The sequence below is a fragment of the Patagioenas fasciata genome, chromosome 2 (genome assembly GCF_037038585.1).
Source record: "Patagioenas fasciata isolate bPatFas1 chromosome 2, bPatFas1.hap1, whole genome shotgun sequence".
Lineage (NCBI taxonomy): Eukaryota > Metazoa > Chordata > Aves > Columbiformes > Columbidae > Patagioenas > Patagioenas fasciata.
This window is the reverse complement of record NC_092521.1, coordinates 11038453-11182631: the sequence shown is the minus strand read 5'-3', so window position 1 is coordinate 11182631 and position 144179 is coordinate 11038453. Positions and strand designations below refer to the sequence as shown.

The window sequence follows — 144179 nt, the reverse complement described above, 5'->3', positions numbered from 1 at the left end:
CAGCCTTGAAACACCTTTTTCACAAGTCTTATAAGATCTTGATAAGGACAGCCAAGCATTGAAACAGGCTGCTCAAGGGACTGTGTTCTCTCCATCCTTGGAGGTTTTGAAAACCAAATGAGAAAAAGCCCTGAGCAACATGCTCTCATCTCATAGCTGACCCTTCTTTGAATTGGAGGTCAGACAAGAAGCTTCCTGAGGTCCTTTCTCACCTGGGTTTTACCCATGATCTTTTGATTTTTCTTATTTTAAAGATGCACCAAATTCTGCAATATGATTCAGTTTAAACTATGTCTCACCTGAAGAGACAAATAAAAGTGATTCTTCTGTCTACATGAATTTGATATTGGACACTAAAAAGTCATTTATGTTGCTGATACTTGCAGTGGTATTTCCAGCAGCAGTCAGTTAGCCTAATCACTTTCTAATGTTGATCTCAGATGCATAACTCTCAATAGCAAATTTTACAGCAGGGTGGTAAAGGGGGTGTTGAAACCTGATGTGCCAGCAAATCCTGGATCTTGCGCTCCCCTTGTTGTGTACGTGCTGTAACAACTCACACCATCAGGCAGAGCCACTTGAAGCATCTCAAAACCCTAAGCACTGTGTGCGTAGACATGTATGGAGGTCTCAGATGAAATACATATGATTTGCTGCACAAACTTGATGAACAGTAGAAGCCCATGAGCAGTAGAAGTGCAGCTGCATCTTTTCAGCTGTTGGCCAGGGTCAGGCAAGGTGATAAGCCACAAGCCCATAGCAGAAGATAACAGTGGTGTCCCGTCTTAGACGTATTTTTTCATTTAGGCCAGACAGTCTTTGCCCTATCTATACAGCTTAAAAAACAGCTACTACAAAGGGTCTTGGATTTTGACTAGGCTCATTCATTAATATTCAATGCATCCCAAGAGCACTTAACAGTTCCTAATGAGCAAAATTATTTTTCTTACTTATTTCTGGACATTTATATGTTATTTTTGTTCACATGCAGCATATTATTTACCTCTGAAAACTTTAAATCGGTTCTGACTGTTTTCCCAAAACGATATGCACCAGTCGCACGGCATATTTGATTGATGAAGTGTTTGCTGGATGATGTGCTATGAACTGTGCCACAAGAGTTTATTGCATAGACTCTGGTTGGGTTCATTACTTACGCCGTAGGTTGACAACTTCAAAGTTGACTCAAATCTATCCACGCAATTCTGATTTCAGCTTGCTGAAGTGTGAAACTTTCATACTTTCCACTGGCACAGTTCGGTCTGATGCTGCTCTATAATAGTTCTGAGGTACATTGAAAGAGAGCACATGGGCTGCCACTGTCACAACCTTGATGTTACACCACTTCACAGAAGCCAGTAGCCCTAACGGGTGTTAATATCACCAAGGGCTTGGTGTACACAGCTGAGAAACAGTGGCTTCATTAATTATCAGTGATCAGCTGAATGGTGGAGACTGTCCATATGATTGCTTGTCTCCGGATATGTGGAAATATAATGTAACTTTAATGTTTTTTATCAAAGTTTAAGATAAGAGACTTAACCTCATCATCAGGCCAAGAGCGTGTGCTCTGATGGTTGTGGAGAGCTATAGAAGCTCAGCTCCTGCACTTCAGTGGGTTCAATTGCCATGTCTCCATTGCATGTTTGAGCCCTATGTATACTTCATTTAAGCTGCTTGATCCCATTGCCTGAGATCCCTGTGCGATGTGGGGATCTAGCTCTTCACAACTTCCAGCATACCTATGCAAAAAACACAAATATCAACTTTGATTTTATAGGGACAGTAAAGGAACCTTTAAACACGAACCTATTTCAAGAAAAACCTGGGCATCTCAAGAAAATCATGTCATGCAACTGTTGAAAGCCGATGATGACCTGCAGACAAGGGTCTGCAAAAACTGCAACAGCAATTAGAGCCACAGATCTTTCTGTTCCCCTGAGCATCAGAAAACACATCAGATACGCAGCAACAGTTATGTAATAGGAAGCAATAATTTCCGGCCATTTCCACATCAGCATAATATATAATGAACACATTGATGTGGAACTGACCAACGACCAAGCCACAGAAGGATGTAACTTTGGCAAGTAGATTTATAACTTTTAAAAAAATTAAAAGAAAAAAAAAGGCAAAAGTAAGAAAAATGCGTTAGTTCCAATAACATGCTTTTTTAACTAGAAATATTCTAAGCACTTTAAAACATTGTGAAATGCACTTCTACAAAGCTCCAAAAAGGACATTGGATGGGTACAAGTGTCGCTATTTCATATCTGTGTATAGTAAGAGGAGGATGGGAAGTGATAAAGTAGTGGAATGAGAATTAAGGAATTTGGATTCCTGTGCCAGCCCCTCCAGAAATACCCAACATGACATTAGGAAAGCTACTTGAAACTAAAATCCAAAAGCATTTTAAAAAAAATGGTTAACCAGCCAGATCTTCAAATGCTTCATAGCTGGATTTTATTTATTTTAAGAGAAGTTAGCGCAAAATGTTTACAGGAATCTTTGGGATTCCTCCTGAATTTGGCACTGGTGATTAGCCCCAGAGACTATATGCATGCTTCATGTTATACATACGTCAACCCAAGGTCTGGCTAAGTTTGTGCTTAGGTCTCTCTTTCTAAGCTGGAGTTGGTAACATTGTCTACTTATTCACTTGTCTGTCCAGGAGCTAAGCTTTTTGAAGGGTAAATAGCCTACATATTTATTCCATCCTAAAATGAACTTACAAAGGAACAACAATGCTATTAATAATTACTAATAATGTAATAACAAGAGGCAACATTAAACAGGTAAGTCCTTTTTGATCTTTAAAGGGAAAAATGCAATTTTACTTGAGCTTATTCTCCAATTCAGGTGACCACAGCTTTCCCAATGTGAAAGAAGGCCTGATTCAAATAAGGGGTAAGGCTCATACATTCCCCCTTAACTCTCTGGGATAGGAAGGTTTCCCAGGACATAGCATAGGAAACCACAATCTTTGTAACCTCAGTCTTGCATAAAGTACAAATTACTGTGATCTATAAACGCATGCAAGAGTCCTCGTTCTTCTTCTAGGAAAATCAATGGGAGCTTAGCCACTAATTTCATTAGAAACCACCTGTGGCCATAGTAAAATACCATTAGCCCTGCATTTTTTTTTCAGCAGTGATCTCTACAGCCAGAGCACGATGAACAGAAATATTGGCATAGTCATATTTATTCTGAAATGACAGCATTGGGTTTGACAGGTGACAGACTGAACGCAACAAGTCTCTGATTTTGCCAGGCAGTTTCTTTCCAGAGTCTCAAAGGTTATGCAGATTAGAACTGTTTTTATATTCAGTCTGCAGAGTCAGGACACCAGGGAAATTGTTCTGTTTTACTTTGAAGCCTTTGGAACATTAAATTTTATAGACATAGGTTCACATCTGCTTCCACACTTCTAAGACATTTACAGGTGATCTGACCTCTTTTCAGCCTCATTAGACTTACCAAATAATTGCAAGCAAACAATCAGATGCCTCTGAAGGAGAAAAGCATCCAGACTGTGCAAGTATGATGCATTCTTAATTGACACATCCATGCACCACTGACTATTGCTCGGGCTCATTGCCGCTATGTGATTTAATGCAGCAGTTTGTACTTCCCCCTGTGTCTGAGAGTAACGTGACAAGAGATGTTAAAATGTATGCGTCTGGGAAACATAATGAAGTAAAAATACTGGGGAGAGAGCAAGGGAGTGGTTGTATATGTATAATCGGTTTTGTAGAAGCAGAACCAAATCACAGTTCTACCAAAGTTTGAAAATGGGGAGAACATGTTGCAAAGGGGCATCTGCATAAAAGTACATGGTTAAGCAGTAACAGAACCTGTGGATGCTTCGACCAACTGAAAATCAAAGAATCATAGAAAGGTTTGGGTTGGAAGGGACATTAAAGAGTCATCTAGTCCAGCTCCCCTGCCATGGGGAGGGATATCTTTCACTAGATCAGATTGCTCTAAGTCCCATTCAACCTGACCTTGAACACTTCAACGGAAATCAAATCTAAGTGTCTCAAATAGAGAACTTGGAGGAATACAAAACCTGACACTCCTTAAAGATGGACACAGATAATTTGTTGCTTGGGACTTGACATAACTACAAGGATTTACACAAAGAGGTGAAATTCAGGACTCTGTAAGTGTTCCCAGTTTAAACCAGTAATGGCTCTACACTCCTGTTTCACTCCCATGATATGCATGGCTCAGGAGGTGAAGCAGTGGCACCACTGTGTCAGTTCCTGATTTCTTCTGATCTCCAAAGCATCCATCACATCCCTGGAAGGAACAAAAAGGAACCTACAGGAGAGGAGACACCTGAACGGTCAGAAAGCACTGGGTGAAAGGAACTCTCGGTACTGCCTCTCCTCTCACAGTTGACTCGTGGCCATATTGATGAATGAAGGAACCTGCTCCAAGTTATTTCAACTCTCAAAACTTTTTTCTTCTCCTGGGGAGAATTTTCTGTCAGCTCATTAAGCAGGCTTTGGAGGGAGTACCTAAACAAAATGGTTAGTGTGCCATAGTATTAAATTATCTTTCCACTGACATGAGGGTTGATTCATAAAGGGACTTCACAGTGGGCTCACACTTTAGAAGTGGTCCAAAGGGATAAGATAAGAATGCACTTTGTGGGAAGCAAAGGGAATACAATGGAAGACTCTAGTTACACTTATGCTACATTAAACCTAAGTGTTCTGAGGTCTCCTGAGATAATTAAGAAACTCAGCTATTTAAGGATCAAGTGTGTCTTGAACTTTCCTCCCATGTCGCTTGTGAGAAGTGTTGATTACCTGCAAAACTGGTGCAACAAGACTGCATCGGTGGTCATTTCATTCGTGTCCCAAGACACACTGCAGTGGTCGAAGCAGTTCAGTTTCCACAGTGTAGTCACACCAAGGTGTCTCCGCTGAAAACATAAGCAGTGCTGCTAGTGTAGCTCCACAGGACTGGTGAACCCTAGGATGAAAACATGCATGATCACTGAAAAGTGTGCAAACCCCACCATTTCATTCCACCTTCCATTTCCACTTTCCAAGGGAAAATTTGACGAATACCTGGAAGGGTCTGGTGCAGGCTGGAAATGAGAGATATCCATCCAACTACCACCCCTTGTGTCAGCTTGATCAGCAACAATTTGTGAGGTGTTGATACAGGGAATTGACAATTAACTAATTAACACTTAAAAACTAACACTTGACACTTAAGGAACTAACCCTACCCCGCATCACTAAAGACATTTAGAGAGCTAACCCTTTAACCCACATCAATATTGCCTAGCCTTGCTTAGCTCTGTGTAACTTATTGTATGAAAAACAGAACTTCACTGACGCCTTACGAAAATAATAAACCTTGGGTGCATTCTTGGTGCATCCTTGGGTGAACTAGATTACAGAAACTTGGGCACAGGACAGGAGATATGCCAGTGTTAACCAACTCAGAGGTCTGAGACCTAACCAACTCATCACATTGGACCAAAGGTGATTGTGTACAGAGAAAGAGGACCCGGGTTCATGATCACTGCGGAGCTGCAACCAGGAGGAGCCAGAGGTGGAGACCATGGAAATGGTCTCCTGGAACTCATTGTAATAAGAACCGCCTTCTCGGGGACACGTTATGAGTATGTATAGGCGTTCCTAAAACTTTCATGAATATGTAACACTTTACTGCATTTAACCAAGTTCACAGCTACTGTAACTTTACACACGCATTAGGTGAAATGATTCCCTGTGTGTCCAGCGTCATAAATAAATGCATACCTTCCTTATAACTTCAAGGGTTGTAAGGTCATTCCGCGCCTCAGTGTCAGGGCCATCTCTCCACTCACGGATACCAGCATCAACCAGGAACAGTGCTCTGGGAGCACCAGAACTCCAGTGTTGCAAGAGAGAACAGAAACATTAACATTTGGGGTCATTATAACAAAGCTCTAGAATGCCCTGGAGTATAAATCCCCACATATATCAGAAGTTCCTTCAGCTCTCGTTGGTGCAAAGAAGGTTAACAGTAAAACTCTGGGCAGCGCACATCCAGTACTTTGAGTTTCAACAACTTCTAGCCCAGAGCAGTAAAAGGAAAGAAAGGGATTTATCTGTTTCACATGGATGGGGAGATGTGGGACATTTAATCCAGTGCAAGATCTTGTGTCCCATCTTGGACAGCAACCAGAAGCTGGAGTCTGAGAAGAGGGCAGGAGAACCAGGCTGGTCCATGGATGTGGGCAGACCACATGGTCCTCTGCTTTCTGACAGCAACAGCATTGCAAATCAAAACCTGCCCTGTGTACCTAGAACGGCACAGGTTGTTCTTGAGTCAACTCCACCTTTTTTTCAGGAGATCTGGAGTAGAGTTAATCATGTCTTTTATATTCTCTCTTTGAAAGAAAAAGATCCAGATATCACTGAAGTCAAAAGGAGCTTTCAGCCCTTGATGGGATCTGGACAGCAAGATAAAACAAAGCTTTATTCAGGGAAGACGCAGCGGACGCTCACTGACAGTGATCAATGGGTCCCAAAGCGGAGAAGAGGGAAGATCAGGGACATTGATCTCATTTGGCATGCAGACAGCATCTCTGGTTCCCTGCATGTCCAGCTCAGTGGCAGAGCAATGAGTAAAGGTCGCTCTGGTGACCCCAGTCTGGATAATGTCCCCATATGGTGCACTGACACACAGATCTGTACAATGAGCTGTCAGAGGAGAAAAGACTGGACACTTCTTCATATTAAAATTGCACTTCAGACAGAAACATGTATTTTCAGCTTTTAATCACACTGCTCAGCACAAATTGAAAGAAGCTGGTGCTTGGAAGGATTTTTGGGGTCTTCTTTTTTAAAAACAACAAGGAACTCTACACCAATTCCCTAAATTAATAAATAAATAAATAGCCAAAACCAACCAAACAAAAAAACCCCCACAGCTGATACAGTAAGATAAATTGGATGAGATTATGCAGAAGCATAACATCATTTATGAAGATTACTCTCAATAACTACAGAATTACTTCAAGAATGAAATCCTTACTAGGGGTTGCTGAAATCATCCTGAAGAAGTCAAAACCAATATAAATATCAATTTTTCAGTTATGTAGCATAGTCAATGAAACACTGCAGACACCAAAATCTCTCTGCTTGGCTGCTGGAGAAGGCTCCAATGAATCTCTCATTGGAAGCTATTCGTGACTGTCGCAGATGAGTGATTTAGGGTCCTTCTTGCTCCAGAGCAGTGTTTAGATCACTTAAAGAAAAGTGTGATTTAACAGAATTTGATGGCAAGGTTCACTCTATTACTTAGTGCATGGAGGAAATATGTGAAGGAGAATTGGGTGAGAATTGTTTTAGAGAGATTTCTATGGGGACAGGAGATGCAAAAGGGTAGAGGCAGGCCCTCCCATTGAGTCATGAGGTTCAGGATGGATCTTCTTGCTTTCTAAATTCCCTCTCAGAGACAAGCCTAGGTGAGGCTGGATCCAAACTTAGCCCCAGACTTGGTCAATGGTTTATGTCTGAGAGACATAAAGGGTAAGGGAAAACAGGTAAGGGATTATATGTGTTTATGGCCAAAAGATTACATGCACACACCCAATTCTTCATATCACTTGGCTAGGATTTCAAAGTTTCCTCATTCTGTATCTCTACATGCTTACCTCCCCTCCAGGGGCTCTGAAATCTGGACCCTAGGTCTCAAAGTAAGCTCTCAGGCATTGAAGTTCATTGCTGGCAAGTCTGGATCCTAGATCTCTCAAAACAAACTCTGAGGCATCAAAGTTCACAGAAATAAACAATTTAATGGAGGAGTACAGCAACAGGGTCAGCTCAAGCTGGGTGCCTTTGTAGAGGTGTTGAACCGAACATAGAGGTCACTGGGTAATTATGTCCTTACAGAGTGTTTACCTGCCCCTCAAACAATGATTCAGTCAAATAGTAATATTTGAGTCTCGGGTCTTCTTACTTCTCTTTAGTTTCTTTCATTGTCTTCAGACAGGCCCTTATTTTGTTTAGCCGCAGTCCATAGCCATTTCATGCTGGCCTTGAAAGCGTTATTTGCTCAGAATGGACCCCATTTTCCTCAATAAGGTATAAAACAGACCTTATCTTGCAGGGGGTGTTGATGGTTTATAGCTACTTTGTTTTCATTAAGTAGACACAAGTTCGGTAAATATGAACAGAACTTTACAGCATGCAGTTTGAATTTCAGCAAATTTAGCTTACTAACACGAAGCAGACAGTATATTAAAAGTCACGAGATCTTATAATTCTAAGTGATTCATTCTGCTTAAAATGTACTTCCTTAAGCTAAATTATTAATGCAAAGCGTAAATTGGGCTCATCCAATGATCTATGGTTAGTAGAAGATCGTTGCCTTACAGCCATGCTTGTCTGGCAGAGAGAGCTCAAGGTAGGTTCACCCAGACTGTCATATTTATGGAAAAAATGGTTCATAAGTCCAATTGCATGCAGTGGGAAACATACGCACGAGACTCTCTACACCCACAACTTGTGTTCAGTGTGTTGTTCTTCTTCCTTGTGGGTTTCCTAAAAGGAGTTCTTGGCCTGACTGCAGCTCAGCCTTTACCTCCTTTGGAGTCTCTACCAAAGTGCTGCTGGTTTGGTTAGGGGGGTTGTGTGCATCCATCACAAGATCTTTCAGTTTGGTAGGCCAGGCCTGAGAGGGTCCTCAGAGATTTTGCAGTCTATGTGCAATCAATCTGAGTACCAGAGAATGAGGTTTTGTGCTCCAGACTTTGCATTCCCCATCCTTACATCACAGACAGGACAAATCCCATGGAGCTCAGCCTTGGAAAAGTGGACCTAGTCTTGGCCCCATCACTACACTCCTCCTCCAGCCCTTGTGTCATTTCCACCACCAGATATCCCCTTACCTGAGTATCTTTGATACCTGTGAAACACTTCTGCAAAAGGGGAGTTGGGCACATGCATAAGTGTCCCCTGTCCTGGCTCCTTTCCAAACATTTTTACTGTTACTAGTCACTGCCACTGAGAGCAGTGGCTGAGCTCAGGTGCTGCGGGAAGAATTGCACTGAGCCACAGAGATGCTGGACACAGACCTTCTGTATGACTCCTTGGCTAGACATGGAGACAAGTACGTAGCCCTCTAATGGCTTTGTCCCTTTTCCTGATTCTCCAGGCACAGGGCATCACTTCACAACACGCCAGAGCATGGGTCACAATACTGTTCATAATCTCTCCTGTCCTAGACGGTATATGCATGGTGGACAAGGCTTTCGGGTTTCACCAGTGAGACAGCGCTGTCAGGGAGAGGAGCAATGAGGGATCCAAAGTACCTGGAAAACCCAGACTACTCCTTCTGGATGTACCAAAAGGACCATGAAAAATGCTCTGGGTGAGCAGGATCTAAGGATATACGCAGAGCCCATTTCCACTGGGGAACCTAGAGCCACCCTGAAGCCCTGCCTGGCAGACACAGGCATGTCAGAAGCAGTGTCTCCATGTCCCACAGGCTGGAGCAGACCTGCACTCCTGGTGGCACCAACCAAGACATTTCTGCTGAGGGAGAGGAACTCGTACATTGCACCCAGGAAGGGCTAAGGATGAGCAGCAGCTAACAACCTCCCATGCACAGGTACGTAATACGTCCTCTAAAATGTGACTAACCTGCACCAAACCTAACTGCTGGCACACGAGGGAGAACAGGCTCCCCTATGTGCCTTTCTAAACCACAGGGTCTCTGTGAACTAGCCCACAGCATCCTCCTTGGAAGAACAGGCTGGAGCTGCTTGTCCTACATGTTCACTCTTCATTATGATTAACTCCTCCGTCACAGAGAGGGACACAAGCATCCATCTCTGCTCGGCCAACTGGAATCACTGGCCAGCACACCCCCTGCCATTTATCACCGGCACTTACGTGGGAGAGGACGACAGCAGGTGCCATTTGTGTCAGTGTCGCTGCGTGAGCCGACTGATTAATTAAAGCCATGTGGCCCCCAGGCTGCCAGGAGGGCAAGGAGGTGCAGGAGGGATCGTTTGTTAGCTCTCCCTTAGCACTCACTGTCTCCTTCAAAGGCCCTTTGAGTAGAAGCACACAAATCCCACGGCGCCTTTGGGCCATGGAGATGGGAAGGGTGGTCCCCCTGGGGAGCAGCTCCTTGGGGATCACTGTTTGTGGATGTTCGTACCCCAAGAGGAGGCATGAGGGCTCCGCAGACTCACCGTATCTCCTGAGACCTTGTTTTTAAGTATGCTGCTTTAAAAGAAGTGACAAAAAGGAAAAAATTTAAACAATTGCCCCACATCCTGCAAATAAGGAATCTCTATTATTCATGGACCAGAGCTGATTTCTTTTTGTTCTCACATTACAGTTGCATCCATCCAGTTTCACCAGCCCTCACATTACCCTCAGTTCAACCAATTCCAGCAAGTCTGGACAGATACTGATGTAAGTGTCACCATCATTAGACCCTGTCATGCGAGTCCCAAAGCTGTGACAGAAGAGCTGTAATGACAGACCCCAAAGTGCTTTTTGCTCATTTTCAGCTAGGCTGAGTTTTGTAACGGCATGGACCTCTGTGACTTGATATGCTATGTAAGGGCTGCCCAAGGGAAAGAAGTTCTTGGGGTATGAGGCAGATCTGACTCACAGGGGATGAGGCTACACAGTCACACTGGAGCAGCTATTTGGGATTGCCATCCATCCCTGGCACAGAGACACCCACCTACTTCCTACAGCATTGTTGTTGCACATTCACCCCCAGCCAGGCAGTTTTCCTCACTCTTCTGGGATGAAAAACTCGTCCTGACTCCAATCACTGGCCAAAACCCTTTCGCATACTTTGAGTCTGGGAAGTGGAAGATACATTTCACTGTGGAGGGGCATCAGCCAGGACCCTGCTACTTTTCAACACTCGCTTATGTCCCACTGGAGCAAAGGGCACTGGTTTCTCTATTATCTATGTGTAATCAAAATAAAAAGAATTCCTGAACTTTTAGCACCCTAGAGGTATTGTCTATTTCCCAGACTCAAAATAGCCAGTTGGCACAGTTTAATGATGGCTTGCACTCAGATTTTTAGCCTGCCAAGTAACATTATTTCAGCAAATAGCACTGCAGTGCTCACTCCTTAGCAGCTGTGCACACCCCTTGCCATAGTCTTACATCACACAAAGCTAGAAGGAGCCTAAAGGAAAAGATTTAAGGTGATTTTGCCAAAGACTGAATGTGGATCTTTCATTGGATTATCCAAGAGGAAAATAGAGTTTTTCATGGTATCAAATATACTTGCTGGCCCCTGATCAGTTTTCCTGGGCATTTCAACCAAGAGTGCAGGGAAGAATTAGGAAAGGAGCAGTCGAGTGGGGAAATTCCCTCTGCTCTCCAGCAGCAGCACCAGGAGCACCATAGTCCAGTTAAGGATGAAAGGCCAATATCTGAGCTCACTGAAGAACATTTTTCTGGGTGTATTCCTTTGTACCTGCATGTCTCAACCTTGTGAGTTTAAACAATATAGAATCATAGAATATGATGACTCCTATCTTGGTTACCAAGGCTAATAGGGGGTTAATGCATCAAAGCTGCCCATCAGTCAGGAAAGCCAGTAGAGCTCACCCCTAAACCAAAATGGGCATTAGCGATGCTCCTTGAAGTCCTGTGCAGCCTCACGTGCCAGATGTGACACATTAATCATTAGCCTCAGCTCAATTAGGATCCCCATCATTTCTAGGAGAAAACATCAGGGAGTTCACCCCTGAGGTCTACGTCCCATCCATTGACTCTTCCTCCAGCTGCGGAGACAAGAGTCAAACCACCACAGAGGCTAAGGCACTGCTGATGCAGATTATGGGAGACCTCACAACTTGTATCTGAAAGCAAAAGCTTAACATTTGCACATCCTGTTGGGCACTAAAGTTGAAGCTGGGGAAAAGAATAATTTGGCAACCATCAAAACAGAGCAGTGTAAGAGATGATCTGCTGCACCTCCTTCAGTGTCCCTTTCTGTCCCTGAGCAGCGGACAGGTCCCTGTGTGCCTGAGGTGGAGGCCAAGACCTCCTGATCACTCTGTACAGCTCCATCCTTGTACATGGACCAACAGACAGACCAACAGCAGCAAAAGCAAAGATGGGACAGGGAAGTGGGCTTTCCAGTCAAACATATGGTTGATCACATACAAATGTAAAGTTCTCTCCCCTCCCCTCCTGTCCAGAGCATAGATCCTCTCCAAAGTCTTTGTCTTGGCCCCAGCAGGAGCCTGAACATCCTTGCTCTTCGCACTGCCTGCTCAGGCCATCATCTGTGCACCCGACTCCCCAGGAGCTGATGAAGCCAGCCCAAACTGAACCTTCTCATTCCATAGCCTTTGCTGCCATCTACAGCCCCACGACTCCCCAGAGGGGACGTAACGGGAATGAGGACTGGTGTGGGGTGCACACCCCATGGGAGCCCCCACAAGGGCCGTGGCGATTGCTGGTCTCCACCTGTCCCCCCCACAGAGCTCCCCACAGCCGGCTGAATAATGCATGGGCAGTCATTTAGTCCAGGCATTTCACCTTTTTTTGTCTGCTGGTTTAATCATTGGGAGATAAATTACCCACATCTCTAGCTTCCCGGACGAGGAATCGTTAGGGGTCAGACCTACAATTTATTATATTTTGGCAGAGAGAAGGTTTAACCGCTCTGGGGTGTGGGCGAAGAAGGAAGGAGCTCCTACAAAGACGGTGAATTAATGATGCTAAATACTCACTTCTAATCCTGTGCATTCATAAGTACAATGACTGCTGTTATTTGAGGAACAAGAAGAAATTGAGGCAGTGGGAGCTTTCATGAGACCCTGTATGTTCAAGAACAGGCACCACCATAACACTCCAAACTCCCTAATGCTGCACACAGATGCATCCCCACATCAACCTCCCTTCCCTCTGTACCCAGCAGCATCTTGTCACAGTACCACCCCAATATAAAAATAACAACAAAAATTAAGTCCTACAGAAAGGACTTTCTCAATAGGTTTCCATGTGTCCCCAGGTGGCAGCAAATATCACCCTACCTAGATACAGAAGGGCAGGAGTCTCTTTACAGGACTCCCCAGGATTAAACTAGAGATTGGATTTCAGCTCTGCAGTTACAGCACCCATGTGGAGATGAGCCTGATGCCGATGTACTCGCAGATATGTACTCCCATCTCTCTTGATATGCACAAGCATAAATGGCAAACTTAGAAAATTAACCTGATTGTGAGGTTAATTTTTACATAAGTGATATTTGTTTTTAAAATCAAATAGATGCACTATAATAGTACATATTATGAAAGAATTAGGATGAGATCAGCAAAGATACTGGTGTGTTTTGACAGTAAATAAGTTGTAAGATTTTCGTTGAATCATAGAATGTCCTTAGTTGGAAGGGACCCATAAGGATCATGGAGTCCAACTCCTGTCCCTGCATATGACAAACTGGCGAGTACACGTTAGAGAGGGAGAAGTTGACATTTCACTGATACCTACAGCATGAAATGAACCCAGCCTGCCCTGATCTCATTGTCCCAAATCCCCACAGTCACCAGAGTCACGTTAACAGAAGTGTAAGCAGCTTTTGTTTACTTCTAGAGATAACACAGGAGCTATGTACCATTATGCAGTACTACAGCAAAGGTCAATAATCCAAAAGAAAATGAAGCCAAGATGAGGAAAAAAAAAAAGGATGCTTCTGAGGGACAAAATTCAGCAAAGTGTGTAGGTCTTGGACTATACAGAAAAAACAACACAATTTAGCACAGCAGTGCACTTGGGGACATCTGAGTTTGTGCACAGGCCTCTCCCCCAGCAAAGCGCAAACAGACACAGTGCTCTCCATTCCCAAAACACTAGCTCATTTTTTATGTTACTGCTGGTTACTTTGCTGGAGGATACCTCACATTTGCACAGTCCTACCCGACTGCCCAGACTCTACCCCGACATGACTGTGTCTCTGCTGGGCCACAGTAACCATCCACAGCTGTCACAGCTGTCTACACTGGGATGTTGCTTTTACAAAGGCTTTTGCTTAAAAAATGCAGAAAGCAGTAATAATGGGGAAGCCACATCCTCCTCTGGGAAAAACTGCCCATGAGCTCATTGCTCTTCTAGGAATCTCTTCTAGAGCAGCTTTTTCTGATAGACACAAACATTTTCATTTCCAGGCTAAGCTTTTTCTTGGAATATTTGCACCACTTGTTACTACCCCATACTGGTCCCTAAATTAAAATGTTGTCTTGCCTCATTCCTCCAATTCTGCATTTACTCATCCAGAAAATGCTTTCTACACTCTTACTTTAGAAAAGACCCTATTTCACTAACATGAAGCTTGAAAGTCTCCACTAGAGCTCCAGTCAAGATTGCAAAAGGCTCATGCAACAATCACATCTTGGGAGATATCCACCAATGGCAGCCAAACCCGAGTAAGAACAATTTGGATCTGAGCTCAGGCCTTGTCCTGATTTGGCCTAAGCTGTGCTCTAGATCCAAGCTCTGTCTTTTCTCCACTGAGAAACAAGAGAGGAGAGGAATTGACGGCAACCTAGAAGGCACTCATCCCCATCTGATCTAAAAAACTCCATCTTTTTCATTTTGGTCTCTCAAGTACCAGCAAGAATCAAATAGCAGTTTGGGTTGGAAGGGACCTTCCAAGGTCATGTAGTCCAACTCCTCTGCAATAAGCAGGAACATCTTCAACCAGATCAGATTGCTCAGAGCCCCATCCAGCCTGGGCTTGAAGAATTTCTCACCTTAGCAAAGGAAGAACTTCTAGGTTCTTTGTGATAAGGAGAGAGATCAAGTGGATGTTTTCTGCGGATGTTTTCTGTGGACGTCATTGCAAAGTGAGTGTGTTTCAAAGGACGCACCATACTCTGAGTGAATTAATTCCCATGCCCTTGATCATGCCTGCATTAAGAACCTGACCACCACCAACACAAACCACCCCACCACTGAGCATTACCATCACCGAAGTGGATGGAAGAGACTCTATGTGAGTCAAACAAGGCTGAGGCTTGGCTAAGGAACCTGGGGAACTCAAGGTAATGGAAAACAAATAGTATACTTTGTGCTGAGTTACTTCATGGCAGCACAGAATTAAAAATAAGGAACATCAGCATTTCGAGTGAACAAGACAGCCTTCAAAGGAGAGTCCATGCAGCTGTAGCTTTTCCACTGTGGAGGATGATCTGAGATCTGGGACGTGGCCTATGAATCGCTGAGTCCCTGAATCCAAAGGTCTAAACCTTGAACCTTCTCTGGAGAAAGCCTGGTGATACAACTACTGTCAAATGACTGGGTCCACCACCTTACCAGTTAGGTGTCTGCATACCAGTGTTAGATTCAGAACCAAAAACCGTGTGCATGTTCCCTCTCAAGTTGAAAGAGACAAAACCAACAGCACACCACCGATCTCAAGACACAAGCCAGGCTTGCCACAAGGCCAAGGTGAAAGCACTCTAGCCTGCAACCCTGCTAGAGGCAGAGCGTGCCAAAGTCTGTTACTCCAAATTCATTGCTCCAGCAGCCATAACTTCTCCTCTAGGACATGCAGGGACTTCCCTGCAGGACCAGGTCATGCAAGTATGCAAGTCTCTCTTCATGTCCTGCAAAGGGATGAATCTATGCTCACACTTCTTCTTTGCAAAACTCCAAAATTTTTCTTTGTGAACCAACCCTTGTTCCTTGTGTTTCCAGCCACAAGAGATCGATATTCAATGTTACTGCTTTGTGACAGTACGAGTGAACTCAATAAATCCCGTGCAGGCTTCTCTTGACAATGTGTCCAGTAAGACTCCTTCCAAGGTCTTAATCCACTATTTCAGGGTATTACTAGCAACAAGTAGTCTTGAGATCTTCTTCGGATGATTATATGACTCTATGATTCAGATGATTCCATAAGACCTATTCTATAAGCAAGCCCTTTCTGCACTGAACAGCCAGTCTGCGTGGGGTCAGCAGATGTGATGGAACGTTCTGTTCAGAGTTTGCAGCACATTGTTTTGTTTTTTAGAGTGTAACAGTCATTAACAACACAAGGTGGATGACCCTGTTGGCTTGGAAAGATTACACAATTGCATGTAGCTATCACTGTATTACGGAAATATCTTGTGCTGACACCAGGGGCTCAGAAACGCAATTCTTAGGACAGAGCAGTTATGCTAAGTTCAGATCAAGGTCAGATCTAGGTGCTAAGAGAACAGAGGAGCACCAAAAGGATGTGGCTTTGGGCTGCAGCTGGCAGTCAACACCCATTTTTATTAGAGATCTACTTGTTCTTGTCACAAAACTATAATTTCTATGGTTTACAGTGGAGGATTTGCATGTGCATATAGCAAAAGTCCAGCATTGGGAGTGCTTCTCCATGGGAAATTAACAGCATTCCTTTTGAATAGATATGTAGGTACTTTTGATTGCTCCTAGGTAGTTGGAAAGAAAAAACACACGAAAAAGCTATCCCATCTCCTGTATTCCTATAAAATCATGATGAATAGCAATTTGTCAACTGAGAGTGAGTCTACTAATGCAAGAGCCAGGGTGGGAGTTTGGGAAGATGCCTGCAATAAGTAGTTTCACCTCCATATCCGTTCCAGCTATGTGATGAATTAGAGTCAGTTTTCACGTCCCTTTCAGAGATGGAGTCTGATGCAGAGGTGAATGGGCTGATTTTACACCAAGACAGAGGCCAGCAGTTCTCAGTCCCTCTGTCTCTTAAACCATTAACCTAAAAGAACAAAAATCTCTGAATATTAAAGACTTGGTCTTTTTTGTATAGCATATTTGGGCATCGTATCAGCATCATTTTGGAACCAAGAAATAGTCCATATCTAGACCTTGAATTAGGACTTCTTGGGGACACAGGAATGCTTGTCAAAAATCTAAGCACATTCTTAAGGAAGCTCTTGAACAATGCACCAGTTCTGAATGACTGCAGTGCCCAACAGTCCTACCTTCTGCCCAAAACCAGTGTTCACAGTTAGCAACCTTACATTCCTACTTGCAAAAGAACCCTGGTCAGAGCAGAGGCTTGAGCACTGAACCATGGCTGCCCTCACCACGGAAGTGCTGGTGGGCTCCCTTAGGTGGTTTGACCTGTGTCAACCATCTTCCTCCCAACACATTTGGGCACAGATCAGGAACCATATTTCTCAAGTCTGTTTGGATATGTCTTCTCTGCTTGGCATAAAACAAGAAGAAAGAGTTTAGTCATGACATTTGGGACTTGGCTTTGCTTATTAGTGCAGAAGCACTCACACTCTCCTTGTCTGGCCCAGGTAGCACCCTGTCTTTATTTCACTGCTGGCCTATGCGCTCCCACTCTCTCCCATTGATTACACAGACACCACCTACATCCAACAGTAAGAGCACAAACCGTGGTGTGGTTTGTTTGTTTTGATTTTTTTTAAACACACTAGGAAATAATTTGGAATAGTGTGCAACAGCAACACTCTACAATACTCCCCCATCCAATCGAAAAAAATGAATAATTGCTGAGTATACATTTTATGAATGCTGTTTCTGGGAATGTCAGGTTTTCCTGAATAGGTTCACGATGACCACATAGATTCTTTCATTCTGGAAACTCATGTTCTTCAGGTCTTATTTAAGCTATAGATGATCAACCAGGTGTCAGGCCATAAGAATTACCTCTAGCTTCCCCCATTAAAGTGAAATAAAGAATTGAGGGTCAGTGAAGAAGATGAGGACAGCTCATTGGCCCATCTGGCTGTATGCATATTGGCATTTGACATTTGAATCCTCTGTAAAGCAAATGCAAAGACAACAGAGGAAAGATATAGGGATACCAGAATATCTTTTTTGTGTATACAATGAAAACCTTCTACCTAAACAAAAATAGATTTCTTATATCACCGATTAGCATTATCATAATTTTCGCTCAAGTGATCATTTGTCTTTACTGCTGCAACAAAAATAAGCACATTTTGAACTAAAGGGGAAAAAAATAACTCCCTTTAATGCTTATTCTCTACCAGCCTAACTATAAAGAGGCAGAAGTAAGACTTCAAGTCCTGGATTATCAACAATGCTTGGTATTTATGGAACCATTTAATGTCTTTAATTTAGTAGTAAGGCTGTGTGTTAAATACCACGATAAATCCTTTGCTGATGTAAATTTTCATCACTTCATTAATTCCATGTTAAAAAAGGATTGGCTGATTTTCACTAAGAAGAATGACTGGCCATATACTTCACTGCTGGAAAGCTGATAGGTCAATTGTAGGAAATTTGTCATGCCAGATAATAAAACTGGAGAAGTTAGAAGGGCAGAGAAAAGCTTTCTGCACCTGTAGTAACACTCCAGTCTGATCTGTAATGTAATTAATTTATCTATTTCTTATATCCTCTGGGAATCAGACAAAAAAAACCACAGTTATTTCAAGCATCAGATCTGAGACTCAAAGAAATAAAAAGACAATATTTTAAGATGCGAGTGGAAAATCTATCAGGCAAGAAAGTGTTTACAATAATTTCATTCACATTTTCCAGATCAGGACAAATCAAAGCATATGGTTGGTTCTGTAGAAACTTTCCCAAATATAAGAGCAAAGGTTCCTTTTGGAAAAGCTATTTGGGCGACAGCCACATCAGCATCATGGAATCCTGCTGCACAGGAGCCCCACAGCTGCAGTTGATGGGGCCAAATATCTCAGCCAAATATTTTAGTTTAGGTACAGGCTTTTGAAGTTGTCCCATGTCTCACTGAGGATGTCAAGTCAGAAATTCAGTTTGTGTGTACTTGCCTGTGTAAAAACACAATAAAACCAAGGAAATCTTATTACCCAGGTAGCGTCTAGAAATCTTCATCATTAATCAGAAAAGCATTGGACAAGTTTCCACTATATGGAAAGATAGCAAAAAATTATAAAATAAATCAAATTTCTTTGGAAGAACTTAAATGGACTAAATTCTTTATTTCAACAAAAAAAAAAAGAGCCTTTTTCATTCCAAAGCACATAGGTTTTCTGTACAGGTTGTTATTCCTGCATCAGTCAAATCAGTGGGAACTTCTTTTTTTTACAGGAACAGGGTGATGCTTTCAAGGAGTCGTACAATGCCAGGGGCAGGAAGGGACGAATCAGTGTCACCTGGAAAACAGTAAGTTCTACAGAATATTCTGGAAATAATAAATCCTTTTGCACATATAATGAAGGTGCATTTTCAACTATTAACATTCAGTAAGGTGGTGCAAATCAACAACAGCAACCATTAGTCTGCTGCTGTCACACATAGTCCTGCCCTGGCGTCATGCCTCAAAAACATACAACTACATGAAAACCAGAGATCAGAGGAGCATTGTTATTAAATGGAAAAGGGGCTTCTGAAGTATTGAGGATTAAATAATTCTTCTTAATAAACAAGCAGATAGTTTATAAATTCTAAAGCTGTAGGCACTCATTCAATATGAAGCATTTTCTTTCCTCCTCCCAGAGCAGGAGGCAAGTTCAAAGTCATGCAATCATTAAGCCTAATCTCTGCTTTGCCCAGATTGTAAATGATTGCATTGGAAGCCACTGGCAGAAGGCTATTTATCTCCAAGGCTATGATTATTATCATAGGCTATTTCTTTCCCACATCTGTTACAGATGTCTATTACAAATGTTTAGCTCTTGCTGGGTAGCTCTTGCCTGCAGCTTGAATAGTTTAAGATCCAGTCTCTGCTGTTCTCAGTGACATGAGGTGCTACACACCCCACGCTCCTTCCAGATCTTCACCCAGAGATGTTCATCCCAACAGCGCCTGGTTGGTTCAAACCTCTGGCAGCCCACAGACCAAACAACCCCACCCAGTCCTCTTTGAATCAAGCCTGTCATTTCTGGATTTGCGCAAACACGTGCGCACACACAAGCGGAGGAATGCCGCCGAGGTTAACATCTCCATCCGCACGCACCCAGCCATCGGAAAGGGCTGACACGAGTTTGCGTCACCGAAGGAAATAAGCGGTGGCTTGGACCACAACAAACACTCGCAGTCTGGCATCCCGTTGGAGATCTTGTGACTCCGCGTTGTCCTCACAAGACAAGAACACCCTGTTTGTATTTGTCTGCCCTGCGCTGTAACGGGGGCCTGAGGCCTCGTTCAAAGGCTTGACATCCGCAACACAAGTGCAAAATAAAAGCAAGAGCTGGCTGCTCTCCAAGGATTCATCTTGCTGATGTCTCAGCTGTGCCAGTTGGAGTTAGTTAAGGAGGAAGAACCGCAGAAACTACCACGAGTGCTGCAGAGATCAGGAACGTCATGTGTGGCGTAAACGGGGAATGCAGATTCTCGTCAGGACCTGCTTGATCTTTGCGGTGTGGGAGGACACGGTGCGGTTTGCTTCAGCACAGTCTTCCTCTCCCTCAGCCCAGAAGGCTATGCTCAGGGATTGCTAATGCAGACAGAACAGGGGGGAAAAGGGAGACATTTCTAACAAATTAGATGGAATTGCTATCTTCTGGCAAAATGGGCAAGTTTCTTTTCACCTATTTTCTCTCCGACCTAGACCAGTTCTTCCCTTCTTAGCCTGCTTCCATGGGCAAGGTCAGCACCCCAGGTTTGGGGCCCACCTCAACCTCCACACCTGCTACAGCTGCAAGAGCTAACCTGAAACCACACCAGAGAAGAGGAGATGCTGCGAGCCACAGGCTCAGTCACAAAGTTATTTCTGGGTATCAGACCCACGTTACCCCATCCCTGAGAGCTGCCTGCACCCAGGTACGCAGGCAATCTTGGGAGGCTGCACATGTCACTGCGATGGGACAACTCCTCGCCTGACATCTAGAGCTAGTGCAAGTTCAGACTGAGCCTTTTTTTAAACGAGCAGTTGATATAAGCAGGACAATATTATTCTCTGTGTCCTCCCCTAGGACACATTCGTGTGTCTTTGCTGGAAATGTTTCCAGCCTAGATAAGTAGGTTTTGAACTTCCTTATGTCATACTCACTGCAGCATTAACACACTCCAAGTAGCCCAAAGGGACATACAAGACACACCTTGGGCAACTCTCACAGTCTTCTTTCATTCCCCACACACGTACCATGCAGATTTTGATAGTGCTCGTGTGCAGAGAGCATCACCAGGAATCACCAGATAACACAAAACAGGAGCACACTGGCCTTCTGGATGATTTAAAACCTGGTCAGCACCAGAGATAAAACATATTAGTCAAAAATATTATCTTCTTGGGAGACCAAAGATGAAAAAGAGTTAAAATGCACCATTTAAGTCCAACAGTTGTTACCAAACCCACATGTCTCTCCTTACCTCTTTGCCACTGATTTATGAATCAGATGCCTCATCCTCTGGACAGGCGCACACATGTTTCACATTGACACAGGTTTTCTTTCCCACACATCTCTGCTATGTAAGGTGACCGTTTGAACTCATTAATTCACCGTACAAAGCGAGTATGTTCCCTTAGCTGGTGTCCTACAGAGCTCAGGTTAAGGGCAGGAGAGTGAAATAGACTCCTGGTTTGAGGGAAGGACAGGAGGGTGGAAGCCAGCACGTGAAAAGTCTATCTTTTAACCCATTACAACTTCCCTTGTCTTCTTCCGCAGTATATGGTGTTCACATGATTTAAATATAGCAAAGTGGCTCATTAGTTCATGCAAATCAAGCTGAGTATGTCTATCTCTGGTGGGTTCCCAAGTCAGCCTAAGCCTGGAGATGCAATCACAGCAGCTTTTCCTTACCAGAGATACCTGGAGGGCTTCCAGCTCTCACACAACGTTTCACTGTGTCACAAACCCTCAAAGGGCTCAAATCAACCAGGTGAGAGAGGCTGAGGCAAAGCAGATTTCCCTTGGCCTCACCCTCCACCTGAACTCCTCTGAGGACGTCTCCTCTCCCCATCATCTGCCCAGCATCAGGAGGTCCCACGTGTGGGACATGAGCAGCTTGCGAGAAGCAAATGAGGCTGCTTTGCTCTTCCCTTCAACAGCACACATTTTGGTATGAAAGAGGTGAGAATTTGTCACTGAGGTGCAATACAGCCTTGTAGGTAAAGCACAGGGTCCTGGCATCTGAGCCCCTGCTGCTCCCTGCTCCGTATTTCCATGTCCAACCCCCATCTGTTCTCCATCCATGTAAAGCACTTGTACTCACACAAGAGGCTAAAGGACATTCACAACTCACACATAACGTTCTCCTTTCCTTCTCCCCAGAGAAATCAGTGAAAAACTGGCAAATTTGCACCAACTTCAGACTTGCCCTTGGACATCACTAATATTAGGCATTGGGAATAAGTCTGTTTGTGGCAAGCAAAGAAACTGAGCGGAGGAAGCAGCAAAAAATAAACGGTGGGTGGATGCCTTTAAGGAAACAAATACATGGTTAAAAGTAATTCCATGGTCAAGAAATGAGTTTTTCCAAGAACTTTAGGGAACATGATACATACATGATAAACCAGAGAAAGAGAAGAATCAAAGAAAAGCCCAACATATGTGTGTATTTATTTCTGCAGTTCTTTGTTAAAACCCCTAATGCAAGAAGGGTGCCCGGTCTCTCAGTGAACTTTGGGGTTTTTTGTAATATTTCACAAATCAACATCTGTCACCCCAAACTGTGATGGAGATTAACAAAATTCTCACTGACAACCCTCTGCAACTGCCTGAAAAGCAGGTCCACAATTAGTAGCCATCCGCCATGGATGGAAAAAATCCACGCCAACTATTACTAGAATGCAGTAACTTAATTTCCAAGGGATTTTGAGATGCATCCAGAGTGAGGGAGACCTGACTGATTTATTGTATTTCACTTTTGGCAGGAAGAAGTGGGGGAAAGGGGTTAGACTGAAACTGCCAAGTAGCAAAAGAAAATTATAAACTTGCCATGCAGAGGTTGGAGACACTGGGTCACTCACTGTGGGACATGTGGGGAAACAATTTGTGTCCCTTCCTCACCACTTCACAATGCCAAAAACCTCAATTGATGGAAATTATCGTTCCCCCTTTGGCTTTGGTGGCATTGTGCCAGTTTGCAGCAGCTGAGGTTGTGACACAACAGTTTTCATTCCCTGTGAATGTCAACAAAGTTATGCACAAATTCAATAAAATGCATTTGAAAATTTAGTTATTTTGAACTATGTCCTATTTTAGGAATTTATTTTAAAACTGCATAGAAAAATCTGAGGTTTAACATCCTGCTGGGATAACACTGTTGATGGCACTGCTATTTACATGAACCTATAAAAAAGGCTTTTAAATCTTTTCCTCTCCTGACCTTGCGCTTAAGGTGTTACAAGGGTGGGTGATAAACAAGCAAATAAATTCTTACGGCCAACAAGCCGGGGGTCATCACTGCCACACTGCTTCTGAGCTTCAGTATTATCTCACGCAATCAAAACTTTAAAGGCAAAAAGTCAGCTGCAGCAAAACCACCGGCTGTGAAAGCCGCATGTGTCCTTGCGTCCATATGGCTCAGCGTGCCGAGGGGAAATGCCTGTAGCCACTGACACCAGCCCACAAGGGGCCAATTCTACCAGCACAGCACTGAATTAACAGCAAAGAAACGTGCCCTGCTCAGCTCGGTACTGTTACATTCTGAGCCAGCAGTGTGCCCAGGCGGCCAAAAAGGCCAACAGCATCCTGGCTTGTATCAGAAATAGTGTGGCCAGCAAGACCAGGGCTGTGATCATCCCCCTGTACTCAGCACTGGTGAGGCTGCACCTTGAATCCTGTGTTCAGTGTTGGGCCCCTCACGACAAGAAAGACATTGAGGTGCTGGAGAGAGTTCAGAGAAGGGCAATGAAGCTGGTGAGGGGTCTGGAGCACAAGTCTGATGAGGAGCAGCTCAGGGAACTGGGGCTATTTATCATGGAGAAAAGGAGGTTGAGGGGAGACCTTATCGCTGTCTACAACTACCTCACAGGAGGTTGTAGCATGGAGGGGGTTGGTCTCTTCTCCCAAGTAGCAAGTGATAGGATGAGAGGAAATGGCCAGGGAAGGTTCAGATTGGATATTAGGAAACATTTCTTAATGGAAAGGGTTGTCAGGCATTGGAACAGGTTGCCCAAGGAAGTGGTGGAGTTACCATCCCTGGAGGTGTTTAAAAGATGTATAGTTGAGGTTCTTAGGGACATGGTTTAGTACTAGAATTAGGTCATGGTTGGACTTGATGATCTTAAGGGTCTCTTCCAACCAAAATGATTCTATGATTCTACATGGAAAATCCTCACCGGTAGAGAGGTAATCCTGTAGGACTCATGTTGGAGACTCCCATTAGCACAATGTGGGCTGGAGGAGCGACCATCCCCATCCTTCCCAAGTCCCATGGCTGCTCCTTCTTCTAAAGCTGAGATGCTCTTGCTGTGATGCTTCTAGAGATGCTCCTTCTTTGCTGAGGCAGACACCCATATAAACAAGAAGTTGAACCCAGAAAATCTAGCTAGACCTTGCCACTAAATCATGCTCAGCAATACAGCAACAATGACCTTATCTCATTTCTATAACCACCTGCAAGTGAACACACTCTCCTAAATACCCACAATTCTGAATCCTTCCACTAGAAGCAAAGTGGACAGTAAATACAGCAAACATGCGACAGGTTAGGACACAGGCATTGGCCAAAGACCACAGATTGTCCTTCTGTTGCTGTGCGACCAGTCTGGTCTGGTCCCTGCAGCCTCACAGCATCAAGGGAACTCCCCTTTTAGCGACAAAGTTAATGGGAGGTCCAGAGAGGCTTAGTGCAATAGGCAAAGTAACATTTAAAAGTCCAAGAGAAATAAACCCTGAGAGTCCTGCCTTCCCACTGCCAACCTAAAAGGCATTTCTGTTTTAAAGACTCTTCATGTATAGCTCTTCAACATCCTCATAAGCCTGCAAAGCAATCCTAAAAAAACAATAAAGAACAATACATGAAATTGATCATCACTTGTGCTTTCATGTGTTAGGAACATCCATGTTCTTTCCCTAACCTAGGAAAGAGTGGTAAGCCCTGGCTTTCTGTCTATGCACTAACCTGAAGCAAATGTGTGTGCATATATAAACATACACACATCTAAATACACACACACCCCTACACACACACACACACACTACTTATGCAGAAGGAAACCTCTAATACTTTGTCTCACCAAGCATCCACAGCGCCTTTTATTACAACACTGCAAGTTTCCTAATGCTTTACGTCCTCAGATCCTAAAGGGAACTATTAAAGAGCCGACGTGTAAGCCAGCATCCATTTGTGGATGAAGAATGCAAACGGCCGGCACGGTCACGGCGGGGGGGCAGCAGGTCCTGAACGACCTCCAGCCAGCCAGGAGGCCGCTCAAAACACTGCTGCGGGGATCTTAATCCCATCCCAGCCTGCAGTAAAAGCTCCCTGTGTCATTTTGTAATGCTGCAAATGTTCTCCCTCCTTAAAGCAGCAATTTCATCTACTCCCTGTTTTCTTGTACTGCATTTAATAGCAGGGCCAAGGCTCCTTCTCAAAAATCTCTCAGACACAGCCACAATACTTGACAGATGTCTGGGTGGGAACAACCGAATTTATACCGTGAATACAAAGTTCTGTCTTTGTAAAATAATATTTAATTTCCTCAGAACTTCTTTCCCCCCACAAGGAACAACAGTCAGACACATTATATCTCAGCTGGACAAAACCCACAGAGCTGGGACAAAACATGTGAGTTTTCTGTGCAGAACCACAACACCAAGGGGCAGCAAGATGCAGGATCTGGGGGCCCGAGGGGGCTGCTCAATCCTTGGGTTTGCATTTGCAGTTACGTACGATCTTCTCCACTCCAGAGTCTGAATCCTCAGCCAGCAGATGCTTATTCAACTCATGGCAAGATCTTGGCAGGCAGGCTGACATTTTCAGAAGATAACTGCAGTTAATAGCACAGATCTACTTAATCACTTCAGTCAGGACAGAATGACCCAGTGTCATCTTCTGATCTGATTTATGAAATGATGGCATTGAACAGGATAAAGAAACTGGCTGCTACAACATCGATGACATGATGCAGTGCTTGTTCCTGCAGTGCTTGAACACATGGTTTTGGGGAGAGGCAGAAGGAGAGCTAATGAAGGTGCAGAGACGGGGGTTACATCTTCCTGGCGTGTTAGCATCCCAAGAAACAATACTTGGAATGCTTCAGTTCCACAAGACAAAATTAGGGCTTGGGGACTTGCTTAATCACTCTAAGGGAGAGGCTGAAGGCAAAAATATATAAGTAAAAGGGGAGATGCAGTCATTATTTCCAGTCCCTCCTTCCTTTTGATTCTCCTCAGCTACTGTCCCCTCTCTCCAGAGAGGCTCAGCACACCATCGCCCCATGGACAGTTGGCTTCTTACTCTTGGCCCCTCCATGGTCACCTTGAGGTCTGCTCCTTCCAAGAAGTCACCTCATCAGTTCTTCCATAGGCTCTGAGATCCTCCTCTCATGGGACGCATAGGTCCAATTCCAAAATATCTGCTAGACCCCCGCTGTGCAGCCTGTAAGGTATGGACCAACCACTGATGGGCTTCAAGGAACTGGAAACGGGTCTGTGAAAAGCTCTACAGAAAAACGAACAAACCAAAAAAGGACTTTTCACTTATCAACAGGTATTTGACAATGTCTATGGAGTACGCTGGTAACTGGTCAATTGTCGTACAAAGCTTATGATTATTTTTTTTTCTCGTTGTTTCTCATTTAAGAAGTTTGTAGTTACAGCTTTGCATAAGATTACAGTTCTGGTGATTTCACTCATGCAAAACAAGCTGGTCTGCAGATTTTTCTCAAAAAAGCTCAGTGGTCCCATCAATATCACTGGTACACTGACTCCAGTCCCTGCTGCTTCCAAAGGACCAAAAAAAAGAAGATAGAAAGTGTCAGGATATAGTTGTGCCAGAGTTCCGTGACCTCCTTGGTCTTACAGATACCTTACAACTCAGATGTCCATGCCATGAGCACATACAACATACCTGTGCTGGTTCAACTGTGGCCCTTCAGAAAAAGGCAACAAAAAAAAACCCAGTATTGATCAGACACAACTTGAATTATCTAAGAAATAAACTGGGCCATCAAGGTTCTCCCTGTTGTCACAAGCAGAGAGATACCTTCAGAAAGACAATAATCCTGTTTGTCTCACGATGTCAGGACAAGATGAATCAAGCTGAAGACACACTTGTCTCTCACTATTGAGAGAGCTTAGGTGGGACTCCTGCTTTGGCATCTTTCAAGGTAGGTCTGACGAGCCCAAGACAAAAAGATCTCCAGAAATAACGCTGCCTGAGGGAGCCCATTAGCCTCTAGGTTCTTTTATTTCATCTCTTTAAGAACTAATTCTTTCCAGCGTCTATCACAGGGTGCCAACGTGTGGATCCCTGGCTGTCCAAGAGCACAAGGAATACAGAGCACGCTCCAGCCCCGGCCGGGCTGCCTCCTCCCGTCCCACCGCTCTGCTGCCCACCAAGCCCAGGGGACAAGTTCCATTCATTTCAACAGATGCTGCATCAGCCCTTTTGTCTGCAAGAGCCAAGCAGTGACATGCAAGGACCAGGAATGCATCCCATCCTTCCAGTGCATGGTTTTGCAGAGCATTACCTCAAACATGGCTAAAAAAAATTAAAAATAAAAAAATAATACAAAAATATAAAACAAACCAACAAACAAACAAACAAACAAAAACACAAAAAAAATCCCCACAAAAAACCCCAAACCAGAACACCACAACCATGATAATTCTTAATGGATTTCTCTGAAAGAATTAATGTATTAATTCTAACTACACTTATGAATTCAAAGACCACGATCACCAGATTATCTAAATGAAGTGCTGAATAATGAAGGTCACGTCATGTCAACCGCTGACTATTAGTGAAACGAAAGGCGGGGGGGAAATGGTTTTCATCTCAGTCAAAATAACAGCCTAAAAATGGGAATGACCTTCCTGTGTTCTTGCTGCTGAATCCTCAGGTTTTGTGTCATGGCAAACCACGTGGTAAGGTCCCTGCGCAAGATGCCAGGCATTTCCAGGCAAACCATACAGACCGCAGTATCATTAATTTAATCTTCCACTACTCGACACTTCTCCTGACTGAAAAATCAATGCTAATAAGGAGCTCTGGGAAAAGACTGTGTTGATGCCTCATCTTGTATGGACTAATTTTAACCTGCTACCAAATGACTAAGTGGCTTTAAAGAACCTATAAACCCAACAAAGAGATTTTTAAATGTCTCTTTCCCAAACGGTGCTCTCCGCTGATGAAGACATCTAAATGCATGAGGACGGGTTTATGTGCTACCTCAGCCTCTCTGTCAGGAATGCTGGGGACAGAGGCCAAAGTCTGGTACTTACAACCTCATCGCTTGTGTGCAGGAAAGCACCAGGCAGCGCATCCCACAAAGAGCAATTTCGAGTAGTCAGAGACACTAATCAGATCTGAACCAGCTGTAGCTGAAGGAGAAGAGCGTGGTGCTTTTTGCTCATTCGGATAAATTGCCTGCTAGAGGAATAAGCCAAGCCTGAAGAACAAGTGTGATTTTAAGCAATAGTTAAGATGGGATAAAGAACAACACCCTGAATAATCTCAGCTTCACTCTCGAGCATCCCGCCCCAGCGTTAAGCTGAGGGGTCTGCTTTTATCTTCTAGGTTTGTGGGGAGGGACCCCAGGAGGTCACGAGGCATCTGGGAGATCTTTCCACACCTCAGGGAGCTGTGAGACTCAACTTTTGAGTCATGCAGCTTTTTCCCACTTTCTGGCAAACTTGCTACGTGGCCGCATTGCCCTTACATTAAATCACGCCACAATGTTATTTCACTTGGGGACTGCTAAGTTGTGCCCAGAGAAAACAGCTAGGTGAATTAGGATATTGCCTTTTAAAAAAAAAAAACTTCATTTTATAATAGTTGGTTCTTCGACTTCATTTGTCCAAACCATTCCATGTTACATCCCACTGTGCTACCACTAATCATTTTGATCTGACCACTAGAGCAGCAACTCTCCTATGAGGACTCAACTTTTAAATCAAATGTCTCGAGGTACCTTGATTTGTACTTAAACACAAATGAACACACTAATATTGTTAGCAGTTTTTTTAGAAAGATGCTTTGCTTTCTGAAGATCCAACACTGGAAAATGCTTCTGAATTTTTCTAGCAAATGCAAGGCTTCCTCCACAGTGAACAGATGATTTACTGAATATTCACTGAACTTTCAAAGTCAGATTAAATTTGTTTCCCCTCTATTCAGCAGCTCTGACCACAGAGGGAGACATGGGAAAGGATGGATCCAAGAATAAATATTCACTCAGCCTGAGAAGATGCTGTCTCCCTCTTGCAAGAGAGCCCCTCAACTGTCAATTTCACAACTCCCTCCTGAACACAATTAATATATTTATAATAATGCCTGCTATCAATACAAATGATGAAAAAGAGAGTCAGGCTGTGGAATACAGCAGAGCATTTATCTCGGCTAAACATCACTGTCCTACCAATGTGATAGGAGCGAGAAGGATACCAAACTCCTCTACATCAAACAAGCTTTTAACACTGAGATCAATCCTGAGAATATCATGACAGATCGTTTATCAGTGAGATCTCATCCATCACTACCACCAAACAGGGAGTCTGTGATGAGCTTATCATCCCACCAGAACCCTGTTTCGTTTCCCCAGTGCTCTGCTTTCACCCAAGTAACCCCGTGCCTGGCAGAGACACGTCCGGACCCCACAAGGTGAATCCCCGAGGGACTGAGGTGCCTCTGAGGAGATGCCAGCTACTGTTTTTCTCCTGCAGATGAACCACCGTCACTTCATACCTCCACCCTTTAACACGGCTTCTCTCTGATACCTGCTACGTAGGGTCACAGCCTACAGCTCTCAAGGAAAAGAGACATTGCCATGGGCTTTGTTGGCATCATGTATCAGCACTAGTGTGACATTTGGCTACCGAGTTACCAAAAAAGCATCTGCTGGATGCACACGTGCAGGTAAATCCCACATCCCCAGGCACACAGGACGGCCCATCGTGCTGTGCATCTCCACCATGCCAACTTCCACCTGTGACGGCGTCACCTCTGTGCCAAACGTGGCTACAACACCCACCAAGGCCACATCAACCAAGGTTAGAAGGGACCTTCAAAGCTCATCCAGTCCAACCCCTGCCATGAGCAGGGACATCTTCACCCAGATCAGGTTGCTCAGAGCCCTGTCCAGCCTGGCCTGGGATGTCTCCAGGGATGGGGCATCTACTGCCTTTCTGGGCAACCTGGGCCAGTGTTTCACCACCCTCATTGTCAAAAAATTCATCCTCATTCCCAGTCCCAATCTCCCCTCTTTTAGTTCAAAACCATTCACCCTTGACCTGTCACAACAGGCCCTCCTAAAAAGTCTGTCCCCATCTTTCTTATAGGCCACTTTTAAGTACTGAAAGGTCACAATAAGGTCTCCCCAGAGCCTTCTCTTCTCCAGGCTGAACGACCCCAACTCTCTCAGCTTGTCCTCACAGGAGAGGTGCTCCATCCCTCTCACATCTATCTCTGAGACTGAGTCATCATTGATCCCCTGCTTTGCTCTCCGTGGGCAATACTTGCAGCTGTGCCCTCAAGACCTGCCCTGAGCAGATGAAAAGGAGAGGGAAGGTGATGGGGAAGGTGATGGGGAAGGGGCTGGTCCAGCCGAGGTCTCAGATCCCCGACCTGAGGTGGCTCTGAGCCAGCAGCACATTGCAGATCTTGACAGCAGGGGCCTGGTCTGCACAGTAGGGTTCAAGATTGGCATCAACATAGAGCTATCTGGGGGGAAAACAATCCCAAAATGTGCTGTCAGTGCCTGTGGTTGTGCTTTTTTTTTGCTCCTGCTACAGTAAGTTACATGAAACAGAAAAAACTATATATAGGAAAACGTTGTTGCTTTCCAGTAATTTCCCATTACCATTCTTTATTTGGTCATTCTACAGATCATCGCACTCACCCATCCTTAGATCATCATTGCAGTAGGAAAATGGGATGAAGCTGAAAGATAACAAAACCTTGGCAAGACTCCAACCATGATTAGACATTTTGATGAATAACAAGCACGACCAGAGTTACAGCAGTAAATATTTAAAGCTATTTTTGAAAAGAAGTCTCAGGAAAGATGTAAACTCTCATGATGTGAGGCATTAGCTAACCTCTAATTGCAGAGGGAAGGGGAGGAATGGAAACTTTTCTGAGATAAGGGGCAACCTTACTGCTTGTTGCAGCGTTTCTGGAACACCCTCGGTCCGCCCCGTTCTGGTCATTGTCAGAGTCCTGGGCTAGAAGACTCACAGGCCTGAGTGAGCTTAACAGCTCCTAAATTTCTAGAAAGGCAATTGTAACTTATGCTTTGCTTGCTACAAACGTTTGAATTACAAATTACACAAATTATAGACATATATTATTACATAAAATCAGATGTTTGGTTACAGGCAAATCATTACCATAGCTACCTTTTTTGTCTTTTTCTTTTCTTCCCCCACTAGGAGCTGTAATTAATAGCTTGTCTATTACAAACATCTGTGGTTTATTTATATAATATAAACATTTCATATGTATATATATACACACACAAATTAGATGCCGCAAACTATTTGGTAAAGCGCTTTTCTAGCATATGAGAAAGCTAGAATGAGAAAACATCTTCCCACCACAGGAGATCCAAGCTCAGACACCTTTACAGATAAACTCTATAAAGAAAACTAGTAAAGATCATAGTACTTACTGATTAACAATACGATCTATATAATTCACTGAAACTTTCAATTATTGCATACAGCCTCCTTTCCTCCATAAAACGTTGGATTCATTCACTGTTTTATTCTAAATAAGGGGGAAACTTATTTTCACCACCCATTTTGTAATGTTTACAGCATTTGTTCTCTAACCTCAACTGGGTCCTTTGATACAAATGTCTCATGACATACGTAGCCATACGTACCCAGGTTACCGCCCCTTCTGCTTTCAGTCAGCCCGGGCAGGAATGCGTGGAGTGGTTTGTTGTGGAAGTGGCTGGGCTTGGGCCAGTCTTTTACAATGCAGGACTAAAAGATGCTGCTTATGGTCAGGAGGGCTGATGGGGTCCTCAGATCCACAACTTCAACACGAGAATGTTTCACCTCCTGGCCAAATGTGTTTGCTTTTGCTGTAACACATTACAGGATTAAATGGTCAACCTCAAACTACTGTCCCCAACATCTGGGGATCTTCTGTATGTTACAGGCTCTAGCTCACCAGTGCCTTGGAGAAGGTGTAAGATGAGGAATGCCACAGGGAAGCGGCACACGGCAGGATCCTGAACAGATGTACTGGGGCAGTAGGTGCTGGTCCAGTGACTCACGGCAGCATTTTGTGCCAGCAAGAGCCACCTACGCGCTGCAGGCTGTGCCAGCTGGTGTCTCACCAGGGGTAAACCTGTCCTTTCTGCAGGGAGGAGATACAGAAACACCTCAGCCACCCAGGTCAGCTTGTGTGCAGGTGAGCCCCAGCAGAGATGCCCCATCGATGTGTCTGTCTGAGCTGTGGGAGAACAGAAGCAAACAGGTTTCTGTGTGATCTGCCAAGCCCATGGACTCAATCAAAGCAGGAAAAGCACAAGCACCCCCAGGCAGACCAGTCAGTGCCACCACTGACAGGCGAGGGGACGCAACGGCAGTGCCAGCAAATGTTGATGATGCCACCACAAAGTGCCACTATCCACAAAGCGGTGGTGTCAGCCAGCTGGGGCTGTGCACATCCACTCGTGGGCCAGCAGGCTGGGAGCGATGGTCTATCATCGGTACAGACCACGCAATGCCATTTGCAATCCTTGTAGTGATGGCACCAGAATTGAGCCCACTGAACACTGCACACAGGTGTCAAAAGAAGTATGCGGGAGGAGGCTGATTCCCGTGGGACTTGGCAGCTTTAGAAACACCAACCCTGGGCAGCCTATTTGCCATTGTTGTTCACTATGTGAACCTCTGTGCAAAAAATTCAAATTATTTTGGTATATTTTCCTACAATGCTCTTCCCCAGCGAGACAGCACCCAACAACCAACAGGGTTGACAGACACTGAGAGGATGGGAAGCAGCGTTTGGTCCAAGTCCTGGTAGGTGATAATCTTCCAGTCATGTTACTGAAGAGTTACCACAGAAAAGAGAAACCAGAGGAGCATTGATGCTCTTTGTCTGCTGAGGAACAGGCATTTCTGGCAAGGGGCTGTTGGTTAGAAGATGCGACAGGACTGCCAAGGGGCTGAATCGCTCCCAAAGAAGAAAGGGAAGATTCCGCCCTCTGGATGCAGCTCTATTAGCATCCCCAGAAACTTCTGCAATACAAGTTTGTCTGTTTTCCCCATTTACAGCCCACTCCATGCTTGTCAGCATAGGCACTCTCTTTGCACAAAAAACAGCCTTTAAAGGGTGCCTGAAATCTCATCAGCGACTCAGTCACACAGACATCATTTGGGCTCCGGAGGTCACACATTGCTTGTTTTATCAAAGCATCAGGCTGCACCTGAAGCAGCACTCAACATGCCCACTACCCACTGCCACTCCTCTGGCATGGCCCCAAAACCCAGCCCGGCGCTCGGCCCGGGCAGCCCTGCTCCATCTCCAACGCCTTTCTGAAGAGGAAGCGGTGCAGACTGACCAAATTCCGATCCCCTTACACAGCCCCTCGGAGACGCTCCCCGGGCGGCTCCACGCAGCCCTCGGCCGCTTGCTCAGACCCGAAAACACGGCGAGGATTCGGAGCCAAACTCTTCCTCTGCAAGAGGAGCTCAGCATGGGATATTCCCAACCTCAGGCTAATTAGACCCCAGAAACTTCTCTGCATTGGATGTAGCCTCATGTTGTTAACGGCATTACTGAGGGGAAAAAAAAAAGGAAAACAAAACAATTTTGGGAAAAGTCTCAAATCCCAGGCTGGAGGTGGGGGGGGAGATGCAACAGACTGAAGAAATCACTGCAGTGCACAATATCAGCTCCTCCCTTACCTGCAACAGAGGTTTTATTGTGAGCTTATAGCATTTGCAGTGGTGATACAGTAGGTTATTTAAAAGATATAGAACATACACACAGATGCACAGAGCACTCTTCATAGCAATAGCTGTAAATGCTGATCTAGGCTCTGACCACAGAAATTTCCCATGGTCTGATCTTGAGTCCCCCAGACTCCAGGAGAAATCTCTGCCCGCTGCAGATGGGATGGGCTTGGTCTCCCATCGGATTCCTCTTCTAAGGGTTTCCAGATTGGAGCCTCGGATGAGCCATCTCTGCGCCGGGGAGCGGTTTGGGGCTGCAGGGACCAGACCTGAAGAGTAAATTTGAGTCCAGAGCGTGGGAAGGGGCCGCGAGTTTGCCGAGTGCGGAGCAGCCATTTGGCTGGATGAAAGCAGCGAGTGCCACCGCTGCAAACAACATCATCCCCAAAGCCTCACTGGTGACAGACAGCTGTCTGTGCTGGAGGTGACGGGGGACAGACACTGAAGATGATGGTGCCTTGTGAGGCTGAAGGCCCTTCAGCAAAGCGACTGATTGAAACCCCACTGCTCTGCTCTACCTGCTCTGCTCCCCGAGCAAGAGCTTCCTGTGTCACAATGACCCAGGCAGTGCCTCCCATAACCAAACCCACCCTGTAAAAACTAATTAAAACATCTAATTAGCTTTTGATTAACAGCATATTTCAAAATTCTTTAGAGACTTGCAGACCAGCCAGGGCACAACTTTGGGGTCTGGGGCCATTTGTTTATTCAAACGAGTTCCCTCCTTGAGAGCAGACGCAATTACGCCGCGGTATCAATTGCTCCGCATTTGCAAAGCCAGAGCATGAAGCAAGTTGTGTTAATGTGTCAAAATGAGGGGAGAAATAAAGAGAGCAATGGATCACCGAGTCTTTGAAGGGAAAAGTAATATTGCAGTAATTTATAGAAGGGAGAGTTTGTGGGTGGGACAGTCGCTCTCAAAGAACGGTGGCATTTAGCCAGTAAATAGGGTCGGTTTGAGAAGAGCATCACTGCCACCTTCAGGACAGCCGGCTGCTCTTCCCTGCCGTGCTTTCCCAAGAGAATTTTTTTGGTTTATGCAATACAAAAGAAAGGGTTTTCTGCAACTCCGGCCAAAGTTATATTTTCAGTTGTTATTGATGTTTTGTGGATGATGGTTTGGTCCGACGCTTCTGAAGTTCGACACTTCAAACGGTCTACACGGGAGTATTTCGTAAGAATAATTTCCAGTGCAAACTTCTGCTTAAGATGGAAAAGACTTGTCAGTCAGCCTGGCCCATCTCAGTGCTGCAACATTTCCTAACAGACACCTCTCACCCTTTATTCAGTCTGGCTTAAATGTCTCCAAGGAGCCACCCTCTTCCACTTCTCTGGCAAGATATTTATGTTAGTGTAAGAGACATGTTAGGAAACTCCTCGTGACATCAACTTGCCTTCCCATGGCATTAAATCATCATTCCTCTAGCCAGAATGCTGTCAATCAGCTGGTAAACGCAGAAAGCACCTCCAGCCTGGGTCCAACATGGCATTTCACTCTCAAGCACTACAAACCATTTCAAAGCAGCCCAGTGCTGAATGTAGAGCATGTAATCCTAAAACAACAGTAAGGATGCTAAAGATGATAAAAGCAATCGCTTAAAAGCTAGGAAATACCCCAGTTAAGACTTCCACATTACTTGAGCTCAAGTTTTTCAGCAAATGCACTCCCACACTGCTTTTAATTACAGCAGTGCTGATCAGGGGTCACATAGCTGGTTATGGGGACATCAGGTTTGTACTGCAACATCTCCCTCCACCCTGCAATTGGACACGTGTCTTGTGCCCTTTCACATGATGTGTTTCCAGCCCCACGGGATGAGCTGGACATTTGCACATCCTCCTTTCCCAAGCCTGGAGACCAGCCCGTCATTTGGCCAATGTTTGAGCCTCACTTTGACACAATGGGCATGTGTGAAATCACACAATGAGGGAAGATGAGGAGCAGGATAAAATAAGCAGCTCTGTTTCTTTCTTGCATTTGGACAAGAAAAAGAAGGGCCACAGATCAGGCCAATACACGCTCCTGACAGGCCAGCTATGACTTAGGGCTGTCTTAGACTCCCATGACTATAGAGGCCACGTCTTCTCTGCATCAGTCACATCATGGTGTACATGGTTACCAGCAAGGGACAAAGCCATAGAGGACGTTACAGATCACAGAATGTTAGGGATTGGAAGGGACCTTGAAAGATCATCCGGTCCAATCCCCCTGCTGGAGCAGGAACACCCAGATGAGGTTACACAGGAAGGTGTCCAGGCGGGTTTGAATGTCTGCAGAGAAGGAGACTCCACAACCCCCCTGGGCAGCCTGGTCCAGTGTCTGTCACCCTCACTGAGAAGAAGTTCCTTCTCAAATTTAAGTGGAACCTTTTGTGTTCCAGTTTGAACCCATTACCCCTTGTCCTATCATTGGTTGTTACCGAGAACAGCCTGGCTCCTCCATCCTCGTGACACTCACCCTTGATATATCTGTGAACATTAATGAGGTTACTCCTCAGTGTCCTCTTCTTCAAGCTAAAGAGACCCAGCTCCCTCAGCCTTTCCTCGCACGGGAGATGCTCCACTCCCTTCATCATCTTCGTTGCCCTGCGCTGGACTCTCTTCAGCAGTTCCCTGTCCTTCTGGAACTGAGGGGCCCAGAACTGGACACAATATTCCAGGTGTGGTCTCACCAGGGCAGAGTAGAGGGGCAGGAGAACTGCTCTGACCTACTAACCACCCCCCTTCTAATCCACCCCAGGTACCATTGGCCTTCCTGGCCACAAGGGCCCAGTGCTGGCTCATGGTCATCCTGCTGTCCACCAGGACCCCCAGGTCCCTTTCCCCTACACCAGTCTCTAATAGGTTTTCTCCAACTTATACTGGAACTTGGGGCAGACGTCACCTCCAGCAGGAGCTCTCCATGCTTCTATAGACAGGGACATCAGCAATACGGGCTGGTTGGCAAGGAAGGGAAGAACATGCAGAGAGACGCCCCTGGAGACCTTGGGATGAAAAGGGATTTGCCATCACTAATGAGCCAGGAGAGGGCACAGCCCTCCAGTGTCCCACTTCACCATCATGGTCACCAGCTGCTTTTAACTCCTCACCTCATTTATCAGGCACCTCTGAGCCAGAGCTGTCAAACTCATTTTCACCAGGGGCCACATCAGCCCCACATTTATACAGCCCTAAAATTACATTTGGCCCTTTGAAGGCAACCACAAGGCTGATGTGCCTCCCCTGTGAAACTGAATTTGACACCCCTGCTCAGAGCCCTGCAGCAACGCGTTGTCTTCTGGATAAGGGTCAAGTGTGAGCAGAGAACGTGGGTCCCCAGGACAGGGGTGCCTGCAGAAGGTAGCAGACAGCTGTAGTTCAGACTGCTGTGGAGAAGAAGACAAACAGACCTTCTGAATTTCTCCAGCTCTTGTTGTACAGAGGTTCCAGGAGCCATCCAAGGACCTGTGCTCAATCATTCTTAACCACAGCAGCACACAGAAGATAATGAGACTGCACCAACCTGTTTCCATATACACTAGATCAATGCTGTTCAAAAGCAAAACAAAGGCTCTTGCATGAAGCTGTAACTCTGAACCACATGGACGTGACTGAGCAGGGCAGGCAAGGAAAGGCTGCAAGCAAAGGTGGTCCTGGGAGCTCCCAGACCATTTGCACATATTTGCTGGTGAAATATTAATAATTACAGCACTTGGAAAGGTTTACCCTATCACTTGTCCACATCTTGTAACAACCCCACAAGTAACTAGATGACTTCACCTCTGCCCCATACAACTCCACAAACACCCACTTCACGCTACTACAGCTGGGACAAAAAGGGACCAGAGCATCACTCAGATTCAAGAGAAGGGGTCAGATTATATGGGGCTACATCTGCTCACCAGGTACAGCCCCTCTTGTGTCCTAACTTGAGAGAAGCGATAAGCCTGGCCAGGTACCCTCTTATCATCACAGTAACGGAACAGGAGGATGAGATCAACCTGAAAGGATCATTAGTACCACAGAGGGGAGAAGCAAAGCTCTGCCCCAGATCTGGGGCACTGAAATGGATGCAATCATCCAGTTTTTAAATATCCCATGTCATAGCAAGTCATTACAAAATGGATATGCAAATTGACAGCATGAACTTTATCCTGGTATTGCTTTGCTCCTTGCTTCACTGCCCCAGAGGAAGAGCTGATACTGATGATCAGCCACCAGGCATCACACCACGTTTGGGAAAAGGAGTGAAAACACAGGGTGTTTCAAAAAGATGGACCAAATTTCAAAGCAACGGTGATTTCAAATTGGGCCCATCTTTTTGAAACACCCTGTTCTTTGCTTAACCCAATAAAAAGACCAAAAGAAAGACCAAGAGCAAACAGCCTGGCAATGCAGAGCTAGTTCTCATTTTTGATAAAAGAAGCTGCTTCACAAAGACGCATTTCTCAAAATTTTGAAAACCAAGTAACTCCATGTCCACAGCCGGGAAGGGGCTCCTCAAGGCACCAGCAGGACTTGTTAATAGATGTGTCTGTAGCATCCAGTAAATGAGTTTCCACACTGACGCACTTTCGAAATGCCACAAAACTCACTGCGACTGCAAAAACAACTACTTGTTAATTATTTACGTCTACTTCTGAGGTGCCATTTTAGGGACAAAAAGACAACACAAAGTGTAGAAAACCTAAAGAAAAGGAGGATGGAAAACCTTCTAGAACAGTAAGTGCCGGCAGAGTCACCGCATCCCTGCTGCAGAGGCCACGCTGACATTGGCTTTCATAGAATCATCTCGGTTGGAAAGGACCTTTAACATTAACCTAACACTGCCCAATCCACCGCTAAACCATGTCCCTAAGGAACCTCATCTATGCGTCTTTTAAACCCTCCAGGGATGGTGCCTCCACCACTTCCCTTGGCAGCCTGGTCCAGCACCACTGTGCGCCAGCAGGGACCAGCCAGGGGACGGTGCATCCAGAACGAGATGTTTGCCCAGGAACACCTTAAGTCCTCCTGCAATAAGCTATTCCAGGATCTCCCTCTCCATATCTGCTCCAGCCATAGTGAAACTCCTAGGAAACAGGGAGTATTTCTGGAAAAGTGAAACCCTGATGTGGTTTATAAGTAGAAGATACAGACAGGAAAGCTTACTTTTTTAGAAGAAACATTTTGAAACATTTCCATAATTTGTGTACTTTTAAGAACCAAATCAGCATGACAAAACCAGGCTGGTACTAAAGAACTGCAAGAATAAATTGCAGGGCTTGTGGGGTGGCACACAGACTGTCGGCCCTGTGGTCAGGAGTGAAGCTAAGCAGACACTTAGTGTGAAGAGTGACATGCATTGCACAAGTCACCATGGACCCATTTCCTCCAGAGACTCCAAATTTGAGGCCCACAAGAAAGCAGCAATAGCACTTACACTTGGAGGCAGCTTGGCGAGGAGAAGGCCTTCACCCACAGCAGTTACAGGGTGGTTACACCAGCTCACAGCAGAGGGAGGATGGCTAATTTGAGCATTTACTTGAACCATCAAGTGCCACCCAGCCCTGTACCCCAACACCAAAGGCTATCACAACAGGGCAGTGCCATCCAAAGTGAGCAATTTTCCCCCCAAACTTATAGAAAATCTGAGCCTGCCAGCTACTCTTCTGTCCACTACCACAGACTGGAAGGGACCTCTGGAGATCATCTAGTCCAATCCACCTACTAAAGCAAGTTCACCTACACCAGGTTACCCAAGATCCCATCCAGGCAGGTTTTGAATGTCTCCAGAGAAGGAGACTCCACAACCTCTCTGGGCAGCCTGGTCCAGGGCTCTGGCACCTCACAGCAAAGAAGTTTCTCCTCATATTCAGATGGAACCTCCTGTGCTTCAGTCTGTGCCCATTGCCCCTTTTCCTGTCACTGGGCACCACTGAAAAAATAATAGAACAATGAAAACAGAGAGGGGAAGAAGATTAAAGAGTGATTTCATGAAGTATAAGCACGAAAGCTTGAGCAGAGAACACCCAGCAGTTCCAGCTCAAAACGTGACCAGCTGATGCCTGATGCACTGGCAAGCCTGTTGTCTTCTCCTGGAAAGCTTCAGAGCGGGGCAGCCTCAGAGCTGCGGGTTGGCCAACTCGAAGGCACACGCCAGCTCTAATCTCCTTCCCAGCTGCGTACACAGAGACACTGCACAACACCAATGCTGGAGAAAGAAAAGGAAAGCTCCAATTATCCTCAGACCGCAGGAACAAAGATATTTAAAAGCCAAGATATTGGCAGGACAGCAGAAAGGAAGAGTCGTTCAAAACAGCTGACTGAAGAAATTCTGTGTTGTTTTAGTCAGTAGCCACTGAGACAGGCAAGGACAAAGAAATCTGCTTTATGGCTCGTTCTTCCATAACAGTACCCAGGCTGGATTTACTGTTCCACGCATTTTCTAATGAGATCAGAAATAAACTGTCAAATACCCAAGTTGTGCTCAAAATCTATTATCTGTAAATCAGATTTCACAGAATCACAGAATGTCAGGGATTGGAAGGGACGTCAAAAGCCCACCCAGTCCAATCCCCCAACTGGAGCAGAAGCACCCAGATGAGGTTACACAGAAAGCTTTATTTCCAAAAAATAACCCTGGACAGGAGTATGATTTGCCCCTCCTGTGATTAATATTTGATAACTGTACTCACAGTAACAAGGTTGAGATGACATGAATTTTTTCCTAGGGCTGATGAATGCATGAGGACAGTTTGCCTTTCAGACACATGCAGAATGGCTGGTTGTACACAGTTTGGAACACTCATACAATTCTGGGAATTTAAAAAAAAAACAGCAAAATCAACTTCAGTTCTTTCTCAGCTGGACTCAACTGTGATGCTGCCAGAAGGACTGGAGAGCAGTACTGTGCCAGAGTATTTTATTCCTGCAGACAGTACATGCTTTGCTTTCTCCGTAGCAAGAAATTCCACTGAGCATTCTTAACAGTAAAGAAAAATGTACTACCCTGCTTAACAAAGAGAGATGCACAAGTACCAGCAATACACACTTATGCTTCCTTTGAACTCTTCCTCAGGTGCCACCATCCAGCGAGACCTGGACAGGCTGGAGAGTTGGGCAGGGAAAAATTTAATGAAATATAACAAGGGCAAGTGTAGAGTCTTGCATCTGGGCAGGAACAACCCCAGGTTACAGTATAAGTTGGGGAATGACCTATTAGAGAGCAGTGTAGGGGAAAGGGACCTGGGGGTCCTGGTGGACAGCAGGGTGACCATGAGCCAGCACTGGGCCCTTGTGGCCAGAAAGGCCAATGGTACCTGGAGTGGATTAGAAGGGGGGTGGTTAGTAGGTCAGAGAGGTTCTCCTGCCCCTCTACTCTGCCCTGGTGAGACCCCATCTGGAATATTGTGTCCAGTTCTGGGCCCCTCAGTTCCAGAAGGACAGGGAACTGCTGGAGAGGGTCCAGCGCAGGGCAACAAAGATGACGGAGTGGAGCATCTCCCTTACGAGGAAGGGCTGAGGGAGCTGGGTCTCTTTAGTTTGGAGGAGACTGAGGGGTCACCTTATTAATGTTTCCAAATACATAAAGGGTGAGTGTCACGAGGATGGAGCCAGGCTCTTCTCCGTGACAACCAATGATAGGACAAGGGGTAATGGGTTCAAACTGGAACACCTTCCTGGGTAACCTCATCTGGGTGTTCCTGCTCCAGCAGGGGGATTGGACTGGATGAGCTTTCGAGGTCTCTTCCAACCCCTAACATTCTGTGATTTAAAATTTTGCAGATCTCTTTCCAACAACAACAAAAAGGGAGAATCTGTCCTGCTGGCACAGAAGAGGGTTGTGCTCAAGAACTCCAGCATGGTCACACCGGTATGTTTTATTTAGAGCTAGCATGCCATACAAAGTTACAAAATATTCGTCCAGCAAGTAAAGGTGAGGTTGTTCACGCTTGCCTGCAGGTTTCAAATCTCCTTTCCAGGATGCTGACAACTCATTTTGGGCATAATCACAACAGCGCCAAACACACGAGGTGCACTCGTGTTTGCCCATTGATGCATGGTTTGCCTGAGATGCTCTTTCTAGTAATTCTCAAGTCTTTTTTTTCTGTTATGTTCTTCCCCTCCCAAAAAGATTTTCCTCACTGACCTATCAAAGCTTAACACTTGCTCTGGTGAAATTCCAGCCAAACAGGAAACATTGTTTATTATGCTAACATTATTCAGATTCTGCACACAGTTCAAAATCTCTACATCCAAATAAAAGAATCTCTTCCTCATCTGGAACTTCATTTCTGATGACTCTACTGAGGTGTCAACACGGGCAGCCAAGATGCAGGTTCTTCAGCAATGTCCACTGGGATCTATGGGGATTGCACAAAGTTCTTCCCCAAAATCCCTGTGTAAGTGAGATTTCTGGGGACAGGTGTGAGAGTCGGTCCGAAGATGGAGCAGTATTTGCCTGAACATCACCATCAAGAACTTAAGAGAACTGAAGCTGAGACCGAAAGAACAGACGGACAATGACTTGGAGAGAGGCCCGAGGAGAAGCATTGTGGCACTGTTTCTCTGATACAGGGAGACTCTTGCTAACAATGGTTGTTGTGTGGACTCCGTCTGCTTCTTCAGCCAAATCAGCCCCAGCCTCCTGAAAGCTATTGTTATGAGGGTCTCTTCAACCCAGGAACAACAGCTGCTGTCCAGAAGATGTGTTCTCACCTGCAGCCTCAGTTACACATGTCCCTCACCTGCTCCCCCAAACAATGGCCAGCAAAAAGGAGCATGTCCAGAAGCTCGCCAAGGGTCCTGAGGTCACCCAATGGCCCAGAGGAAGACCCCTGAATGCTGGACACGTAAGCGTTGGCAAAAGAGAGTGGATCTATCGAGCCTGCGCAGTACGAGCCTGGGTTGCGAAGTCTAGGCGGAGACTGGCTTAAAACAATGGGAGCAAGGGGGGGTGAAGAAGCATGAAAGGTGATTCCAGAATGGACACCATTGAAGATCTTCCCACCAGAGCATCCCAAATCATGATGGAGGACCAGCAGGACTCCACAGGACCGGAGACCAGAGGGACGCCTCTGGAACTGGACAACAAACACAATAAACACAACCTCATTTCTCATCTTTACCTTTACTTTTCCCTGTTTCTTTCCCCTTTCTCTTTCTTACTCTCTCTTGCTATCGCATGATGCTTTATGGGCAAATGAATAAAGTAACACTGCTTGATTGAATCATAACCCCTTGGCATTTTGGTCGCCTTAATTTTGCGCTTTGAGATCAAGGTAAAAGAACCATCACGAGTCCATCGCTGAATGGACTGTGACAACAGGGAAGCAGCGCAGAGCTGGAAATAAAGAACCCTGAAACAAGCCAGGCTTAAATCAGTGGATTAGACTAGTGGTTACTAGTGGTAACTGGTAATGAAACAGCAGAGTTTTCACTATATAAAATGTATAAATTTATTTTTTTTTTTTTTGTAAAAAATCCAAAGAGCACGAAGACATCTCACTCAAAATACTGGTAAATCAAACCACACTTAGAAAAATGAAAGCTGATTTTATTATCTTATCCACAGCCAATCATTTGACATGAACATGCATACGTAATTTTGCTACGCACACACCACAGTTTAACGTTAGTTATTAAAGGTTAAACATACAACATACATCCTTACAAAAATGAGTCAAAATGCAAACATAACTTTTAAACAAAACAGTTTTTACTCATTTAAAAAAACCTTTGTGTTGGGTACCATTTTGTACAAACACAGTTAATTTAAACAAATCTGCTTTTAATTTCCTCATGGTTGCACATGAAAATAAGCTGCAATAGAAAATGAAGTCATCAAGGGATTTTTAAATAGCAGAAGTAGGCAGTCTTGCCATGCAGAAGAAGCAATATTAAATATTAGTTTTTCAAAAAAAAGAAAAAAACCACAAGTTTAAAAATATTTAGTTCAAGTCACAAATCTTTCCCCAGTACAGAGAAATCCAAATGCAACGCATAATTAGCTGCCACTTAGGATGGCTATTCTGAAAAGTAGAAATACTTTCCAGAATTGATAATTTTCATTGATTTGGCACAGAAAAGAAGTCTGAGCTTACTTAAGAACAAGAAAGTGATTAAAAAAAAAAAAAGGGTAAACAGGAAGAGAGAAAATAAAAAGCAAGAATGAACGAGATAGTAGTTGCAATCACTAAAAAAAAGAAATCTGTGCATCTCAGTCATTGCAGAATACTGTCTGTCTACAGCAGGTGCGAGTTCCAGGTAACTGTTATTGCAACATGGATTTAATTTGCTTGGAGGTAGTCTCATCATTCAAATGCTTTGTTGTGTACCTAAACACAGAAATAAAAATCAGGTTGAGAGGAGCATGGATGCTATTTTACTTTGGCTTAACAAATAAGTAATTTCATTGTTTACGGCTCGACATGATTGTACTGGAGTAGAACCCTCAGCCACTGGTCATCACTCACTGCACAGTTACAAGTACACAAATCAGACATTCTGACTGGAAAATGTTACTATTAATCAGAAGTAGAACAAACAGCCTTATCCAAGGTTAAAAATAAGCCTCAGCTGGATGCTTGTTTTTATGCTCATAGGCCGATTCATAGTAAACTTGTGTTACCAGTTGTAATAAGCAATTATTAGTAACTCTGAGGTCTGTGTCCATAGGAAACAGCCTCAAACAAAACACAAATCCAGAAATATTTTTTTCAAAACTTCCACTGACCAAAACTTTCTAAGATCCCTCAATGAGAATGGACTTAATCACTTTTCAGCCTAATTTCCTGCTTAGTTAAGTAACTGTGCTGCTAAAACTAAAGAGTATACAGATGTGTTTATTCTAAAATCTTCCCCCTTCAAAATTCTCCAGGACACAAGCACATTTTTAAAAACACTACAGAAGACTTAGTCACCTCTTATTTTAAATGAAAGTACTGTATATCCTTAATGATGTAATCTTTGTATATGATTCATTTCCCTTATCTTCCTTCCCTGATTGTAATCTAAAAGCAATTAAAAACTTACTCTATAATTTAACCTATTGAATTAGAACTTCCATTGTTATCCACAACTGCAGTGATATTTTACCTTGAAGAATATACAATGACTTTTTGTTTTGGAAATTAATACCAATATAGATTTCAGCACTTCCTGGTAATTTACACTTTTCACAGACAAGAGGTCTAAGGTTTTCTAAAGCCCTGAAAAGTTATTGCACTTGGTATTCTGCCCATGTGAAAAAGCTGAACATCATTACAATACTTAGATGAACTTCAAATTATAAACAGCTGATTTTCCTCCAAAATCCATAGCACCTTCCATTTGGTTTTAAGACACATTATCTCTCTCTTGAGAACATGAGGACTTCCAGCACTCCTCCAGAATCAGACACTTAGATTGGGACTTATTTTCTCATGACATCATGATGAATCTGCTTTCACCACACATGCACATGGCACCTCTCCTCTGCACCTCCTCCTAACAATTCCAAATGTGATTTAAGAAAGATTTCAATATCCTACCCAGATGAGTAATCCAGTGTATGAAACCAGGACTGTTAAAGTGTGTACACACGAAATGGGCTGGTGCAGCGAAAGGTCAGCATAACGGCACAGACTGGATTTACACAACTAACCACTAAATAATGTGCAATGGAGCAAGAACCTGAACGATACTTTCCATGTACTTTACTAACAGTGCAACCGTAATGAGGAAAAATGGGGTAGCAATAAAGATCTGTGTTCATCTGCAGCTGCAATCACAATAAATTAGTCAGAAAATAAAAGCTAATATAGCATTTTTCCCTTTGGAAGCTTGTGTTTTTACTGATCATCATCTCGAAAACCGATCATGTACAGGAGAGGTTCAGAGATGAATAACAAAATGATTTAGGCATGGAAATACTCACATGAAGTCTCAAGTTAAGCCCACATTTATTTTCTTTCTTTAGCTACAAATCTGAAAAAACTTTGCAAGTAAAGCCACTTATCACATTGTTTCACTTCTTACCACGTCTTAACAACAAAAAAAAGAGGGTAAATGAAATTAAAGTGGTTTCACTAGAGATAAGGAAAATACAGCATAACTACACACCTTCAGGCAAGACAAAACTAAGCTTCCACGCTTCAAAGTGAGTGCATGAATAGCAATACCCAGCTACAGTCAACTGGTACCAAAGCAGTATGGTACTTTAAGTAAGGACAAGAATGAAAGCATCATCTGCCCGTGACATTCTGGCACCCCTTGCCACTTCTCTGATGCTGGACACCCTCACGGAGAACAAGCTGCTGACTACAGACAGGGCCTTATGTCTCAAACCAGCAGGTTATAGGTTTCCATACTCATAGAATTACCCATTTTTCTTTACCTCTCCAATTAACATGGCAACTTCTTATCTCCTCTATTCTACAGCAAAGACAGACTCTTGCGTTACGCACCTCCCTATAAGTACTTTGTGAAAGATGAACAATTACTAGCCAAGTACCAAAAAACTATCTGCCTTCCATGCATGAAGTTACCTGCGAAACATAAAAATCACATGAAACTACTCCAATATTCTACTAACAATAAATAAAATCATTAAGCTATGGTCAAACCACACACAGCTGAGGGTAGGGCCAATGCAAACTGATCCAGGCAGTCATTGTGATCACAGTTAACTTCTAGGTAGCTTTTAGTAGGTATTACATTTTGTCACTGGTTTTAACTGCAGGTACAATGTCTGCTCTGTCACACTTACCCCTACAGACTCACTCTTAACTTGCAGGTAGTTAAAATAGTCAAAAAGTTATCTTAGAATGAACAACTGCAATTTTCTCACCCAGCTTTAAAACCCATCAGCTTCTTCACGCAACCCTGTCTTAAGACACATTGGAACAAAATTCCCCTTTTACCTGTAACATTGACTGAATGCTTCACTGCTGAAGGAAATGCCATGGACAATTTATGAAAATTCACATAAAGACATTTCAAATAAAAGAATAAGAGTACCTGAGAGCATTTAGAAGGCCTTCTACACTGTTAGGAGGCTGGTCTTTAAGAACTTTGATGCATCCTTTCATCTAGGAGTTAAAAAAGATACAGTTTTTTCATGTTAATACAGAAGCTGTTTATATTCAGTTTGTCAGAAAGAAAATAACACGTATTTAAAAACTGCACGACTGTAAGGATATTTTCTTTATATTAGAAAAGAATTCAGATTTCAGTATTACATTTTCCTATGACAGAATGGCTTAGCTGCTTAAAAACCTGCATATCTTCAGGCAATACAAGTTTGATGTCAAGTTCTGCTTTATCAAATATAAACAAAGAAGGAACTGTAAGCAAAAAAATATTTTTTTTACCATAAATCCACTAATAACAATTACATTCAGCCAGTGAAATAATGACAAACTGTAGCTAATGCAATGGACAGACTGTTAGATCGAAGACAGGTAAATGATGAATCCAAATTTTATCAGTCAGGAACAAGCCAGATGCCCTTGTTATTTCCAGTCACAGAATCACAGAATGTCAGGGATTGTAAGGGACCTCAAAAGCTCATCCAGTCCAATCCCCCTGCTGGAGCAGGAACACCCAGATGAGGTTCCACAGGAAGGTGTCCAGGCGGGTTTGAATGTCTCCAGAGTAGGAGGCTCCACAACCTCCCTGGGCAGCCTGGTCCAGTGTCTGTCACCCTCACTGAGAAGAAGTTTCTTCTCAAATTTAAGTGGAACCTTTTGTGTTCCAGTTTGAACCCATTACCCCTTGTCCTATCATTGGTTGTCACCAAGAAGAGCCTGGCTCCATTCTCCTGACACTCACCCTTTATATATCTGGAAACATTAACGAGGTCACCCCTCAGTCTCCTCTTCTCCAAGCTCAAGAGCCCCAGCTCCCTCAGCCTTTCCTCACACGGGAGATGCTCCACTCCCTTCATCATCTTTGTTGCCCTGCGCTGGACTCTCTCCAGCAGTTCCCTGTCCTTCTGGAACTGAGGGGCCCAGAACTGGACACAATATTCCAGGTGTGGTCTCACCAGGGCAGAGTAGAAGGAGAACCTCTCTGACCCCCCTTCTAATACACGCCAGGATACCATTGGCCTTCCTGGCCACAAGGGCCCAATGCTGGCTCATGGTCATCCTGTTTTGGATGTTCCAGCACAACCACTGTTCACAAGTACTTGGAGACACCACCTGAATTCCATCAAAACAGATTTTTTGTGACCTAACAAGGACCATTGATGTATCTGAAGGCCTAGTTTGTGTTTTTCACTTAAGTAGATGCTTTGCTAACAGCTGCCATTATCCATTTAGCACGCATTCAAAGCGTCCATCTGCTGCTAGAACCTGGAGGGCAGAAAAAGAGCCTCCACACAATTTAAATACTCAAAAGATTATTTACTAACAATAAACTTACATCAATTTTTGAAGTTTTGGCAAAAGCGCCCACCGGATGCACGTGATCATAGAGTATGATGACACCCACCATTACCCTCAGACAGAATGATACTGTTTCCTCATTTGTAAACCTGCTTCTATATTCACTGTAATTTAGAAACACAGATTATTATCTATCAAGACACAAGGAGTACATAGCTAGTAATGGCCAAAATTAGACTACAGAGAAAAATTCTACTATACATCCTCAGAGAAAAAAAACCAAAACAGACACAAAAAATCCACCCCACACAACCCCCAAAAAACAAACACCCATTAACCCCATGCTTCCTACCCTTTTCCTCTCCACCCTCTACTATAGACGCAAACCAAACTCCTGACTCAGAGGGGAAAAAAAGAAGAGAAAGCTTAATCAACAATACTTAACCACTTTCTTGAATGGGACAGACCATTCCTACCTAGGCAGGGTATGAATATAAATATTTGGAGTTCTTAATGTGCTCCAAAACAAATACACTGCTGTATTTGGACAGAAAGTTCTTTAAAGAAGACATACCTCATGCCTCAGTAATTTTACCAATAAGAAACTATTTAGAATCCAGAAGAAACAGGTAAAAACCCCAAAGTTTAGTTTGACTTTTTGTTCATACTCCCAGTGGCTCTTAAATTTACAGCAGACAAGAGACTGCATTTGTGCCCAAAAGTTGCCTCATAATTCCCCAGGCAGGGGCACCGTAATTTTGTTGCAGCCAACCTGCAAGGAGGCACCATCCAACGCATTGCCCGTAACCCCTCTTTCAGGAGGCCCTAGGCAATCATGCTCAAATTGTGTATTTTCCTGAATTATACATGAAAAATCCATTTCTAAAGAGTGCCAAGAGGCTGTCTAGCTTTCATAGCCATTCTATTTTTAAATATTAATACGTTCAGAAAAGTAGACCACACGATTTGCATAGCTAGCAAAATGAGACAAGTTAGTTTTACGTCAAGGTTAAAAACTAAGTCGATAAAAAGAAAACACCACAGTTCCTAATTACCCCAATTATATTCTTTTCACCTTATGCATCACAAGTCACATGATTCATACACAATACAAGTGCTGTTTATACTCACGGGGTTTCCAGCATGACCCTGCACACACTAGCCATGGTGCTTAAGCAATCTGTAGTATTCTCTATCGGTAAATTTTTATTCTGCAGAAGAAGATAAACAGTTTCCAATTCAATTATTGTGAAATACTACACTACAAAAACTAAAATCAAATCAGTGATCTGCTGGCATAGCCACGTGGAGGAATTAAAAACATCAATACAGCTATGGTAAATTAGGTGGCTTGGCGCTGGATTTTAATAATGTTACATTAAAGATTAGCAACTTATAAGAACAAATTCTACCACATGTGGCATTTGCCTGCTTGTTTGTAGTTAAAAAAATACACCTCTGACGCTGTTTCTTTTTCGGAAGTTGTAAAAGAATCATCTTGTTATGTAAAGACAGAAATTACTGTAACCAAATACCTGCATCTGCTGCAACAGTAAGACTTAAAACTGTTGCAGACAAACACCTTGAAGAACTGTAAGAGGCTGTTTTTCTCAAAGCATTTCAAGTGTAAAGTAGAATTTGGTAAAAAACACTATAACCCAAATGTATCTTTGTATTAATCATGTAACATACAATTATTTTTTATTAATAAATAGTGTGCATTCTTTGCATGCAAGACAAATCATCCCAGTTACCAGCAGTAAAGCACAATATTTGTAGTGACTGGATTTTATCACTAATTTTTATTTAGGTAGTTAAAGATAAATAGGGATGTATCAAGTTGTTGGACTACTTTTCCAGTTCAGGTTCCTCCCCTCTTCTGCAATAATGAAAATATACTTGACTTCAGACAGCAAAACACAAGCGTCTTGGGAAGGAGAAAACAAAGCTACATTTCAATTCCCTTCCCTCTTTCAAGCACAATTTTCTTAAGTTTCTTCTCTAAACCACCACCAAAATGCAGGCAACGTACTTACCTCTTCTACCCCCCTCCTTGTAGAAAGCCACCACTACCTATATTGTAAGGTTATCCATGAAAGCTGTGTGACATCCACATGGTGGGTAGATTAACTTACTCTAATCTCTACGGCAACTGAGAAAGCTACTTTATATTTCTTGTGGCTCCAAAAAACAAGTTTGATTTCCTGATGCCAGATTAAGCCTCGTAGAAGAGTTCTGTGTTCCAAAATGATGCCTGGCCCTGCAGTGCTTCGAATTACACTATCCAAACCATAAATTTACACTCTTACCTCTGACACAAACTTCGTTGTAGCATCACTTAAGGTTTTCAACATTGGCGTTGCTTCAGCGTAAAATAAAGACATTCTGTTTGCCAACTCATTATTTACTTCATTTTCTCCCTCCGCCTATGAACAGGATGAAAAAATACAATGTACTCGTTCTGTACATCAAAGTGATAGGTGGTAGTATAAGATTACATTTTGTATCACCCAAGGGTTACCTACTGGGACATTGTTAATCCTCATACGGCTCAGAGTTCTTCTGTAGTAGCTGAAGTCATTCTGTATAGCAGGATTTGTCATCTATACAGACATGGAAGCAAAAGAGTTGTGACAAACTCAAGAAAAATATAAGCACAAGTTTTCATAAAATATAATACCGAGAACAAGAAAATATTCACCCTTCCGAAGTAAAAAGGCCTGTGACATGTTGGGAAGTTATATGTGGAACAAAGCTTTCTGGTTAAATTCTCAGATTTTTCAGAACAAGATCTAACAAGAACAAGAAAAGGAGCAGTCTCCTAAATAGGAGTCTGAAATTAGTAGGTTGAAAAAAATGCCTTTGTTAGTTTAAGTCCAAGGATCAGACCAGCCAATTAATTTTGTATCTTGCACATTAGTAAGAAAATAGCAGGACTATGGGTGTGCACATAATAGAAGCAGCAGCATTATCCCAAAAGATATGCCAAATCCAGATGAAGAAACATGATTAATATGAGCTGAAATACAACAACTGCCTAAAGCTAATACAGTTTTTCATCTGCTTTTCACTTTAATCTAACTGTAGGTCATGGGAACAAGCCAAGCATAGTAGATATTTGAGTATCCAATCCATGCTCTATTGTAGAAGAGAACACAACTCAGATTGCTTCAGTAAACAGACTTGGTTTCTTTTTGCTAGTTTTTGTGCTTACAAAATTACAAGTTCTTACCTTGAGTTCATCAAATCGGAGTGTAAAGTGAAGGATTTCTGCAAACTGCTTAGCAAGAGCCTGCTCCCGCTCCAGGTGCTGCGTTGGTGAATATGGAGTGCTCGTCAGGGCTCCCAACAGACCTCGCAGTCCTGCCTCTGAAATGAGAGGAGAGGATTTTACAACATCCAACTGCACCTGCTTCTTGCATCTCTGACTGTCATTCTGCGTGCTAGACTTAAAACATACAGCTGCCAAAATACATGGTAGTGAATAATAACAGGGCTTGAAGAATTGCTTCTATGTGCCACCGTTATCATATTTACTTACAAACTGCTGTAAAGCCTTAGTCTAATCAGCACGAGAGCCACGAAAAAACTTCTTTAAAAGTTTTTCTCAAGCTTTGTCTGCGACATTTGTGCAAAACATAAAGGCTGCTGTTTGCTAACACAGGCTAAGACAACACAGAATGCAAGGAATACATACTTATCAGCAAAAGTCATCTTTTATTTGTTTTTAAGATAAACTTATAATGTAACTTCCTGCTCATTTTGAGAAAAACACCTCATCTCTTTAACAAAGCAGAACTTGCCTGCAAAAAGCTTCAACTTTTTTAACTCATTTTTTCATGAGCTATGCTAATAACTCTCTCTAGAAGAGAGGTAACAACAGAGAGTTTGTGAAAAAAACAAATCCAGTCTAATAGGTTTTATCAGCTTAGACACATCAGTCAAGCCAGTTCTGTAAAAGGCAAAGTGTCATCTCTAGTATTGCACCTGCAGGAACCAACACCAGGCACTTCCAAAGATCACAGTAATTCTGGTGTTTGGGAGGAAACAATACAATCACTTTTAATTACTCTTGGTATCAGAAACATGAACAAAATTTATTCAGAATGAATAAGTGTAATAATTTTCAAAACAATCAGCCCGTTACTGCTTTCCAGAGTTACTAAAGAAGAGGATGACTATTCTGCTCCCATTCTCTCAGGTGTCCACTGCAGCAGTTTGCTTTCATGTGCAAGCAGGTTGTACCCAGATATAAACAAAATGCAGTGCAGTGTATAGAAGGAATCTATGCAATATGAGCTTTCATTACTAACAAGGGGTTGACCTAGATGTGATCACATCTGAATATGCCAAATGTATGGATGAAGATTAAAAAAACCCGTTAATACAATCCCACTTACCTAGTCTTTGAGAAAATTCATAGAATTTCTTTAGTTTGCCTACTAGTGGAACAACTGCACCCCATGCCTTCTCTTGCAGCTTCTCATCATTGGGATGCTGTATTGCCTTGAATTAGAAAAATAAAAAGAAAAAAGTACGCTTAGATGAACTGATACAGTACTGAAAAGAAAAACACGCAGGGCAATTGTTTGAGGAGCTAGTGAATAAAAGTTCTACCTACTGAGAAGTTTCTGGTTCAGAGACAAGTCTGTACTAAACCATGCCTGTTCCAAAAACCTCTAAATACTTGTGTTGAAAAGAAGCATCCTGAATATGAAAACAACTTGGAGAAGGTATGGAGAAATTGTTAAAAATAAAACTGCTCAAAGAAGATTTACATAATGAGATCTAGTAAATTAAAATCAAAAACTTCATTTGGGTACCTCCACTAAAAAAGTTGAATGATCAAAGCCCCATCACAATGTTGGTATCTATCACCAATTTCTAAACTTGCAAAGAAAATAAAAAAAACAAATCTGCTATGAAACTTAGGCCGAATATTTCAGTAGGAACACATAATAATAATCAACAACATAGTGTACCACCAAGACATGGTGTATACCAGAGTTTAGGGGTATGTATGGACAGACCTTGTCTTTACAGTAACTTTCCCAGATAGATAAAACCTGAAATTGTCTCTCCAGGTCTTTAAGACAGAAACTAGACTACTTAGCAACTTAAAATTGCTAAGAAAACAGATATAAAATGTTCGTAACTCTCCTGCTGCATTTTCACACTCAACTCCTTGATTCCAAAGCCCATTTCAGTTGCACCTGAGCTGTGAGCTGCAGGACACACCTCTCTGGTCCCTAGGAAGCTTCTTTCCTGAGATGTCTACCTCCACCTCCTTAAACCTACCATTTGAATTCAACACAGACTGAATAAAAACCCATGGTACTTTAACACTGAAAGGCTCTGAGTATCTCAAGCTCACCTGGAGTGAGAAGAGGTTCCTCCTATGTATTAGGATTTCTTAGGAGTACATTACAGTAACTCACACAGAATCACAGAATGTCAGGGATTGGAAGGGACCTCAAAAGCTCATCCAGTCCAATCCCCCTGCCGGAGCAGCAACACCCAGATGAGGTTACACAGGAAGGTGTCCAGGCAGGTTTTGAATGTCTGCAGAGTAGGAGACTCCACAACCCCCCTGGGCAGCCTGGTCCAGTGTCTGTCACCCTCACTGAGAAGAAGTTTCTTCTCGAATTTAAGTGGAACCTTTTGTGTTCCAGTTTGAAGTCATTACCCCTTGTCCTATCATTGGTTGTCACTGAGAAGAGCCTGGCTCCATCCTCATGACACTCACCCTTTATATATTTGGAAACATTAATAAGGTCACCCCTCAGTCTCCTCTTCTCCAAACTAAAGAGACCCAGCTCCCTCAGCCTTTCCTCATAAGGGAGATGCTCCACTCCATCATTTTCGTTGCCCTGCACTGGACTCTCTCCAGCAGTTCCCTGTCCTTCTGGAACTGAGGGGCCCAGAACTGGACACAATATTCCAGGTGTGGTCTCACAAGGGCAGAGTAGAGGGGAAGGAGAACCTCTCTGACCTACTAACCACCCCCCTTCTAATCCACCCCAGGATGCCATTGGCCTTCCTGGCCACAAGGGCCCAGTGCTGGCTCATGGTCATCCTGCTGTCCACCAGGAACCACAGGTCCCTTTCCCCTACACTGCTCTCTAATAGGTCATTTCCCAACTTACACTGGAACCTGGGGTTGTTCCTACCCAGATACAAGACTCTACACTTTCCCTTGTTATATTTCATTATATTTTTCCCTGCCCAACTCTCCAGCCTGTCCAGGTCTCTGGATGGCAGCACAGCCTCTGGCGTGTCAGCTACTCCTCCCAGCTTGATGTCATCAGCAAACTTGCTGATAGTACACTCTCACTTGAGGAGAAAAGTAACCCCATTGCTGCATCTGAGGAAGAAGGGAAGCAGGTTGAAAAAGTACTTATTCAACCCTTTCTTAAAGGTAAAATGGAGTGACACGCTGTAAAGAAACTTTGCTTCTGTTCGTAACATCTACTTCGGTAAATAAAAGCCAATTAAAAGGTTTTTCAAAATTAGATGTCTTTTGTGTCAGGATTACCACACATCAGACTTCTCCAATTAGTGTACAAAAGGATGTCAACACTGCTCAACATTGCATTCTAGTCACGCCACGCTCTTCCCAAATTCGACACTAACTCAAGAAGAGCTTACATGGGAATATAAAGAAAAATCAATAACAATTCCATAAAAATTTTGAGAAGCATCATTTGCTATTACAGATGTGCATTAATATTACTGAAACGAGTGACATCTGTTTCACTGTTAAAATGGAACATTCCAGAGTAGAAATTCAAGACAGCAATTTTAACAGACAACATGCTCTGCCAAAACAGCTCCTGCAAGCGAAGTTAAAATCCAGCAGCATTTGGTTAGATCAGTCAATGAACAACCGCAGGTTGTGCACAATCGTAACGCTCTCGCTCACCTCTCGGATTTCATGGCCAGCTCCTCTATATGACTGCAAGTCTTCCAGTATTCCTTCTGCATCCTTTAACACTACATTCACCTGATTATAAATTTCCTTTTCAGATTCTGTAGGTTGGGCATCTAAACAGCAGAACATATTAAATATATACATATATATATATATATTTTTAACAACAATACGGAATTCAATTGGCACATCATCACCTGCGGGATAAATTCTTCATGCAGCAACTCAGCAAGAACTTTCATTCTCTGAAGAGCTACTACAATGTATGAGGAACTCCAAGAGAGTAATCACATTCATTTTAGTAGTCTTGTAGCTTCACTTAGGATCCCCAGAAATCCACCTGGAATCTAACCTTCCTGACTTATTTAAAATTGGGTTAGGAGAGAAATCCTGGCAAGTCATCTTCATGATTGTTCTATTGGTCTTACCATGGAGTGCAAGACAAGCTCAATGGATGAGACTTGAGTGAGCACTCAACACGCTCCCTGCAGCTCTCTCAGGTGGTGTTCATGCCAATTGTTAGGGAGAAATACTGCACCAGATTATTTTCCATCTTCCCTGCCTTTTTACTGGGTGGGAAAGGAACCATATATTTTACTTCTAAATAGATATAATTCTCAAAACATATTCTTCATTGAACCAACTGTAAAATCAGATTGTAGACCAAAAAGAGCTAGTGTAAACTTATCTTTTCTTCCTCCTTCTTTAAGGATACATCCTGTCTCCCAGTTTTTCTATAATTAGCTAAAGACTTCCAAAAAGTATATTTGAGCACAATTTCAAAAAGGCTACACATACATGTTTAAAGAATTGTCATTCAATCAGAAGTATGTTTTGAGAAGAATCAAAAGGCTTTAACCTTTAAAAATAATCACCAGATACAAATATCTCAAACCTCGTTTATGTGATAAGAGAAATTTTCCTTTAAATTCAGATGGAAGCTAAGCTATAAGGTTAGTTCCTTTCACATTGATATTAAAAAAATAGTTACTGAAGATCTTACCAAAAAAAGCCCCGACTTCTCTGTTTACATGGGCAAAATATGTTATGAAATAAATATCAGGACATTTTAATCCAGGATTTCCCATTCCAAGAGTTAAGCTATCAACAATATCGATTCCTTTTTACAGGAACAAAAGCTATCTATGGACAACATATCCTCATGACTTTGTGCAGTTTAAAGAGTCTGGAAAAAGTCTTTTAAAAAGCGCTTTTTCCATGATCCATTTGTATAACTCCCACTAACAGTGATGGGATTTAGGTACATACATACATTAAAAAAAAATAATCACAATGTCCTAGTGTTACACACTAGAGAAAAAAAAAAAAACAGAAAATGAAGTTTGTATGAGGATAAAATAAGTTTCACATGCATTGCTCGTCTGGATTTTGCTGTAGTTTTTGCATAATACTTCTTATTTTGATTGTTTAATGCACAAAGAGTGGGCATTATTAGCAAATATGCCTATATATAGACATTGCAACAGTTTAACTGTGATATTTTGAGAACCACCAAGAATCATCATGGGTTAAAAAAAGCCGGTCACTCCTTTTCAATAAAAAGTATAAGAGCACCACATTGATTAGGCATCGAGTAAAAGTCACCAATGCTTTTCAGATCATCACAAAGGCCACATTTATAATTTTGAAAGCTGCTGAAGACTGCTGTAAGAAATGAAGACAAAAAATGAGGGAGAAGAGCAGACAGGTAAGCACCAGTTGACTGGCAGCAGTTCATGCACAAACATGAAATGCTACAGTGAAGTACAGACTAAAACGTGAAGCTCTGTAGCATTCCAGATTGTGTTGTTAAATAATGCAATCAAGACTTGCCACTTGGATCATCTCGCACTACGCGCATCTCTTGCCTATTTAATTTTTCATTGTGTTTTTTTCCTTACCCTTTCTAGTAAGCAGAGCTCATTCTTCAATGGGGACAGGGAGGCAAAAGAACCCTCCTCCCTCCTCTCAAAACCCAGCATCAAGCAGAACAGATAGTACTACGACCTTCAAGTTTAAAAACGAAAATCATCTTTCTGATACAAATTTAGTGGCCTTCACTGAACAGCTGACTACGCAAGCCATCACCTTCAACATCTCTGTTTGTGTGTCTCATTTAGAATTAATCATTTCTCTGAAGTGTTCCAGGAAACCTAAAGCAATGCTTAACTTGTTGGGGCGGTGGGGCTTTGGGGGATTTTTTTGCTTGTTTTGATTATAACCTACTTATAAATACACATTTCTAAAATCCAGTAGGTACTGCATTATTTGCCTCACATATTAATGGCCTCAAGTTGCACCAGGGGAGGTTTAGATTGGATATTCGGAAGAATTTCTTCATAGAAAGGGTTGTCAGGCATTGGAACAGGTTGCCCAGGGCAGTGGTGGAGTCACCATCCCTGGAGGTGTTTAAAAGGCGTTTAGACGAGGTTCTCTGGGACATGGTTTAGTGCTAGAGTTACGTTAGGTTATGGTTGTACTCGATGATTCTGAGTGTCTTTTCCAGCTGAAACGATTCTATGATTCTATTTCTTTTGGGACGTCGTTCATTTTGGTGCACCTAGCCCTCTACAACAAAAGAAAGCTGTAAACCTGATTTGTCCCAGCTAAGTTCCTCTCCTATCTGTAACTCTTCCGCACCTAGAAAACAGCTCAAATTTAAAAAGTAAACTTACATTATTTTATATTCATGTCACAATATGCTTAAGAATGTATTAGGACAGATTTTAAGGGCACAATATAGAAAATGTTAAAGCTCTAGTGCTAGCTGGCTCAGAGCAATTAGTTTATTTGCTTCTCAGTGCACGTTAGAGCATTTTATTTTGAAAGCCCACCACAGATGGGCTCCTCCTAAGCACTGCTGTGATCTTGCACAGCTGGAGGTGGGATTGCCCCATATCAGGATGTACCTGCAGACTCAAGCTACAGGACTTTCACTGGGGCATCACTAATCGTGGAACTCGTTCCCTGAACGCGGGGTGCATGGAGCAGAAAAGGGACTTTACTTCTCAAGTTAGACCTGACAACTAAGAAAAAGCGACCAGCACTGCCAGGCATCCAAACAGCGGGATGAACGAGGAATACAATTTCAGGAATTCCCCTCTTCCCTTTCCATGGATGTAAGTTCCCGCTATGACTTTATGACAAGGCTTTGCCTTTATCCAGCAATGTTTTCCATAGAAAGAACAGATACAGGGAGCGCACCAAAATGTTCTGAGCTTTATGTTGTTGCCAAGGGAGCCAAACCCCGGTTACTCATGGCAACTTTCTCATTTATAATCCAACAGTAAGAGAAGATCGAGGTCTCTCAAGTAAATAGAGAGTTAATCTTTAAAGACATTTTAAATTTAATCAGAACGTTACTGCACTAGATGCAATATACATTTAGAGTTCAGAAAGCTCACATGGTAACGTATTAAAGACAAGTGAATAGACTTGAAACAATATACAAATGCTGTTATGTGAACTAAATGCTGTGGAAGTGTGACAACATATTGCATGAGGGGAACACACACATTTAGTGACTATTTTAAAAAAAATACTTGGCTAGCCTACAGAACTAGTAGGGAGAGAAATTTGGGGTTAAAAGTTTATACTGCACAGCAAACACTATTTAAACTGAGATTTTTCCCAGGGAAGAAGAACACATCAAGTCATCTGAAACTGGCTGGGCTAAAACTCACGAGCAAGGGAGGGAAAAATCCCAGACTGCTGGAGATGAAATAATTTATTCATCTCTATCATCATCATGATGGAGAATGCTATCATTGTGGCTCCTCTGAAATCCAGCCAAGCCCTTTGGAGGCAATGCGGAATACTTTCAGCGCTAGTTTGAGATCGCCATCTGCAACCCAAAGTACTCTGCGTTTGAGCTACTATTCAAATCAGTCAATTTGGAAAGGATTTGCACTGTGACAGTAATGACACCAAGGTAAAAGTTGGGCTGCAAGTTTCCCACGTTGTAGGTGGTTGGTTTACATTAACAATATTCATATTGTCCTCACAAGGCTGTGTGTTCTCCTCTGTCCATGTTAAAGTGGCACTGCAGAGAATTTAGTAGAATAAGACAACTATTTGCTACAAATAGGTAAGGTGAATGACCAAAGAAAACATAAGCTTAACCAGTGCTAAGGCAAGGAAAATCCAACAGCCCATTATATCATTTATCGGAACATTTTTTTCTATGTATTCTGATAGTCACACAAATCACTGGGATCTTGCACCAAGATATAATAAATATGTGGAAAAAAATCTTAAAGTCTGAAACCTTTCTAAATTTTGTGTTTGTATCCCTATAAAGCTTTACGGACATCACACTTCTTGCTCTTTATGGTATTGTGCAAGAAAACATTTAACCAGCCTGTTCACTCCATAGATAGATATAGATTTAAGAACAAAAGACTCCAAACTGTGTATTATTGGGCCAGGCGTAACACAGAACTGCCAAATTTGTTTTTAATACAGAGCTTACTTGCCCTTCCACACAAAAACACGACATTAAGTATCACAGGATTAAGTGCCAAGTCTTGAAGAAAGATCTTGACTGTGTCAAAGCCAAGATCCTGTCAAGGCGAGCTATCTAAACACAGTAGAAAGAAGCATAGACACACAGTATAGCAGCAGAAACAAACGTAGAACAGGGTCCAAAATGAACAAAGAACAGTCTAACAATTCAGCCATGATATAAGTTGCTTAATTTGACTGCGTATGTAAACATTTCATGGCAGCAACCTGCTTACTCTCATGCCAAATCTTGTTCATGCTCAAAACATGCACTGAAAACAAAATGGATAGCTAAAGAATCACTATTTTTTTTATATAGCAGCAATTTTTATTGAAATTGATTTCAGAATTATGCATCTTGTATCCATCTAACTTGAATTTAATATAGTCCAATTAAAGGGTTTGCAGATTAAGCCAGAGCTTCACAACTCCATTATTCTCCCATATCAGTTCTCCCCACTTCATTAAATCATACCCATTCTGATTATACGTGAGATTCAAACTGACTTTAAACAACAGTTTTGATTTCTGATTTTCGAACACAGTCCTTGATTATCTTCCCTTTATGACTAATTTGCATGACTATCATCTTCAAATAACAATATATTCAGAATAGATAATTGATAAAATCAACAGTACAGGATAAGAGTTTAGAAAAGTTATCACTTTAAACATCATTGAAGCAATAACAATTTCTCCAAGCATTCACTTTCACATTAGAACTTATATAACTAATTGCTATTGCTTCATCAGACAGAACTGAAAAACAATTTGGGGAAGAAAAGAAGATATAGTGAATTTTAAATTATCCATATCACAACACATCAGCAATTTTTTGTTGTTTTTCCATTGTACTTTATTACAGGGTCAAAATGCACTTGAACGTTAGTATTATTTTATGCTTGCTGATGTGCAGCTAGATAAAGCAACAGTATATCCCAAAATAAAGTAATTAAACATGCAGGGCAGCAGCCAACACCACTTACCTGCCATTCTTTGGCTACATTATAGCAAGCAACAAAAAGTAAAAGCAAGAAATAGTAACAATATGTGAACCTTACAGAAGGCTTGGCATTGATCAGACAAGTTATACATGTTTTCTTTTCAAAAGCAATTTCTTCTCTATACTCTTAGCCCCCCTTTTAAGGAAGGATGAGGTTAACTGTCAAATTTCAATGCCAAATCAAATAAGGTTCACATATACACCTTTAATGCGATGATGTTGGAGAGCTATGAATAGCTGTTGTGAGCCAATCTGTATATGCAGCATTATTCAGTATGCAGGGGCACACTAGAAGAAAAGTGATTCATGTTCCATTCTTTCAGGTGCATGTATCTCCTTGTAATTTCAGTATGTCTTCAAATAATTCAAATTATTTTTAAAGTTTTGATTAAAAGCAAACAATCTTGGTTTACAACAAGAACCATATCAGATTCCAACGGTAAAATATAATTTGAAAGCCCTCGCTGAAATAAAGATTCTCCACTTTAGAAATGGAGGTTGTTTTAAAACAAATTATTGCTTTCTACAAAAATCTGCTGAACAATTATCCATAGCTCAGGCGCGCAAAGCTGTTAGAAGGGTGGCAAAGTGAAAACACACATTTAGTACATGACAAATGCAGTCTACTGCAGGCAAAGAGTAATAGAGATATAAAAATCATCTTCTCACTTTCAAAATCAAGGAAAAAATTTGGCCCCTGCTCAAGGTCTGTGCATGTCAAAACTTTTAGAAGGTTCCCCATGTTAAGGTACCTGCCAAGACAAGAATGAGAGAAAAGAAAATTGTCTTTTTATAAGAAGGAACAGCCCAAATACGGTTGATTGAAGCAGTGGGGGAAAGAAGACCAGAGAGTTCCATCAGGCACGAACCCGTCCTTCGGGTTGTCACCCTGAGGGGTGGGGGACACCCCCACGTCGAGGGCATCCAGCTGGTGGTCCCAAAGATGCAATGCAGCTTGCCTGGAAGAACTGACAACGTCACCAGCATCTTCAGGGTTGTCCCTTTGAGAAAGGGGCAGTACTCCAGGTGAAGGCATCGCCAGGGACCAGTTCTGCCCCGGCACCCCCAGCACCAGTCCTGAGCAGGAGCACCACGTTGAGAGCCGAGTACCACATCTGCAAACATTGCCATGGTAGCCATGCTACGGATTTTTACCCGATGGGACAACAGAAAGAAAGAGCTTTCATTTTCTCAGCCCTTATAATTTTGTCAGAAAGCCATTCTAGAAACAGAAAATATCATTTCAGTGTGCAGAAAATGCTAACACAAGTATGCCACAGCTCTTTTACGCAAGTTGCCTAAAGCATTCGTGAAGCTCAGGTAACTCCAGACTTCTGGATGTAAGTAATGCACATTAACTGCACCATGAATGACCAAACCAGGATCAGGAACGATTTAGTACTCACTCTTGTATAGGATTACAGTGAACAGCTGCTCAGCCCAGATTACTAAGGCATACTGACAGAATTTTTTCGGTTTATGATTACTTGATTTGCAGGCAGATGGACAGACATCACTGACCACAGAGACCCAAAACAACTGAGCACAAGGAAAAGAAAATTTACACAGTAGCATGATGGTGGCTTGGCGCCTATTGGCGAAAAGAAAAAAAAATAAAAGAAAAAAGAATGGAAAAAAACACATGCAACTCTTTTTTTTCCAAATCATAGATTTGCAACAGAGTCCCCTAGCCTTCACTGCAGCAGCTATAAGCAACCCTACTGTTACCATTTTAAACGCGCCAGCTGTGAAGGGCCGAGAGACTTACTTTCAAAATCCAAGAAAAAATGTGCTGCATTGTGGTCTATGTCCCTGGTTAGCACCTTAATGAGATTACCCATGCCAGCAAACCTAAAAATAAAAATGGCAAAATAATTTAGTTCCAGTAACTGTTTCCTACTTTGAGTACACGCCTGGGGCTCAGCAGAGCAGGGCTCCCATTGGGTTTTGCACGCTGGGTCCATCACCTTCTGGTGGGAAGTAGAAAACACGCACTTACAGCGCATTCCCATTCTTCTCAGGGAGGAGTGATTATCAAAAAAATTAAGAGTTATAGCTTCAACAAAAATAAAGACCTGAATTACTGGCTCTTTATCATCCTTGTTTAATACATCTGAATAATTATGTGACTTATGATGACTGAGCAATTGTTTGGCATAACTGCAGCAGCATAGAGTCAAAGCCATTTGCTCAGGACAAAAGGAACCTCAAATGCAACTGGTGTCATCATAAGCTTGATTTTTGCTGTCTCTCCATAATCCAAAACAAATTTCAAAAGCCTCTTAGTAGTAGTCATCTGTGGCCAATGAACACTTTTCCCCATTAAATCACGTAAAGTGACGAGTTAAATGTGATAGACTTTTCCAAACCCAGGAGATAATTAAGTTTCAACAGTTCTTCTTATGTTTGCTGTCACATCCCAGCTAAAAGAAATGAGAAGCAGAAGAAAAATTATAGTCATTAGATTAATCCAGGTCAGATAAATAAACAGTTGCAAACATTATTGTTTCAGAAACCAATACCTTCAGTAGGACTATGAAAACTGCATTTCGTAACAGGGCAGCCTTTCCAAGGACTGGAAAGGCTGAAAACATACGTAAGAATCATTGCCCTAGAATATCAGGAGTTCAGAGTGCTGCTGCAAGATAAGCACAAGATACTACCCAAAAATCTGACTGCAAATTATTTAAGAATAAGCCATCAACAGTCTGAAATGTGGATTCAAGCATAAGATCTAAAAATCAATTTCAAGTTAGTGTAACTCTACTAAATTACTAGCGTTTGCCCTTTTTTTTCCCGATTTTTACTTTTATTGAAGACTGATGCTTACTTGGAGGGAAGCAGTGTGACAGTAAGAGTTATTAATTTATTAGGAATCAAGAAAACTGAAGCAACGTGAAATTAAACCAAATTGTCTGGCAAAACAGATTTTCAGAAACTGTGTTGCCAGATTTCTTGAGTTCCATAAGAAAAATGCAACTGGTGTGTTAGCGAAAAGCAAACTAAGAAGAGCACACAATTTACTTTTCAGGATCCACAAGATTCAGCAATAAATCACTCAATCAACAAAAGCTAAAGAAGGAAGTGGGAATTAACACCAGATTGCTGAAAATTACTCAGTGTTTGCTCCAATAACTAGTTACATTAGTCATTGCTCCAGCAACTTCTACAGAGCCACCAAAAGTTAAAATTCTAGATTTTTAGAAAGCAACTTTGAGTGTAACCCAACTGATGACAGTGGTTCTGCACAGAGAAGCTCATCACTAGGTGTACACTTGCTTTTCTGCACATTCAACTTTCTCCTTGGAACACCAGAAAGTCTTGTTTCCTAAGCATTTGAACTTAGTTTTCTGGAGAGCTGGATCAGATTTCCAAGCCTGCAAAAACCACCCATTATTCAAGGAAGTTTTAAATTAAGGTATCCAGTTTAGAGATTTAACTTAAAAATTTATCTATCAAAATGCCTTTTTTTTTTTTTTAAAGAGGCAGCTTTTCCAGAGCTTTCTATTCCACAGTTTAGCGAACTCTTCAAATGCTACAGATGCACCCATGCTGTGTAAACAAGCAACATCAGAATGCAAAGCAAACATTTTCCAGCATCTCGCAAGCAAGTTCTGTAACACAGGGCTGGAAAAGCCACCCAGTCCAGTCCCCAACAACAAGGACATTCGTAACCTGGAAAAAGCTCAAATACACAGGCATTCTTAAATATTTTCAACCAAGGCAATAAAAAGCCAAAAGCACAAGCTGCCTAAAGCTGATTGAGTCTGTAGATTCAGATTTAAAAACCAAACCTCAATCTCAGAACAGCGTACTACATGTTTCAATTCCAGTGTTAAGAAGCAAGCAGCGAATACACAGCAGTGAATGGTGTTTACTGCCTAAAGAGAACTCCAGCTACACCTACAATTACTGCCGTGCTTGGGCTCTTCAGCTGCACCATTCCCTCCGCCTCCAAAATATTTTCAGTACCTCAAGTAAATGTCTCTGTGTAGGTTTTCCCTTTGATATTAACCTCTCTCCTAAGAGTTTACAGGCTCATGCATGTGGTTTAAATATTGAAGAACATTACTCCTGCAGGTCAGAGTAAGGGCTTGTGTACAGGGTTGGAGTGTTTTGAAGGTAAGTTCACAGAACAGCACAGAGTCGGGGCAGAGCAGATGGTTCAGCTGAATCCCTACCACTTCCTAAACTGAGTAAAGGGTCGGGGGCTCAGGTTTGCAACACCAATACCTTCATTGAGACCTTCACCCTTCAAAGTTTGCCAGTAAGACTACACGGTTTCTTTTCTGGGAGCGAGTTTAACAAATAGGGAAGCACAAGAAGAGGTTTGGGAGTACAGTGGAACAGCAGATATGAAACAAACTCAGGCAGAAGATGCAACTGACCTCACAGTAACAGTTGAGTGAACAGCCTCCCTGAGAGAACAAGAGGAATTGAAGATGATCAGAATGGATTAATTCAACTATGACAGCAACAAGATGAAAACACATGATATAGGGATACATTTCAATTTACACGAATACAAAGCTGCATGAACACTTGTTCATTACAGACCTCTTCCCTTGTGCATTCAGCACACTGAAAAAATCTCAAACTTTTGTCATGTCATAGTTTCACACACTAGGACACCTGATCACATTTGCTTTCTTAGCAGTAAAGCATTCATCGCATATTGAGCTTTCACGGAGTGAATGGAAATCTAGAAGACGCTGGGCAAACACAGTGCTTTTGAAACTTGTACCAAGATGAACTTTAACAGTTATTCAATAATATAAATTATTCCTTAATATCAGAAGATTTGTTGCAAGAACTGCAAAATAGACCATTTCTACAAGTTCGTAATCCAAAAATTAGACTTCAAGAAGCTAGAGAAGAGCTTAAAAACTAAATTTAGACCGAAGTTGAGACGATATAATTGATGTAGCATTTCTTGAGAGGACACTTTATCTCCCCTCAGCATTCAAGGTAATGAATGCAAAATCCAACACATGGGAATTTACTCTTCTGGCAAGTCTAAGCACTAGTTTCTTGAGCTATCTCATGACCTTCTGGGAACAAGACCGTGGTGTCACTGTGTGGAACCCGCCGGATGCACGGAAGCAGCTGCAGGTCAACACGCCATGGCTCACATTAGATGGCTCTACACTGCTGTACATTATTTTGCCTCAAAGGTAGAGTTAAGCAGCAAGAAGAGTTGAGCTGCTGCACTCAGGTAGAACCCTACAGAAGGAAAAATGAACACTGATATTTCCGCGAGGTGGCTATGTCAGCAGAACACCTGATCAATCTAGAGTAAAGCTGCCTAGATTATAGATGCATCAGACTCCTGACAGATCCAGATTAATTAAAGAGTCCTGTTTTGTTCAAAGTGGCTTGACATTTGCATTTCTACTGGGCCCACACCACATGAAAGAAGGTCCACTACTGGCTCTAATATAAAAAATGATGACAATCTGCACACAGTAAAAGAAACAGTCTACAAAACCAGCCATTACAGGTGTCTTCAGGGACCTCTACTGCTATTTGATGCCCTATAAAAGCATCACCAGCACGGATGACTTTGGTAGTTCTATAAATACCTTGGTAAATCACTCCCATGGTGTGTCCAGTCAGTACTGATTTACCAAGCACTCTTCCAATTTCCAAGTCCACAACTTCAGCTAAAGTAAGTAGAATTACTGGTTGCAGTTAACCAGATGCTGGGCTATCATTGTCTAGTCAAGGACAACTTCCAGCACTAACTGCATCCAAGTGGGCCACATCAGTCAGCCCCAACTCAAGAAAGATTTGAGCCTGTATGAAGACCAAAGCCAACAGCAAAAACTAATACTGACTGAGTTTTATATCCTGCAGCTGGGTTCTGTCTCAGAGCCAAACAGCTGACTTAAAACACTGACTGGAGGTGACTTTTGTGGGTGCTAACACACATTTTCACCCACAACTGTTTCAGCACAACTGGAATGAAATCCACACCAAAGGTGTAATCCTTACCAAGGAGAATTTTGCATATTGTAATCACCAACATAAAAATATTAATCCTGACCAGTCGTAAGTACAGTTTAGGTCACTATCTATTTGTTCTTCCACAGCTTCAGATTGTCAACCTCTGTCCAATTCTATTTAGTATTCTCATTCAGAATATAGTACATTTCAACACTTGCAAACTGTTTTTTCTCCCAGGGGTCTTATTGATTTTTAAGATTTTATAGTGCAGTGTCCAGAGGTAACTCATTAGTTAAACCAACAGTGTAAGATTCAGTAAAAGCACACTTAAAACCACTGAAATCTTCTCGTCATGAATCCAACAGCAGAAAACCAGAGCAGAAAAAAACCCCACTAGTATCTGTCCAAAAACTGAGTGTCCCTGTGAAGCTGCCCAGAATCCCTCCCGGCGTTCTCCGCACTCAGCACAACACTCCAGCCACGTGGAGCAGGTTATGGGAAATCACAGCGTGAGCCAAGAACATGGTTTAAACTTGACCTACTTGCGGAGGAAGACATACGGAATGCCACATTTCATTACAATGATTTGGCCCATTACAGCCTTATGGGGTTGTATGATGTTGCGTGTAGTGTCATGATCAGACAAGCGGAAAGCAAAGGCATATTTTCAAAACAAGCCTTGCACGCATGCCCTTCATGCTGAAAACATCCCTGACGCGTTTCAGGATTCTTTTTTTTCCCCCAGCCAAGCCCAGGGGAAATTTAATAGAAATACATGATGCAACTGAATTCAGCTGAGGGCTAGAGAAATTTCCCTCTCTCACACCTGAAAGAAAAACTGTACATTAGCAAGGACGTTGCTTGCAACTGGTCAGAGGCTGAAAAACTTACTCTTGTTAATGGTAAAATACTACAAAGGCATTTATAAGTGACATTTTACATTTTGCTTTGTTCTACTGGAAGAACAGTATGCTAAATAAATAAACCCGCCAGTTAAATAGATGAAAAGAATGTGTTTCTGACCATTGAAGAATTCTGGCTTCAAAAAACCAATCTTTTGGAAAACCATACACTATTCCCAAGATTACTTTTAATGAAGCTTCAGACTGAAGAGGAACATCCAGAGCATGAAAACTGTACTCCACAAAAACCTCATAGCAATGCCCTGGTGTCTGAAGGAAGAAGTGAAGCACAACACTATATGGAAAGCATATCTAATAAAGAGCAAATATTTTCTTCCAGGGATTGAGTTTGAAGTTTTCAGTTGGTGACACACGTGTGGCATAAACCTCCAATTCAGAGATATCATGGTAAAATAGTAAGTGAAAAACAATTATAATATTAAAAGACTATAAAGTATAACACTTTATGTTACAACAGTTACAGTGTCACTACATAAATAAAAACCTAGCTGGATGACTCCCTATACTGTTTTTCTAGAATGATAATCCTATCAGCCTGGCAATTGTTTCAAGGCTTACTGAACATTTTCTGCCTATAGCATTTAGCCATGAACAGGGAGGGGAAAAAAAGAGACATTAAATAGCTGGCTGCCCACATGAGCTGAATCCCAGTCAGCCCTTAGCAACACACAGCATCACAGGACAGAGAACCTATAGGACTGAGCACCGTTTTCTCTCCCAAGGAAGCATTCGAGCTTCGCAGGCACTGAGAATATATCCGCCCTCAACCTTACAAGCCATGGAGTGCTGCAGAGATGGAAACAGGCTTGTCAACTACACTGCAGGAATCACTATTTCAGAAGATCCTAACGTTTTCCTTGGATTCAAACATGTTTTTCCAAGTCTCTTGTCCATTTATTTATCTTCTGAATAGTGCTGGAGGAGCACAGATGCGCTCTGACACATTCTAATTCCAACTATTGGTATTAGTGGTGTTTAATAAGGATCTATCATTAAACAAAATCCCAAGTTAAAAAAAACCCACATTGCCCAGACACAAAATAATTATTGAGGTAACAGCAAACAAAAACAACAACAACAAAAAGTAGTTATTCAGTCTGGAAAACAATGGAAAGTATCAGCTTTAGATTTAGGAAGAAGAAGCTTAATGCTACTAGCTTAAAACAAGTTAGATTTTGGATAAGCCAGTCTCATTTTCAGGATTCATCATAGATACAGTAAATTTATTAATATTAAACCTATCCATTCAGATACTGACATCTGACTGCTGAACCAAACACAGATATGAAATGCAACACCGGTCGCCAGGTCTGCATAAAACACACAGTTTCATTCACTGCTGGACAACTTCTAGCAAACGTAAGATCTCATCAGTTTTTCTGTACAGGTTTATGACATAGTTCACAGTCTAAACCTACGCAGGTATCTGTGTGGTGCTTTCTGCTCCTGACACCTAGTGGTCACTGTTCCAATAACCACTAATTGCCAGTCAACTATAATACAAAGAATAAATGAGATATACACACACACACACACATATATATATAAAAAGAGAAAAAAACAATCATGAAAACACCACCAAAAAAACCCCACAAAACAAACATACACACCCCCCCGCCCCCCCTCATCCCCAAACCACACACACCAAACTCAGCTGAATTCCTGGGGCTTCGATCATCAATACCTTACCTGAATAGTGAAAACACATTTACCCTGCCAGATAGAAAATGTTTGTGTACAGGAAAGTAGGTATTCAGGCTACTTAAAAGCTGCTGAAAGCTGCCTCTGATGTTGGTCCTCTTGGCTAAACTGACTTTGATACAATAAACTGTTCTAGTTGAAGCTGAAGTTACATTTTTTTTTGAGATCACACATCATCAATAAAGTCTGCTTTCTGAACAAAACCAAATTCAAAGCTCGTCCTATCAGGAAAATGGAGGCAAGCCAAGGAAAACAGTCTAGTGAAGAAAGTCTCACATTCCTCAAAACCAGAATTGTGAAGTCCGGTCAGGTCAGTGTTTATTCAGTTCATTTTTCCACTTAGAGGAAACCAAGAGAAAGACACTGAGGAATCCACAGTTGCTTTAGAAGACGGACTCTTAAAGCCTTGTTAATTTGGGAATATTTTAGTAGCACAGCTGACACTGAATAACTTATTGACGAGCTACAATAAAATATCTAAGTGTGCCCACACAAGTCTGGAATAAACCCCAATTATTTTAGAAACAGAACTTGTATTGAAAAGCGAGAGACTCCACTCCAGAAATCTGCTCTAATTTACCCTCCAACGAGTAACCACACACGTCTTCCAAGAGTGAATGTGGGGCTAAAAAAAAATAACTGTATATACGAGCTCAATGTGCTTTCTAGCTTAATTCTGCATAATGCTCGTTTTTTTAATTCAATTACATTGCAACCATCAGGAGGAAAGAAATAAAAAATAAAAAGAACAAACCACACACAACTACTCAGGGACGCTTACATTCAAATGCAATTTCCCCTTCGCTGTCTCCTTTAGTGTGAAATCTGAAAAGCCCTTTGCAGTGCTGTAACTCCTCCAACAGAGGTCACCACCTCACAGCTCCATCTCCCACAGAAAATGCAGCTTGGAACAAACGTGTTCGACAACCTGAGCGCCAGCAGTTTCCTTCCAGCCCAAATACTGCGTTTGGTCCACGATACTGTGACATTATCACGGAAACAGCGGTTGATCTTGAAGTCTGTCTCTTGTCAAAGTAAGATGAGAATATTCTTATTTTTATCAGGTACATAAAGATGAAAAGAAAGCATTTAACAAGAGATGCGGTAGATTTACAAATTGCTTTTTATTTCCTTTTACAAAAAAGTTAATACTCCACAAAAGATGGTATGTCTATTAAAACTCCGCTATATTACCACATTACCAGGAAAGTTTCATATTGCAGCCGTCAGCCTGTAATTTAACAGCTGTGAACCCTGTCTCCAAAAAAACCCACAAAAGAACCCAAAAATAATTTGTATGAGTCCTCCTCCTACCAGCCCTTCAGAAAACAAACCAAAACAACAAAAAGCCTGCGAGTTTTACTTAAGTGCTAGAAAAAAGAATAATTTCGATCCCTAACTTCGCAATAGTGTCTATCTAGCCCAACTGACCTGCCACCTTTTAGTTGGCATTTCAGTTGTGAAAAAGCCCGCCTCTTCAAGCCTTGTTTTATTTGGAAATGCGTTTTCTTTCAAAACAGGTGAACTCCTACCTATAAGAATCAAGCTCACATCCGTGTCAGTGCTCAAGCTGGAGGAGGGTGCACTGAGGCTCTGCGAAACAACCTTGGTAATGCTGCCACCTAATGTACTAGGACAAGGGGAACAATCATCTGCATTGCTCTTTAATAATCAAATGAAATGTTTTCTCTTAGTTTGGTTCCAAAATGTTGCATCCCTTCAGTGCCTTGGCTTGCAAATCCTACACCAACAACATTGTGACGAATCACCTAGTCATCAAGTTGGTGGATATAAATATCCATTTACATATTCTATCTCAAGAGACTTCTTTATTTTTGGAATATCACAATACTAAATGACAAACCCTGTGTGTACAAACTGGACACTGACTGTCCCTCTGAGAATCCAGTTCAGCGACACGGCAGCTCTGAACTCCCAAGCGGGAAGGGAAGTCCCATGGCCTTACAAATCATGTAGCTGGAAGGGCAGATTTCTGTATTTCGGGACAGTTTTAGGATTATTCTGTGGCACCACCTGTTTCTGAGACACTAGTCAGACAAAGTGTGCTTGCAGAATACAGAAGGCTAATGAAACACATTAAGTTACTGATGGCACAACAGAAGATGACTGGTGGAATGATCCTCCTTCCCATCCCATCTGTTTTCAGCAACAGTCACAAAGCAGACACGCATTAGGCAGCATGGAGGGTGAGCGAGGATAAAATTGGTCTCTACATGGTTGTTTGCTTCTTTGAAGTTTCTTGAGAGACTTCTTGCAAGATCAAGGTTCTACAGCCATCTTTGTTATTTCAAGTTATTTCTTCAGTTAGCGTCATGAGTCAAGAACCAGCTACTTCTATTGAGTCTGAATAGTTTTTCTTGTTAGAAAGCAAGTGGAAAAGAAACCAAAAACAAACAAAAAAAAACCCAACCCAGACCACATTCGTCTAGATTCCTCTAGGTGTGCTAAATATAATCACTTTATTTAATTTTCCATCCCTGCTAACATACCTCCAATTTTACTTTAATCTTGAAATTGAATTAAAGGTGTCCCGTAAGTGTAAGATATCATAAGACGATTTACTTTCATCCCCTATTGGAAATATGGAGGGACATATGCTATTCTCCAATGATAGTATATAGCCCACAATCCATTAAGATCATCTTCTCTCAGAAGGAGTTTGCAGCAATTCTTGGGGAAAACCAGGTACATATGCAAAACAGAAAGCCATTACAGTATAATGAATACATTTAATAATCACATCTGGCTCCGAAAAATATCTGACCTGGAAATACTTACTAGAACCACTACCATTCCATGCTCTCCCTGTTTCTGCTCTTCCCTAGGCATCTGTTCACATTTGAAGGTTCAGGTTTCATCGGCTGTTAAGCTTTTTTCAAGTTTTAACCTCATTCAGAAAGCGACATTCAGTTAAGTTTGTCCTATTCTTTGAAGCTTAACCAAAGACTTTAATCATCTCCAGATCTTTACTCTTGCTGGCTTACTGGTGCTTTCCTGTTCAAAGTGTTGCTTGGGTCAGGCTTTGCCAGTCCCATCAATCCCTTCACACTGGTGTTTCCCAGCTGTTTTAAGATCCTGTTAACCATTTGGCAGCTACTTTGTCTCATAATAGCTGGAGAAAGTGAAAGTATCAACATTCAGACACCTGAACTTCAGCACTGCTGAGTTGGACAACATTACTTTGGTTTATAAACATTTTTCCTTCAATAACAGAAATACTATTGATTCATGTAATTTTAAAAGAAAACAGAAGTATCTTGCCATGTGCTGTAGCTGTTCACTGGACTTTTTCTGTCCTTCTGCAGGCAGTACCATTTCCAGCAACACCCCTTGAGCTGCACTAGCTTTTCTGGATAACTCTCACCTTCTTGAGGAGAAGCAGCACTGTTCTAGCAGAAGAACAAGTGGGAGGTGTGAAAGGATGAGCAAAACCAAGTGCACACGTGCAGAGGGAACATGCTGATTCCTGGAGACCGTACTTGGTTAGACAGACCCATGGTCTGACTCGGTTTATTATAATGACTCTTACAATGTATCCTTTGCAAACATATCCCATGCTGCAAATAACAGTTTGTGCTAGTTTGAACTGTGGTTTTGATAATACTTACCCAAGACTTCACAAGTAAAGGGTACCAAACAAAAAAGGTCCTATTACTGCTGGTATTGGATGTTTTTCTATTAGCTTACAGCAGATTTGGAGAATATTGCCTTATGCTTGCCCAGTTCCTAGATTCATTCCATAACCCCAAAGAAGCAAGACGGGAGGCTACGAGGACTGTTGGTCTGACCCAGCATTGCCATAAGCTCCCCTAAGAATTACAAATATGTGATACAAACCATATCAAAACCAGTGATTCTATGAAACAAGTATTTTAATATATCAATGATGCAGTAAAATAAAGGACAATTATTTTAGCAACACATCTATAAAGACATATTCTGGATTTCTGAATGGAGCATGCACATAGTTTTGGACACAGCACTTGAAATGTTTTCTACTCTTCTCAACAAAACTGAAGACAAATCAATTTAATCGACTCCCCAGAATTCAAAGAGCTTTTTGATGATTCATCAGAAACAGAAGAAAAATAAATCCCACCTCACATTTGGTAGCGTTATCTTCCCAGTCTGCCAGCAGACAGTCACCTACGCTGGCACAGCACAATGAACACGAAGCGCAACACACACACTCTCTGCGGTACCTCAGATGACAAGCAGAAGGTTATAAAACTAAAAGCTAAAACCTTCACACAAGCACATGCTACCTCTTCTGCCTTGTAAGCCAGTTCAGAAACCAGTTTCTGGTATAAAGCCTCTGTTTCAGAAAGGATTTGAAGTTATACAGTAACTTTACTAAAGAGACTGAGGAAGAATAAACACCAACACATTATCTCTTCATTCACATCTTCCAAGACGTTTAAGCACAATCTTCCAGGATAAGTTCTTCAATGTGGCCAGGCTACTGTACCCTCTGCACACTAAAAATGCCTTTACTGAAACACTGGGACTTCTTCACATCACTACGGTGAAGAGTTTCCAAAACCATTACCAGGTTGTGTGATGAGGTACCATGCAAGCTTAAAACCAAGCACTTGCAACCTGGCTTAACATCTTTAACCACAGAGAGGCATAAACCAGTTTATAGATCAGCACTTTGCAATGAACGCTAGAAATTCCAAAGTTGTAGAAACAAAGGGGGGGGAAGAGGAGTTCTTGAAGAGAAAATATCTAACTTTCAGAGCAGTTAATATAGCATAATTTTTGCTTCTCATATGTCAAGAGAGTTTTCAAGCAGGTTAAGTTGCAATTCTTACCTACAGCCAGTGCTGCACTCTGTTTTCGGCTTCCAGTCTGTTTTAAAAGAGAAAGAGACTATGAAAATGCATTCTTTTGCACCAAAAGTCTTAAATGTAATGCTGTGTGACCTTCTAAAAGCAATGCGTTTCTGTTCTAGACACTGAACTATTTTTCTGAATCTACTTCATGAACACAGTTCTGGATACACACGTCACTGTGACTGTTGAAAAAATATGTTAAAAAAACAAAATGCAGAACTGTGTTTTATCTCTAGGTGTGTAAGTACAGAGGGAACACAATTATTTGGCAAAAAACCATGTTTCTAGGGAAAAAGGCTGCTGGTGTTAGATAATCCATAAGAACACAGAACCCATAATAAAATAAACTTAATTACTAGAGAGTCAAAGCTGCAATAAAATACCAATGGCAAATTGTTCCACTTGCATTTCCCTTTGCAGACACAAACTTTAGAGAGAATAAGACAGGATCCTTAATTCAACCACACAAAATCAGCTCTTGAAAAAATTCCTGGCTTGCATGCTGTCCTCCACAGAAGGCATCTTCATGTCACCTCTGAAATCCATTAACTTAACAAAGAAAACTCACCTTCTTGCATAGCCTCAGTGTGCTGTACACATTATTAAACAACCTGAGGCTGGTGAAATAATTATGGTAATAGTACAGTTTAAATGAGAAGACATTGAGTACTACAGTATCTCATAAAGCAAAAAGAAAAGCCTGTCGGACATTGTTACAACTGGAAAAATTTACTTCTCCATTCTTTACAGTGTATGCATCTCCCTCAAAGAGGCTTCCCCCTTGACAAGGATATTCCTTGAGTAGCAACTGTTCTCCTTTACCAGTTTCAGATTCGCTTTACTTTCTCAGGAGTAAGCAACAACAAGTAGTTCAGGACAACAACTCATTCACAGGACAAAAGAATGGTTAACAGCACCATCTCGGTAGGAGCTGTTGCAACCTCCCTAAAGCTCAGCCACTCTCACTGAGTATAATTTCAATATGTTTTTTTTCCCTCCTCATGACTGCAAACTGCTCAGTTCATGCTTCGAGATAAAGCAACAAAAAGCAGACGCTGACTAGAAAATGTTGCTCCCTGCATGTCAGAAATGAACATAACTGATACTGTGAAAAGAGAAAACGAAACCAAAGTTTGACCCACCACTACAAACCCTAATTTCCTGGAAAAAAAAAAAAAAAAAAGACAAAACATTTAAGAACGCTAAAAAATTCTACCTAAAAATAGGTGTAGAGGTTTTTTTGGGGGTTGTCAGGAGCTCTTATTAAGAAGATTTTGGGTGAGAGTCCAACTTAATTCACTGGGCTATAGAGAAAAAGGAGAAGTCCAGATTCATTAGAATGACCAGACTATAGAAATAAATATGAAAGTAACAGAGAGGAACACAAACAAACCACAACACTTTAGCAGCAAGGCCAGGGGCTTTTAGAAAAATGTTTCCTAATAGCATTAGTTCACTTCTAAACAGAAATGTCTAGATTTCAAATGGATAAAATTATTATTAAACAAACAAACAAAAAGCCACCCACACAAACAAAAAACAACTAGAATTGCTCAGGTCTTCACATCCTTCCAGAATGAATACTGCACTTGCAATCACAAGCACTTGCCACCTGTAAGCTCAGGCAGCTTGTCCTGTAGGTTTCAATGAAGGAATGAATGGCCTAGGAAAGCCATTAGGCAACCGAGAAGTAACCAGGAAAGCTGAGAATTATAGGGCAGTTGGACTGTCATCAATAATGGGCAAACAGATGCGAGCACAGGAATCCATTAACTGGATTCCTATATTTTAGTACTGATGAGCGTGCCTTCACGCAGAGCGGTTCAGATTAGGTTATCAACTCGGTTCATGCTGGCAAGCTGATAGATATTTGATTTTTGTACAGCGTGACTTCATATCTCATGGTATTTTAGATGTAGAGGTTAGCACTTTGCAATGTAATAAAGCACTGTCTAAATGGGGAAGAAATTGACGTGCAGATCTCTAGCAGTCAGTGAGGAATAATCAGTAAACATCCATCAAAAAAGGCCAGATATGAACTAAGGGTGAGATGAATTCTTCACACAATTTTTGCACTTCCAGATGCAGCTCATTTTAGACATAAGAGTATCTACATGAACAGCTGTCTATTGTCAGGTTCAGAGTGCTTTACTTGGGTTCTCCCAGTTAGTACAGAGGATCAGCAAAGTATGTGAGCTGTCTTCTGACTGATTCAAAGAATAGCAACAGGCACAAGATGAGACATGTATATTACACAATTTAATAGGTAGTGAAAACTGAATAATACAGAACCAAACATTTTTTTCAGTTGCTTGTGATCCTGAGGTAGTCAAGTATTTAACATTATATTACGGAGAGAAGCAGCTCTAGGCAGGAAAATTACCTTTTATTCAATGGGTTAACAGTTCATGGATTTTGTTTAGCTTTTTTTTTTTAGTATCATTTTATGGAGTCAAATAGCACGAAGATTAATGCATCCCATTGTATGATTCTCTATCACACACCCTCCTCTCTCTTGACTTGCAGCCAAACTCTACCACAGCAGAAAGGTCAAAGCATACACTAACATCTCAGGCCAACTATAGTAATTAAAAGAACTACCACAACAGCTGGAGAACAAACGTGGAAAAACACCTACAGCCATTAGAGAGGGCCAGCGAATAGTCTAAACTGCTGCTATTCATCTTCAGAAGAAAACAAAACCAAGCATCACCCAGTTTGTCAGAGGAAAAGCCTGTAGCTGACACAAGTTAAATGGTACCCAAATAGAGAAGATACACTGAGTAAACTTGGTTGGCATCATTGCAGACAATGAAATTTGAAAAAAAAAAATATCTAATAACTGGCTAACCACTGAATAAGCCCTGTGTTCAGGTATCCACCTCATATTGGAACTGATGTTGCTTAACTCGGCAGCATGTGAAAGCTAACCAGTACCTTCCAGTGTTCCAGTGTTAAACCAGTGTCTCCTGCCCAGCGCTAACTGACCTGATGAAGAAGGTCCTAAACACAAGCACAGACTTCTCAGCAACTATCAGTCAAAATTTGCTACAGCAACGGTCATTTTGTGAGCTTTGCCAACACTTGGGTTTGTCTGCCTATGAAGAACAGAAAACATTTGAGTAGTAACAAAGAATCGACAACAGCTCCGCAATAAGAACCTAATTTACTGTCTGTGTACTCTATCAGTACCTCAGCTCATGAGGGATCTTTGAAAGAATTACTTCCCAAAGCTGACAACACTTTATATTAAAGACAGCTTACACAGGATTCATGTTCACCCTGCGAAGTATTAGGCACTCAGGCTTTCACAGAGCAAATGTTTGAACTGCATGTTTGAAGTTCAAGTTTGCACTAGGATTTCCCTTGGTGAGCGTCACCACCTTGACCTCTGTGAGTCAGAGGTGGACTGCAGCCCAGAAGATCTTCACCCACAAGTCTTAACTCCTTGTACAAACTGCTGAACAGAACTGGCCCTGGCTCCAAGCCTGCACCGCTCCAGTAATTTTTAGACACTTTCACTCTCTTGCTTCAGTTACAGACTTGAAATTAAGTTGGAGGAAATCACTCCAAAAACGGGTTACTCTGAGAAGTGCACATTAAAACACAAAAAATAAGCCCAGTCCAAAACAGAACCGCAGGTCAAATACATCCCACATCTTGTAGGTATTGAAAAAAGAACACTAAGAAATGTTTAGTAATAAAACTTGATTTTTCCTCTAGTAACAATAACAGACAGTTAGGCTGTAAAAAATAAATCATAGCTAATCATGTTTCAAAGGAAGTTTTGGGGCATCTGCAAGATGAACCCATGGTTCAATCCTGAATGGAGGTAAACTCCAATGTTATCATCAGAGATTATAAAAGAAGATTCTGTGATATCTGTATGGCGATCAGGCATTAGATCAAGTCTACACAAAGTCAGTCCAACACTACTGCAAAGCAACCTTAATTCTTTGTAAGAAAGCAAATCCATGGCTGCCTGCTATAAAACCACCTTTCTGACTTCTGGCTCCAGCTCAAATCTTTCTTCTCATTTTTCTTTACCCTTCTGAAGCTAAACTTTATCTTAAAAGTCTCTGTGTTATATTAAGCTCTTCCCTAACCTATATAATTTCTCAATGCTGTCTTACAGTATTCCATATTACTTGCAGCACTCAAACCTGTGCTTTAGGTTTGTAATATAATGATAGAAAGGCTGATCTGATATGAAAGTTTCTTGGCAGTTCTCAACCCGTGTTAACACCTGCCAAAAGCACACGGTCAGCTTGGTCCTTTATTCACATATTAAAATGCATTTATGCCAACATAACCCATATTCTACACAGCTACGGTGGCACAGATAATTGTGAAGTTTGTATGGTATAAGAGGATATTTACACATATACAAGACTAATATTCAGCATAAAAAACTGTATTTCATCCACTTAGGGGTATGTTTTCCACAACAAACCACTGCTTTGGCTTAGTAGAAACAGTAAAATGAACTACCATAATCTTCAATTTTGCGTCTGGGCCAAGTTTTACATAGAGAAAAAAAACACCTGTAAGTTGAAGACCAAGACAAAGGTTTTTTTTCATTCAAATCAGAAAATTAATTTACATATTTCCAAATAAACTTTTTCACTTCTCAAAGCTAGTGAGAATATTAAATGTTGGGTAACCAGAAGACAAATAAGGAGTTTTAGGAAGACAGAGATGGGACTTCTTTGGGTTGTTTAATCTGGGTTGGATTTTTCCTGTTTGTGGTGAGGTGGTGGGGGGGTAAAACTGTGATATTTCAGTCCAGGCTACACAACCCCGTTTTCTAGTGATGGGAAAAAAAAAGTGCCTGCAGGAATTACTGAAGCAAGTCCTGTGTCTAATAGTCAATTATTCAAACAACTGAACTTGCTATTTCTGGTAGCATATTATCTCCTATATTCCTTTTGAACTTTCCTAAATCTAAATCCTGAAGTGATTTAGCACTGGGTATATTACACAAGGAGAATTTGAAGAACTACATATCATGCAGGTTTTCAGTCCTCAAAAAAGTGCTTAAGTATTCCTAAGCTAGGAAGAGATAGATATGTTGGATGCTTTCACATTAAATGATATTGCTGTTCGGTATGTATTGCATGTTTAACTTCCCTGTGACTCCTTCAGGTTGCTATTTTTCTGCAGTAGATGCTTCCTTTGATGTTAAGCTGTTAACACCCAGTTGTTAAGTGTTCCTGAATACCAACCAAGTGATTCAACAGCTTTTTTATCTCAGCTATACAAATGATATAATTTCTTAGGAAGACGGCAAAGTTTAAGACTCAGAGTTCCAACTCATATCAACATAACAGAAACTAAACCGTACCCTGTCCCAGGAAGTTTGCAGCAACACTCATAACAAAAACAGTAAGACGAGAAAAGGTCAAAAGAGCTTTCCCATTCACCATTATTAGTGGTGTCTTATCAGCTCTGAGCAGCCCCAAGACCCATAGCCCTATTTGGTAACACTTAAACAGAGGAGTCCTTATGTCTTACAAGCTGGGTTTCTATGATCAAGGTAAAACCCACCTTTGTCAGGACTGTACTAAGTCATATGAACAGAAAGGAACTTCTACCATGAAAGGAAACCAATCACAGAAGAGCCTTAGCACTTAAAACAACTTTTTACTGGTTTTACTGAGTTGTAACCATAAACTGGTTCCTCAACATTTATCAGAAATTGAGAGCTGAAGCCATAGTTAATGCTCTGATAGGTAAAAGTGTAAGATGAATCTAGACCTAAGCTGATTAGGCTACAGCTACAAAGTCTCCCAGACAGCACCTCTGCTGCTCCGAGGCAATGGATTTGTTTATCCCAGACTTCAAAGAACACAGACTAACTTCCAAAAAGGCTGAAAAGCCCTTCTTATGGAAACCTACATCAGTGTGTTTTGCCATGAGCTTCTCACAAACTCAATATCTGAGCAGGTTATATACCCAAGCAGTTCGCTTTAACTCCTTCCCCCCTAAATTCCCTAGTACTGCCTTACTAAGCCAGTCTCAGTAAAGACAGACATAGTCCTAACTCATGCACAAGCCAGGAGGCAACAGTGGGCAAGAATGACTCCATGACAGAGCCTTGGGACAAGCAGTGACTTCTGCTGAGAAGGATCAGAGGAGCTCTGCTCTTGCCAGAGTCGCTGTCATATAGTCATACAGGACTTCTGACAGCACCTCCAGCTTGCCCACAAGTGCCTTCAGCTCCACCTACATGAAAGACTTGTAATAACTGTTTCAGCTAAAATTAAAAAGGGGGGAGGGGAAGTGGGAAGCTTTTCAGAATAGCTAAACACTAATGTTCCATTAACAGAAGTTAAAACAAAGAAAAAACACAGGTGATCAGATGCCAAAAAATATGATAAGCATACTCAAAACAATCATGTCAATCACTAGGCGTCCAGAAAAGAAGAATCTAACTATGTTATTTTTAACCTGTGACCAAATGTTTATTGGGTAGCATTTAAGATGGAAGCATGCACCGAAGTTACACAATACAGGGTGTCAACCATAATAGACATCGTATGGGAATGTCTGGGCCCATCTCCTAGGGACCATTGTGTGTACTCAACAGCTGTGTCCAACAGTCAGGAAAAAAAACCAAAGAAAGAAACAGGAGCTGTACAACAAGGTCTTAATTCTTGCACGATAGCAAGTCAACAGCTGCACAGTATTTCTCCTCAATCATTTCCGAAATCAATTCCACAATGAGCTATAAAGAGGCAAACTGTGTCAGGGGAAGTTCAGTTTGGATATTAGGAGAAGGCTCTTCACCGGGAGGGTGGCTGGTCTCTGAACAGGCTCCCCAGGGCCGTGGTCACAGCATCAAGCCTGTCAGACTTCAAGGAGCATCTGGATGACGCTCTTAGTCATACGGTTTAGTTTTAGGTAGCCCTGAGGGAAGCTGGGAGTTGGACTTAAGGGTCCTGATGGAATCTACATATATTCTATATTCTGAATAACAAAACTGCAATTCTGTGGTCAAGCAGTAAGCTGAACACTAACCAGATCTGAAGGACTACATGTTAGTAAGTCCCTACAGAATTAAAAATCAAAACAAACACACCTCCACCAAACCTAGAAATGCCCTTTAATAAGCATATTAGAGTCCTTCTGTAAGTCTGGAAATAAAATAAGAAACATTTGACATGAACCTAATAGGACAGACGCATAAAATGTAATATGAAAGTCCAGTCACCTGTCTCAACAAGCACAGCTTTTCAGGACAAATGTCCTTCTGACGAGAAAAGTTTACATATTTTGCTGGTCTGTTTAAAAGTGACTTTTCGAGAAGTCAAAACAACCCTTAAATTTATGTCTTTGATTTGAAGGTTCATCGGACAAACAGAATTAAACAGTTCACGTTGTCCTGAACAATTATTTACAGGTAGAGAAAAATAGCAGCTTTACCTTCATAAACAAATCGGCACGGCTGAAGTCTCAAGCAGAACACAGTTTACTAAATGAACCATTAAACGAGATTCAAAACTCACTTATTTTTAAACTTACTCTATTGACGGTTGCAGTAGGATTATTGCATGTAAAGGAAGGATATTTTGGAAGAGTTCTACACTGAATTCTGCTTGATTACAGTAAAGAAAGCCCTGTCACTGATCATTTGCAGATTACTACCATCTTCATCCAAGGTTTTAAGTAATTTTATGTCCCATGTAGGAGGAAAGATACCACATTACATTGCATCAGCACAGGCAGATTATTTGCATTCATTGCTAATACGTACTATTAGACTTCAAAAGACTCAGGATTGCACAAACTTTTTTAGCTTCTCAATCTATTCCTATGCTATGGGAGCCAGCCACCTCAAACAAGCCTCAAGATAAAATATAATAAATAAGAGACAGCTCAGTTTGGCCTAAAAAACTGCCACCTATTCCTCCTTCTTGCCTTAGATACCAACATAAATACAAAATAAATGCATGCTGGTAGAGCAACAACAACATGGTCTCAATTTCTACCAACATATTTAATACTGAGTGTTAAAAACACAAGTAGTACTAAATCTCCATGTATTGAGAACCATTTCAACAAACCCACTTCCCCATGAACAACAAATCAATTCAAGAAGCTCTGCAAATAGAATTTATAGGCAAGCCTACAGCAATATATTTAGAGCAACACTACCAAAGGATATTGTTTTTTACTTGTGGCATAATTTGGAAGTAAAAGTGGTTTCAGCTGTCAGAAAGATATTAATTTTTCTTCATGTATCTACAGTACATAACTTCATTGTGATGGATTATTCTTTTACCCCGATGGTTCCCACATTACCCTACTGTTGGTATCTCACAGTCTCTGGAGTGAAAGCTTTTCAAGTTGCTCAGAAGCATTTGGAACTTCACCACTTTCTACACTGGTTACATAGGTTTCCACAGACTAAAAATAACCCTTCTGAAGCACACATAAAAAGTGGCTCATTTTTAACATCTATTTCCTCATTTAATCGAAGAATCATTTAGCACCAAGCAAAACAAAACAGCACCTTGCTTTATATTTCTTGCAGCGCATTTGACTTTATATATATAAACTTCTCAGACAGTCAAAAGCATATAGAAGTCTGTAACACATGCAATATGCCCTTACTCAATGTAATACTTCTTCTGAACAAAATCCTTCACTTCTAACCTTTTGTAGGCACACAGGTATGGGGACAACTAGAAACGAACCTCCCTGCTCTTTTTAAGTTCAGCACATATCGAAGAATTTGCACTAAAATGCTTGAAAATGGTTACCAAAGAGATTTTAAAGATTCTCCTCACAAGGAAGCAGAACATTTAAAGATGTGTCAGCCAGACAAATGCTACTCTTGTAAGAGCTATACAAGCCACAACAAAGAGTTCTCAAAATTAATAAGAAAATGCCAGGTATGCATTTGCTTCCACTTTGCAAACATGAAGGTGATTTCATATTTATTAAATATGCTTTCATATTTATTAAAATTAGCACAAAATGCAAAAACTGTTAATCCACAAACACTGCAGTACCAGTGCTGGAACAGGGACTCTACAACACATTAATCCGTTTGCTCAAAACATCTCATCATCATTACAGGAGAACAATTCTAAGTTGCACAGACAGACTTTTAAATCTTCAAGCATGCAGACAAGTTCAAGCTGCATATGAAAGATAAAGCTATCAAATAAGAATAATTATCAGAGATAAATGCAAAAGCAGGAGATAATTAGCAAGACTTTTTCTAAATGACTGATATACTGGAAAAATAATCCCACACAAGTAAGTTAACACAATGAAAAAGAAAACTTAATACAAGAAAAATAGGGCAAACATTAAAATGTTATATGTCCTGTAGTATATGTGATAATGGACAGCTGAAACACCATAACCAAAAGAAATACCACCTGCATAAAACAGGCACACATGTCCTACACAACCATTTGCAACAGCCTGCACACCAAGGCCCAGCTAGTTTCATATTTCTGTCTTGGCAGCACTCTCGCAAGACCCAGACACTCTCTGCCCCAAGGGATGTTGTGTTCACGTGTCGCATTCTCTTTTCAGCATACTCCCAGATTTGGGGGCTTGAGCCAAGGCGTGAGTCAGGTCTAAAATGTGGCTCAACAGGCTCTTGGTTGATGTCTTCCCAGATCAAAGGTAGTGCTGGAAACCGTGAAATCAAGTTTGTGCAGCGCTACCCCTCAGCTGAAGAGCACTGCTTGGTTCTAAAGGAAATGCTGAATTAAGACAAATTCTTTACTATGGTTGCAGACACAGATCTGCTTTCTAGAATTAGTTTCACGCAGCATGGCCATCCTGTTAAACTCTCTCAAAGAGGGACGGGGTGAGAAGAGAAGCCAACACAAGGAAGTGGACAGAGGACCCCTCACTGTTAGGCTAATGAGCTTTTCGATTTTGTCTACAGTGCAAGCTATGCACTCAAATTTAGTGATGGACATACATTATTTATCCACATAATAATCAGAATAATATCAGAATAATCCAAAGGATTAACCTAAAAATTACTACCACATGTGAACCACAATGTGGTTCAAAACTTGTGTTGGTAATAGCAGTGGCTTAGTACCTCAAATTGTGACATACTACATGCCAGTGGTTCTTTCTCCTGTAAAGTGAGGGGCATGCATTTGGAAAGCGGGTATTTGGGAAGGAGTCTCATGCACATTTTACCACCAGGAGCTGCAATTTTACAGAGCCAGGAAACAAAGGCTTTGAAATTATCACCCACAAAGAGTTGTATATAAAGCGAAACATTGTATTCACTGTGTCATTTCTCCTAGATGCATATTATTGACCACTATAAACCTTCAAAACTTTCCTGTCAATCTAGGTTTGGCAGAGTAACAGAACAAAGTATTTCAATATTGCCTGTGAACACTGGTTATTACCCACAGCTACACAACACAACTTCATAAAGTTATACTGGATTCCTTAAAAAATTTAGGCAAATTAACTGGCATATGAAGATTAATAAAGCATCTGTAAATATTTGGGTCATGAAATCTTAATGTTTCCTTACTGGTTAAGATGCTGCTTCTTTCCAGTTTATCCTTGGGTCCAGCTGCATCAGCCTGTTCCCAGCTAAGAACCCTCTCCTGACACAAGTTCACTCAGCTCTGCAGCTCAAATGGCAGCAGTAAACAGAAGGGCAGGATTCCAGCTTTACAGAAGGTATGTAGTAAAGTATAATCACAGAGGAACAGAGTTGTTTAGTTTACAACACTGTGGATGTCTTCCCCTATACGAGAGACTACTACTTCATTTACAACATTAAGCACTTGAAAAGTGAGCTGCAAATCTGCTACTTACTATCAATGTGATTTAGCTATGTCAAGACATATTTAGAGGTCCTAAATTCTCATGTTTCCTTGCCATGGTGTAGCTCAGTGTCTTAACTTATGGGCTGGTAAACTGCTACTAAGTGGTCATAGCCCTTCACTGATGATCCTTCTACCATTATGAACCTACAGGCACCCTACAGATGACTTTAAATGCCCGTGAACTACAATACATCCTCAGTTCTATTATCACATATTACTTTCAGTGAAAATTATGTCTCAAACACCCATATGATAATTATGAGCACATTAATGGCATCTTCCAAAGCACCTAGACACTCAAATTAGCATCTTAGCCATGTTCAAATTCCAAACTAGGTTTCCTTGAGGTTTCCTTTTTTCTCTTTCTCCAGGCTCTGAAGCATCAGATTTGAAATTTCAGTGTTTGCACTGTCACACTTCAAATTGTCTTTCTATCATAAAAGGTTGTATTAGTATCATTGTATTAGTCTCTGTAGAAAAGGCAAAGAGAAAATATTTGATGTCCCACTACAGAAAAAAGCTAGTCTTTTCTCTCCTACTGTGAGAGCAGAAACTTAATCACTTTGTATTCCAAGTTAAATGCCCAAGTTATTCACTGCTACTGAGCCTTTTGTCTGATAAACTACAATTAATTAAAAAATATTGCATGAACTACTTGTGCTTTCAAAAGATCAAAATACTTCGTACTCCTTAGCCTTACAAAACATGGAAAACAATGAAACATTCTATAAGCAAAGACACCTAAGGAAGTGTTTACCAGTTGGTAGTATCTTCTTGCAGTCTTATGAGAGAACTCCCTTCCTCAGATTGCCAATGCAGCAGCTCGACTTCAGGATCTGAACAAACAGAAGAAAACCATTAAAACAAACAATACACGGTATTTAAATTACATAACCCAGTGCCAGGGGCAAATCCAAGTTAACCCTGCAGTGCCAAGGAACCTACATAATTCTTTAGGAATGCAAATAAAACACACCGATTTCAAAACCACTTGAGGTTCTGTGGATGCGACACCACAGGCAAATGCAGAGGCATCGTTACAAACTCTTCTGTGACTCAGGAAGGCAATTAGCTATCCATGATCACAAGCATCAGAAATAGAGCACTGCATCTCACCACCACTGAGTTAAGTCACACATAGTTACAGCACAAGAAAATAGAGCATTACATCTCTGCATTACTGAGCCAAGTTACACGTAGCTGCAGCAGAAAAAGTAGGTTTTGGTTCAAGTTTAATTTACAGTGTCATATATATTGCGCACAGGAAAAAAATGCTTCATGGCTACAACCTGATTTATCGGTTAAAGACAAATTTGGCCAATGGCAGTTTTTACCTTTCTAAATTTCCTCTAGGACTGCTTAAGATTTCTTGCTTCAAAACTAAGCCTCTAAGTTTAGAAAATCAGTATTTGTACAGTCAGACAGCATTTCTTATGGAAACACGGCACTGAGATACACTGCAAACATCCCAAGGTTCTTTAAAGTTCATTTGGAGGTTTATGCAAACACTCTACCTTTTTTAGTACAGTAACCGAATGATTAACTGGTCAAAACTGGCAGCCTTCTGTTGTGGTAAAAGCTTCAGAAGCCTCCTCCATTTGGGATTTTATAGGCTGCTTCTGTTTCAGGGATTTCTTGTATTTTACATACTTGAGTATTTATCATCAACCTGTCTCCAGTAGAAGCACTCTTGCTCCTACTTCAGGTATTGTTCCTGATACCAGAATCCACCCTGTCAATACATCACATCTCACGGTTTCTTTTTAAGAGTGATCTTCCCATTTTTTACTACAATTCTCTTTCTACCTATACAGCAAAGCCAACCGCATTCTGCAATGCATCTGTTTTTAGCATAAAAATCCTCGTCATGTCATTGCAGGTTCAGCTGAAGAGGCAAAAATTATTCAGCATTAATTTGTATTTATCAGTTGTCAGCAGCTTCTCTTACATCAAATAATCCCAATTAACAAGCATTTAACAAAAAATATGCTGCTTTGCAGTGAAATTGGTATTACTGATTTGTCCTAGCTTGGGAAGGGAGGGAAAGGGAAGAGCTATGCAGTACCAGGTCTTGGGAATTATTTCAGTCACAGTGAAAACTATCATCAAAATATACCACCCATTCCCTCCCCCATCTCTGCAAAAGAAAACCTTGTGACCTGAACAGCGCAGGTAGGAGAGAAGAAGGCAAGGACTCTGCGTTACTATGCAAAATTTAATTGACAAAAACCACAAGGGATCCTATTTGCAGCTACACCAAAGCAAATAGCTGCAGAGAGCTCAAAAGTAAAAACAATAAGAGTAATGTGAGTCAAGGACAACTTTTGCCAATTCGTGTCAAGGCAGCATCTAAGATAAGCAGGTGTCTGGCAAGTTTTCTTTGTTTGCCTCCCCCCCCGCCCTCCCCCCGAAGAAAATGAAATCTAAACAACATCAAGTCACCTTATTCACTTTGTTAAAGCATAGGCTTTAACAACTGTTCCACTACCCTATTTCAGACACTTTCATTCACAGGCCTTTTGCCAAGCAACTGTATAAAGTTAACAATTCAGTCAAAGACTTCTGAAAGGAAACCGTACGGTCTTACACTCACATGCTGCTCAGTAAGTCGCTGAGTAGAGCGGCACCATCACTGTCCACAGCCTGGCAAAGGGATTTGAAAGGTCTCCTGGTTGAGTGAACATTTATGCAACATCTCCAATTTCCTCCAACACGCTCAAAGATACTTCCTCCAGCCCCGCTACACCGCTGTATGAAACACTTCCTATTCAGTTCCAGAGAATGGATGTTTTTCAAGGACGATTGATCATTTCATTAAACAGAAAACTTGTGTTGCACTTCTCATGTATCATGTTGCCAAATCTCAATGTTTAAACTTCCTCACCGCTACACACTTGTTGTGATCAATGATGCAGAGTCTGGTTGGAGGCCTGTAGTTAGTGGAGTCCCCCAGGGGTCAGTGTCAGGTCCAGTCCTGTTCAACCTGTTCATTAATGACCTGGATGAAGAGACTGAGTGCACCCTCCACAACTTTGCTGATGATACCAAACTGGGAGGAAGGGCTGACACACCAAAGGTTGTGCTAACATCCAGTGAGACCTGGACAGACCGGAGGGCTGGGCAGAGAAGAACCTGGTGAAGTTTAACAAGGGCAAGTGTAGGGTCCTGCACCTGGGGAGGAATAATCCCAGGCACCAGTACAGGGTAGGGGCAGACCTGCTGGAAAGCAGCACTGCAGACAAGGATCTGGGAGTTCTGGTTGACAGCATGTTGACCATGAGTCAACAATATGTATGCCCTGTGGCCCAGAAGGCCAGTGGTACCTGGGGTGCATTAGGAAGAGTGTGACAAGCAGGCTGAGGGAGGCTGTTCCTCCCCCTCTACTCTCCCCCGGTGAGGCCGCATCTGGAGTACTGTGTCCAGTTTTGGGCTCCCCATTTTAGAAGAACAAGGAATTACTGGAGGGAATCCAGCAGAGAGCTACAAAGATGTTTAGGGCTCTGGAGCATCTTTCTTTTGAGGAGAGACAGAGAGCTGGGTCTGTTCAGCCTGGAGAAGAGAAGCTGAGAGGGGATCTCATCAATGCTCATAAATATCTCAAGGGTAGATGTCAAGAGGATGGACCAGACTCTTTTCAGTGGTGCCCAATGACAGGATGTGGGGCAACAGGCACAGACTGAAGCACAGGAGGTTCCATCTGAACATGAGGAGAAACCTCTTTACTCTGAAGGTGCCAGAGCCTGGAACAGGCTGCCCAGAGAGGCTGTGGAGTCTCCTTCTCTGGAAACATTCAAAACCCACCTGGACACATTCCTGTGCAATCTGCTCTGGTGAACCTGCCTTAGCAGGTGGGTTGGACCAGATGATCTCCAGAGGTCCCTTCCAACCACAACCACTCTGTGATTTTGTCTTCCCAAGAGCAGTATCTAAGCCTGCATGAGACTCACCTGTCCTTCCAGTCCCACACAGCTCTGCATTGCCCCCTCCTCCTGATTGCTCAGCCTCCCCCATGCTGTTGTTCCTCCCCAGTAATACCCCATGCCCACAGACCAGCCTCCAAGTGAGCATGGGAAGCAAGTGCCAGCAGGCACAGTTGCACAGCAGTTCTGCCTGGGAAAAGCCAACGTGGCAAAACAGCAATATGGACTGGAGGGATCATGGAAACATCCATATGCAGAGGAACTATGTAACCTGCCAGTGCTGGGCACAGAATGAAGTCTGGTGAGACAGGAGGAACAGGAGAGCAGCTGCTGCACGGTGGTGCCGGCCAGGAGCAGCCAGGCAGCGTGGGACATCAGAAGGACCGTGTGCTGACACAGCACAGAAACCTGCAGACACACAGTCCCTTTGGAAGATCTCCTAAGCTTTCAAGGAAACAACTCCTTATACATGATCTAGATTAATCTGGTTCAGTTGAAAAAAACCTGTCAAGACAGCTCCTTTTTTTTAAAAAAGAAAATAAAAACAGATCCCCAAACCATAACCTACAGCCTAAATAACACAGCTGAGAAAAGCTAAGTGGCCAACTTAGTTTTCAGCCAATATTTGTTCAAAAATTAATTTTCTTTACTTCAGCAGACCTTTGTGGAGCAAATTAACACTTCCTTTGAGAGGCTAATGTGAGTAGCAGGTGAACAACAGAGTAAGCTCATTCTCAGAAGGTATCCTTGCTTGCCCTCCACACACTGTGTTGGCATAGCCTTGTAGGATGAGTTCAGAAGAAGGAAGCAGACAATAAACTTACTTGTTCCTGGTAAATTGGAGAGACTTCACCTCTTCATTTAAGCAACTATCCCTTACTTCATTAGTTTTGTCACTTAAGGGGAAGGTAGAATTAAACTCTGAAGTACAGCACCTGATTAAATCTTGTTCTCCACACAAAATTCATGCTCAAGAAAACTATTAAACATACAGATGCAAAACCTCTTCTGCGAATCGCGCAGTGTTTGTTTTCCTCTGGCATACGTGTTTCAACAGGCAGAATCACAATCACCATTCCCAAGCCTGCAAGTTTTGCACTCATTGGAACTACAAGGAAGAACATTTCTGAGAAGTTTATTAGTGGTTGCGTTCTCAGGAGAGAATGGTAAAGTCACTAAACACAGGGGTCAATATGTTTTACTGAAAGATTCAGAGTACTCAATGCAATACAGCTTGCTGAAACACTGGCAAAACAGCTACTTACTGCCAGAAATAGCAGTTTTGAGGTAGGGGCTTAAAATTATCTTAAGTAATTTTTGAGCTTTTGCCACCATTAAAGGTAGGCTGCCACTCACAGCCCAGGGGAGTCCTGTGCTGGATCTGGCTGTAAGTCTTCACAAGCAGGTAACAGGGATGACTCAGGGCTGAGATGCAGAGGGAAATGGAGATCAAAGCAGCGTTTCCCTAAATTTTGTACAAACCCTCGACAGCCAACCCAATAACCTGTGCTGCAGGCAGACACTCACGTCCCAAGGACACTACCAAGGTGACCATCTGGGGTGCCCCAAGATGCCATTTCATTTCCTCTGTGATTTGTAACTTACGCAGCATCTTCAAAAGCCCAGAGAAACAGATTTCACAACTTAATACGCAGCCTGTTTCAAACAAAAAGCTTTTTCTAAAGTACATTTAGGAATAACTCCACCTGGCATTAGCTTGTGTACCCAACACTGTTGTACTGATATGAGCTGCATGTAAAATCATGTTTCACACATCATCTTTGCCTGTGCTTGACTTTGCTGAGCCCTAAACATAGAGAGTGCAGAGAGACAGCAACAGGGATTTGAGGTGACGTAACCTCCCCAACACAGATCACAACAAACAGTGACAACAGCCCATCAACAGGTTAAGACATATCTGAAAAGCAGAGTAGACCAAAAAAAATACCACACACATAAATACCCATAAAGATAACTAAGTGTCAGAAGGCTTATGGTAGCTTATAAAGAACTCTGTTGCGAGACATAAGACAGCACACAAACTGAGCAGTCAAAGTAATCCCTGCAGAGCTGCTGACGGGCTACTGTGCAGAGTAAGGCAGCAAGCAACACATCCAGTGTCCTACAAAAATGGGAAACCTATAAATACTAATATTCACAAAGATCCCTGACAAAAGTTGTTTGAATATTTTATCTCTCACGAAAATAGACTGTTTTTTGCATCACCAACACCTATTGCCAAAACTTTAATTTTCAGCAGAAAGAGGAGGTTCTCCTGTGATTTGAGGAAATGGTGCTCAGAGATCTATTAAAAAATCCCCAGTAGTTTACTTCTATGCAGTTGAAAAAGTTATCACACCTTTATTTTCAGGACAGTAATGAAACTGAGTGTTTAAGATCAAAATAACAATACTAAAACTCAATAGCTTTAGCTCCAACTATACATCATACAGTTAATAACAACTTTGTAATGTGTCATAGCATTGTTAAAACTATTTACTTTGAGAATACTGCTCAGCTCTCCTTCCAGGTAACACCAGAGCCCCCAAGAAATACCCTTTACAACATCAAACTAGTACTTCATTCAACAGTTACAGGACTTTAACAGGACCTTCCTTATACGTTTGAGCTGGAAAGCATCAAAATGTATTCATGTACTAGAAGTTAATTTTGTGTGTAAATCAAGATTGTAGAGCTAATTAAGAGTTGCAAAGACAGATAAAAAAGACTCACACATAACCTTTCCTTGTCCCCCCAGCAAACCTCTGGCACAGGTTTAAAGCATTATCAGTCCCACACAACACATGTCATTCAAGTATAATTTACCAAACAGAACATGACCAGCTTTTCCTCTGTTAATTACTCCAAAGTCATAGAAAGGATTTCTAACTGTGAACACTTTTTCTCCTGTCAGTGCCATATCTCGGCTTTCAAACACCGGCCTGGATATTCTGAGCTCAGTAGTGTTGCAGGCTTTAACACCTTCCTTAAAAATAAAGGTTTTGAAAACAACTTTAAGTATTACAGAGGGACTGAATCTTAGAAGATGACTACCCTTACCAGCTTTATTTTATTACTTATTAATTGCAATTGGGAATAGACTGTGCTGCAGGTCCAGGAGGGACCTTAGGGTGCCTACATTTACTGTAAATGCAGCAGTAGGAAGAATGCAACTCTTATGTAAAAAAGAAAAACAAAACTGCTAAACACCTATTCCATTAAACCATACAATCACCATATTCCTCTGTTTCAAAGACAAACGTGGAAGTGCAACTGTACTGTACACAATCATTTGAATACACTGATGTCAGTCAGACTGACTACACGCAGTCAAGAATATATTTGAGGCTGGACCTCAAATTTTCTTCAGTTCCACTTTAAAATTGAGCTACTCCTTACAGATCGACTAAAGTCTTTGAATGATTCAGCTCGGAGATGACGAGGCAGGACACAGGTGACATGTCCTCCAGATCAGTTATGGAACAGGTTTGCATAGCAGGGTACAAAAGGCAGGTACGTACAGTTACAAGGAGACTGAAACAGGAGTAATCTTTTCCTACTGCTGGTGTGAGCATGTTCTTCACACAATACAAAGGAGGAAGACAATTAAGTTTAGATCATAAAACCTCCAAAAAGTTGGTGAGAAATGTGCAATCCTTGCAAAAGCTCTAATAATTCTGGCAATCAGATGTCAGGAGCAAGTTATTGATGTGTATACTTTGACTTGTAAACTTTTATCCATAGAGAGAAACAGGCACAACTTGGAAGGTTTCTTCACTCTGAAGTACAGATGCTACATATCTCTTCAAATATATGGCTGCTCCTTGGATACCCAACACCTGACCAAAGATTTTAATTACACTGTAGAAAGCAGGAATTAACATCAGACCAGTCCTAAATTTCTACTCTCTAGAGAAGCACAATGAAAAAAATTAAAGAGGCACAATGAAAGAAAGGGAAAGAAGGTCCCTGTGTGACCACAGTCAGCAGACCAGCAGGACTGCTTTTGAAGAGCCTGCTTTAGCAGTTAAAGGTACAAGCGATCTATGTCAACTCTTCAGTAACATAAGGCTTGTTAACAAGAACACAGAAGGTGCATATCCAAACTCTCCAAGAACAGTTTTAAGATCTCCATCGGACAAAGATCTATTGTAAGCAAAGAATAAACCCAAAGACTTTCACACTCCATAAAAATTCCTTCTCAGCAGGTTCTGCTGTGTTTAGTCTTTGCCGAATCCACCCCTTAAACCTCTATTCATGAAGCGTCCCAGCTTCAGCTGAGCGAGGTATCAGCCTGGCTCACAAGTAGATGCTGAATTCAAGAGTCCTCAAATACAGATTAGAGTTAAGGCTTCCTTTATGCTACAATCAGTAGGTTATTATGCCAAAGAGTCTCTGAAGGAGGAGGCTGGGGGAGGAGAGATGCAATGAACCCCTGGATCTAGATAATTGGTCAATATATACTTTTTTCCTATTTCCTAATCAGCTGGATTTACACAAGCTTGTTATCTAGTTCACAGAGACTAGTTCACAGGCATTACTTCCAGCTCTTAGCCATGTTTACAGCAGCTAACTTTATCTGATGTGTAAATACTTTAAGCTCTTAGCTTAAACAGTTTGAATGATCTTTTTAGAATCCAATATTTGCCTAAAAAAAAAAAAAAGATACTGCAGAGCTCATGTTTGAAACCTCGCGTAGGAAGTCTCACCCTCAGAAGGCTGTCTGCAGCTTACCTCGGCTTCTACATCCGCTTCTCACTAGAGAGACATGAAAGGCAACTGGACTCCTGTTTCTGCACCGGAAATCTAATGAACTTTAAGCCACTCTTACACTCCCACATCCTCCCATTTAGGTCTGCACTGAGAGCGCACAAGGTCTTTGTTCAAAGTGTACTTGGCAGATGCCATCATCTCCAGAAGCATTTCTCCTACATTTAATGTGCCTGTTTACAACCTCAGTCAAAATAGAAGTACAACAATTTTTCTATATTACCCTGCATTTGGAGTAACAAAGGAACCATTTAAGAACAAGTCTTACATTTTTCTGCTGAACTGAAATAACAAACACCAGCATTCAAACAGTTACATACATGCAACAAGGGAGTCAGTTCATCCTTTTCAAATCAAACTTCACCCTGGAACAGCAGTGAGGTAGGAAAAAAACCCCTACTTTTATTAAGAGATTTGTCACACTGCAAAGCTTTTTTCCTACTATACAGCTAGAAAGACTTACTTGAAGGCTAACAGATTCTGAAATACCTTTTTTCATGAAGAAATGCAGCCATAAAAACTCAAAATATACACATGAAGCAAAAGCACTGTATGACATAAAATTCAGATAATAACAGAAAATTCACATCATAGAATCACGCTTATCATAATTTCGGTAGACACAAAGTTGCTGTACGTAAGTAAAACTCCAACACCAGACATGCAGCCGTAGCAGATTCCCTTCATCCACTTACCATTAAGTTTGCAAGAAGATGCAAGGACACGCAACAAGAGCACCATTAGTACAAGCACTGGACATACCTTCAGGCACTCAGACAAAGTCCTAGGACCACAAATTTCAAGAATAGTAGAGTAACAGGGATAAATGGCACTAATAAGTGTAACCAGACTTGAAATTAAGGTGCCTGGCTTCTACAATTTCCAAATCTAGATTAATGACTCCGTTCGCAAAGTGTTTTCAAACCACGTGACAAGGGAGTCGCTCTACAGGTGGAACGTGCTTGAGGCTGCTCCTTCAACGAGAAATCCACAGTGCCCTTACCGCATCGGGCAACCAGAGCATATAAGGTTTATGTTCAGCAAAATGAAAGGCAGGGACTCCTGAGTTCTCCAGAAACGCAGTATCTGCAAAGGTGTGATATGGATTGTGTAACGGAAGTACAGTGCAAGCTCCGGCTTGGCAAGAGGTGTAAATAGAGTGTGTGCACGCGCAGCATGGACACGTGCCTTCGAAGAAGGACCTGGTTCCATCATGTGGTGCTGTAGTACTCATCTGTTTGAGGACTATGATTCAGTGCCCACAGGGAGTGCTGGATTTGGTGCAGATGCACAGATTAGCTGTACATCACATATGTGTCTGGCTGACGACAGGAAAAGGCTACACACACATACACAATTAAGAGCACTCAGAGAGGCTAAATAACCTATAGAAGCTATAACAGGACTGATTAAAACCTTCTTGGCCTCAAATTCACTCAGCGCATCTACTGAAAACTTCTGCATCATCTCTGTCATAAGGAGTCTCAGAATGAGTGAAGGTCTAACTTTTGGGAGAGACAGGGTTTAGTTTGAGGCTCATCACGGGTTAGAACAAACATTACCTACTATGGAATTAATTGCATTGCCACTCATGAACTTATGCAATTTATCAGGGACATCTCATGTGGCAAAGACACTGCCAAAGAACTAGATGATTTATGAGTGTTCTTATAGCAAAACCTCCTATAGTAGGAACTTTCCAACATAGTAGACATTTGCCAGCAATCTCTGAACACTGGAATATGACAAAAATAAGCCAGAGGAAGCAGAAAGACTTACGTAATGATAAATCTCATTAATAAAGATATGCTTGTCACTGTGGCTAAACCAGAAAATTGCCTTCCAGTGCTGTCATGAGCATCACAGAAAGCATACTAAATCAGGCAAGCCAACTTCATAAGAGCAATGCAAAACACCTTTGGCTGATCAAGTGGCCTTCGGTAGCTTGCCTTTCAATAAAACCTAAGTTGGCTTTCAAAGATTTAATAACAAGACAAATATTAATGTATTCAATGTCTTATCACCCAAATCTAGAAATGGATGTTGGCCTTCTGGGCCTCCATCGCCCTTTTTTTTGTGGAAATTCAGTTTTTTGCTTAAGAATACAAATATCAGCAAAAATAGAAGAAAAAACACCACACAACATGGCCGAGTTCTGCCAGACCTGAAAGAATGAAAGGTTTTTACTCGGATATACTTTAAGTCAATGTGTCACTGTGGAGGAGCTAAAGAAGTTTCACAAGGAATTACTAACCTTGCTCCTATCTTGTAAACAAGTTTTATTAGGAGTTATTCAACTACATATACTCCGTCTAATGTTGCAGTAACTAAAGAAACACACATGTGACCCCAGTTTTTAGCTATGGACTTCCTATTTGCCTTCAGGTAATTAACACTGCTGTACCTCAGTTTCTCATCTGTAATGAAGCAAAGCACAGCAGCACTTCAGCCAGGTGTGCAGCCTTTGAATTCTGCTAGAGCAAGAGTTGGTTGCACTGGCTGAATCTTGAAGGGGATAAGCACAGAAGAGGCTGTTTATTGACCCTAAAGGTCAATAAAGGATGCACTGGGTGAAGCACACATGCAGAACACCTCTGAAATATCTGCACTACTCCACATTGTGAACAGAAGTTACTGAAGCAGTACAGACTCCAAAAATCAGATACTGCATTTCTACCTAGCAAATATATTGATGTTAAACTCTCGTGTGTCAACCTGAAAAATAATGAAATCTATTGTTTTACTGTTGTAAGGCTCAAGAAGCTTAAGTTTTCAGATAGCAAGAAGTTAACGAATCATTTGAGACACTCCAGTCTAATTCTGGACGTAACAAACAGTTACCGCACTTCAATAAATGGATTATAGTTCTACCCATAAAATCTTTTATTAAAACTATTTTGAATCAAAAAAACATTATGCAGGTGTTCCAAACTGCTGATCAAGTTAACCTTCCACGGAAATTGCAAATAAACATAATTAAAAAAAGGAAAAGATGCACATGTTAAACATGCTTGAGAAAAACAAAACCAGTTTCATTCAGGTCAATGAACTGTAACATCGGTTCTCGTTGGATTATTACAGCAGAGCATCATAAGACATCCTCTAGTTAGAATGTACTTGTTAAAAAAGAACACAACTTAAATTACAACAACTTTTTAAGATGAATAATGAGTGTAAGAGTACAATTTACATTCTACTAGGTGTATTAAAATAAAATGTATAGAAAAAACGTCTCTCATGGGGAAGCCTTATGATTCAAAGATAAGTTTGTGGTCTTGATGACAACGCAGAGCTCAACTCAAATCAGTAGAAAGATTCACAACTTCTACCTTACCTTATACACCAAGAGTCTGAAGATTAAACTGCCCCCGGAAAAGTACAACTAGCTTCTTGGTTTGTTGGTCAGCCAGAGTATTCTCCAAGATCACGAACACCATGTTTATGACACAACTGAGCACACGTACAGGAACAGAGAATTAACTGAGCAGCTCACGAAACCGTGGAAAAATATTTTTCTTAAGAAGCTAGGTAGGGAAACAAGGCTAGTTCAGAAAGGTGGTACCTCCCCCAGTCTGTGTTCCATGACACATTTTTAATAGATAGTAGAGGCATTAGTAGTTGTACTTCCTTTGCCAGTTTTGAAACCTGCAAATAAGGGGTACCATTCCTATAAGAAGTGGCTTCAAAATCCATAGCTTTAGGCATACACAACTTTCCATAGATGGTGTCAACATCCTGGTGATACTGGAAAACAGCACCGAACATGAAGGACACTGACAAGAACTAATTCATGGTAGTTGTAGGAAAGCCCTTATTTGCAAGGCAGTTTCTCATGCCTCATTCACGGCTGTTGCACACATACACAGCACTGCGACAGCAACGCACAGCAGGAAATTTAACTATAAGGAAGTAATTTCTTCATTACCATAAACCCCTGTACATACACTAACAAAATTTTGATTATCATAAGAAATTATCAAACAGCATTTTACAGACATTTGGTTTCTGCCATTGAGCAGGCTGCCCATAGTAGGAAATAGCTGCTTGAGCACTCACTGATGTCAAGGATCACTGTTCCAAAAAGCACTGAAACAGATTTATTTCAGAAAACATAGTTATAACCTTTCTACCAGCCAATAAAAGCTACACTACTTAAGGGCAGTGACTCTCAACCTCCTTTCAATTGCAGCTCTTTCTACTTTGTCATAAGCCATGTGTCCTAGCAAGTGAATAAAATGATTTAATATAGGTTATGCATTTCACATCTTACATAATTTTAGATATTTCCAATGGAAAAAGAGCGAAGCAAAGAACCCTAAACAACTCACTCTCTCTACACAGAAATTAATCTAAATTTTGCTCCGCCACATCAGAACCTTTCACAAGTTGACAGTCAGAAACATGTTCTACAAGAGAACATCATAATAGTTTAGAGTTTTAATCTTAATTTATCACTGCACTTCATCAAAAATCAGAGCTCTCCAGAAGCTTTAACAATAAAACGCCCTGAAAGTTTAACTAACAATGGTTTTATTAAGTTACATTGTTTGTGTCACTGTTCGTGATACTTGAATCTGTCAGTAGTGGATTTCATCTGCCATCAAGCTGCACACTTACTCCCAACAGGCTTCTCTGATGTACAAGCACTGTTATCAGAAATATTCAAATCAGTAAAGCACTCAAAAGTGTTGCAACATAGTTCAAAGTCACTACTTTAAGCACCAATCCCAGAATGCAAATTCGTAGCTTTCAGCCTTTTCCTTAGCCTGTAGCCCTGTGTTGAAGAATAGAAGTTTATTCCTGGACTGTTTGCTCTTTAAAAATGCCTAACTGGATATTTTAAGGAAAAATAAGCACTTCCAAAGCGACTGAACTTTAAGACTTCATTTCTGCTTTCAAAAATTCTAGCCAAGTCTACTTTTCCCTATTTACAAAATAGATACTCAGAGACTAAAATAGATGTTATTGTAAGTTAGAGAAACCAAAACCTGCCCACATCATAATATATATTTTTTAATTCCATTTCTGAAGGCAGAGAGCAAGCAGTCCCAGATGCTCGGTGTAGTTAGGAAAGACAAAAAAAACCCTTGTCCTCCAATCATTTGCAGAAAAGAGACCAGGCCAAAATAATACAGTTCTGGGAGAAATCTCTGCATATGGAACAAAGTCCTTGTCCAAAATTTCATGAGCAAATTATTCAAATACGAGGTCAACTTTGAACTTACCAGAGATGCCAGGGAGAATGAAGAAGTATCTACAGCTGCCAGTCTTGTTCTTATAAATCTCTTAACTCAGAACTATTCAAAACATTAATGTATACAGCTGCGTTGTATTGAGGTTAAGTGCAGGCATGCTTTCAGCTTACCACTGTTACTTGACTAAAAGGGGAAGTTAAGCAAGATGCGATATCTGCTCTGTCAGCCAAGAATAATGTTCTTCTGGTTTTAAAACATCACTTACGCTGTCTCTATACAGCTATACTCAAAGAAATGCAGAAAAGTATTCTTTATTGGCAGAGAAGTCATGGCAGTTTGTTCCTTTCCACAGCAGAAAGGAGATAAAAATCAAGACGTCATTCCTGGGTTCTTTCTATGTTGAGAGAGCATACAAAATGTAAAAGCAATCTTGTATCGATATGAAAAATCATGTGCAAAGGGCGAATGAAATATCTCCTTGCGAGTGGAGTCTCCAATTATATCCTAAAGTACATACAAAACAAATATTAAATAAATATTAAATAAAACTGGTACAAAGGCACATAATTCAAAAGCTGGCATCAAGGCAGTCAGTCCCATGTTACTTCTGAATGCACACTGACAGTAGCCATCACTTGTGACAAAGATCGCAGCATTATCTCCAAACTTTTGCTTAAAGCATTTGCCTTCACAACTTGGATGGAGGGACATTTTTTAAAAGGTATTTGCAAGACAGTAAGTGGTTCCTAGCTTAAAGATCTGTTCTGTTATCAGACCTGATAATGCCTGTTTCTCCTCCCCACAACAGGAAGATCAGTTGGCCTGAATGACCAGCTTTTTTTTTTTTGACCTTAAAATCCATCCAAAAGCAGGAAGGATGCTGGAATTTCATAAGACAGTTACAGACATAACCCTTTGAGGTTCCCCATAAGTCACTTGTCAGTGACGACAGTTTATCACAGTTGGATTAGTAAGAATTACTGCCACTGCTTTACAAACTGGATATCGACAGAAGAAAAGCCTTGAGATACACAGACTTAAAAACCTGAAACTGAAAATGGACATCATGAACTATAAACATTGTCAAGAACTGCTGCAAGTTTATTTAAGCTGAGAAGGAGCTACTAGACAGAGGTAGTGGCAGGAGGTAATATTAACCACTTTATCACCTGTCCCCATTATCTCCTGGGGGAGACAGGAAGATACATCTTTTATTGTTGTAAAGCGCAAAAGAAGTTAGCTGCAAGAAAAGGCAGGAATTAAAAATAAAATTTTAAATAATAAATAAAAAATTGGAGGGGAGGAAGGCTGTCATGGCAGGAACACAGAGCCACACTACAGATGAGAAAAGAACTGTAACTGGTTTCAATAAAGCAGCTGTAGTTACGGGTTAGGCAGCAGTCTGGCTTTGTCAAACTTTCATCAACCCTGTGTTGCCACAGAGGAGTCCTTCCTGTCAAGCACACTTCTAGTATACACTTACAGCTTTCTTCCATCTTCCATTACAAACAATCTCATCTTTCTTGTTGGAGGTAAGAGTCACCACTCTGACTTTTCATCAACCTTCTTTTATTCCTAAGGTTTTAGAACTCATACAAATCACTATACGCTTCAGAGTAATTCCAATCCGAAGAATGCACAGCCCTCAACTCAAAATGCATGACAGTCGGTCAATATATTACTGTTACATACTCAAACAGATTTTAGTTTTACTTTGCAAGCTTATTCAACACAATTCCTCCCAACTCCTAAGACTAAACAAAGACTTCTCTGCCATTTGCCTTAAGCTTTAAAGACTGCAATAACACCGAGATTGTCAAGTACTCAAGAGTTGCCCAGAAAACTCAGTTGTGCCACCGTGAACACCACACTTAATGCAGTGAGGCTGTATTATAATCTTAGTTTACAGACAAAAGACTTATCAACAGTGAGGTTTGTGTTTTAAACCTTCCAGCCTATCTTTCGCACAGCCAAGCCCAGTTCTTCTACCTAACATAGTTTCCAGGTGTATCATGAGAAGAAAAATACTGTCCACTCTCATGAGACAGTTTTAAATGCAGCCATCTAAAGTCAAATCTAATCAAATCGTGCTTAATGAATACTGAGATTTAAAATAAAAATAAATAGTTTGTCAGTGTACAACAGAAGACAACAGCAAAAAGAATTTGCTGGAAGAAGTAAAATCTTATTCATTTCCCCAGACACCACCATAGCCCTATGCCAGTTATCTTAACAGTAGCCAGCACAATAATCAGTTGGAACTGCAATCATTTCCTGATCCTCTTTACACACACGCACAAAAGCTGCTACTCTGCAACAAAAATTATTTTAAGTTGTAAAAAGAGTCGTTAATACTACTTCAGCTAAATTACTGTTTCAGTTAGATACACAATTTAAGTCAGTTTTACACAGATACAGTTTAAGGTTTGTTTTGGGTTTCTTTGCAAGTATGAAGCCACTACAAAGATAAGCCTCCCAATTATCTTCCAACAAAACAGTTGTCAGAACTATCTGGGGAGCCTAGTGCTTATCCCAGGTTTGGTTCAAGACAACAGGTTAGTAAAACAAGGTCTTAAATAATGACCACAGGGCAGAGATAAGTCACATTTGCAATACATTTCTGCAAGGATCAGAAATGCAACATTATATTGAAAAAGATCTGAACCTGAAATAATGTGCTGTTTAACTTCTTGGTAGGGCTTATGTTTAACATGAAATGTACATCAGCAAAATCTTTAGTATATTCCACTAACTGCCAGCACTAGGTAAGAGTTTCCCTGGCTATTTGCACTAGCAGCATAGTGTCACAAGAAAATAAAAAGCATAATTATTATCTGAGGGAGAAACTCTAGCTTTCCTCAACAGTATGTTATTGACTGCCTTCTGACGACCTTCAGATTAGGACAAACTGTTCAGAGATTTTGGAGAGCAAAAAAGTTCTTTTCAATTTTGCTGTTTGAGCATGTTCGACCGTGACTTTGTGAAACTGCTCCTCCTTTACCGATGCTAAAGGAGGCTAAAAGCCACGTAAGTGATTAAAACAAGTCCAAAAATTAAGCTGTACCACACTGTTTTAAGTTGTTCTTCCAGTTCTGATGAACTACATATCCTTAACAGAACATGATGGAAACACGCAGTTCAGACCATGAATGTATAACACAAAGCCAGTGCAAATCACCAGATGAGAGAAACATCTAGAAACAGGTTTACCCCACCCACCACTGACTGCTGAGAATCATGTTACATTTGTGAAGGGAGAAGGACTCCATGGTCTCCCCCAATATCCTTCTCTCTGAATTGGAGAGAATTGATGTCTAAACTGTTTGGTGGGTAAGGAATTGGCTGGATTGTCACATCCAGAGAGTAGTGGTCAATGGCTCAACATCTGGGTAGAGATTGGTGACAAGCAGTGTCCCTCAGGGGTCTGTGTTGGGACCAGTACTGTTTAATGTTCTCATCAATGACACTGGGATCGGGTGCACCCTCAGCAAGTTTGCACACAACACCAAGCCGAGTGGTGTGGTTGACACCCCTGAGAGATGGGATGCCATCCAGAAGGACCTGGACAATCTCAAGCAGGGGACCTATGTGAACCTTTTAGAGGTTCAACAAGGCCAAGTGCAAGGTCCTACACCTGGCTTGGGATTAAGAGCAGCCCTGCTGAGAAGGACTTGGGGTACTGGTGGATGAAAAGCTGGACATGAGCCAGCAGTGCACACTTGCAGCCCAGAACAACAGTGTCCTGGGCTGCCTTCAAAGCAGCATGGCCAGCAGGTCGAGGGAGGTGATTCTGTCCCTCTGCTCTGGCAAGACCCCACCTGGAGTCCTGCATCCAGCTCTGGAGCCCTTAGTACAGGAAAAACATGGACCTGTTGGAGAGGATCCAGAGGAGGCCACAAGGATAACAAGAGGGCTGGAACAGCTCTGCTGTGAGGATAGGCTGAGTGAATTGGGGTTGTTCAGTCTGGAGAAGGCTTTGGGGAGACCTTACTGTGGCCATTCAGCACTTAAGTGGTCCTATAAGAAAGATGGCGACAGACTTCTTAGCAAGGCCTGTTGTGATAGGACAAGGTGTGACGGTTTTAAACTTAAGGAGGGGAGATTCAGGCCAGACATAAGGAAGAAATTTTTTATGATGAAGGCTGTAAAATACTGGCCAAGAAACCTAGAATTGTAGAATAGTTTGGGTTGCAAGGGACCTTTAAAGGTCATCTAGTCCAACCTCCCTGCAAAGAACAGAGACATCTTCCACCAGATCACATTCATCTAGTTGCTTTAAAGGCCCCTTCCAACTCAAACCATTTTGTGATTCTATTATAGCAAGCCTAGGAGGGCATCCTTCCTCATTGGTTCACTTGAGTACTTGTGACAGGAAGTTATCTTCGACAAACTTCAAGAATTTCCCTGACCTGTTTGTCACACCAGTATGGTAATGCCACCTGATGCCTGGCAAGTTGAAATCTCCCATAAGGACAAGGACTACCGATCCAGAGATTTCTACTAATTGACATAAAGTAACTCCTTGGTGCTTACATCCTGGCTGAGCAATCATTAATAGACACCCACTATGTCACCTCCTTTGTTTTCCATCCCCGTAATCCTCACCAGCGGCTCTCAACTGCACCCACACTAACTATATAATCAAACCTCTACCTTATGTATAGTGTGACACCTCCACCTCACCTGCCCTGCCTACCCCCCGAACAGCCTGTAGTCCCCCAGCCCAACACTCCAGTCGTGGGGCTTTTTCCACCAAGTCTCACTAACACCAATGACACCCTAACTCTGGGAGATGACCACAGCTTCCAGCCAAAGGCATCTGCAATCACAACACCCATAACTGCCTGTAGAGGCAGGGGCACCCCAGCCTCCCCGCTTAGCCCTTTCCCTCCCTGCGAAGAAGTGGGGAGGCTCTTGGGGCTCCCCATGTTCCGCCCCATCCCCAACATTCCCTCCCAGGCAACCCTCAAACAGAAGGCCAGAGCTGGCAACCCGAGAGAGTCCTTGGCAACCAAGAGACAGAAGGGATCACGAGACCACCAGAAGTGCAGCTCCCACTGTGCAGCCACTGGTCCCTCCTGATGCTTCATCCTTTTGTCCCCAGACGTAGGGACCAACCCGATCCCTGTAGCCTGGGGATATTCTTGGGGGCAAGAGCAGGGGTGGCTACCAGCTACTGCTCCTCTCTCAGGCTCAGTAAACCTTTACAGACTGCGCACGCAGGAGCGGTGCTTCCCCACAGCCTGCGCACCCCCAGCAGCGGTGGTACCCCAGACACCCACAGCAGGTATGGCATCCCCTCTGCTTTGGCACCATCAGCATCCCCAGCACCTGCATCCTCCCAGCATTTTTAGCACAGGGCTTCAGCAATCCTGTGCGAGCATCCCTGCCCTTGCCTGGGTGATGCGTGCCCAGTAAACACATTTTACAGAGAATTTCCCGAATACCTGGGGACACACCTCCTGTTTCACCTCCTATAGGCCATACTCCTCCTCCCTGATCTGCAACCCCATCCTGCAGGTCACCCCACAGGGAATACCCCAGCCACAAGCTCCCCACATGCATGATGCAGAGCCAGGGGTGACCAAGAGTCAGGGCTGGCTCAGCAGGTGACCTTGGAGAGTCCCCCTGGTTCAGCACAGCTCTCACTCACCCATGCAGATCTACAGATGGCTCCCTGTGGCTGTCTCTTTGGCACCGCTTTTCTGCACCCCATGGATGACCACCAACCCGCCTCCACAAGCCACCACCACACTTGGCCATCATGCCGCATATCTGCCACGTGCTGCCCTGTGGGGACCCGGGAACCCTCCAACCTGGGTGGCCCCTGGGATCCCCCAGAGCCAACCACAACACAACTTTCAGACTTTGGAGATGAGCAGTGGCCCCAGCCAGGTTGGTGCTACCACCATACTTTTACGGGTACCAGGACATGAAGAGGCAGCTCGCAAGGTTGAGCCTTGACAACAGAGGCACCCTCAGGGAGGCACCACAAGGCAACAACATCCTCAGCCACTGTGCTGCCCCTCCCCACATCCAAGCTGTTGGGGGGCCCAAGACTCACCCAGCCAGGACAACCCCTGGGATCCCCCAGGGCAAACCACAACACTACACACCCTTCAGTCTTCGGACGGGAGCAGCAGCTCCCGCCACACTGGTGCTGCTGCTGGGCTTTCCTGTTTACCAGGACATGAAGGGATGTTTTGCAAGGTTCAGCCTTCAAGACATGGCCACCCCCACAGGGGCAGCACCAGGCAACGCCATCCCCAGCCACTGTGCTGCCCCCCACACCCAAGCTGTTGGGGGCCCAGTGGACAACCAGCCACTGCAGAAGCAGATGCTATGGGATTGCTCCTTCATCACCCAGGACAGTCTCAGCAGCATCCCCATGCCCGGGGACCGTGGTGGCACTGGCAGAGCCATCTCCAACCACGTTAGCTTGCTCTCCCTGCCCACACAGCTGCTCACCTCCAACTACAATGTCCCTGAGACCTCCAATGACATTCTGAGCCTTCAGCAATTCAGCACCATTGGGATGGGGCCCCAGGAGCCATGGTGGGATGCAGGGATGAACCTGCTACCACCCCACCCTGGCATGCTAGAAAAGCGGAGTGGGGTGGGGGGGCGCGGAACAGAAAAGCATCTTGGAAACACACCCAGCAAGCGCAGGGCACTACGAGGTGGGAAGGTGGGATTAAACCCACAGATGGGATAAATGGAAATAGGGGACATGGGGTGGGGTAGGTGGGAGGTGGTGGTATAGTCAGGGGGTGTGGGGGAAGCATGTTATAGTATAATAGCTTTCATGACACTTTTGCTCTTGTTTTTCCACATAGCTTATGTATGTAGTTTATAGAATGCTATTAACTTCAGAAAAAGTGAAGCCACAAAAATAGCTACAGTTTACACAATATTTTAATACAAACAGGAATCACAATAACTAAAAAAAACCACCAGTCTGAACTACACTTCTTAGCAGAAAAATCCTACTTACAAGCAGCAAAAGCTATCAAGTTTCATTTCGTGCAGACCAGTATCAATAATTCAGTTTTTATAGTATTTTCATAAAGGGAAGAAAAACGATATAGCTCAGAAAAGTGAGCAAACAATAAGTAGCAGAATTGTACAATTCCATACTAAACAAGACTGTCTAACACTGAATAACATTAAGTGCAGCTCTGTTTGACAATTACAGTAGCTGCTAATTGGCAACTACATTCTTCCTGCCCTCCTCTCCCCCCTTCTTAGCACATTAGCTTCACACCAACAAAAGGAGGGAGAACTTGTTCCTATTCCCTTCCACAGGTTAACTTGTTTCTCCCGCTGTACAAAGCAGCAAAAAAGACTCTAACTGAAGCTTAACTCTGTCACAAAATTTGGACTTGCAGAGCAAGAGACTCTAGGCCTAAGACGTTTAAGTCAGTATCCTATATTTACATTCTAAGATATTCAATCACCTTAAACATTAGTTTTGTCTATGACCAGATTTTACAGAAAGTAGGCCCATATAGTAATTTACCAGCCAAGAAACTAGGTCAACCATTTTCTGAAATCCATGCAGATCAAGTTTCTGCAAACAAGCAGAAAAAGGCAATGATAGAATGGTGTGGTTTTGTTTATTCGTTCTTAATTCTTCAGCTTTTATTAGAGTAAGGTTATTTTCTGGAAGCTTCATATTTTTTCTTTAACGCTTTGCTTTGGGGACTACCAGTTGTGACTTGCAGGGTGGGCAATGGCTTTAGTGGTTTGTTTGGGTTTGTTGTTGTTCTATGTTTTATGATGAAGAACGTAATAAAAGACAGAACTGTTTGGCTGCTGAATCTTCCATTCCTTAGCTAGCACACTACTTTTAGACAAAAAAAAGTCTGTCATAAAACATGAAGTTTAATATTGATGTTTACAACTTCAACTTCTAAATTTGTATCGAACACAAATTCATTAGTGATAAACAGATGATAGGAATCATCATATTCAGACTTATGAATGACAAAATGACTCAAGTGTTTATAAAAATGGAGAACCAGTAGTATTGTTGTCATCCTGCCCACACCTTGCTTGTTTGCACACCAGTGTCAGCAAACCTGAATCCACCCTCTCAAACTCCCATCTCATACCAACCAGGATACAAAGGATTTTGTTCCCACATCATAAGAAAGGGGGGAAGCAAGAACAGGACTTGACACTCCTTTGGATCAAAATTATTTAAATTAAGGGGTAGGTTGCTTTTTTTCTTTACATGCAAGATGTCACTAACTGCAGTGTCTTTTTCACAAAGCCACGAACACACCCATGGCTATGTTGTCCCTACTTTCCAGTACAGTGGTTTTGTGTTTATTTAGCAATAATACTGAGCCCACTGCAAAGGTTTGCTGTTAAGTTCCAAACAGGAGAACTGCCTATATTTCATGTTTCCTTCCTTCTGCAAGGTTGAGTCACATCCTTAGGTTTCCTTTCAGAAAGCTAACAAACCACGCTAAAGGAAAAAGAAAAGGTCTTTAATCGGGAAGCCTCACATACAAGAGAACGTACAGCACTGACACAGGCCACTGTTCAATTCTTTGGCTCATTTTATGCAGTGACACAGACAAGAGAACTGCACACCTCTTTTTTTTCCTGTTACAAGCAAATCTGGTGCTCTTCACAGCCAGACAACTTCGTCAAAGAATTTCAGAGATAAATGAAAGGCCTTTGCACTAATTCACTCGTCATCAATGCTAACCAAGTCCTTGCAATTAATGTATTAAGCCAAACAAAACCATAAAACAATAAACCACACAAAAAACCCCAACACAACACATAAACAATCCCTCACATACGGGAGAAAGCAGAAGGTTAAACTGCCTTTAAGGACAATGTATAAAATTAAGATCTGCATTTGTTTCCTTCAATCTCTCTAGCACTTCAAATAAAAGCTTTTATCCTATTATATTTTAAGCTGTGACTGTCAGCAGAAGCAGCAGTTCTTGCCTTATTTCCTCTATTGTACCCACATGAACAGCACTGAGTTAATGCGGGTAAGTTCCCTGGTTAAAACTAGTTTGAAATCCGGACCAGCTCCCTAACTCTGTTTTGTGGCGCTCAGCCAGTACCAAGGCCTGGTAAAACAAAACTTTACTTAAAACAAGCAAATTCTAGCTTTATATAGCTACTCCTATTTATGGAACATATAACTACAGATCATTTCATCACAGAAAAATGGATGGGCCTCTTTAAATCACCTATACATTTGCACGATCAGAGCAATTAAACAACTGGGATTAGAGCACCTCAGTCAACAAGACAATGAAATAAAATCCCAGATCTGCTGGTACAGCCAGTCTTGTCAGTGCAACTTTCAACTAAATACTCCGTCTGTAAGGTTTTGAAACAAACAACTCACATACCACGTATTATTCGATATTGTGTTTAAATATATATTTTATATTGATATATTTTAAATAGCATGTTTATATGTATTACACATTAGACCATGCATTACCATCCATGCCTTCCAGTGAGTCAGATGCTGGGCAACGAGACAAATGCAAATGTAATAGTTTTCCTATAAATGTGACAAGTAGACAGAACTGATCCCCTGTTACCAGGCAAATAGACAACACTTTTCCATCCTTTCTGCTCTGGAGAAGCTAAAAGCCCTGACATACTGTTTCAGTCTCAATATGTACTGTGGTTTGCTATAAACACAGGTGTAGATAAAACTAATACATGTAGGTCAAACCTAAAAGGTGCAAGCCTCATTAAGCATGGGACAGGTCTGGGGCTGTAGCTTTCAGAAATACTTTCCAATATAATTAATTTGGAGTCTAGCTAGCTATTTTAACAACAACACAGCATATTTAGAAATCATGACCACACCATTTCTATTCAAAGATTACATCAGTGCCATTTTGCAAGGTACACAGAGTCACCTATTTGGAGCAGGTGCTACAGCAAAGAAGGAACTAACTGCCACTTTCCAGGCTGAGGACACGGTTACTGTGTCAGAGACAAACTTCCCCAAAATCTTTTCTTTTCATAATTAATCTACAAGACAGATGGGAGGGGTGGAGAGCTGGATAGACGACATCCACCTAAGAAAAGCAGAAGACCTTTCCCAAACTTTTTCAAGTCAAACTACAAAAGCCCATCCAGATTTTCAGAATTATTCCCATATGAACTAAGAAATATATGCCATTATAAAGTTTCATAGGATAACAGACACTGACAGAGTTGTGTCATTCAACAGGTATTATCTGCAGCCTATGATAAACACTACTCAACCCAGTTAACGAAAAAACACATGCTGAATTTACTACTACTGCTCAAATGATACTAGAAAACCTTTAGGTATTTACCCTGAAGATCAGTTCCACTGCATAAGTGAGAATTTTATGCTCTTTTTCTGGAAGCACTATTTTGGAAAGGATAAGAGTTGTGCTCATGGCTCTTCACAAAGAATAAAGGGTTGCTTCTGTACTGCAAGGTTTACTCAGACCCAAAAGGAGTATTTGTCAGAAAACCAGACTACTACAGCCTGTCCCAATTACAAGTACTGGGAAACTCTGAGAACCACAGTGTAAAAGGAAAAAAAAGACTTGTCCTGTTCAAGGAGCCATCCCCAATTCCAAAGCACGGTTCACACAAAACTTGTCTGGACTTCTAGTCCAACTGGCCCTACATTCAGAGCTGAAAAACAGACCCTAAGAAATGCGCTTCCAGGATTCCTCAACCTGCTCAGTCAGGAGGAAGGGTGGGAGGGGGAGGAAAAAAGAAAAAACAGAAAGTTCAAAGGCAAAATTCAAACCATTTCCTTTTCAGGCAGTTCCAGCCTCAACTCTGTAGAGATGGTTACAAGTATTAATGATGCTAAACGAAAGAAGCACTAGGATAACAACCAGAGCTACTGCCCGACTGAATTAGATGCTACTAGTAGCAGTTAATTTAGACGATTTGATTTTACAAGTATTCAGGGGATAATAAAGTAGCAAAGTGTGGTTGGTCAAAGCAAAAGAAAGAAAACACAAAGAATGATACTTATGCCAGATATTTCCTGGTGTACTAGCAAGAAGAGCTTGCAATATAAATGCCAAATAAAAGAGGATTACAGAGGACAGAGCAGTAAGAGTGAAACTATCTGATCACACACAAAACAAGAGTGTGAACCCTGCCTTCCAGTTCCTTCTATTCCACAGCCTTTGCCTTTCTGTTACAAGGCTGTCCGGAAGCAGCAGCTCAGCAATTCACAAAGCAGAGCACAGCTGACAGCAGTAAGGAAGAGATGGTGTTACGCACAGTAACTGGCTGACAAGAGAAAAAATACTTTTATGAGGTGCCCTCCTTCGGCAAAGAGCAGCAGATGAAGTGTAGAAATACGTACTCTGGGATCTCCTAAGGCAAGGGGAAAACGAATATCTTAACTAAACCAGCTTTAAATCAAACAAAAAACTATACATGAGCATCAAATTGTACTTTAAAGAATTAGGGTATTTATAAAATACTAAGATGACTATGACTATTCAGACATATCTAACAAGGCTTTCACTCACTGTCTTCCTCTTCCTTCCTCTGAACTTCAAAGATGAGCTTTAATACCATCTCAAAAAAGATTGAACACTGTCCTTGAAAAAAGATACGCTTAAGTACTAACATTAAATAGTTCATTTTTCTTATGATTAGGTTATTAAGAAATATCTTGAACTGTTAAATCAAATCTGTGCTCATTTACAACACATGAAAAAAAATAAAACTCCTAATCCTTTTGCTGAGAACAGCATCTTACTAGGACTAAACTATATTTAGTTTGCTGTGGGTTTTTTTTTTCTTAACACTGATTCAGAACCAGGAAATATTAATAGACCAATTCTAAACACAGCAATTGTGCTTTTCATTTAAAGAAAGCATTTGGCTTTCAATTTTCAACATGCAAAAATACTAAAACTAAAGATGATGTTCTCTGAGGAAGTTAAAGCTATATAATTGTGGAAGCTAAACACGAATAACTTTAAGCTAGTGACTTTTAGTTCTTTTTCTGATGCTACTGCATATACATCAAGAACAAAATTAAGCAGCACTGAATCATTCTGGCAGTGCTGTAAAGCCAACACATTTTGAAAATTGAACTATATTGTACTCCTATTTTTTATTTCCTGACAACTGTCAGCAGCACATAGTGTGCCCTGATGAGCGAGTGCACACGTGTTTGACGCCTGGCAGAGAGGATTGTCCCCAACAGATGGAACAAGAGCATAAGCAGAGCCTGTATCACTGGCATACCGAAACAGAGGCTTGAAAAACCACTTAAGTATTTTGGCTAGCAATTAAAATATTAGTTTGCTAGTAAGACATGTGGGGTCTACATCAGCTCAAATTCACTTGGGATACAAAGTGCTCTACTTGCATTGCATTGGAATATAATATAGCTAACCATACTGAAAAGTGTCTGCACACACATGAAGGTACGTGGATGCATGTGCAATTTTATAGACATAGACACATGCATATAAAAATCTATGCACAAAGAGAGTAACTATATGATATGAACTATATTGCCTTATTGCAGTCCCATCCTCTGGAGACAAGATGGTTGTTGATTTGCTGGTTTCCTGGGGTTTGGTTGTGTTTTTGTTTGTTTGTGCGGGTTTTCTGTTGTTGATTGGTTTTGGTTTTTTATTTTTTTAACAAAGTTTTATCATGACTGTACTTCCTTTTCTCTTCTAGTGCTGCTACTCCCAGCTCTCCTGACTCACCCACACGTAGCGATGTTTCAGCATGTTGCACTTCATGTTCTTTTATAGAGTGTCACTACAATTCTTACTTGAACTGAAGATACTTAAATTGCATAAATCCACCCACAGAGGTAAAGGCGGGCAGAGCTGACAGATCACATAACTAAACACACAAAAAGCCTACGTAAGGCCAGAAAACAGCACCTGAGGCTCCCATTGTTTAAAATCTTTAAGTGTCCTTTTCCACATGAAAGTTCCTTAAGTAATGTTTGTCACATACCCAGTATCACATCAGAAGCCAGCTGTGCTTTTAAGAAACCCTGAGCACAGACTAAATCTTCAGATCAAAAGCACTCCTGTGATCATTCCCCTCACCAGCAGCAGAGAAAAATATCTACCTTACGATCCCAAAAGAGACTTCCTACCAATGAATGCAAAGCTTTCAAAAGAAAGCGAGTTTCCAGCAAAAGTGTTCTTAGTCCTGCTAGCCGCAAAGCTGAACAGCCAGATATTAACTGAACATAAGCCAACACAGTAGGCCTGGCAAGAAAAGGCAAAAAAAATACAGCTTCATCAGCAGAGGCTGCTGTTCTTTTCTTTACCCAGGAGTAAATACTCTCTTTTTCTAAATACTATACAGTTTTCTAACCAGTATAAGCCTCATTCATAGGATTTGTCTTACACTGAAGCTCCTAAGAAAAACTTTGTGTGACGAACAAACAGAAAACAGGGTAGCAAAGGCTTTTTAACCTTCTAACGACAGAAGAAATAGCAGTTTTATACTTCTTACGCTGGTTGATATGGTTTCTCTTTTAAAGAGAAACTTGAGAAGCCACAAGGCTCTACAAACCAGGAAGAGTTTATGGTTCCTCCCTTCCAGCGGCTAGAGTAGCACAGAACTATCTGTCAAATTAAACAGCCAAGCAGAGCAATGGAGACAACTCAGAGAGTCCCAACTGAAAAATAAAAATCAGCTTGTTCCTCCTTCCTTCACCATAAAGGAAAACAACTCAGAGCCCACAATTCTGTCAATAAAGTTGCAAACCACCACTTCCATTTTTCCATAATGTTTAAACACTAAAAATAGGTGTCTTTTTATAACACATGGCAATTTAGCCCTTTAAGTTTGTCCCTAAAGCTGTGTGAATGCACTACAGCTAAGGAATACACCAACCTATCAAAAGTTTGTGGGAGTTACTAATACCAGAGTATGAGTTCTTGAGAGTCACACACGGGTAGAATTAATCCTTCCTCATTTCTCTGAGTAAGCAACGTATTCATACAAGAAGAAACAAGAAATAACTTTGCCTTTATGACAAAATGAAAAGGCCACTTTCTGCTGCTGCAATAAACACAACCTTACCATGTTCTCCAACTCCTTTATGGTAGCTACATGTCCAAAGAGACGGCAAACCAACACAGGAAACAACTGCAAAGTTATCAGCATATGGTATTAAAATGGAATCGCAGCAAGAGAAAAGCTGCAAGTTCGATGAGGATGTGGCTGCAATATGTAAAGTGGTCTAAAAAGACTCAGGTTCCAGTCCTTTCTAACCATGCAAAACTAGCTGAACTTCTCTTCTTCGTGCCTTTGCTCCTCATGCGTAAAATCGGAAGGAAACCACTTCCTCACCTCACTAGACCATCCTGATAATAAATAACTGTACAGAAGCTGTACCAGACTATCCAAGAGGAAGTTAATTGTATCTCTGAAGCGACCTAGGAAGTGGCTGGTAAGGTATTAGGGAACGAAGACAAACCATTGAGCTCTTGTTCACTAAACTAACACCAGCCACTTCATGCTGGGGATAAAGCAAGGGTTCCAATGGACGAAATGGCACACAATTATGTATTCAAGGGTGCTTGCTTTCTGCAGCTTCTTTACTTTTGAGCACTGCTTTGCAGCTTAAGAGAAAAGACCAAGTAAAAACTCCTAATTAGGAGATAAGCCCAGACAGTTAATCTACATGGCACATCATCAGGAACAGAACCATTTACTCACAACATTGATTTCTACCACCTAGAGACACATGCTGTTCTAAAGTAGGGAAGACATGATAGCTACCAATAGCAATGGACAAAACTTAGTATGTTTTATTTCACTGTAGTCCCTTCCTCACAGTTGTTCTGACTCTCACCATCCCGAGTTCCTTGTCCAACAGACCCATCTGCCTTCATTACAAAATCCCAGCTTCTTCTCTTAATTATCCTGTCCAGCCTTCTCCCTGCCAGCTCTTTTCCATATTTCCTTTGTCTGGCAAATCCCCATTTCCCTTGATGTCCCCAAGATGCTGCGTGAGGGGCAGCACCACTCCTCAGTACCTGACTGATACTCTCCACAAAGCCAAACTCAAACCCCTCCACTAGTTTTTGAATAACTTGTCCCCAACCCAGTCCCAGATCCTAATTAATATCCTTCCCTGCTTTCAACTCAAAGCATGCTGCTCCTCCTCCTAGTTAATTGCCATCACTCCTCACCTCAGCTGTCATCTCCATCCAAACCCATTTCTTCTCCCATGCTGCCTGGCTGGATACATGGTTATTAGAGCATGAGTTTTCATAGGACTGTAATGGGGTCAAACTGAGGCCCATTCTGGACCAGGGACAAGGAGAGAAGCAAAGTAAGAGGTGTAAGCCCTGCAAAAACACTCCACTATAAAGCTGAGAAACAGTATAGCTATTTGAAGAGCTGTCAAAAGATTTTAAGACTACAGTTACAACATCTGTTCCCAAGCCTCACTTTTGGCAGCTACTGAAGTAGTTTGACTGAAATTCCTTTGAAAATCTGACACAATATTAACATTAATATTATATAACATTATTTGCTCAAAGTATTAGGTCTTAATAGTCTCTTACACTGCCATTTACTAGACTTCACTGCCAGTCTCACCTATGGTAAGTTCCCTATCAGGACACGATTCTACTCTGTGTTTATTATGAAGCCACAGTTACAGAACAATGGATAGTTTCTCCATAATGAGTGTGAATGTTGCTAAAACCAGAAACTTCAGAAAATATTAGAAAACAACTTTGGTTTTGTTAGGTTAGTTGAAAGCCTTGTGTAAGATCATCCTCTGAACTTCAAGTAGGAGATATCGACTAGGTCATGTTGTTCAGTTACTACTGCTAAGAAATTAATTCAGCTCTGAACTCGGAGACGCAAAGCTAAAGTTAAAGCATTTAAAGTACTATTTTAGCATTTAGGAGAATATGACTTTAAGCAGTTGAACATGGGAACAAACAGCAAGTAATCTACAAGAAGTACTCCAAGCAAAAATTTCAAAGCTATCCTTACAACCCAATTGCCTGTTCAGCTGACAAATCCACAGTTCCCCACACATGACTTCTACACACGAGTAGGAAATCTAAACTCTAAAATCAATTAACTACTACACATAAGCAATCTTTAAATAATGCTCTGCCTTGTCTTTGTGATCTCCGTTTACATAAAAGGCCAGCAATTTTATCTTTGAGATGAAGCCTCATGAAGTCTGGTGGTTACGTATTTCACTTCCACATTAAGAAAGAACAGTTTCAAATAACTGTATGTCTCAGCACATGAACGCTGCAAATATAACAAAAAGAAATGAACTGTCTTTTCATGCCCAGAACGCACTTTGCTTGAGAAGTTTCACTTTCAGTGACACTAAACAGGAAGGTCTGGCTTTAAAAAAATAAGAGCTATGAATACATTTCTTAATAATGCTTACAGCTTTTTTGTTTTTCCCAGACCAGCAGTGACAGAATTCAGAAAACTTTTTTTTTTTTTCAGTAGAAAGGTCAAACTGATTTGTACATCAGAAGTCGAAACAAACACCTTTGTTGTCCAACACAAAGAGACAAGAATTCCCCTTCCCTACGAGGACCTTACCCTCAAGACTGCTACACTAAAAAGGAGAACCAGCCGCCATCCAGTGCCACACCTGACTGGGAGCATAAAAAATTAGATCTAACTTTTGAAGTTACACAACTGCTAGAGCCACTAGTCACAGAAACAGGGCTTTCCAGTCATCTAATTTACAACTAGGGCTCCCAGGAACTCATCTATTACCTTATACAGTACAGCAGAAAAAAGTTACTCACGCTAACACTCCATTTAATTTAATAATCTAGTACTGAAGGAGAACCAGAATTGCCTCACGGCTGAATTTAAGAGTCTTTTGAAGTATGCCAGTTAAACAGAACTCACTCACAGAATTGCCTCCTGCTACGGGGGAACAGCTAAGCCCTGCAGTCCGAAGTAAAATGTGTTTTTCAAAGTGTATCTAGGACAACATTCTGCTGCACTTTATAAAGTGATTACTGATACAATTTTATTTTTTTTTGCCTGGTGGTCACCAATTCAGGTAAAGCATCTGCTGATGGGAATCAGCCTTCCAGACAAACGCATTAACTGCCTACAGGATCAAGCTCTGGGTTTTGGTGTGGGTGGCAGACAGAAGGCCTGTTTTGCAAGGCATGCTATTTTTGTAGCTACAGCCACACCAAACTGAATACACTCAATCTCACAAGCTAAGCTGTCCCAGACCCAATTATACTATTTGCACGGGGGCCACCTGGGAATCTCAAGTGCTGTAGATATAAGCCAGAGAATCAGCCAAACACTTAGTAAACAAGACCACAAACCATACAGCACTTACACTGAACTGGAGTAAATTAATAAAAATAAATCTTCCCATATAAACATTATTAGAGAAAAGTAACTTTATACACTTTAAGATTGTTAGTAAGTACAACCTCTTTGTTACTGAGATATTTAATCTCCATTTTTTCCTTCAGTCCCACAGTGATTCCATGTAGCAGAAAACAATACTAGGTTTGGTCAGTCAGATACCATTACCCAAATGCAATACTAGAACTTCAGGTTAGTGCAAATAATCTTTCCTGATATACACAAAATAACCAGTACTTATCTAGGTACTACAAACAAAAATTCTTTTTCTATGTGCCAAAAACGTAGTGTTAAAGAGTACTCAAAAATACTAAGTCTGGTACCTAAAGTCCTTTTACAAATCAATCTCACAGCCAGTACTAACACTTCCAGAATTAACCAGAAATAAATGACTAAATATTTCATTAAGACCACCTGATTCAGTAGCAATAGTAAATGAAGATGGTAGCACAGCCAGATGACAGATTCTATCAACAGATGTGAGTTCATAAGCCACATACACACACAGAGCAGGACACTGTCAGCCTTTGCCTCACATCTACAACTGTTCACAAGGAACTTGAAATTCAAATTATCATGAGTGAAAGGCAAAAGAATGCACCATTTCAGTTGCACCTTTCAATATGCTTAGTCTGTAACGAGTTTCACTGTTTCTACAGTGAAGGTATTCACTGCACATCAGGCTTTCACATGACAGAGAAGACAAAATGCCATTTCTAAAAAGAAGAATGCAATCAAAACCACAGGAGATGTGGAACACAAGAGAAAGCACTGTAACTAAAAATACTTCCAGCTTTACCTAGTCAATTCTAAAACTGCTGATTGATTGTTGTCAGTTTCTGTTAAGCTATGCTGTGTATATAATTGCAATACATATACCTCCAGTAAGCACTGGAATTGGAAATGTTAAACAGCATCTATATGAGAGGCCATTAGCCTCAGCAAATTTTAGACAGTTTGAAACACTCTGCCAGCTGCAGCAGCCAACTTGTGGCACTTGAGAGAACATTCCTGAATCACAGAAGGGGGGGAACTGAGGTGAATTTATAAGAGATCCTGAAATTAAACGCAATCAAATAAGCCCTTCTTACATGTTTCTTCATACACATGACGAGAAAAAGCAGACTTGTCCACGTTGGGTAGTTAGAGGTGTTCAGTTTCCCACAATCATAAGGAAGAAAATATTAATACTCTTAAGTAAAGATTATCCATAGATTAATATTAAATGAAGATTTACAAGGTAAGCACAGAGGACCATCCCTTCATTCATAAGTGCTCTTGTCAAAAAGGTGCATGCAACCGGCCATCATTTACAGCTGGAAATACTTTGAAATAAATCTTACCCTGCTTAACTGATGGCTGTATTTCAGGTGCCACAGCTAATAAGTAGCTCCAATGCTTTATGTTCCCCAGCACTTAACTATTTCTGATCCAAGCACAGGTTCCTTTACATCCCCAGCCCCCTGGCTCTCATCCCTCTGCAGCCATCCTGACAGACTTGGGGGCGGATTCAGCTGGACCAAAACAATGACCAGGATGACTCTGCATCCCAGTCCTAAGCACAGGAGTCAACACTGACATTCAAACCTGGTGTGGATTCAGCACATGCATTAACTTGTGCTGCATACCTCACCTGTAGCTTGACAGCTGACAGTCCATGAGATGCAATCTGACAACACTCAAAATGTTTCAGCTTTGGAGATGTATTTTCAAACACTTTAAAAGTCAGTAAGTCTCATAAAATTGATTTATAATATCCTTCGGGGTACTTAACATTACTTTAAGAGACAGGAGTCATTCTTAACTTAAGCCCATCTGAATCAATGATTAAAACTCTCAGTATAATTATAAAAGCACAAGCTTTTAGGAAGTACAGGTGAAGCTGATAACCTTGATGTACACCCAAAAACCAACCCCCAAACAGACCCAACACACAAGTGAACCTGACTGCTTAAAAACCAGATCTGACTTCTTGCATGCAAGGTTTAATTTTGCCTGTCTACTATGGGGTATGCATTATTTCCATTTATTTCCCAGTGAGCAGGCAATAACAAAGAAAAAAAAAAACACTCAAAGTTGGGATGGGGGAGGGTGCTGCAGGCTGTCTATATATGTGTATTCTCCTAGATACACAGCAAGGGGAAAAAAACCTACATTTATATTTACCATGCTTAAGCGGCTACATGAATCCAAAGTGGCCCCTACACAGGCTTTTCCAAATGACAGAGCCAATTTCTCTTAGTGTATTACTCAATAATTCAGCAGTTAGCAATAATACTGTAAAGAGACAGTATTTGTAATTCCAGGTGTCTAGTAAGCACCATTAGAAGTCTGGTGACAGACACCTTGAATTAACTTCCCCACATAGCTGCCCCAAGCCATTTTAGCTACTGCATTCTATTAATTTTTCTGCCAAGATCTATAGCTACCGAAAGACACAATAAAAAGAGTTTCTATTTTCTCTTTAACCATTTCTCTTTGACATTAAGACCCCTACAAAACTCAGATAAGGGGACAGGACAGTTATGTATGCAAGAACAGAACCCACTAACATCACATTTCTACAGTCGGTACAGCTCCCGCAGAAAAGGTTTCATATGAACAGGCACAGAATTCCAGAAGACAATCTCTTCAATAATCCGTCACCTCAGGTGGCCCCAGCCAAACTGCAAACAATGAAGAAAATCTAGAGCACCTAATGACAAGTGGAGGTTGTATAAGAGACAGGATCAAATTCATTTCTTTCTTTCATATAATCACGGTACTTCTTGAAAGGGATATTTTAAAATAGATTCTGGAATCGCTTCTTTCCATGGCCCCTACTCTCTGACAGGTAACATACGCAGTAAGAAAGCTGACAGTTCAGATAAAAAGCTATCTGCTCTTCTATTGAAAGCTTCCATTTCAACAATGGAATATTCTCTGTACGCCAAACAAAAATCATTCCTGTTTCATCGGAGAGTTGTATCTTATTCACGTGGTTTAGGTTTTTACTGTTAAACTTGCCACACAGAACTGAAGGTATGTTTTGCAAAGTTTAACAATGCACCTTGCTAAACGAAGACATTTATCAGGTGGAACCTTCTATGTCTGGATTCACATTCCAACTTTGGCAATAGCAACCTCAGGTTAACTCCTAAATGTCTCCTGTCCAGTACCTCTATCTGCCACAATTTACTATGCAAAATGAGAGTTAATTTACAAGTATACTTTAGGTCCAAACAGAGCAAAAAAAGGAAAACACTTTGTGTAAGTATGAAAAGTTTGATCAAAACACACTTTGCAATCTGTAACAACAGAAATGATAACATGAGAGAAGATGGATTATTTGATCAATCTAGAAAGTATTTTACTGGTTTGAGGATTAACATACACGCTACTCAATACTTGTACTTCCACACTACTTTATCGGAAATTCAGAATGACAGATTTTAAATGTTAGTACGACTCCACTACCACCGCGGAGAGACAGCTGTCATACTGTCACTGACATGTGGATCCAGGATGCCGATGCATTCTAGTAGAAAAAGATAAATGAAAAATCCTTCAATAAGCTTCATAATGCACAGTCACTTGATTTCTTTGATATCTGAAATGTTTCTGTGACGAAACTTCTTGTATTTTATTACTGTGTACGATGTGTTATCAGATTAAAAAGTAACAAAATAGAACTGAGTTGCACATGTCCTTAAATTGCACAAGAGAGAATTAAAATCCAATTAAAATTTGATTTTATCAGCTATTTAATTAATAGGTTAGAAACAACACCCTTCTGCTACAGCTTCTGAATTCACCTTAACCCTACCTGGAATTACAGCCCTGGCATCACAGAACTGCAGGATACACCCCAGTTATGCCAAATTCGCAGCGATTTCTGTATTCTGCTTAACTCGCTGCACGTTTGAAACCGCGCAGATGTCCCTTCAAGAGGTGTCCTCCCCCCTGGTTAACCATTAACACTGTCACTGCATTCCTGCCCGTTCCCAAGCGCCGGGGTCGCCGGGTTCCCCGGATCCAACGCCGGCTGCCGCCACACGCCGGTGGAGCCGCCCGCACCCGCACCAGGGAGCAAAGCGGCTCCTCCACCCCCGACCCGCCGCGGCGAGGGGAAGCAGCCCGGCCGGACAGCGGGGGAAGCCCGGCGGAGGGTGGTTTAGCACAGCGTGGTTCCTCCAGGCGAGGGAGGCACCGGCCGCCGCTTCTCCCCCCGCCCGGAGGCCCCGGCGGGCGGGCAGCCCCGGCGGGCGGGCAGCCCCTCCGGGCGCAGCGGCGGGACGCGGAGAAGTTGCTGAGGGGAAGCGCGTCCAGCCCTGGGAGGGGGGAGAGCAACAGATGGGAGCCGGGGCGGCGGGAGCCCCGTCCCCTCAGAGGCTGCCGGGGCCCCGGAGCGGGGGTCCCGCCGCCCGCTCTGAGGGGAACGTGGGGGATGAACCGAGGCGCCCCGCCCGGCCCCCCGCCCGCCGCGCCGCTGACACTCACCGAGCCGCCCTGCGGACGGCGATGCGGACGGCAGCCCGAGCCGCCGCCTCCCCCCGCTCGGCCGGAGGCAGCGACAGCAGCAGCGTGGCCGGAGCCCCGCGCAGGGGAGGGCGCGGATGCGACAGCGCCGGGGGGAGGGGGGAGGAGGGGGAGGGGCAGCGAGCCGCACAGCACCACAGGGGACCGGCCGTGCGGGCGGGCGTGCGGTGACCCGGATGTACCGGCGCGGCGGGAGGGGGGGGTGGACGGCCAGCAGGTGACTGCGCAAGCGCGCCAGGCTGCCAGCGCAGTGCGCATGCACCTGCTTCGACTCCCAGTGTCTTAGGCAGGGGCGGGGGAGCGAAAGAGAGGCGGGCGGGCAGGCGAGAGGCGAGCGGGTCAATCCTTAAAGGGGCCGCGGGGCAGCCCGGGAGGGGGCGGCCATCTTCCCGCAGCTCCCCCCGCCTCCCATAACATCTCCTCAAAGCCGCTCACTTAACATTACGGATCGCTGCTTAAGCCAGTTGTGTGATTTTTGATTTTTTTTTTTTTTTTTTAAGGCCTGACTCAGGGATTTTTAAATGTTTGCTGTAGGCGAAGTGGGGATGGGAAAGAAAATGAGGCTTTTTTGCGAAAAGCGGGGTTGCTGACTGGAAGTCGTGCATAAATTTCTTCCCAGGTGGATCACTTTGTAAGATCTAAGCAAAAAATAAAAGTTCCTAGTTCCATCCCTTGGTGAGCTCTGAGCTGTTAGACACCACTGACCCCAGGTGAGCTGCTCCCAGTACCCCCTAGTACGAAAAATATACACAAAATGTGTTAAAAAGCACAAAAATATATTTTAAGGGCATTTCATGCACTTAATCATGTACTTTCCTTTCCATGCACACATCCTGTTGATAAAGGTTTCACCTTTTTATTGCTCGTATCCAACTCGGATTTGAGTGTTGTGGCACTGGGACACCGCACACCCAGAATTATTGCTGCTTGTGGTGTGGATAAATGTGCCGAAGCAGGGTGATAACACAAATACCCTGGTTTGGGGCTTGCTTCATCAGTCAAATTACACATATACACAGAGAGAAAACAAAAGTTCTGCTTGTCTTTTTGTTTCTTAAAGTAACGTGGAATCTCGACAGCGACCATCACGCGGAAGGGCGGCTCACACCGCGTTGGGTGACACTGGGGACCCAATGCAGCCCAAGCAGGGCCGGGGCACAGGGACACAGCCGAGATGAAAGTCCCTGCAGCCTCAAACAGCGCAGCGTTATCGCTGGCAAAGGCGATTATTCAATCTGAAAGAGGCAATCGGACCACGTGAAAGTCCAACCGCTTCTGCTGCTTCCTCTTCAGGAGCCGAACACCAGTTTGGTAACTGCCAAATGTAAGTGAACACCAAGGTCCCCCCAGACCCACTTTAAGAAAGAACAAAAATGGAAAGGACCTCAGTTTTACTTGTATGTCAACATATTTATCTTCTTTTATTTTGCTATCTGTATATGTTGACTTGAACTGATAAACTTAGTTCCTTTCGTAACATGGTAGGATTCAAGACATATGGATTCTCTGCACTAATAACTGTAAAGTATTCTAGATAAAGGAGTAGCCTGGGATTTAAAGGAAGCCATTTGTGAGTATAGTTCAGCTGCAAAACGTGCCTGATTAACTCAAAGGAAATCACTGTGCTTTAGTTTTGGTCCTGGGGTAACATTCGGGCAAGACCTGGGCTGGTACATCCCGTACCTGTCTGCTGCCTTCACCTGCCACGGGAACGGGGAGTGCGCAGAGGCTCCTCGACGTTTGTGTAGATTGCAGCAAATAGCAGATGTCCAAGAAGACATGAAAGAAGATTTCCACACAAGCAGCTTGGGCAGAATGACATCTCCTTCCCAAGAAGGAATGATTTGTGATGGTCATAACATTATCAACTGCTCGAGGCTTGGCAGGTTGAGGTGGGACAAGGAAAATTTCCTACTGAAACCATAAACAGTTTTATAATAATATTTACTCTTTAGGGCCCTCCAAAATTGTAAGGTACCCTTGATTTGGATCTCTCATCTTTCAAAACTACAAGTACCAACACCGAGACCCAGAGCATCACTGATACTTTGACAGCAGCTGCATACTAAGACATCCACATCCCACATAATAATTGAAGCATTAAAAAAAAATTGAACACTGTGGAAAATATTGTATGACTAAAAAACCCATCAATCTTCTATTAGTTCTTCGCTTTTAATTTTTTTTTTAATTGCTCCTTCTAAATAGAAAATTATCTTACTAGGTTATTATTATAATAAATATAAAAAAACAAAATTAGCGATTACATTTGCCAGCTAGTATCATAAAATAAAGGAGCAGTCACAGGACATAACAGCTCTTATGCTCCTAAATGCCTGTGGATGGTTTTTATTGCTGCCAGGTAGGTATAACAGACACTAAGACAAGAAAACCGGTCAGAGCATTTTCACAGAGCAAAGATTAAGCTCCAAATGTACTATTGGATGTATGTGTACTATGGACGTGTGCATATCTACCAGTGACAAAAGATGACTTTATATTATATATGGACAGATAGACAGGTAAATAAAAACACAGAAGCAAACCTGCCCTTAGGTGCCATGCATAGTTAGAATACTTGGGCTACTTTTAAGCTTAATGGTAGCCCAGGGGAGAAAGCCAAAAGGAGAAAAGGCTGTCATCCTCTCTCAGTTGTCCTCAGGAGGGACAACAACCTTCTTTGTCTGGGCAGGCAGGTGGAAGCACCACTAACTGTTCTGTTACATGGATGAAAATAGAACGCAAGCATCCTATATACAAGTATTTACTTTTAAAGAGAGGAGATTTCTTGCAGCAATGTTTCAAGAAGGGAGGGGAGAGGCAGCTTTGCAGAGGTCCCTGTCACGCTGCTGTGGTTGATAGCACCTTTCAGTTCAGATAAAGCTGACATCAGGTTTCACCCTCCCCCTTCCAGACCTCTGCACCTTCTGGAGCGCAGGGCGAGCACACGAGGGGTTGCATGAGCAGTCACATTCACACTGCAGCGTCCTTTAGGGCTTTCATTTTGGGCAGGACCAATCCTCTGACATAAATGTAGCTCTTCGGAAACATAAACAGTTGCAACAAAATGTGAATGATCTACACAAATCTTGAAAAGCGCAGACAAAACAAAAAGCCAAGGTCAAATCACTGGGTGCTTACAAGTGCTCCCAGATACCGTAATGGCAAACAATTACAATGCCTTATATTTGCATGGAGACAGGCACTTGCAATCTCAAGATGCCTTTCCTCCCCAAAATAAAAAAGGTCATTTTGATATTTAGGTGGCAAGTGGAGAAACCAAAGTGCTTCAGGAGCTCATTCTTTTTACTCTCACAGACCCGGTGAAAAGTCTGTTCTCTCCTTGTGCTGTGCCCCATCACTTCACGTGACTAATTAACTACATTACTCATCTCCTCTTCTGCCTCTACAAAGTCTGAGATTATGTTTTGAGTTTGCTCATCTGTTGATGCAACTGCTCCCTGCAAATGACCCGCTTGGCCTCTTTGTATGGGGAGACCCAGAGAATAGATACAGCACACTCACAATTAATAAACACTTCTTTAAGTCAAATGACGCAGCGTTGGGCCGTGATCTAAGATAATGGTGATTTTACAATATAAAACTCTTTGTTTTCACATTTTGCTGCCTTTCCGGAACAGTACAGCTCACCCATATGAGACAAGGAAGCAAAAAGAGGAATAAAGAGCAAATGGCAGGTGTTAAGCCTGCATTAGAAAGAAGACTGTAGACCAGTAAGCATAGGGAAGGTGGAAAGAGGAACTGCAGCTATTTTAATCGTATTTTATCTGTACTGGAAAATAGAAACATATACTAGAGTAGTAGACCTGTTATAGAATAGAGCAGAACATGGTATTAAACACTGAGATCTTTAAGCTGCTTATTAAAGTTTGTGAAATACATAATGTCTTCAGTGACCACCACATGGACACCATTGCACTAAGACGCGCTTTCAGCAGCTATGATGGTAAAACCTGTACTGCGAACACACAGGTGAGCTGGCCAGCGAGAGAATCATAGAACAGTTTGGGTTGGAAGGGACCTTCAAAGCTCATCCAGTCCAACCCCTGCAATGAGCAGGGACATCTTCACCCAGATCAGGTTGCTCAGAGCTCCATCCAGCCTGGCCTGGGATGTCTCCAGGGATGAGGCATCAACCACCTCTCTGGGCAACCTGGGCCAGTGTTTCACCACCCTCATAGCAAGACATTTCTTCCTCATGACTAACCTGAATCTCCCCTCCTCTAGTTTGAAACCATTACCCTTGTCCTATCACAACAGGCCCTGCTAAAGAATCTGTCCCCATCTTTCTTATGGGTCCCTTTTAAGTACTGAAAGGCCGCAATAAGGTCTCCCTGGAGCCTTCTCTTCTCCAGGCTGAACAGCCCCAACTCTCTCAGCCTGTCCTCACAGCAGAGCTGTTCCAGCCTCTGATCACTTTTGTGGCCTCCTCTGGATCCTCTCCAACAGGTCCGTGCTTGTCCTGTGCTGAGGGCTCCAGAAGAGCCCTGCTAAGCAATTTAGATAATCCAGCATTACCGAGCTCAGGAGGTCATGGCCACAGACTGCACTTCCATATTTATGGCATTCAGGTGAGGACAAACCCGTTACACACCCATTCTTCAGCAGGGATTTGCTCAGCGTAGTGGAAAAGCGACGATAACTTCAGGAGGTGCTGGGTGCTCGTGCGAAAGGCACCTTTGTCCAGCAAAGCTCCCGAATGTCACTGCATTTACTCTGGGTAGCAGTTGGTGCCTTTAGTAAGAGCTTCACTAAGTCAGAGGCGTCTGTGGATCAGGAGGGCAATGTAGAATGGCGGGCATTTCACTTGACCTCCCATTAGCCCTCAGTCAAGCCAGTTTATTAACAAAGCAAACCACCAGGACCACAGTAGGAAATAAACCATATATCTGAACTGGAACTTTCTCAAAAGCCTCTTTCCCGTCCTCCCCCCCAAATATTTCAGATCAATCAGCAATGTAATAGTATTCCAGTTAATGGACAGAATCAATGTTTCAGAGAACAGGGAAGGCAATAGTTTAGAGGTTTAGACTGTTTCATTAGTCTCTGGAAGAGAACCCAATACTTTTTTGGTTTGGGGTTGGCTTTTTTTTGAGCAAACACAATTGTACTGCCCTGATGGAAACAAATATTCATCGATTACACTGAGAATTCTGCCCAGCTCAGGAGCATGAGACTGGCATTTTACTTCGATCACATCTTTTGTAGTGATGTCATCACTGGAGGCTTTTTTTATTGTGTTGTTTTGTTTTTTTCCTTTTGCCCCAAAGTGCTTAATCCATTTGTTATTAGGAACCCTCAGAATAGCATTTGGCTCTTAAGTGATTTTTTGGGCTGTGTCAAGGTGTTGCCAAGGGACATTGTCAAGAGACGGTTTCACTTTGCCTCAGCTGTTTCCTTTGCTACATCAGTCCTTAGTTTCCTCTTCCGATCACAGCGGATGTTGCAATCTTTCAGTGGGGAAATAGGTAAGTTCATTAAGGCACCTCAGGGAAAGGCTCTGGAAAGTGTCAGTCCCATTTCAGAATTCAGTGAACAAACACAAACTTCACAAAAGAACAGTGTTGGGCATCGCTGGGCAAGACGAGAGCAAGGACAAGTGTCTGAGGCTGCATCCCACAGCACGTGTTCCTCCATCTCCCGTGGCACCCACGCACTGCCCTGTCCCACCACTGTTCTGCACTTGCACCACTAGTTCAGTTTGAAAGGACCTGCCTGTTTATTCCCATCTGAAAAGCAGAATTCAATTTAGCTGATCACAACCCAGATGGGTTTTGCAACACTGATTTGAACTACTGTAAACAAAATTAATCTTTGTTTGTGATCTAAGGTGACATTGAGTACAAGGCTACTGAATAATGGGAGGAAAAAAGATTATGATGAAGTTATTGGCCCACCAACTCTACGTACCTCTTTAAAATAACACTGATGATACAGTCATCTGCTGTACCCATCATACAGCTACCTTCATGCAATTCCATCAATACGCTCCAAAGAGCAGCAGACATTACAATCATTTTAGTGTACCCAGTTGCTGAATGCAGAGAACTTTGAATAAACCCTTTTCCCATCAGTACACACATTTTCTTGTAGACCATCCAGGAACTTCAAATGAAGGGGGTAGGTACCACTCTTTTTCTGCGGGATAAGAAATTCCCAGTCACCCATCACCTGCATGGTAGGTATATTTGGGTTCTAAAGTAAAGCCTTTGAGACTGATCGTTTTAAGAAGCCTTGAAGGAGAGAAACAGAGCCCTTACTGCTCACATAAGCAAAAGTCTAACTGCAAAGCAGAGTTTGCTGGCAGAGGAAATGGAAAGCCAGGACTTTTTCCCCATGCCGTAATCTGTGAGGGACAGAGTGGGTGCAGATGAAGGCTGCCATAAAACAAGACACATAGATTTGCACTTACACACTTCCTCTGCTGAGCAACTGGAACACTGCACACCAGGCGCCTTGTTCTTCCTTTTTCCTGAGCGTGAATATGGCACCTAGCACTAAATCTAGCACCAGATGCAGCTGTTTAATAGTCAGTTAGCAGGAAAAGGGAGTAAAGCTGACATTGCACGTTGCAATTACTTAAACTTATTCCGAACTTACCCAACTGATGAAAATATAATCTCTTTTATGTCCAGTTGACAAATCCCACGCACGAGCTAAGAAACATTCTGTGCCTGTTTACACTGATCTGGATACAGTCCCATTTAAGACATCTGGGTTCCTGAAGTCAGAGCTTAGGTGCATGTTCTGTTAATGATCAGACTAAAACAAGCAGCTTCCCACCATGATCATGCATCACAAAACACTGGGTTTTTTAAAATACATGGTCATTATTCTAAATGATTCCTGTCTTAGGCAGTGAACAAGCTTAAAAGTGGAAAGAAGCTAAATAGTCTTGTCTTGTAAGGTACCACGCTGCAGCTCAGAGAAGCTTAGACCATGTTTCTGGCCTTGGACTTCTTGTATGAAGCAAGATGTCTAGGTAGCCTGTCAATGGTACCTCCCATTCTGATAATTTCTAAATACCTAAAGTGACACCGTTGAACTTCAATAACTTCATACATAAAAAACTAAGTTGGAAAGACTCTTATGGTGCTTCACAGTAAAACTGGTGCAATTCCTGCTCCTAGCAGCTCGCAGTCTAAGTTCTAGATGAGAGGAAAACACAAATACTGAGATCAGTTGTACACACTGGTTTTCTGCCACTGTAGTGAGGTGTCTCCGCATGGCAAAATACAGCATCCTACAGCAGTCACCAAGCTGGTCCTAAACCAACTAGCCCGAGTACAAAAGATGAAGCAGCACAGCATTTCTACTTTTAGAAGGGTGTTTTACAATAGGACAATGCGTAATGGTTTTAAACTAGAAGAGAGGAGATTCAGGCTGGACATGAGGAATAAACTTTTGACAATGAGGGTGGTGAAACACTGGCCCAAGTTGCCCCATCCCTGGAGACATCCCAGGCCAGGCTGGATGGGGCTCTGAGCAACCTGATCTGGGTGAAGATGTCCCTGCTCATGGCAAGGGTTGGACTGGATGAGCTTTGAAGGTCCCTTCCAACCCAAACTGTTCTGATTCAATGTGCTTCCCAGCGAGGCTGATCACTCAGAGCCCGCGAGCCCCTGGCCTGTGCTGGGCAGCAATCCTCCCTGTCCCAGGACATACCGCCTGCTGTCCCCTGGGAATCTGTTTTACGATGCAGGACAGCAAACAGCATGTGTGTACTGCCCAGTCACCCTGCACGTGTCATCTCATGCCCAGCTGGCGAGATGTAAGAGAGCGACTGGGGGGAACTGCAGTGGGGGCACTGGGGACATGGCAGAAGAGCTGGGAACACTGAGGAGCCCAGAGGTTTTGCACTGAGAAAGCTCCAGTGGGAAACACAGGGTTCACAGAACCCAAATCAGAGGAAAATCAGGATTCCTTATTTACACCGTTCACAGGACTCTTTATTTTTAAATTATAACTTCTTCTATTCCAAGAAAAGGCAAATGGTACTTGTTTCTTTGTGCTCCCATTATGTTGCAGTTCAATTTTCCTTTAAAAGGATGGTAGGGGCAGATGTAGAGAATATAACATTTCTATGGTTTGCTCAAAGACCGGCTTAGGCAGGGATGTGAAAGGGCCTGGGGACCACATGGGAGCAGAGAGAAACATAAGGGCAGTGAGACAGTCCTAAGTCTGCCCACTTCTAAATGGTTTTAATGGGGTCACTTGCGTCCTGAGGCACAAAACGCTGTTGTGCGGATGACAGACTCCAGCCCCGAGCTTGTGAAAGGTTTTGCAGATGAGTGTGACAAGCTTTGGGTTTGGCGCGGAGGGGGTGTGCTCAGAGCACCCGCACGCGGCCGGATGGCAAAGAGGGGACACGCGTCCCCGCTGCAAGACCAAGGGGCTACCAAGGAATGAGGCAGAGAGGGGGGACCGCAGCGCAGGAAAAGGACTCGTGTCAGCCTGAGGCTTGGAGAAAGGTTTCAGAAGAAACGGATGGTTCTGGAAAGGCTGCAAAGGGACAAAATTACAATATAATGACTGTCAGTGAGAAGGAATGGCATTCTGCAATAAACCTTTGATTTATTCAATGCAGAACATTTTAAAACCTTCTTCATCCTCCAGAAGTACAGCTGTTCCACCCAGCGGTTCTGTTTTCTCTTTTCAACGTTATGTTCTTCTGCTATTGCAGAGAAATAATGAAAAAAATACACTATTAAATTAGCAAACTGTAATTAGGTGGATAATAAACAACACGGGACAGTTCAAACACGTAGTGGTTTGGAATTCGCCCTTTTTAGAGCCTCTCTCGCAAAGGCATCTGCTGAAGGCAGTTCTCTCCGCACGACCGTCCTCCCTGCCACGGGAGAGCACTCACAGCCCCGAGAGAGTTTTGTTAGAATTAATGACTGATCAACTTCACGTAAGGGCTTTATTTAATTCTGAAAGGTGCCAAGGGAAAAGCGCACATACACACGTGCACCCAGAGCTTTAGGTTAAATGAACTAAAAATATGGTTGTATGAGTTCCTCTCCCAGGGGAAAAAAAAATAACATAGGCATTTACTAGTCAATAAGGGAGTTTGGGTTGGGTTTTTTGTAATCTTTAAAAATGCTTAATACATTGCTTGGGAGCCGCATGTTTCACTTTAATGCCAAATTAACCATTGCAATTCATTAATTGACTTTTATGCTGTCATTAAATGTTGCAATCAATTCAGTCTTGATATTCTACACTTTTATCTCTGCTATAAAAAAGCTCTATTAGCTTTACTTGGCTCAAAAACAACACAGTGAACCGCCCTTAATTATTAATAATCTGTTTCCCCTTCAATAAAGCTCTTTAGACCTTTACTACAGTCCAATGATATATTTGGTGTGCAGGGTTCAGAGCAATTCAGTGCACTCTCTCTGGGAAAGAACCCAAAAATAACTATCTGCTTGATATCAACCCAAGGGCTTTCCTAAGGGAATGAGAGTATCATTTCAGGGCAGGTCATCAGTGGTTTGGGGAAATTACATAAATCTGTGTCTGGGGAGCAGATGCATCAGAGTTTGTGAATGTGCAAGAGAACCTTTCCCCTCTCGGTCAGGGGTTCAGGTCCATCCAGCACAGCAGCGACCAGAAGCTATTAAACATCTAATGAACTTCTGGGGCCTCCTGAAATGAGGAGTGGGATTCCTGACAGGCACTTACTGACATCTTGGAGCCGATCCTACTCAAACTGCAGCCTCAACAGGAACGCACAGGCACAGAAACTGGGAATAAGCGTGGCAAAGTGAAAAACATTTAATCTGCTGAATGCAGTGAGTAAACTGCTTCTGGGCCAGCAATACAGCTTTAGGTTTACTACCGGCACTTGGTTCTTTAAAAGAAACAAAGTAATGTGTTGCGAAGCACTTTGTTATAACCTTTCCTCACAATCTCCATCAGAAGGGCCCAGAAGACCTACAAACCCACAGTTGGGGTGTGTCAGACCTTGGGGAAGGTAAAGGAGTAATGAAGGGTTTGATTTCATGCTTGGAGTCCAGTTCTGGGAGCCCTGGGACTCCCAAACTACTCCATACTGCACATCTAGCGTTGGCCCAGGTCTGCCAGGAGAAAAAGGAGACAAATGCTGAGCATTACAACCACAAACCACAGCTGTTGATGGGAATTGGCAGGAGCCCAGGGAATGCCGGGAAGCAGAGATGGCCTGCAGCAGAAGGTAGGGCTCTCCGACACTTGAAGCTTTTTAATTCGGCTCCTCCTGGTGCTTTTCCACCCTGGCATCTGGTTTCCGTGACAGCGCAAAGGGAGGGACAGGATGGTGCAACTTTATGGTATGTTCTCCTAGGTTATGTTGGCGCTTCCTCGGGTAAACACGCCTTAGCTCAGGTTCACCATGCCCCCTGGGTTCACATTATTTGCAGCTATGCTGTCTGCCTTAGTTTGCTGACAGCTCTTTCCAGTTGCCCCCATATTTCATTTGAGGAGGAGGCGGAGGGGGTCGAGGCTTGCAAGCTGTCCTGCTCCTTTCTCCTAACTCGGGACAGTCATGCTGAGGAGCAGGGACAAGCTGTGGCAAAGCCCTGTCAGCCGGCAGAGCTGCAACCACAAGAGCATGCGATGGGGCTCGTAGCTCTGTGGTCCAGCGCAGGAACCGGTGGAGCCTGAGCCCGGCTTTGTGGGTGCTGCTCAGTCCCAGACTTTGCATGTCCCCTGTGCTGCCATTTCTCTGCGTCCTTTTGAGCAGAAGCTCTTCAGGGCTGTCTTCATCCACTTACAGCCTACATGATCAAACTGTGCCCAAATACTCAATAGCGCACTAATGGAAACTGCAAAGAGGACGCAAGTTTTCATGGCTGAAAAAGGAGGAGGGGGAAAAAAAATAAGAGGAAAGGTTTTCTGTAATGGGATCCACTGTTCACCCTCTTTTGTTACCAGTATGTGCAAATCCAGCTATTTCAGTCCATTATATTCAACATTCTTGCACTCAGTGGCAGGTGAAATGTCATACCTCAGGGTACATTTTCACTGTAGTAGGCAGAGAATTTGTCCTTTAAATACCCTTAGTATTAATGGGAAATTGATCCAGCAATTTAAACTCCAAGAGATACAAACATCTCATGTGGGACCATTTTCAAATGTGTTGACATTTTGATTCACAAAATGAGACACTTTTAGAAACAAATGCAAATTCATTCAGGATTTGAGGTCAGCTGGATACTGGAAGAGAAATGTGCGATGAATGTTTAGTGCATTCATCAAATATCTTTTAATCTCTGTGCACTCAGTGGATTAAACTGCCATCAGAGAACAGAACGGCAATTTCTAAAGCTCTCTGTATTAACTGTTACATCCTCTCATGGGGCTGGAACCTGAATTCACCTAGTGCACTTGTGATAATAGTGTCTAGGGCAAATGGAGGCTTTGGGATAAGGGACTGAGTTTCAGTGACCCCTGAAAATGTGCCTTTCCCGCTATCAGATATGGTTTCATCTCCAAAGAGCCCTGGCCCTGCTGAGCTCCACCTCGGGGGCTTGTCAGTGAAATTCATGATAGGACTGGAACCCAACAAACACCACAGAAAACGAAACACAACACACCAAGAGTGGGTAGCTTGCCTGGTTTCATAGGCAGAGGGTCTGGCCACTCTTCCAGCTCAGAAATTATTCAGCACACTGTAGAATGACAATCCAAACAAACGCTTAGGACGCACCCATGACTGCCTTACGGATAATGAGTTCCTGGTAGGTGAAACCTTAACAAAACCCAAAGAAGCCTGACTATTGGTTTGGGTTCATCCTGCAGAAGAGGGTAGGCCAGGTCTGGAGGAGATTCAGAGTAGGACTGACTTGGCAAGTTGCTGGGTCTCAGCCAGTGTAAACTACCAGCACTTGTGTTTGCAATGCACCAGCAAGGTTGCAGGCAGGGTGCTGGGGCCGAAACACAGCTCACCTCCCTGCTCTCCCCCTCAACTTCAGCAGGTGGTGCAGTACTTAAAAATGGCCTATAAGAAAGACAGGGACAGACTTCTTAGCAGGGCCTGTTGCGATAGGACAAGGGGTGATGGTTTTAAACTAAAGGAGAGGAGATTCAGGCTGGACATGAGGAAGAAATTTTTTGCAGTGAGGGTGGTGAAACACTGGCCCAGGTTGCCCAGAGAGGTGGTAGATGCCCCATCCCTGGAGACACCCCAGGCCAGACTGGACGGGGCTCTGAGCAACCTGATCTGGGTGAAGATGTCCCTGCTCACTGCAGGAGGTTGGACTGGATGAGCTTTGAGTGTCCCTTCCAACTCAGACTGTTCTGTGATTCTAGAGCTCCCAACAGAGGGGAGTGAAAGAGGCATCTGCTCTCTGTGTGCCCCCATGGCAGGCAGAGCTGGTGGGGGCCAGCTCTGGTTCCCCCAGCAGCAAGGACACCTCCTGGCTGCCCCCCAAAGTCTCCCCAGCGACAGGGCTGACCAGAGGCTGGGGCATGTGGGACACATGGGCAGTAATTTGGATGGGATGTGAGCTGTTTCACAGGGGGATTTCACAGGAAGCCCACGGCTCCTCTCGAGTGGACATGAGCATCCCCTGCGGCACAAACCCCAGCTGGTCAATGTCCCATGACAGGGCGAGCGTGAGGACTCAGACCACGAGGAACCAGGGAGGAGAACAATCGCAGGGGAACCTCTGCCCTTCCCCTTCCCCAGCAGGGCTGGCCCAGAGTGGGTTGCATTTCTGGGAGCCGCTGCCCAGGGGAAGTTACACGAATTTGGGTGCTGACTGATTACACGAATTTGGGTGCTGACTGAGAACACTACTTCCCTCACAGACACACGTACAACGGTGCCCAACAGAGCTGAGAGGAAGAGGAAAAGCCCAAACCCTGTGCAATATGCAAATGACCATATTCAGCTCTATGAAAACAACTGCTCAGGAATGGCTCTGAATCTGTGCAGGGGATGGCAATGTGCTGCTAAGCCATGATCTGTTTGGTGGCCTTGTATCGGATGGTCCCCACCAGGGGCTGTGCATGAGCACTCCAGCAGGCACACAAGGTTATCAAGATCAGTCGTTTTCTACAGGACATGCTCATACCAGCATAGTTTTTTTCCTTCTGAGCCACCACTTCCCTCTCTTGCTTCCTCAAACTGACCGACGTGCTGCAGGAGAGGAAGAATCTACTGATCCTGTACCAGCTACACAATCTCACGGGAGCCCCGTGCAAAACCATGCGGGAGTTCGCAGTGTCCACCCGGGCAGTGCTGCCCCGCAGAACAACTCTTCTGAGTACTATATACTAAGAATTATATATATTATATTCTCACATCAAGTAGTTTATTTTTTAAGAAGAAGATGACACACCAAACAGAGCCTCAACAACTTTGAAAGACCTTTTTTTTTTTGTATAAACAGCAGCTACAAGCCCTAGGTGTAATTGTACCTCGAATGCATAAACATATTTTAGAGGCATTGTCATTCATGTCATGTTCAGGGATACAGCTGGGTAACAGCAGACCTAGAACAGGTGCAAGTGGACCTAAAGCAGTTTTTGCTCACAAATGCAACAACAGTAATGCCAACAATCAGGATGCCTCGATAAGCTGTGGATCCTGGGTGCGAGAATTCTCCTGGTACAAGTTTTGCAACTCAGAGCCATTCCTAAAACAAACAATCTCCTTTCAAAGCGGTAATCCTGGGAAAGCAACCTGGTCCCAACCCTTAAATAGAGATGTGAGTGGCTTCTTCATTCACAGGGAATCCTACCAATGCTCTCATTTGACAGACTGCTGTAAGCCATTGCCAGTGGATAACTGTGACACCCAGAGCGTGCTAACACGAGAACACTGCCGCATACAGTAAATATTTCTGAAGGACTCAATGTAAGCAGGATGCCAGACAGACCTACTAATGCCCAGAAGATCATATTTGGTCATATAGCTAGTCCTTCCGAGGGAGTCAGGATTCGCAGGCAGGAGCATCTGCCCTCCTCGGTTCTGAGACTGGCAGAGCACCCTTGGGGCTCCTCTCTTCTCCCTCTAAGTTTTGTTGACTAGTCCAGACCTACCACCCTGAAAACCCAAACTGTCCCTGCAGTTTGCAGACTGCAGAGATACTCCCCATCACACTGCTCCCTGTCTCTCTGGCCAGACACTGAGTTGTAGGGGAACATAAACCACCCATCCCGTAACTCTACCCCGATGGCAGCAGCTGTCCCCGTCAGGAGCCGCTGGGCGATGCCCACAGGGACCGGCTCCAGCTGTCCCTCCGTGGAGAGCACGGCCCAGTGAAACAAGCCAACTCCAGGTCCTCCCTGGGCTGCTGTGGCCTCCAGAGAACAACCCCATGTCACAGCACAGCCTGCCCTGCGTTTCCCGGTTCGCTCCGATGGCAGCAAGGTGAGCGGGGCAGGAACCCAGCCCTGCCACCCCACATGAAGCTCTGCAATCACTGCTGGCCTCTGACAGCCAAACCAGAGCAAGTGACCTCTAATTCCTCGGGATACGCTCCCAGGAGTTTATCTCCAGCAGTGGGCACAAGGCCCAACCCAGCAGTTCACAAGGGAGAGGAGAGGAGAGGAGAGGAGAGGAGAGGAGAGGAGAGGAGAGGAGAGGAGAGGAGAGGAGAGGAGAGGAGAGGAGAGGAGAGGAGAGGAGAGGAGTAGGAGAGGAGAGGAGAGGAGAGCAGAGCAGAGGAGAGGAGAGGAGAGGAGAGGAGAGGAGAGGAGAGGAGAGGAGAGGAGAGGAGAGGAGAGGAGAGGAGAGGAGAGGAGAGGAGAGGAGAGGAGAGGAGAGGAGAGGAGAGGAGAGGAGAGGAGAGGAGAGGAGAGGAGAGGAGAGGAGAGGAGGTGAAGATTCTCGCTCTTCTTCCCTCCCTCAAAGACATCACCCCCGAAGATGAGCAGCCGTTTGTTACCTCCACCATCAGGGCCAAACAACGCTACCACCCCTCCTGCAACTCCAGATCCTTTTTTCATATCATTTTCCCCTCTACCAGCAAGTTTCCACCTTTTCCCACCAGTCTGTTGCCCACTTTAACATGCTCAACTAAACCTGTTTGCATGGGTCACACTGCAAATGAAAATGATGCCGAGATGCAAAACGAAAACTGGACCTGCAAAGAACCAAACCAACCTAGAGTTATTCTTGTGATGTGAATTATTTCAGTGACCAGTTTATGCTGCAGCCCCATTAACAGCAACACAGTTACAGCGGAGGAAAGTAAACCACAGCTGGGGCGAGGAAACAACAAGTGCGAGGAAATGGTGGGTGGACGCTGGTCCCAGTGGGGGACTTGAGCCACATCCAGAGCTCTGACAAAGTGACCTTAGCGTGATACATCCAAAGCCGCATTCATGGCAGTTGAGCAAAGAAATTGAATGAGTGTGCTAAAACACGGGCTATTGCTAACCATTTACAGTGCTGAAGGTAGTGCTGTTTGCAGCACCTGTACAGCTCTCTGCTGAGTAGCAACAGAGCCTAGTGACTAACTAGCAACTGCTAACTAGCGACTGCTAACCAGTGACTGCTAACTAGTGACAGGGAAAAGAACGTGGAAGGACAGGAGTGGGACAAAGCGAAGGAAGTGCAAGCTGAGAACCTCTGCCTGCCTTGCTCAGCATCAGCTGAATACCAGTTTTCTGCTGGTTTGTTCAGCAACAGACAGGCCTGTTCTTACTAATTTTAGCCCCTGCCTAATTTAAAACTACAGACACGCTATTCTTGTGGTGGTGTTTTTTTTTTCCTCTTTTTGACAGGTTGTAAACTGCCAGATGCACTCCCCATGTGGCTGAGAAATTGCTGTTGTCCAAGGGGAGGTGGGAAACCTTTGTTAGAAATCAGCAGGTAAAAAATGGCACATTAAAACATGCTATTAAAACTAAGAGCAAGTCTTGGAGGCAGACCAGCCTGCCCGTGCTGGGCTGAGGAGGGGAGTGCGGCCTCTGGTGCGGCTGCATTCCAGGCTGGAGGACGCACTTTCCTCAGACCTCGCACCCCCACAGAATCACAGAATGTCAGGGGTTGGAAGGGACCTCGAAAGCTCATCCAGTCCAATCCCCCTGCCGGAGCAGGAACACCCAGATGAGGTTACACAGGAAGGTGTCCAGGCGGGTTTGAATGTCTCCAGAGAAGGAGACTCCACAACCTCCCTGGGCAGCCTGGTCCAGTGTCTGTCACCCTTACTGAGAAGAAGTTTCTTCTCAAATTTAAGTGGAACCTCCTGTGTTCCAGTTTGAACCCATTACCCCTTGTCCTATCATTGGTTGTCACCGAGAAGAGCCCGGCTCCATCCTCGTGACACTCACCCTTTATATATTTATAAACATTAATGAGGTCACCCCTCAGTCTCCTCTTCTCCAAGCTAAAGAGCCCCAGCTCCCTCAGCCTTTCCTCACACGGGAGATGCTCCACTCCCTTCAGCATCTTTGTTGCCCTGCGCTGGACTCTCTCCAGCAGTTCCCTGTCCTTTTGGAACTGTTTACAAGCCTTTGCTCCTCTTTCCCCAAAGTAAACCTGCACCCAGATCCCCCCAAGCACCTTGTCCTGCCCCTGCTCCCCCCTCGCACACAGACCCACGGCCCACCTCCCGCAGAGGCGAGCGGCAGATGAAGGGCTGGGCCTGCCCGCGGCGGGCGGCAATGCAAAAAAGCAGTGAAGTGGGGAAACACTTGAGAGAGGAAGTGAGGGGGTGGAGGGAAAAGCCTGGAGTGAACAACAACAACAAAAAAAATCAACAAATAGCACATTGAGACTTGAACACTGAGTGCCCAGCATGGGTGAAAGGACACCAAGTTTACAAAGCACTATGCAAATGCACTTATTCTGTGCAAACACACCTAATGCCCACAAGGTAACAGGAGGTGCACCAGTACTGAGAATAAAGAGGAGGCTCAAAATAAAAAGTGTAATGGCAGCACTGGTAGCTCCTGTGAGGGCGAGCAGGGAAGGCATCAGACCATAGATTATGGCCTTGTTCTGGACATGCATCTTTGGACCCCAACAAACCATCCAGTCAAGGCCCAAACAGGCAGGTGGTGGCTCACTAAGCATGGACACAGAACTCAGCAGTTATTAATAGACTGCACGCCCCTGCATGTTTTAATTTAGTACTTTCAAGTAAAGTGTGTTAAAGATAATATCTTTTTTTTATAAAAAGGAACTGTTATTTCTAGAGCAATCAAACCGGAAGCCCAGCTCTGCTGTCCGTTTCTGACAGAGCAGTAGTTCCTCAGTTAGGATTTCTCCTTGTCAGATGCAGCAGTGCAGGAGCCTAGGAACACAATTTCCAGTTTTTCAGCCTATTATTTGTGCATTCTCAATCCGTAAAACCTTCTTTCCTTTCCTAGCCTTGTGGAGCAAGATTGGCAGCACTGTTTTCAGTAACAAAACACAAAAGATCGTGTTGGTTTTCTTTTCCTTAAAGGACAACAAGCTTGACTTAGAGGGGCTGTACTAGAATCACAGAATCACAGAATGTCAGGGATTGGAAGGGACCTCGAAAGCTCATTCACTCCAATCCCCCTGCTGGAGCAGGAACACCCAGATGAGGTTACACAGGAAGGTGTCCAGACAGGTTTGAATGTCTGCAGAGTAGGAGACTCCACAACCCCCCTGGGCAGCCTGTTCCAGTGTCTGTCACCCTCACTGAGAAGAAGTTGCTTCTCAAATTTAAGTGGAACCTTTTGTGTTCCATTTGTACCCATTACCCCTTGTCCTATCATTGGTTGTCACCGAGAAGAGAAAGAAAGAAGAAACCTGCTGGTTTTGCCCTCTGAGAATCAGCCCACGAAGCCTCAGCTCACACTGGTGAGAAGTTACTCCGACACGTCACTCCTCTAACCACTCGCCCAGTGAGTCGGTTGTGTCCAAGTCGCTGCCACAGAGAAGGGGAATGAGCACGAACAGGTAAACGGCTCTTACGACACGCACAGAAAATTGCCCAGTTCTGGTCGCATCTCATTGTCCTTCCCACACGTTTCAGACCAGCCGGTTCCGCAGGGATCGCCCGCAGAAGAGGTTCACTTCCACACAGAGTAAGACCGCCCGTGCTGCTTTCATTTTAAAAAGAATAACAAAAGTGGCCTGACAGTTGTCTGCATATTATTCCTCAAATTTGGCAGCGGAGGAGCCCGAACGCACACGCTTGGCGTGACACGGCTCCCTGCGAGGAGCTCTTGGAAAGCAGGCAGCGCCGCCGTGCCACGGGTTACAGTGATTGCTGCTGACAGGTTCTTCATGGTATCACAACAAATTAGGTCACAGATTAGATTTTCATAGCACAGATTACAACTAGTGTCTATATTTTGTTTCTTAAATAGAGAGGGTTGTGCCCAGGAGGTTTGACCTCAAGACCGAGAGCCAGGCAGATGTGGGGGAGGTTTCCTAATTCTGCTTGAGACAAAGATTGTCTCAGCAAGACTCAGACAGAATTCCTAGTTTTCTGCTGTAGTTGGAGGATTTGGTTTTTCTTTTTCCTTTTTGTTTCTTTTTTTTTTTCCTTTCTATCCTGCAAAGCTTTGAGAAATAAAGAGTTTGTCCACTAGATACCCTGGAGTAGATCTCAGAGCAGATATCAAACCCAGCATTTTATAAAAATTGCATTTTGATGATAGAAAAGCAGTTTGAACCATGTAAAATAACTACCAGGAATGGAAACCAAAGCTACCTATTAGACTTATCCCATGTAATACCACAAGGTCACACATATACTCAGTTTGAGCATCTCTGGTGGAGAAGGATCTTAAGGAAATAAATAATTGTGTGCAGTATTCACAATCCAGCAAAACCAAGCAAACAAAAAAATACACACAAAAAAAACACGGGGCGGGGGGGAGTTTTAAAATGTATCCAGCAAGGACAGTAATAGAACTCAGGCACCAAAATCAAATCCACACTGTATCGAGCTCCACACAGAGCAGTGCAGAACAAAGGTTTCCAACAGCTGAGTAACTGCAGACACCATGCAAAGTGCTTTCCAGCCTCTGCAAGACACAGCCCGACTGCAGAGTTGCAATCCCGCTCCAGCAGCTGCATTCCCGTAGACACCAGCCCTGCGCTCCCGCCACCTCCTCTCGGGATGCACAGCGCCCGGGAGCCTGATTCAGCTCCTGGTGGAACCGTCCAGGTCTGGATGAGGGCCGTGGTTCAGCAGATAAGCGAGCTCACAGCCATGGTAAGCACTAAAGGAAAACCTACACCAGATGATTAGGGAGATAGATCTTGGGCTGAGCTAACCTCAGGGACAAGCCTTTCTAAGTCAGGGTTGGAGAGCGCTGCAGGAATGACCTTCAGCTTACAGAAACAGTCCTGATATACCCACGATGGGATCACACTCCTGCATCTGCTTTGTTTGGGCAGCCAAGAGACACACACCGGCTCTCAGCTGAGCCTCTGGAGTATGTATTTAGTAACAGAATCATAGAATAGGTTGGGCTGGAAGGGACCTTCAAAGCTCATCCAGTCCAACCCCTGCCATGAGCAGGGACATCTTCACCCAGATCAGGTTGCTCAGAGCCTTGTCCAGCCTGGCCTGGGATGTCTCCAGGGATGGGGCATCCACCACCTCTCTGGGCAACCTGGGCCAGTGTTTCACTGCCCTCATAGTAAGAAATTTCTTCTTCATGTCCAGCCTGAATCTCCCCTCCTTTAGTTTAAAACCATTACCTTTGTCCTGTCACAACAGGCCCTGCTAAAATTCTGTCCCCATCTTTCTTACTGGCCCCTTTTAAGTTCTTCAAGGCCACAATAAGGCCTCCCCAGAGCCTGCTCTTCTCCAGGCTGAACACCCCAACTCTCTCAGTCTGTTCTCACAGCAGAGCTGTTCCAGCCTCTGATCATTTGGTGGCCTCCTCTGGACCCTCTCCAACAGCTCCATGTCTGTCCTGTGCTGAGGGCTCCACAGTTTAATGCCAGTCAGCCAGAGCAGGGCAGTTCATACCTACAGATGAACCAACCTGTGGTCTCTAACCAAGCTCTGGAGGCTGTTTGCAGGCAGAGGACACTGTCTCTCTGCCTGTTCCCAGTGAAGCAGGAGCACACGATGCTGTGCCTGTCCCCCATTTGCAGGTCTGGACGGGCCAGGGCTCCGTTCCCTCCATTCTGCCTCAGACAAGCCTGTCCAGCCCCATCCAGATGCCACCGTGACCGGCCTGAATCACCGCAGCAGTGACTCCAGCTCTAAAGCGATCTCACCCTCCACTTCAGCAAAAGTTTTTAACAGGAAACAAGCTTTTACTTTCAAAATGCTCTCGGCCTTGTTCTTCTCCAACAAGCACAGGAAGTATCTCAGTCAAACACCAGTCTTTACTCTTGTGAGCCACTATTAATCCTCTGATAGCTTTGAATAAAACGAAACAGCAGGTAAGAGCGGCCGTGCTCTCCCACACTCTACAGGAAGCATTAAGCTTTTAACTACCTTCAGCGCATCAGCTTCTTCCTGTGCTCTTACCGGGCACACTCACATTTAGAGGCACAGAACAAGGCCTAATTATTTTTTCCTCAAGCCTGAGCTGTGCCATGCAGATTATTGAAAATCCATCGCACATGCTCCTTGCTGAGCAGTCTGAACTATCGATCTCTGTTAGAGCAACGGATGGTCTAGACTTCATTGGAAAGCGTTTTTAAAAGTCCGGTTGGTGTGACTGTTCCTGCTGGATCCTGAGCACATCGCAGTGTCCCTGCAGAGCGGCCTCAGACCTGCCTGGAAACGCTGGGGGTGCTTCTCCTGCCGAGCCGTGGAGGAGACGGCGCCACAGACTTCTGGTGTGCCCTGAGAACGCAACTGGTGACAGAACTGTTGGAAAATGCCCCAACGAGGCCTCTCGGTCTGATCAGCGAGCAGGAGCAGAGCAGGTTGGAACTGCCGCCTGCAGCAGCAGCCGCAGAGCATCCAGCTGCACGGGCTGCGGGTCCCTGCCGAGCGGGAACGCAGCAGCAGCCAAGTGCTGCCTCTCACTAAGGCAAGACGACCCTGAGCAGCTTTTCCATGCGGAGCTGAGCACCAAAACAACCCCGGGTGCCTGTCTGCACCCAGGAGGGTCCCTCAGAGCTCACATGGGCACCCTGGATGCTCCCCCAGCTCCTCGCAGCAGCGGCACTGGCATCCTCGACATCAAACCGGCAGCAGCCTGCAGCAGGCTTGGCTTAGTCAAGCACTGAAACAAAGACGACGTTGCACTTCCGACAAAATCCCACATCTCTTCAAAACACTTGTCAGTTAGGGGTGCAGACTTGGGGTTTGCTTTTTTTGAGTGAATAAAAGGGCCTCTCTACTGTTTCAGTCACACACCGAATAAGCAGTACACCCCTCAGGGCCTTCCATGTCACGTATATTAAAGAATGATTATTAGGCATAAGGGTTCATTTTCAAATGGCAAAAGGGTAACGCCCCTCCAGATCATAAAGCCAGTTAACCTTCATGGTTTAGGGGTTGCTCTGTGCTATTTCCTTTCTGTTTCACCACTAATCCTTTTGAAACGCTACAACTTGCTTAAGAGAGGGGTAGTTTTCACACACAGTCATGATCACGACGACACCGCCGTCCCTGCCCAGACAAGGAAGTCCCAGGTCCCCCAAAGCAGAAGTTCTCTCGCCTCCTCGCCGGCCAGTCCTGTGCATTTCTGGCTGCTGCACTGAACTTTCAGATGTTTAGCCAGTTGCAGGTGCAAGATTTACATGAACCATGACGACTGAAAAGTCTGCACCCTGGCGCCTGTCCGAGCACCAAGGGACAGCCAAACGCAACACAGCCAGTGCAAGAGGCAGCCCGGTAACATCGCCACCCCCGCTGCCAGCGCAGGGCAGCCAGCAGCAGCACGCACCGCGCACAGGACACGGTCCCAGCCCCTGGCTTCCCGCTGGAGCCACCACCCCAGCTACCGCTGCCGGGCTTCAACCTGGCAGGTGCTGGAGATCGGGCTGGCTGGTGCGAGGGCTGTTACAGCGATCCCTGGATCCGTCACCCGCACACCCTGGTGCCAGAGGGTCTCCTGTCACCCCTGTGCCCCTCGCAGACACAGCGAGGCCATCGGCACCTGCTGGCTCGGGCGGCCTCTCAGCCCCCGCGCACCGGGGGAAACTGAGGCGGCGGCTCCGGCCTTGGGGACGCACCGGGGCTCGCTCCCGCCTGCCCGTGCTGCCGGGGCCGGCTCTGCCCGCGGCCTCACAGGCGGCCCGGCGCTGCGGGCAGAGCCCGGGAAGGGGCCGGGCAGGGGCCGAGCACCCTCCGCCGTTCCCGCGGGACTGCGCCTTCCCGCCCCGGGGGGCCAGCGGGGCGACCCTTTCCCCGGCCCCTGCCCGGCTCCCCTCAGGCGATCTCCCGTTCTCCTCAGGCGACATCCCCCCGGCCCGGTTCCCCTCAGCCGCCGCCCCGCTCCCCTCAGCCGCCGACCCAGGGGGGCGCCCGCCGGCAGCCGCCACCGCCCCGCTTCCCCGAGCCGCGCCCCCCCCGCTCCGCTCCGCTCCGCTCCGCCCGCGGGGCCCGCAGGCAGCCTTGCCGTACCTGAGCGGCGGGGCGGCCCGCGGGGCGCAGCCGGGCTGGCCGGGCTTTCCGGGTTGCCGGGCGGCGGCGTCACGGGCACAGGTTGGCTGCCGGCGGCGGGCGCGGTGCCGCATCGCTATAAAAGGAAGCGGCGCGGGGGGAGGGACAGGCGGCTCCGGCACCTTCGCCGCGCCCGGGCCCGCTCTCCGGTGTCCGCCCCGGGCAGCTCCGCGGGGCAGGTGGCGCTCGGGTGGGAGCCCCTGCCCTCTGCGTGTCCCCTGCAGGCGCCGGGGGTGGGATGGGGAGCAGCTCGGAGCCCTTTGCTTCCACCCCCAGCCCGGGAAGGGGGTTCAGTGGCTGCGGCCCAGGGGTGAGGAGGGACCCTTGTGAGGAGCCAGCGGTGTCCCGGGCTGAGGGGACCCTTCCTCGCACACCAGGGCAGGTTCGGACAGACAGGCTGCTCTGGGCAGGCGTGCGCCAAGCAGGTTAGACACGAGGAAGAAATGTTTTACAATGAGGGTGGTGAAACACTGGCCCAGGTTGCCCAGAGAGGTGGTAGATGCCCCATCCCTGGAGACATCCCAGGCCAGGCTGGATGGGGCTCTGAGCAACCTGATCTGGGTGAAGATGCCCCTGCTCATTGCAGGGGGTTGGACTGGATGAGCTTTGAAGGTCCCTTCCAACCCAAACTATTCCATGATTCTATGCAACAAAGCAGAGCATGAGCGAGGCTTTGCAGAAATAGGAAGGTACCAGCAAGATGCAGGAGTACCTTGCAAACTTTAAAAGCATGTGGACCAAACCCAGCCACCTGCAACAGCCTCCTGGCTGCAGATCCCACTGGAGCATGGCCCGGGTGAGCAGGAGCCTTGGGCTGCTGGTGACACCCGGGGAAGGACAATGCAGGTGACAGTCCTGGGGCTGTTGGCAA

General features: G+C 43.2%; 1 protein-coding gene across 7 annotated transcripts; it reads right to left on the bottom strand.

The window, feature by feature from the left end:
- Nucleotides 1-43480: 43480 nt before the first annotated feature.
- Nucleotides 43481-143396, bottom strand: CYRIB (CYFIP related Rac1 interactor B). Of its 7 annotated transcripts, XM_065831433.2 has the most exons (14): nt 143270-143396; nt 85764-85842; nt 74157-74193; nt 65140-65169; nt 61421-61503; nt 55237-55358; nt 52715-52820; nt 51547-51683; nt 50840-50917; nt 50624-50740; nt 49446-49525; nt 48352-48478; nt 46945-47015; nt 43481-44282 (listed from the first exon to the last, which is right to left on the bottom strand). In XM_065831433.2, exons 5-14 carry the CDS (start codon nt 61491-61493, stop codon nt 44219-44221), a joined length of 975 nt encoding a protein of 324 aa, XP_065687505.1. In that variant the 5' UTR covers nt 61494-61503; nt 65140-65169; nt 74157-74193; nt 85764-85842; nt 143270-143396; the 3' UTR covers nt 43481-44218. The 7 variants fall into 7 exon arrangements, with proteins under 7 accessions (XP_065687505.1, XP_071659894.1, XP_065687504.1 ...); XM_071803793.1 differs by lacking the exons at nt 61421-61503; nt 65140-65169 and adding an exon at nt 62520-62602; XM_065831432.2 differs by lacking the exon at nt 65140-65169 and having other exon boundaries at nt 143270-143395.
- Nucleotides 143397-144179: the final 783 nt, after the last annotated feature.

Excerpts from the sequence above, each read along its gene's own strand:
- CYRIB (XM_065831433.2), bottom strand. The coding sequence starts at position 61,493 with ATGGGGAACCTTCTAAAAGTTTTGACATGCACAGACCTTGAGCAGGGG. Across the intron at positions 52,821-55,236 it reads CTGGCCATGAAATCCGAGAG|GCAATACAGCATCCCAATGA; the intron begins GTGAGCGAGAGC and ends TTCTAATTCAAG. Across the intron at positions 50,741-50,839 it reads TGAGGATTAACAATGTCCCA|GCGGAGGGAGAAAATGAAGT; the intron begins GTAGGTAACCCT and ends TCCTGTTCATAG.